The sequence below is a fragment of the Acipenser ruthenus genome, chromosome 29 (genome assembly GCF_902713425.1).
Source record: "Acipenser ruthenus chromosome 29, fAciRut3.2 maternal haplotype, whole genome shotgun sequence".
Classification (NCBI taxonomy): Eukaryota; Metazoa; Chordata; class Actinopteri; order Acipenseriformes; family Acipenseridae; genus Acipenser; species Acipenser ruthenus.
In genome coordinates, this window is record NC_081217.1 from 16,084,267 (window position 1) to 16,228,445 (window position 144,179).

General features: G+C 41.4%; 7 protein-coding genes across 13 annotated transcripts in view; 3 read left to right on the forward strand and 4 right to left on the reverse strand.

Annotated features, from left to right (window-relative positions):
- LOC117428934 (mitogen-activated protein kinase 14A) overlaps positions 1–11,525 on the reverse strand; it is a 26,379-nt gene extending 14,854 nt beyond the window's left edge. Inside the window, exons 1-2 of one of the 2 annotated variants that reach the window (XM_034047976.3) lie at positions 11,028–11,525; positions 599–728 (exon numbers count right to left, since the gene is read on the reverse strand). In XM_034047976.3, the coding sequence (XP_033903867.3) occupies positions 599–728; positions 11,028–11,146 (249 nt within the window). In that variant the 5' untranslated portion in view covers positions 11,147–11,525. The remainder of the gene's footprint in view (positions 1–598; positions 729–11,027) is intronic. The other variant, XM_034047984.3, reaches the window with a different exon arrangement.
- Positions 11,526–28,771: 17,246 nt separating this feature from the next.
- LOC117397269 (SRSF protein kinase 1-like) lies at positions 28,772–69,190 on the forward strand. Of its 3 annotated transcripts, XM_059003409.1 has the most exons (16): positions 28,772–28,884; positions 29,488–29,542; positions 44,499–44,617; positions 51,869–51,977; positions 52,447–52,534; positions 53,011–53,098; positions 55,643–55,749; positions 58,071–58,236; positions 59,293–59,318; positions 59,560–59,779; positions 60,106–60,543; positions 60,868–60,968; positions 61,099–61,206; positions 61,952–62,021; positions 66,848–66,940; positions 67,811–69,190. In XM_059003409.1, the coding sequence occupies exons 1-16, from the start codon at positions 28,872–28,874 to the stop codon at positions 67,993–67,995; spliced, it is 1,986 nt and encodes a 661-aa protein (XP_058859392.1). In that variant the 5' UTR covers positions 28,772–28,871; the 3' UTR covers positions 67,996–69,190. The 3 variants fall into 3 exon arrangements, with proteins under 3 accessions (XP_058859392.1, XP_058859393.1, XP_058859391.1); XM_059003408.1 differs by lacking the exons at positions 28,772–28,884; positions 29,488–29,542 and adding an exon at positions 39,413–39,559; XM_059003410.1 differs by lacking the exons at positions 28,772–28,884; positions 29,488–29,542; positions 66,848–66,940; positions 67,811–69,190 and adding exons at positions 39,411–39,559; positions 66,224–66,492.
- A 992-nt stretch (positions 69,191–70,182) lies between these two features.
- LOC117429928 (LHFPL tetraspan subfamily member 5 protein-like) lies at positions 70,183–84,438 on the reverse strand. The gene is made up of 4 exons (XM_034049893.3): positions 83,614–84,438; positions 74,366–74,602; positions 73,531–73,562; positions 70,183–73,207 (listed from the first exon to the last, which is right to left on the reverse strand). Exons 1-3 carry the CDS (start codon positions 84,023–84,025, stop codon positions 73,546–73,548), a joined length of 666 nt encoding a protein of 221 aa, XP_033905784.3. The 5' UTR covers positions 84,026–84,438; the 3' UTR covers positions 70,183–73,207; positions 73,531–73,545.
- Positions 84,439–89,036: 4,598 nt separating this feature from the next.
- Positions 89,037–90,078, reverse strand: LOC131702032 (LHFPL tetraspan subfamily member 5 protein-like). The gene has a single exon (XM_059003447.1). The coding sequence runs from the start codon at positions 89,550–89,552 to the stop codon at positions 89,037–89,039; it is 516 nt and encodes a 171-aa protein (XP_058859430.1). The 5' UTR covers positions 89,553–90,078.
- Positions 90,079–94,731: 4,653 nt separating this feature from the next.
- LOC117427264 (colipase-like) lies at positions 94,732–97,804 on the forward strand. Its single transcript, XM_034045698.3, has 3 exons — positions 94,732–94,860; positions 95,127–95,249; positions 97,468–97,804. Exons 1-3 carry the CDS (start codon positions 94,774–94,776, stop codon positions 97,618–97,620), a joined length of 363 nt encoding a protein of 120 aa, XP_033901589.2. The 5' UTR covers positions 94,732–94,773; the 3' UTR covers positions 97,621–97,804.
- A 338-nt stretch (positions 97,805–98,142) lies between these two features.
- LOC131702033 (armadillo repeat-containing protein 12-like) lies at positions 98,143–106,689 on the reverse strand. The gene is made up of 7 exons (XM_059003448.1): positions 106,625–106,689; positions 103,047–103,051; positions 101,224–101,375; positions 99,752–99,886; positions 99,338–99,517; positions 98,890–98,961; positions 98,143–98,470 (listed from the first exon to the last, which is right to left on the reverse strand). The coding sequence occupies exons 1-7, from the start codon at positions 106,687–106,689 to the stop codon at positions 98,249–98,251; spliced, it is 831 nt and encodes a 276-aa protein (XP_058859431.1). The 3' UTR covers positions 98,143–98,248.
- A 15,254-nt stretch (positions 106,690–121,943) lies between these two features.
- Positions 121,944–144,179, forward strand: part of LOC117432008 (kinesin-like protein KIF21B) — a 67,175-nt gene continuing 44,939 nt past the window's right edge. For all 4 annotated transcript variants that reach the window (XM_034053378.3, XM_059003782.1, XM_059003781.1 and 1 more), the window contains exon 1: positions 121,944–122,337. In XM_034053378.3, the coding sequence (XP_033909269.3) occupies positions 122,294–122,337 (44 nt within the window). In that variant the 5' untranslated portion in view covers positions 121,944–122,293. The remainder of the gene's footprint in view (positions 122,338–144,179) is intronic.

Sequence of the window (144,179 nt, forward strand, 5' to 3'; positions counted from 1 at the left end):
AATGTTGGCATCAGACTTGCACAAGAGTTAGTCACTTAAAAGGCAACACAAAATCACTAGTAGAAATATGGAAAGGTGTGCACCCTGTGCTTTGTGAAACACAACCCCAAAGGCTTTTGATTTCATGTATTTAAAAACAGCCACAGAACTCTGGCAGCCTTTTTGAAAGAGAATAGATAACAACTCCACATTAATCTTTTTTAGAATTTTAGAAAAATAGCAGCCAGAAAAAGAGGTTTTGCGGTTACATGGATGAAGTCACAGCTCAAGGCAAGCAGACCTTGCAACAGGGTTTACTCCAGGGAGCAAAGCATTGTGCAGGGGGAGAATCGGAAAGTGAGTCTGCAGGTAGCTGGCCAAGACTGGGCCACAGCCACACAAGAAAATATTCCTTCTGTAACTTAATGTAATCAAAGGCAATCTTTTAAACCATTAGTACAGTGGCAGCTTTTTAACCCAAGAGCAGACCAGTTTGCAGAGTGGAGGGCTGTGCTTGCAGTGCTTGAGAGGACATGATCTTGCACGGAGAGCTTCCATTAGCTTTGCAGCAGCACTACACTGAACATTGCCATGCAGCGGGGTGGCTGTCTGCACTTACATTCTCGTGTTTCATGTGTTTCAGCAGCCGCAGCTCTCTGTAAGTCCTCTTTGCATGAATGATGGATTGAAAAGGTCTGGAAAGCTTCTTCACAGCCACCTTGAGGTCTGATGTGACATCAGTGGAGGAGCTGTTGAAATAGAGAGATACATACAAATTATATATATATATATATATATATATATATATATATATATATATATATATAGTACTGTGCAAAGGTTTTAGGCAGGTGTGAAAAAATGCTGTAAAGTAAGAATGCTTTCAAAAATAGACATGTTAATAGATTTTATTTATCAATTAACAAAATGCAAAGTGAGTGAACAGAAGAAAAATCTAAATCAAATCAATATTTGGTGTGACCACCCTTTGCCTTCAAACCAGCATCAATTCTTATAGGTACACTTGCACAAAGTCAGGGATTTTGTAGGCATATCGTCAGGTGTATGATTAAACAATTATACCAAACAGGTGCTAATGATCATCAATTCAAGATGTAGGTTGAAACACAATCATTAACTGAAACAGAAACAGCTGTGTAGGAGGAATAAAACTGGGTGAGGAACGTCATACACCATGGCAAGACTGAGCACAGCAACAACACACAAGGTAGTTATACTGCATCAGCAAGGTCTCTCCCAGGCAGAAATTTCAAGGCAGACAGGGGTTTCCAGATGTGCTGTACAAGCTCTTCTGAAGAAGCACAAAGAAACGTTGAGGACCGTAGACGCAGTGGTCGGCCAAGGAAACTTACTGCAGCAGATGAAAGACACATCATGCTTACTTCCCTTCGCAATCAGAAGATGTCCAGCAGTGCCATCAGCTCAGAATTGGCAGAAAACAGTGGGACCCTGGTACACCCATCTACTGTCCGGAGAAGTCTGGTCAGAAGTGGCCTTCATGGAAGACTTGCGGCCAAAAAGCCATACCTCCGACGTGGAAACAATGCCAAGCGACTCAACTATGCACGAAAACACAGGAACTGGGGTGCAGAAAAATGGCAGCAGGTGCTCTGGACTGATGAGTCAAAATTTGAAATATTTGGCTGTAGCAGAAGGCAGTTTGTTCGCCGAAGGGCTGGAGAGCGGTACAAGAATGAGTGTCTGCAGGCAACAGTGAAGCATGGTGGAGGTTCCTTGCAAGTTTGCGGCTGCATTTCTGCAAATGGAGTTGGGGATTTGGTCAGAATTAATGGTCTCCTCAATGCTGAGAAGTACAGGCAGACACTTATCCATCATGCAATACCATCAGGGAGGCATCTGATTGGCCCCAAATTTATTCTGCAGCATGACAACGACCCCAAACATACAGCAAAAGTCATTAAGAACTATCTTCTGCATAAAGAAGAACAAGGAGTCCTGGAAGTGATGGTATGGCCCCCACAGAGCCCTGATCTCAACATCATCGAGTCTGTCTGGGATTACATGAAGAGAGAGAAGCAACTGAGGCTGCCTAAATCCACAGAAGAACTGTGGTTAGTTCTCCAAGATGTTTGGGCCAACCTACCTGCCGAGTTCCTTCAAAAACTGTGTGCAAGTGTACCTAGAAGAATTGATGCTGTTTTGAAGGCAAAGGGTGGTCACACCAAATATGGATTTGATTTAGATTTTTCTTCTGTTTACTCACTTCGCATTTTGTTAATTGATAAATATAAACTATTAACATGTCTATTTTTGAAAGCATTCTTACTTTACAGCATTTTTTCACACCTGCCTAAAACTTTTGCACAGTACTATATACTAATATATATATACTAATATATATATATATATATATATATATATATATATATATATATATATTTGTGTGTGTGTGTGTATATATATATATATATATATATATATATATATATATATATATATATATATATATATATATATATATATATGTTTAATCACAGCAAAATACATACATAAATAATTGAAGTTTCTTTGGTGACCAGATTACTTATAGTTCACTCTTTAAAATAAATAAATAAATAAATATATAAATAAATATAAAACTCAATAAACTCTGCACTCTTAGCTGACACACACCACAAGTAAATCAAAAAGGCACTGCTTTGGTTCGACTTTCACCCCTCAGTGCCTCAAACACCTCCTGCACAGTCCACATTATATACATATACATATAAATATACATATATATAGAATTTTTTTTTTAATTATGTCTCTCAGTCTTAAAATTCTAGGCAATGCAAAACTTTTTTGGGTCTGTGCTGGAGCGTGTTTGGGTGCTGCAGTGTTAGCAGTGGGGTGAGCATGTTTGGGTGCTGCAGTGTGCAGTGTTAGCAGTGGGGTGAGCGTGTTTGGGTGCTGCAGTGTTAGCAGTGGGATGAGCGTGTTTGGGTGCTGCAGTGTTAGCAGTGGGGTGAGCGTGTTTGGGTGCTGCAGTGTTAGCAGTGGGGTGAGCGTGTTTGGGTGCTGCAGTGTTAGCAGTGGGGTGAGCGTGTTTGGGTGCTGCAGTGTGCAGTGTTAGCAGTGGGGGTGAGCGTGTTTGGGTGCTGCAGTGTTAGCGGTGGGGTGAGCGTGTCTGGGTGCTGCAGTGTTAGCAGTGGGGTGAGCGTGTCTGGGTGCTGCAGTGTTAGCAGTGGGGTGAGCGTGTTTGGGTGCTGCAGTGTTAGCAGTGGGGTGAGCGTGTCTGGGTGCTGCAGTGTTAGCAGTGGGGTGAGTGTGTCTGGGTGCTGCAGTGTTAGCAGTGGGGTGAGCGTGTCTGGGTGCTGCAGTGTTAGCAGTGGGGTGAGCGTGTTTGGGTGCTGCAGTGTGCAGTGTTAGCAGTGGGGTGAGCGTGTCTGGGTGCTGCAGTGTTAGCAGTGGGGTGAGCGTGTCTGGGTGCTGCAGTGTTAGCAGTGGGGTGAGCGTGTCTGGGTGCTGCAGTGTTAGCAGTGGGGTGAGCGTGTTTGGGTGCTGCAGTGTTAGCAGTGGGGTGAGCGTGTTTGGGTGCTGCAGTGTGCAGTGTTAGCAGTGGGGTGAGCGTGTTTGGGTGCTGCAGTGTTAGCAGTGGGATGAGCGTGTTTGGGTGCTGCAGTGTTAGCAGTGGGGTGAGCATGTTTGGGTGCTGCAGTGTGCAGTGTTAGCAGTGGGGTGAGCGTGTTTGGGTGCTGCAGTGTTAGCGGTGGGGTGAGCGTGTCTAGGTGCTGCAGTGTTAGCAGTGGGGTGAGCGTGTCTGGGTGCTGCAGTGTTAGCAGTGGGGTGAGTGTGTTAGCATCCTTACAGCACAAAGAACCCCAGAGTGAGCCTGCTGCTCGGCACAGCAGGGCTGGCTCGGCGTGTGATGTATCCAGGCAATCCACCAACACTGCCAGCAATGCCAGACAAGCAAAATGACTTGCAATGCAAACATTCCCTCCAGCTAGGTTCAGAAGCAGCTCTCAGTTTCCTCTAGATATAAATCAGACAGAAACAAACAGAAGCCCCTGTAACTTGCGGTCAGTCAGCATGTGAAACAGCTTGCAAACCGACACCCAGAGCGCAGCAAAGCCATTAAGACTCAGAGCACTACCATTTCACGAGTATCACGCCAACACACCCACATGTCACTGTGCAAACCACATTTCAGCAGTCTTCATGATCACAGAACACATGACCTCAACCCACCACAGCAGGTTTGAACCTACTGAATGCACTTGCATTGCTGAAAAGCATTAAACTGAGTGCATTTACAGCTGATAAGTGTCTGCAAGACCCACTGTCCAACTGTAACTAGCGTTTTGGGTACTTTACTAGAGCAATCTAGGTAAAGTACCTTGCTCGAGGGTACAACAGCAGTGTCCCCCACTGGGGATTGAACCCACAACCCTCCGGTCCAGAGTCCAGAGCCCTAACCACTACTCCACACTGTTTTCATAGATCTCTTCCTCAATTTCAGCTTCTCCCAAATGATATTTATAATGCACATTTTTATTGCCTGCATGCAATACTTTACACTTTTCTCTATTAAATGTCATTTGCCATGTGTCTGCCTAGTTGTGAATGCTGTGTAGATCATTTTGAATGACCTTTGCTGCTGCAACAGTGCTTGCCACTCCTCCTATTTTTGTGTCGTCTGCTTACTCTACCAGAATCTAAATCATTAGATTAGATTAGATTAATGCGCATGCATTTCCTTGAATCCCTACTGCGTTCAATTTGACAATTAATCTTTTATGCGGGACTTTGACAAAAGCTTTCTGGAAATCTAAATAAACCATGTCATGTGCTTTACAATTATCCATTTTCAATGTTGCATCCTCAAAAAAGTCAAGTAGGTTAGTTAGACACGATCTCCCTTTCCTAAAACCATGCTGATACTCTCCCAGGATATTGTTACCATATAGGTAATTTTCCATTTTGGATCTTATTATAGTTTCCATAAGTTTACATATGATAGAAGTCAGGCTTATTGGTCTGTAGTTACCCGTTTCAGTTTTGTCTCCCTTTTTGTGGATCAGTATTACGTTTGCTATTTTCCAGTCTGTCGGTACAACCCGTGTCAAGAGACTGTTGCATGATCGTGGTTAGCGGTTTGTAAATAACTTCTTTCATTTCTTTGAGTACTATTGGGAGGATCTCATCCAGCCCAGGGGATTTGTTTATTTTAAGAGCTCCTAGTCCCTTTAACACCTTTGCCTCTCATGCTAAAGTTATTTAAAACTGGATAGGAACAGGTCGACATGTGGGGCATGTTGTCCATGTCTTCCTTTGTAAAAACCTGCGAAAAGTAATCATTTAATATATTTGCTATTTTTTTTCTTCGTCTATGATTTTGCCAATGACACGGCCTACAGCAGTACAGGGGTCATCATGAAGACCACAGTGTGAAAGCATAGCGCCCGCCGCCAGTATATGTATTAAAACAGTTTGTATATTTGGGATGGTTGATACCTTGAACGTACAATCATGATGAAAACATCAACTCTACCGATACACTGCACGAGATTCCTGTAACGTGTTATCACAAACGCAATTTAAGCAGCCTTTTGTGCATTTGGTTGCCCGTCTAGTTTGTTCACATTCCCTAAAGGCAGGATTCGCTTTGTTGCTGTTGCATCCCAGCACGTCTTCTCTTGTGGCATCAAGTCTGACCTTGTGAATCCGATGAGACACCCTCCAGTTACCGCTGGCACATGCTGCTTTTCACTATGCAGGAAGCAAAGTAAACTTAACTAACCAAATAGAGAGTTCATGCTTTGAATAGACAGTACTGCTAATGGTTGCTTAGTGAAAAATATTAGTGCTTGACTATTTAATACATACATACATACATACATACATACATACATACATACATACATACATACTATATCTATCTATCCATCTATCTATAAATGTAGTTTTCCTGTTTAATTCACTTTCATTTTGGGGAACAGAGCTCAGCTTGTGGAAGTACAATAGCACTGAGTCCAAAGACCGATCTGCAGCGTACTAATTCACAGAGTAAACATTTTCAGTTCATGTTCCAGTACAAGGAAAAGGCCATTTAAAAAAGCACATTGCACTAAGGCTGTAAAGCTTTAAAAGGATCTTGCATCATCTGAAGCAGTTTGATGCTTTGTAAACAAATCACTGTAACTGAACCCAATCAGTGTACAGTCTGAAAAATACAAAAAAAGTAACTATAAAGATAACTATGAATGTAAATCAAGCTGCGCTTCAGAAGTGACGCTTCAAATGCTACAAGGACCATTTAAACAGAGAGTTCAAATACTTCTATTAAAACGTAGATCGACAGCCTTACAGTGAAGGTGCAAGATGCATGATTTCAAAATGAAATGTACGCTACTGCAGTGTGAGCGCGTGTGAATCTGGGCAGCGACATGCGAGAGATGCTTTGCATCTGACCAGACACTCTGCAGAGCCGTGGCAGCATGCTTACTCAGCTGACAAATACAAGTGTTTGCTGTTCAAGTCAACAAACCTGCTTGTGTTGATCACTGAAAACCTGCAGTGTTACTGAACCAGCACCCACAACTGTCTTCTGGGAACTCCAATTTTATTTTTTTAATTGTTATCTTCAGCTGCCAGTCAAGTGAGCCAAGTCCCCGTGAGTTTGTTTGATATAAATACACACTGAACCACCTTGTTAAGGAACTTTGTGATTTGTTTGTTTATAGAGAATGGACTTCACTACTGGCAGAAACATCTCATCACTGTTTTAGATTTCCACTACAGACACACCTACAAGGGTGCATCAGATAGCTACAAAGTATTATTCTTTAAAAAAAAAATATAACTGTATATATATATATATATATACACACACACACACACGGCTTGAATTTCAGCGCGAGAATCGCACAATTTCCAAGTTGCTCCCGCATATCTGCAATTTTCAGTGCATAAAAATCCCACAGAGATATTATAAGACACCAAGCTACTGTATTTTTCACCCAATTCTGAATGCCTGAAACGCTAAAACAATCTCTAAGGATGTGGGTGTCAGTGACGAAAGCACTATGAGCTGCATCGAGTAGCTCTGTTAAAATAAATAAATAAAAATAAAAATAGTGTTAGTCTAGGTGTTGTTTTGCAAGCAGTGACTTTCGCTTTAACTCTTAAAACTCAGCCCCATTCATTTTGGGGAGCCAGGGCACCGAAGGTTATGCACATATTACTCAGGCACTGTAAAAGCCACCTATCTGGTTCATGGCTTGTTTAAAAGTACTCCCAGCTGGAACTACGATTGCCTGAAGTTAAGCCTCTCATCGTGTGACAGAGTTCACAGCTTAGGTTTCGTTTTGAGTCTATTGGTGCATTTTTCTTCTGCTGCATGCAAAAACTTCACGTCAGGCAATGGCAAAAGCAATGGAGAGTGCTCTGTGTCACAGTGATGAACAGCTGTTGGGTCTCCTGAAAGCAGCTTATTTTAAAATAACACCAGTGTGAATGATGCAGTAAAATATATATATATATATATATATATATATAGTTTTTTTGTTGCCATTCTCCCCTAAAATTTTGGAATCCCACCCCCCCACCACACTCTATTACCTATTGTATTTTAGCCACAGAGAAAAATAAGCGATATTTACAACTGTATGCAAGAATAAGGCTATATCCAACTGCAGACACTGCTATCTGTAAAGTTAGTGCTGGCCAGATGGAAACACACACAGATTGGAAAACAGACAAGGGGGGATAAAACAAGTTTTAAAAAAGACGACTACTCAAACTGCATACTTATTGTGTACAGTACACCACGCAGAAAATTGAGTCACGTTGTTAAGTGTGCAGTGGTAACTGAGGTGTAGAGAATGCCACACGGGCCCGGGTAAAGCACTTCAAAGTTTTGAGCTTCTGTAACTCCACTGAGATTTAAAGTGCCGCATCTGGAGGTTTTTTTTTTTTTTTTTTTTTTTTTTTTTTAATTCCTCCAGCAATGAGAAAGGTACCTCTCACCAGGCAATGGAAAGAGTGTGTCTGCTTTGCAAATTTCTCACAGCACTGTGACGGGAACAGAGCAGAAAGCAGAGTCCGAGGAACTGCAGGAGGACACTCCTTAATCTGGTGCATGCAAGTACAGAGCGCACTGTAGCCTCATCAGGGTGACACTGCTTAATCTGGGGCATGCAAGTACAGAGTGTAGCCTCCTCAGGGTGACACTGCTTAATCTGGGGCATGCAAGTGCAGAGCGTACTGTAGCCTCATCAGGGTGCCACTGTTTAATCTGGGGCATGCAAGTACAGAGTGTAGCCTCCTCAGGGTGACACTGCTTAATCTGGGGCTTGCAAGTACAGAGTGTAGCCTCCTCAGGGTAACACTGCTTAATCTTGGGCATGCAAGTACAGAGTGTAGCCTCATGCTGCTCAGAAGAGACTAAGTCACACATTCTAAATCTGTGCACTGAAGCATCTGCAAAATATTTCACCTGCTCTCCAAGCAACAGCCTTCAGACAACCATAAAAGTTAAATAAAAGTTAACATTAAACGCCCCTGATTAAATTTGGTGATTCAGTAGCAGGTGCATCCTGCAGTTCTGCTGTTAATCCTTTAACTCTAGAATCGTCCATTTCTGAATTCCTCCAGTGCCTGTCCCGATGCATTAGGAATCCCCCTTTCCTTCTCAGGTGCTGTATGGAGCGACTGGTGCTTTCCAAAACATTCCCTGGCCTAGACGCTATTCGTTTGCTGCTTTCCTCAGTGTTGGTTCCTACAGGACCCGCTGCATGCACTATCCCACACTGCTTCACGGTCTCAAACACAAAGGAATGTGCAGCCCTCTCATCCACAGGGGAACACAGGTCTGAAAGCAATAGATGAAAGTAAACCTGCAGCAAGCCCCGTCACCTAACTAAGAGACGGGTCAAACAGAGTGCCTTCAGCACTAGCCAGGATTACACTTAACTGCATGCCCTCTGATCCTTGAAGTGCCTGTCCAGAATACGAAATATAAAACATTTTGTTGCATGTGTGAAGAGTATAGTGTTTACAAATAAAATGAATGTCTGCTTTCTGCAGTCTCCCACACCTACCTGTGCAATTTACACAACCTTTTAGTTTGTTTACATTCCCCCACAAAAACATATGTAGTTTTAGCTGTAGGGGTAGGACAAGGACACAAGACCAGACCCGATGAAATCAGTGTGCTCGGGTTATATTTGCAGCAGAAGGAGGTTAAACACAACACCCAGCTCTGATCAGGAAGCAGAACAAAATGCTGTTTGTCATGCTGATGTTACTGATCAGAGCACAAAACACAAGAACATATTTATATGGGGCACCACACCCCCAAAAAATGTTGCAAATTCTAATTTAAGTGTTTAAGTATGATGACTTCATGGGCCGTGGACCTTTGAGAGCTCCAACTAATCCACCTTACTGAGTCATAACTGTCGATACTGCCATTACATCATATAGTCTTACATAAACAGATGCTCACTACAGTACAGAATAGCAATAAAGCAAGCTCATACTGTACTGATAAGCGAAATACCTTGCCAAACACACAAGGGGTCTCACAACCACTTGCAACTTTTATTTGGATCTTATTTGTATTTGTAGGGCAGCAGTGTGGAGTAGTGGTTAGGGCTCTGGTCTCTTGACCAGAGGGTTGTGGGTTCAATCCCCAGTGGGGGACACTGCTGTTGTACCCTTGAGCAAGGTACTTTACCTAAAATTGCTCCAGTAAAAACCCAACTGTATAAATGGGTAATTGTATGTAAAAATAATTTGATATCTGTATAATGTGAAATAATGTATAATGTGATATGTTGTAACAATTGTAAGTCGCCCTGGATAAGGGCGTCTGCTAAGAAATAATAATAATAATAATAATAATAATAATAATAATAATAATAATAATAATATTTATTTTTTAAAGACGCAGAATGTTTCAAAACTATAAATATGCAAAGTGTAGTCCTACCACGAAAGATAGAGGTGGTTGTGTACAAAGCTAATCAATTCTTTAAAAGTTTGGAAAACCAATCGCTCTGATGCACTGCTGTGTGACCTTCAAGCCAAACTACTTGACTAGGGCTGCAGAAGAAAGAAATGATTGGTGCATCATAAAAAAACAAAACAACGCGTATCACCGGATCCTACCAAACATATGTATCGTTAAATGAGAAGTTTATAATACTTGCTGCATGTCCCGCTGGGCTTGCTATTTGACCCCGACAGAAAAAAAAACACGGTAAAGCAACATGTTAACACAATGTTTCAGCTTTAAAAACAAACTCACACAGTTACAAGCTCCTGTTAAAAACAAAATTTGAATCTCTTGGGACTGTAGTCGGCAGTACAAAATATCTATCTTTTTTTTTTGTTATACATTTGAAACAGAGCGGCTCCAAAATATAAATGAGAACCTAGCCCCATAACTGGAGAAACTACACACAGGACGTGCCTGTTCTGTAAAAATCATATCTGCATTATGTAATAAAATACGTTAATACAAAAAATGAATCGGGATAGTTTCCATGTAGGTCTAGCCGCCTAAGCAAGTAGGTACAACAAAGAAAGCTAGCTAAACACTGCAAGTGACAACACTATAACTCTGGACAATGGACAACTCCATTAAAAAAGTAAGCACACCACGATTTACAAACCTGCTTTTAAAAAGCCTTACAGTTAATGTGCAGGTACCTCACTGCAAAGCATGTGTTTTTTTTTATTATTTACACAGCATCAAAGGGTACAAATGCATGCAACACTGAAATCCTTTTCTATTTTTTATAACAAAAGAGGGCTGCAGATCACAACGGCAAACCTATGTTGTTCAGTCCAGGCATTCATCTTTGACGCACCTTCTTTGCAGGAATGGCTGTAATATGTATATGTATGGAGTGAACAACTGGACTGAGTGTGTGTGTCAGTGAAGTGAGGCGGGCCTGCGTGTGTGTGTCAGCTTTGATTGAGCAAGAACACGGGCCTGTAAGCCTGCAATGCCAACGTAACGCAATGACTTGTGCAATAACCTAACCACTAAATGCAATCAAATATATATTTACCATACTGTTCCGTAAGCACCAGAACCAACCGGCGACAGACTCTGATACCGCTCCGGGACTTCCCAGATTGTTTTGTTGACCTCCTGTCGGTAGAAAGTGGGTCTCTCCTTGTGCGACATTCCTACAGAAACGAATCCCCTGCACGAGCAGGAACACACCAATTTGTCTGAACTTCTGCTTTTTTAAAACAATTTAAACGTAAAAATTACATGCAGGCGCCCTCAGTTGCAAAGATCCAGGTGCGTTTGAAAAGCTAACAGTAGGAGTAAGATAGACGGTGGTTGCAGCGATACAAGACCAGTTTTTTTTTTTGTTTGTTTTTTTTTTGATCTCCGGTTTGTTCTCTCGGTTGCCTTTTCTGCTGCAGTGCCTTATCGCTCACAGCCTTTCTAGAACTCGCAGTGCAACTCGCTCCTCTACACGCCTCTCTCGCGTTCAGCAGCGCTTCTCGCGGGAGCTCGTTTAACTGACCGATGGTTGATATGTGCAAAGCATCCCTGGGCGGAGCAAGGAGGAAAAGGAAAATTAAAATCCTGCAATGTGGGGAGTTCCCACGAGCGTAAACGCATGAGGAATTTTTGCAAACTCCCCAAATCTGCTGTCGCTGCCAGGTCTGTTCCGAGCACTGCAAGACTGCCCTTATTTATTTATTTATTTATTTTTAAATGAATTTCTTTATTATAATTTGCATTTGGTCTACAGTACAACGGCCAGCACACATCCAGAATCAAAATGTGAACATGATTGGCAACAGTTTCGTACTTTGAAGAATAAATGCACGCATTTAATTTTGAAATCAGATTACTTTTTGAGACTAACCACTGGCAATGTGAATGACCCACACACATTCTGGAAACGTGAAAAGTATACAATGTGCGGGTGTATCATCAGCTCTCAACACGTGACATTTTAATTATACTGAGGGTAAATACATTATTGATTGCTTTAAAAGGCATTTTATTAGGGCTAGTCAAGCATTTGAACATTCTGTAACACTGGACTCTGTCACGTATTGATTCTAATTTAACTGATCTAAGACAGCAAAAGACTACAGCTAAGTTGTACTTTCATAGTACTGTATAAAAACAGCAGGTACTTCAATTATTAACGAATCTTGATCATGAAATGTCAGTTGGTCCAGGTAGTCTGGTGCTGTATTTTTTTTAAAGTAGCAGCTAGCCTTATTGCTCAGCCATTAGCTAATTTATTTAATCTCTCTCTCTTACTAAATGCCATCAATGTGGAAAGTGGCACACAATGTCCCTGTTTTTAAGGGAGGCGATCATCCAGGTCTTAATTATAGACCTATATCTCTTTTACCAGTTATTGCTAAAATATTTGAGAGTTTAGTAAATGAGCATGAAAGAGTTTTTTACAACAGAACAATATCCTAGCAGATCATCAATCTGGATTTCGATCCAATCACAGCACACTCTGCTGTTCTTATTCACGATGTAGCACTAACTTTAGATGCTGACAGATGTGCTGGTGTTCAGTCCTTGGACCAATCCTCTTTACCCTTTATATTAATAACCTAAGATCTGGGGAACACAAACACAAATATCCATGCATACGCTAATGACACTATTTTGAACACAGTAGGGTATGCTAGATAGGCAGTGCAGAGGGATCTGCAGACTGCATTTGATATTGGACAGCAAAAACTATTTCAATATAGATTCTTACTGAATGTATCTAAAACACAAACAATGCTGTTCTGATAGGAGGAAGGTTAGAAATCTGTCCTGGGTTATTGTTACATTGCATGGAGAGATATTTAAGAAAGGTTCTTCTTAGAAATATTTAGGCATATGGATGATGACCAATTTACATTTAACAATAATATTAATAAATTGGCTTTACAGTTAGGTTTCCCTTTTAGGAATAAGAAGTCTTTTTTCTCAATCTAGCAGACTAACGTGACTGCTACTGTTCCTATCCTAGATCATGGTGACTATATCTACCAGTATGCTTCCAAGCAGTCCTTACACAAATTGGATGTAATGTATAATTTTTGCTTCAGATTTGTTCTAGATTGTCCCTCTTTGACACACCATGGTCACATAAAACTAGGCTGGCTCTCATTAAACTAATAATAAGCTTTTTCCTGGGTGCTGTTTTGTTTTCCAGGTTCTTAAAGGCTGGGTACCTCCTTATCTGAATGTTCTGGTGAAAGGGGTTAACACTGCAACAGTTTACTCTCTCAGGATTCTGTTAGTTTGGCAGTCCCGAAAGTTCACACACATTTGTGAGAACCATCTTTCACCTATCAGCTCCCAAAGTGGATCTCTTTCATAGTATGAAAATGGAATTTGACACTCTCTCCTATAAAGAGAGTATTTGGGAATTGCTTAGAACCTCTGCCATTGTTTTTCCTGTAGTCCACATTAACACAGATGTCTTATTTATGTTGTTCTTGTGTAGGGTGCTGCCTAAGTTTGAAGCACATATGTATTTATTGTGTTGCTTGTATTTGTTTTATTGTCTAACAGGACCCCCTTGTAAATAAGGCCTCAGTCTCAATGGATACATCTTATACATAAATTAAAACCTTTATTAATAAAATATCTTGCAGGTTTGTAATGTAACCACTAGATGGTGCAAGAGAAAAAACAACACACAACCCACCCCACACATAGCCAGACTTTACAAACAAGATTTATTAATACACTTTCCAAGAAGATAACTCCAGCTACAGAGACAGCCACTGAACACACCCCATTGCAGCTCCCAGAAGGGACCATGCTGACTTTCCAAGAAGATAACTCCAGCTACAGAGACAGCCACTAAACACACCCCATTGCAGCTCCCAGAAGGGACCACGCTGACTTTCCAAGAAGATAACTCCAGCTACAGAGACAGCCACTGAACACACCCCATTGCAGCTCCCAGAAGGGACCATGCTGACTTTCCAAGAAGATAACTCCAGCTACAGAGACAGCCACTAAACACACCCCATTGCAGCTCCCAGAAGGGACCACGCTGACTTGGGCTGCAAGAGAAGAAAAAATAAATAAAATAAAATAAAGTTAGTGGAATACAAAAGCAGGCGTACCCCAAAGGGAACCCACACCATGTAAAAGTTCATTTTACTGCAACTGTGTTCACATTATGCATATTACCGTGTCTTGGCATAAAGCAAAGGGATTCATCTCTCTTCAGCTCAATTGGGCCAGAAGACACAAGTGTCTTTATTGCACCACCATCCATTCAGCACTGTGACCTACAGGGAGGAATGGAGTCTAGTAAACTGGACAAAAGAAACACATGCAAATTCAAACCTCTTCAGATGGGAAGGGAACAGCACTCTCATTGCTGGAGACTGGGTGAAAGATGGTCAAGTACTCCACTGCAGAGTTCTCACAGCTAGAAATATATATATATATATATATATATATATATATATATATATATATATATATATATATAATTAGTCAGGAGCACATCAGTCAGAATTTCAATTCCTATAGTTTGTAGCAGCAATATCATATTCCAGCATCTTACCTGTCCACAACATATCCCACTTTGGAGAGCTATTCCAGTCAGCAGAATAGGTTGCCCAGCAGTTCTCCAAAAAACAATTCAGCCTGAGGATCCCTGCTGTACAGGAGATCTACCTCAAAATACAAAGGTCTTCTTAAGTACTTCAACAGGGTAATCCTGAGCTCCATAGGAGGTCATTGTAGGTTGAATCTGCAGAGGCGCAAGGGAGAAGTTATAGGTGGAAACACTACTACAGCATCTATATTTTAAATCTTCAAGTCATACCCAATGCAAGCCGCATGATGACCACAAGGTCCCAAGCCAGGCTGGACTACAGGTGCAGGATTATTCTGGTACAAAAACTGTACTACCTTTGTGTCATTGACCAGATAGTGACAAGCAACTCTCAACCTGGAAACAGGAGGTTGTGTTAGAGTTATGCACAATCATAGATACTCATTTGTGATGCAATCCTTTCTGGTAAGATATGAATAGCAATTCTCATAAGTCAGGAGGTTGTCAAACTGGAAGAGGGGGAAAAAAAAAAAGTGGGTCGATTGTAATCTCAGCATCATCCCCAGCTGCTTACTAACTTAGTACAAATTGCAATTTTCAGAATTTCAAATATGATTTTGGTTACAAGTAGTTCAGTTTCATAATTGAAAATACACTTTGGGGATTTCATATTTGTTCCAGTTAGTACAACACCACAAGTTTATCTACAGAATTTGCTAGACTAACTTAGTATTGTTTTTGGTACCCTCTAGGAGGGCAACAGCAGTTATTTTGATGTGTAAATACTAACCCTTCTAGTTATGCCACAGGAGTGGACACTAAAAAAACGCATTGATAGCATCAGACTGAAGGGGCCGGCAACTCGGATCCCTTAGAGTTAAATCGACTTGGGAGAGATTCCACTTTCACAGCAAGAGCTGCCATAGTTTCATTGGTCAAGCTATCTAAAACATGCATTTAGATCCACGTTAAGGAAAGAGATTAGCACCAATCTCAAAAGGCAGCTATTAAACAGAATGCTTGGTCTGCAGGAGTTACCAATCATCTTTGTACGGAAACTGCAGGACAGAGAGAAGTTAACCACCACAACCATGGTCTCAATATCCTTCAAGGTAAAGTCAAGCCTGCTTCTGATGCCTGAAGAACTGATCACCTACAGAGACAATACATCAGGTCAGTAATCTGTTGAACCCAAATTACACATTTTAAAAAGTTTCATCAATTTGTGACATCAATTGAATTAGCACCTAGACTACTTACCACCCGAGGCTGGCTTTCTATGGAGTTGTATGCAGCTCTGACCAGAATTTGAGATGGTGTAGTGTTTATTTCATAGCCTGAGCAACAGTCATAGCCTTCTTTTTATTTTCTGGCAGATGGAACATGATTTTCCAGATGCTATTGTCAACAGCAGTTGCCTAGCAGGAGAGAATCTCATTAGAATTGGGGAGTTTGAACACCAAGCACCCGCCAGGTCTAAAGGATTGGTCTTAACAGATGTTTAATAAATCTGAACTAAAACTGAAGTGTGAAAGTTTAACAATGTAGCACTGAAAACAGTTATGTGTTCACCTGACATCTAATGGAACAGAGTAAATCCTCAAATACAACTGCATACGAGAGCCTATGTGAAAGCATGTGATCTGTATCTGATACATTTACTAGACATCAGTGTATCAAACTTTAGGACAACAGCTGAAATTGTACCTATGCAGCAGTCTTCAAAAGGTAAAGATCATAATACATTTAGCATGAAAGGTTTACAACTACCTGAAATGGTTGAAATACAAGGCTTACACACTGGCAGTGACAACATTGCAAAAACTGTCAAGAAAGGGTTCATTTCTCCACAATCATTTTACAAAAGGAAATCATAGAATACATGTATACAAAGCCAATGCCTTAATGTCACACAATTTCAATATGGCAGTCATCTTGGGAGACAGGTTAAAGTTAAGGGGTCGTTAGATTTTGCTTCAACTAGATGAGACAGTAGACCTCAATAGGCAAGACAAAGGGGACGTGAATGAATCAGATGGTTTTACCTCAGGGTATGCAAGTCAGGATAATCTTGAACAATGTTTGGTTCAGTCAGTGGCACACCTCTTCTTGAGATTAGTCAGGAATGAAGCACTTCTGTAGTAACACCACACACACACACAAAAAGACACACCCACCCCCACCCAACACTCAAATCCCGACAGCCCTTACCTCCATGTAGTTTCTTTCACACAGAATTTCCCTCTCCGCCCATGGAGAATAAGGGCATGTCATGCTCTGAACATAGGAGGAAGCTGAAGTCATAGAAGTCAAAGTTAAATCACAACATGTCACCATTAGAAACATGTTTACAAGAAATAAAATTGACTGACTGTGTTCCAAGCAAAACAGCTCAGAAGCAAGGAACTTGGCATTTCCTAAAAAGTCAACGGTTAAGCTATATCCACACTGTGAGGACAGTCTTGGAGAGAGGGACACAAGCACCCCCTTATTGTTTATAGAAAGAGAAATTGTTGGCCTTTTAAAAGAAACTACATGTCACGAAGCAAGGTAGAGAGATGCAAGTTAACACCCCCACTGCTCTGTTCCATCTACTTGCAATTTTGTAATAATTGATAGAAATAAAACACCCATTCAGAACAGTCATTTTAAAGTAAATCGTTCCTATTTCTGGGCACTTGCAGTCAACAAAGGTAACAAAGGTTGTAGCACATATGTTTAGTGTGATCAGCAACATGCTTTTAAAGCCAATGCAAGAGCCTTTCCTACCCTGCATTTCGCAAAAATAAAGCCTGATTGATGCCATACAGTGCAGGAGTACTGTGTATTTAATTCAGGTCATTGAATTACAAATCAACAGGCTTTGTACATCAAAAGCTTTCCATTCAAGAAGAATGGCCACTACCAATCACATCGATGCGAAAATATTTTCCCACAAAAGACTTCTCCAACATCATCATCATAACATTCCCTTGACATTCTGTCCTCACCGAGCCTGCAGAAGACAACGATCATTTTCAATCAGTACGTTTATTATTATTATTATTATTAATAATAATAATAATAATAATAATAATAATAATAATAATAATAATAATAATAATAATATTTTTGAAATTATATTACAACCCATTTAGAAGATGGTGCTTTGAATTTAAGTTTGGCAGAAACTTAAATTCCCTCCTCTATCTCCCCTGACGACTTTGCCTCCTTCTTCTCTTCTAAAATCTCAGATATCCGCAAACTCTTTAACACCTCTCCCTCCCCCGCACCCCCTCCTGCTCCAACCCCTACACCCACTACATCCCCTACTAACTTGCCCTCCCTCTCCACCTTCTTGCCCCTCTCAGACTCTGACCTCTCCTCCCTGCTCCAGGGTCACAAACCCACCACGTGTGCCTTGGACCCCCTCCCCACTCACCTCTTTCAAGCTGCTGCTCCTGCTCTACTCCCCTTCATCTCCTCCCTCCTCAACACCTCTCTACTTTCTGGCATCTTCCCCTCTGCCTTCAAAAAAGCCTCTATCACTCCCCTCCTCAAAAAACCTACCCTCGACCCCACCTCCCTCCAGAGCTACCGTCCTGTCTCCCTCCTACCCTTCCTCTCCAAAACCCTCGAGCGGACTGTACACCGCCAGCTCTCTGCTTTCCTGTCCAACCACTCTCTGCTTGACCCTCTCCAATCTGGCTTCCGCTCTGCTCACTCCACTGAAACCGCCCTTCTGTCTGTCACCAACTCACTTAAGTGTGCCCGAGCTGCCTCTCTCTCCTCTGTCCTAATTCTCCTCGACCTCTCTGCTGCCTTTGACACTGTTGATCACTCTATTCTACTATCATCTCTTGCTGACCTGGGGATCTCTGGCACTGCTCTGGCCTGGTTCTCCTCCTACCTCTCCAACCGCACTTACCAGGTAACCTGGCGTGGAGCAACCTCCACACCTCACCCTCTCTTGACTGGAGTCCCCCAAGGGTCAGTCTTGGGTCCTCTCCTGTTCTCTCTCTACACCCGCTCCCTGGGCCCCCTCATCGCATCCTATGGTTTCTCATACCATTTCTATGCTGATGATGCTCAGATTTTCCTCTCCTTCCCCACCTCTGACTCCACCATCTCCTCCCGTATCTCTACCTGTCTGTCTGCTATTTCCTCCTGGATGCACTCGCATCACCTCAAACTCAACCTCTCTAAATCTGACCTCCTTTTCTTTCCCTCCTCCTCCCCCTCCTCTGATCTCTCTATCTCTGTTCCTCTGGAATCTACCACACTCTCTCCCTCTTCCTCAGCTAAGAACCTTGGAGTCACCCTGGACCCCTGCCTCTCTTATTCCCAGCACATCTCCACTCTGGCACGCACTTGCAGATTCTTCCTGAGCAACATCCGAAGAATCCGACCCTTCCTCACCAACTATGCTACCCAGCTCCTGGTCCAGGCCCTGGTACTCTCCCGCCTAGACTACTGCAACTCCCTCCTGGCTGGCCTCCCTGCGTCCGCCACCCGTCCGCTCCAGCTCATCCAGAACTCTGCTGCTCGCCTGGTGTTCTCTCTACCTCGCTTCGCCCACGCTACTCCACTACTCCGCTCGCTCCACTGGCTCCCGATCACCGCTCGCATCCAGTTCAAGACTCTTGTACTAGCCTACAGATGTCTTGATCAGACTGCACCCAGCTACCTCCAGACCCTCATCTCTCCCTACACCCCCACTCGACCTCTCCGCTCCGCCTGCACTAGAAGACTGGCTCTACCTCCGCTACGCTCCCCTGCCTCCCGAGCCCGCTCCTTCTCCACCCTTGCTCCGCAGTGGTGGAACGACCTTCCTACAGATGTCAGGACTGCCCAGTCCCTGACCACATTCCGGCGCCTCCTTAAGACTCACCTCTTCAAACAGCACCTGTAGAACTCCTCTGTTGTATCCTGGGACACTATCACCCTTCATTTAAATATGCTTTATTTTGCTCTTATCTGCCCCCTATTTTACTGCATTTAATCCTGTAACTCAGAATATTGTAATCTGCCAAGTGTTTAATCTGTAGTATTTTGTACTTAATCATATCCTGATGTAACTATCACTACTTAATCATATCCTGATGTAACTTTCACTATTATCTGCTGTATTATTGAATTGTGGTTTGTCACACTTGAGAATTATTGTATTTCTTGTTCTTATTGTATGACTTATATTGTAACACTTGAATGTATTTGTATTTGCTTGCGATTGTAAGTCGCCCTGGATAAGGGCGTCTGCTAAGAAATAAATAATAATAATAATAATAATAATAATAACAAACTGGACAGTCACCGACAAGGACTGTCTGAGAAAGGCTCAACTATGGAGGCATGTAGTAAACAAACACCAATGAATAATAAAAAGAAGGGAGCGCAAATGAAGAAACACATTTATATCATGCAGGAATCCAGGCAGATTTGTTTGTTTGAGAGTACGATAACGACAGCTTGAGTTCTGATGTTAACACCCACAAGTCAATTGTCGATTTTAACAATTTTCCCAGACTGATAGGTAGGCTAAGCAGACATAGTAGACCATTTATTCGAGATCACATGATTTAAGAAACAGTGCAAAGCATCTCTTTAGCGTGTCAAATTTACCATGACAGGGGCAGTCCCCGGGGAACAGAATGACCAAATAGGAAAGCACCTTAACTTGAAACACCATGCTCAGTATTGATTTAGAACAGAAATTTCAACTGTAATCAATGTATTCAAGATTTTAACTTCCCGTATTAATTACTGAGCTTAATTACATTAATTATTTTATGTATAATTAATTAAATTAGTGTATTGAACATTTTCAACTTGGCATATTGACTTCGAGTGTTGAGCTTTGTCTATTTCAATTCAAATTCAATTCAAATGTTAAACTTTGTCGTTGATGTTTGATGCTCCGGCTTTTGCAGTTAACATTTTTGTTACATTGCATCTGTCGTACTTTATTTGAGAAATTATCAAATTGTTTATTGTGTATCCAGCGATCATCTGGAATTAATTGGTTCAGTAGTCTGTTGTCGTGAATAGACAGCACATGGCTGAGGGTGTGTGTTCTGTACAGTTGTGCATTTGAGTAAAGTTTGTCACGGAGCTTTAAAGGTTCCCATGGCAACTGAGTCAACAAAACAAACTTCAGGCATTGTGACGCAAGCTATGGGCGAGAAGTAAATGGTAAAACGTGAAAGCAGTGTGAGTACAGTGGTATTTTTTATTTTTTATTTTATCAGATGTTCACGATAATAATGTCGTTTTCTGTAAATGCGGAATGCAATTAGCTGATATGTAAAAAGCATGAACAAATGAATGTTGTCTATTCCTAACGCATCGGTAACGTTTAGTATTGTGCAATTTTTGTAGCAGCAAGCAGGCTTGTTCCGCCGCCTTGATATTCTTTCTGGTGTGGAACAACCACAACTCTACTTCCCTTCAGGGAAGGACAGGGTTATAGCGACCTGTATACAGCTATGGCCAAAAGTCTGACATAATTGTTTTTTTAAAAACTGTGAACATAATTCAGATATTTTATTTGACATCAGGTAATCAAATAAATTACACAATGACATCGCAAAAGTCAAAAGCCATAATACAGTGTTTCATGTTAGATTTCATTTTTTTGTCAGTTTTTCGTTAAGTATATGAAAAACTACAAAGCGGTATGTAATTCAATATGTTAACATTATGAAGCAAAAAATAGCGAATTCAATAGGGTGATGCAAAGCCTTTGGCCAGAGCTGTACAGTGTATTTAAAATATGCCATTTGGAAAAAATGATAACTGAAAAAAGCCCATCAATCTCATCTAATATGAAAAGAGAAATGATAGCAAACTTGTCAGTCCCTTAATGAACAGTAATCTCAATTTGAGGGATCCTTGGGGTTAATCAACAACCTAACCAATGCTGGATTCCTCCTCTCCTTAGGACCTGAACACAACCCGTTCAGTTTCATGAAGAGAAACAGGACCAGAAGAAGGACAGGTGCTTAACAAAGAAGCATTCCCAATGGTGCTGCGTATTAAAGATGTAACAATACGATGCACTTCAGCGTTAATGCAAAGCCATGCTTAACAGAATTATCAAATCAGCTGTGGCTTTAGCTGCATAAAACATATCTTTACTCACTAATGTTTAATGGGAAGGACACTGTATTTCTGTATAAGAATGTCCGCACTGAGTTGTGGAATAGAATTATGAAACCCTTGATGTTTTTATTTTGAACCGTATGTTTGTTTGTTTTTAAATGTAATTTCAGTGTGCCCTATCTATGTTTTTAAATACAGAAAATATCCATTTGTTTCACAACTTGCTTCTTTAAATTGTTTTAACACTATTGGTATAAAAAGATACAAGTAAAGTGTTTGAGGCTGTGTGGTCCGGTGGTTAAAGAAAAGGGCTCGTAACCCGGTTCAAATCCCGGCTCACTCACTGTGTGACCCTGAGCAAGTCACATTACCTCCTGTGCTCCGTCTTTCATGTTGTTGCAAGTGACTCTGCAGCTGATGCATAATTCACACACCCTCGTCTCTGTATAAGTCACCTTGGATAAAGGCATCTGCTAAATAAACAAATAATAATATGAGGCATGTCAGAATTGAGACGTACTGCAGTGTGAATGGACAAGCTGGCACTTGACAGTGATCAAAAGCAAGTGAACATCGTTGGGCTTGTGAACAGTGACAGAAGAATTTGAAAAGAATAGCTGTATCTGTTATTTCAGCCTCCCAAAAGCGGGAAAAAAAACAAAATAAAACAAACAAAAAAAAAACCGCACGTCATTGAACGTCATTCAAAAAGCGCTCTGAGTGGTAAATCTCCAAAGCCAGAGGTGGATATCCTTAGTCCCGTTGCCATGGAGAATCTGTATTACATCTCCCACAGTGCTGCTGACTGCTTGGCGTTTCGGGGGTTTGGGTGGTCTGGTTCACCTAAGAAGAAGGGAAAGAAAGACTAATGCTAATAAAATTGACAAATAATCACCGAAGTGCCCAACATATAGAAGAGTAAAGATAAGGTATTTTAACTGTACATAACTGGCTGAAAATAGCATCTATCATGTTTTCCCTGTAATTTACAAGGCATGCATTTGACTGTGGTACTGGCACAATAGCTCCTCACTATCTGTTGCAGAACTGCTTGAACATATAGGAGAATCACATGATCACAAGCAAGTTCCAGAGGCAGCTGTTGAGAGATGGGGTTTGTTGGAACTCCTATATACTTCAGCAGCCTTTGCATATTACAAGACATGTGCCACCTAAGCCACACATTATATTGTGATGTTAGAATTGATTTTAAAATGAAATTGGGATTGAAAAACAAACCGAATATACCCCGACCCTGGCAGTGTCATCATTAACCACACATCATTCAAATGCTGTTTTGATCATTCCAAGGTCAGTTTACTTTGTGTCCATTTTTAAATATTTAATAATGTTCTTTAAAGATGGAGCACATAGTCATAATTTGAGTTTAGAAACTAGCAAAACTGCACAGTCCTAGTGCTAGTAGATTTTTTTTTAAAAGTCCTACCTAGGGAGATGTCCGGGAGAAGGATCTAAAATACGGGATTTACTCCCGGTGAATACAGGAGAGTTGACAGGCCTGGTCTCTGTATAGCCCCCACTTCTCTCTTCTGTTTTGTTAACGGCCACCAAGTTTCTGTCGAAACTTATTGTCGCCACCTACTGATCAGATTTGGCTATTAAAACTACTGCGAACACTTAACCTTTTAAAATCTCTGTATGTTAAATATTCTTGAATCTTCCAGTTTTTCTAATATATTTTGCAATACATCCAATAATACCTTTTCCTATTTTTCTTCCATCACCTATACCATTTAAAAAAAAAATATTGGAAATATTGCAATCCCTTTTCACACATCTTCTCTCACCTTCCTATATCTAACACATTCAACCATCAGATGCTCCAATGTTATCTTTACACTACATTCCACACATATCCCATTCTCATGCACTCCAGTTCTATACAGGTGTTCCTTTAATGCTGAATGCCCTATAAGAAGCCTTATTAATGCTGCTTCTCCTTCCTGTTCCACCCATAACACCCTTCCCTTATTTTAACCTTACTTTGAGCCTCATAAAACTTCCTGCCCTTTTTTCTTTATCCCATTTAGTCTGCCATTCATTAATAATCTGTTTCTCAATAATTCTATAATATTCATTTAAACCATACTACACACCCATATCCTCTTTCTTCACTGCTATTTTAGCTAACTTATCCACCCTCTCATTCCCATCTATTCCTATATGAGCCGGAATCCATACTGAAGCTACGTCTAAACCTAAACAGCAGCATTCTGAAAATAAATTTCCTTCACTAAATCTCTTCTGTCACCCTCCCCTCCATGTTTAATCGCCTGTAATCCCGATAAGGAATCTGAAAAGATGACTGCTCTATTCACCTTGACATTTACAATCCATTGCAATGCCAATATAATCCCTATCAATTCTGCTGTCATAACTGACACATCACCTGCAATACGAACATGCTTTCCCACCTCAAATTCTGGTATATAATAAGCTGCTGCAGCTCTGCCATTACCTGTATTTTGTGACCCATCTGTAAACAACTTACAATCATTTTCCCAATCATTATTTATCCATCTCAATGCCCGTTTACAAAATTCACCTCTGTCCTTCACCTTCTGTTTTCATTTCAACAAGAATCAATCAATCCGAGGAGTTCTAAGACCCTACAGACTCATATTAGAATGTGCTCTTTATAATCTTACCCTTCCTGTACAATATCTCAATGTTTCCTGATCCTCAATGTCTTTTTGAATTCTCACCCCAGTAGTTTTATCACACACATTCCTTTTACTCTTCATTACCTCATATTCCCAACAAGGCTCAGAAATACTTTGGACAGGATTTCCATCTCCTCCATTCATTGCCTAACCCAGTACTGAATTCTCAGCATTTTCCTTCTTAAATAAAGTGCCATTTCCCCAGTAACTACTTGCAGTGTTGCAATCGGAGATGAACACCGTGCTCCCCTGCATACTCTAAGAGCCCTAGCTTGTACCACAACCAATTTTCCCAAATCCTTATTAACTGCCTCCTCATGTATCATACATCCATAATCCAGTATGCGCCTAATCAATGCTCTATAAACTATTAGCAAAGTTTTCATGCTTGCTCCCCATACATTCCCTGATATACGCCTCAATAAATTCATCCTGCCTTTGCATCTAACTATTTTGTCTATCTGCTGTGTCCATTTCAATTTCCCATCCAACAAAACCCCCAGAAATTTAAACACTGGCACTATCTTTAACTGTTGTACATCAAACTCAATACTAATATCTCCCTTTTTCTTCTTACTAGAAATAATAACTCCCCACTTCTCTGCTTTTGTGAGTGGCAGGTTGTGGCAAAGTGGATGAGTGGAAACAGGTGCAGGAGTGATGCAGTGCGGTAATTAAACAGACAGAGCTTTGTAATCCAGTTTGGAACAGTGAATCTTTATTTTTATTCCAGGTCTGGTGACCTAAACAATAATCCCCCAGCAATACACAACAATGTGTACTGCACGGGGTAAACAATAACGGGATTGTAGTCCCAACTAATAAACACAGTATCCTCCCCACAATAATACATAGATGGTCACCAGTCCTGGGTGCGTGCAGTAGTGCTCATGGTGGGTGATACAGTTTATTTTGTGACTATTGGTGAAGTGCCGTTCTGGCTTAGTGCTGGTCCTTCTCCAGCAAATAACGTGCAGAAGCTTTGTGGTCTTGCTTTGTGGTCTTGCTGCACTGTCCTAGAGATAAGATTGATCTCTCCAGAACAGACATTTTGCAGAAATTTGATGCCTGTGGTCGCAGAAAGATTGCACGTTATGTGGAAAAAAAAACCAATCAGAGCACTGCATTTTCATGAAAGAGAGGACTTCTGTATAGAAGTGCTGTGCCACAAAACCACACAGGTCCTGCAAATTCTGAACCTCAGGTGCTCAAAATTGTATAGTCTTATTCAGAAAAAAATGTAACTCAACATTTGTATTTAAATAAGCAACATATAATGATCTCCTTGACCCAGCCACCCTTAAAAGTCTTGACTTTACTGAAGTTAAACTGCTCCCCAGGGCCTATATTATACACTCTGCTAATTACTCTCTTAAAACCCTATCAAATGGTATAAATAATATAAATAGTGAAAATAGTAAAAAGAGGAACAATATTAGCAGCAATATAGGATGAATAATAACACTAGGGGCAATAATAATATGCATAAAAACCAATCATCTACCAAGTTTCCTTCAACCCCAGATTCACACAGTATAACCTGGTTCACAGCCTAAAGTAATTATATACTGCTGCACCAAAGAAACGCAACACTCAGGTCTAATGGATTTAATCAAATATTTTAAACACATATATCAAATAAAATCACAGAGAACGTGAACAAAAATACAGATCAAAGATCATAACGTTTCAGTATGAAACGTGACACACTGTCAAAAATGAAAAATTTACAAAGTTAGTATCAGCTATGACCTCCCTGAGCATTAACACAATCCTGGCAGCGTTGATGCATTGACCTGGTCAGCCTCTAGATAGACTGCTGTGGGATGTTCCGCCACTCTTTCTGTGTAGCTGTAGTCAGCTGGTGAAGGTTGGCTGGTTTGCGGTTTTCTCCTGTGGATGGCACTGGTGATGTGGTCCCACAGATCTTCTATTGGACTCAGGTCAAGAGAAAACGCTGACCACGGCAAGACCTCAACATTGTTTTCTTGACGTTGTGCAATTGTAATCCTAGCACTGTGTGGTCTTGCATTGTCCTGCTGGAAAATCAACACTTGCGGACTGGCTTGCAGAAAAGGGCTTGTAACCAGGAGGTCCCCGGTTCAAATCCCACCTCAGCCACTGACTCATCATGTGACCCTGAGCAAGTCACTTAACCTCCTTGTGCTCCGTCTTTCGGGTGAGATGTAGTTGTAAGTGACTCTGCAGCTGATGCATAGTTCACACACCCTAGCCTCTGTAAGTTGCCTTGGATAAAGGTGTCTGCTAAATAAACAAATAATAATAATGGAAAAACTGTTGCCTCAAGGACTTTGTCAATGTATCGCTGAGCAGTAAGGTTGCCTTCAATCTGCACCAAAGGCATTCTTGTGTTAAAGGAGATTCCTCCCCACATCATCACACTTCTACTGCCCCACAGGTTGGCTTGAAAAACGCAACAGTCAACAGTCAGCATATCTCTCTGCCGCCACCTCAGATGTTCTCTGGCCCACAGAAGATGGTGATTTCATCTCTCAGCTGTCAACATGTTACCCCTGAACGGCCTCCGAGCATGCAAATCATTTTCATGCAGACAGTGAGCTACAGTCATTCTGCTGTTGCGCGGGTTATTTCTTCCTGGAATTTCTCATGTTGTAGCCACTGCAGTCTGAAAACGATTACGCAGATGGATCAGTCAGATATGATGGCCCTGGGGCGGTGTGGTGACCCTCTGCCTTCCAGGACGTGGTCTGTCCATCACAGAGCTGGTTTCCTGGTTTCTCTAGACTAGTCTGCTGATTGTTGAAGCAGAACATCTCATTCTCTGGGCAACTTCTTTCATAGACCAGCCCCTTTCAATCATGCCGATAGCAACCAGGCGATCTTCATTACTCAAGCGGGGCATGGTCGTATCTTTCTTTTGTTCTTGCATTAATTAAAGTCATGTCTTTTCGAATAGCTATTTATACAGATTCTTAATCAACTCATTTTGGCAATTTTAACTCAACTCAAATACCAAACACTGACCACCTGGCATTTTTATGAAACCACATGACTTGAGCTCAGTATTTTTTTATCCCAAAGAACAATACTACTCAAACAAACAACAAACCTACAGGTATTGAACAAAAAAATGGAAACACCTGGGTAAATGAGGAACACCAAGTATATTGAAAGCAAGGGCTTCCACACAGGTGTGGCTCATGCGTTAATTAAACAAATAACATCCCAGCATGCTTAGGGTCATGTATAAAAATGCTGGACAGGCGTGGTTGCCTATAATTATGGCTAGCATGCCTGCAAGAGGAGACCTCAGTGACTTTGAAAGAGGGGTGATTGTTGGGGCGCATTTGGCAAGAGCTTCAGTGACCAAGACAGCTCAACTTGTTGATGTTTCACGAGCAATGGTGTCTAAGGTGATGTCAGCATGGAACTCTGTGGGAAAGACATCATCAGCAAAGGGCAACAGTGGGTGGAAGCACATACTCCAGGATTGTGACATCCGTGCATTAATTCGAAGTGCAAGGCAAAACAGGCGAGCAACTGCAGATCAATTGACTGCAAATTTCAACCTGGGGCGTGAGCAGCCAGTTTAATCAAAAACGGTCCGCCGAGAGCTCCACAGAGCGGGATACCATAGTGGCCCAACGCCCTATTAAGTGACTTTACATTGGTGTTTCCATTTTTTTGTTCACTACCTGTATCTGCTCACTATTTAAAATGTAAATAACATTATGCATGTGCCCAATGAGCTATTGATGTAAAACACAGACTGTTGCGTTTTCATTGTGCATCAGTATATAACACCCTGCAGTCTCTAAATATCAGCTGACAGCTGACAACAACAGGGTTCTGTCCCAACAGTCCTGTTCCACTCTCCCTGCCCTGCACACACTGACCCGGTCCTGGTTAGGAGTGTGAGTTCCTCTGGTACCTCACGCCGTTACTTGTCTCAGTATGCGATTGCTATCACCTGCAGTTCATACATCCCTAAATGGTTACAGCCCCCAAGTCAAAGTGCCTTCTCGGCCGGCTACTGCAACTTAACTTTCATGGCTTTTTAACCCAGTGTTGAGATGTATCTCTGCCGTTCCCGATCCTTCTGCAGGAGGACCTGCAACGAAGCACACACAGGGACCCGTGCAGCCCACAGTTTATCCAATTGTTTTTCTTCAGACCATGCTGCTGCCCTTTTCAGTCCAGTCCAGTCTAATCCAGTCTAGTCTAGTCTAATAGTCCAGTCCAGTCCAGCCCAATCTAGTCCAGTCCAGCCCAATCTAGTCGTCTAGTCTAGTCTAGTCAATCTGTCGCTCTCTCTCTGTGCTTGCTGGTACCACCGCCTATCTGCAATCTGAAATACCCTTTTTGCATGGTAATATACTATAGCTAACGTGTTTGTATACCTGTCCTTACATAAAGTTAACTGCTACATAACAGGCTGCTTACAAATTATAAAATAGGCGGGCGATAAAACACATGCGGATAGAGGCGGGCTAAAATCGCGAGGGCGTGGTTTGTTGTAAATTTTGTTTGTGGACGTTTGATTACGAGCGCATGCGCAGGCACCCAGCGCTGAGCAGCAGCCTGAAGATACCGGTTAAACATGGATAGAAAAGGTGAGCAGGCACATTGTGATAAATAATTGCATTTAAATTAAAGTAATTATAGCCATTTATACAAGCTTGGGGTGTGCATTTCGCATGTGATGACATCGCTGAATTTGTGCTTTAAAAATACATATGAATTATTAGCTTTTATTGTTATTATTCTTACTAATAAGCTGCATTTATATTACTCGATTTCAAGAAACTTGCTATTTTCAGATTTCCCCTGACTTATTATTACTAGTTAAAAGGCAAGAGTGTCTTCATGATCTCCTTGGCTGTAGACAAAAGCCGTTTATCCCTGTGTGCCGGTTTAATGAAGTTACCACGTCAAGTGTTTGTTATTATCATTGTTAGTACCGTAATACTAATGATAAGATTACTGTAACACTACAATGATACATATTGATAAGACACCCCCAAGTAAATACAAATAAAATAATAAAAACTAAAAGTAGCGCACATTTGTATATAAAACAAAGACGACACTCATATTAATTCTTCTCGGTTGGGACACAAAGCTTCTTTTGAGCACGAAAGCCACCAGAAGCAGAGGCACGACGTTGTTTTATAAATTCATATTTTCCGACTCTTTTTGTTTTTATTCGGATCCAGTTTTAGCACTGCAGGCCAGAAAGAAGCGGACCAAAAATAAAAAAGGCAATAAGAAGTAAGTGGATTTTTGTTCTTTCTTTCTTTCCACCGGGTTTAGTGCCGCCTTGTGTGTAATTGAGTCCGGGGATGAATGTGGTGGTGCTAGGCCGCTCCCACATGGAAACTGCCATTCTCAATTCGTATTTCTGAGCGATACAGCGGTGCCACAGCACACTACGAAAACGTGTCTATTTATAGAAATAACAGTTGTTTAGGCTTTTTTATTTATATATAATGTGTGTATTTTACCTGTTACGCAGCACCGTTGACAGTTTAGGAAGGCGCGTGTCGCACTACATAACGTTATTATTATTTAGAAGTACAATTGTACCGGTTTTATTTGTGAAAATAAATACTGTATTTCTGGATCGACCAGGGTACTGTAACTTAAGCACAGTAACGAGAGCTGTAGCCTGCTGGGAATGCATCACCTGTTGTATGGTTTGTACAGTACAGATGATACTCCTACTTCTCGTGTCATGAGTGCTATTGATTAAACACATCAGCTACTACAGACACCATCTAGATGTGTTGTGGTGAAAACATACATAACCCACAAAGACAGTTGATAAGTATTTTTTTTATTAAAGTTCTGATACAGACATTTATTTCGTCAAATTCCCTGGTATGCATAATTCACCTCCCCTCACAACAGGGTGAATCGATTGGGTTTCAGACTGAATAATAACAATGCTGAAAATAGATTCGTGGCAATCTGTTGTTTTGCACGTATTGACAATATTAGGGCATTACATTGTGAATGCTGTGTCTGCCCCCTGTGCATTACAGTTCAAGGGTATGGTGTGCAGTCAGTACATTCTACACAAGCTCCACTTTCCATAGAAGTCTACTGCATGCCTAGAAATGTGGCCTGGGTAAGGGTTATGTGAAGGATGTTTACCCCCCAACTAAAAATGAATTGAAGGTGCAATGTCCCACGAGCATGTTTACTTAGTCAAGTCTAATTCAAAGTTTTTGTGTGGTGTGGTTTTGATTAATCTTCTGCGACTGATGCTGTGCTGCTATGTTGCAATTCGTAAAGGTAGCTCCCTCTCATCTTGCAAGTTCAGATATGATCCCAAATAGATGCGTCTGATACTGCAGCAGCAGGTGGTTAAGAACTGAACCTTTGACCAGGAAGCAGAACAGAATTAAAGAGAGAAGCAAAGTCACCTGTTTGTGCTTTCGTGCCTTTCTTCTGATGAGAAAAAAAAAAAAAAAACCCTCTTTAGTGTGTTAGGTGAAATCATTTTTTTTCTTTCCCTAACCATTAAATTTTAATGATGCAGTCAGATGTCATTAAACACAGACGTGCATGCCTGACGTCAGACCTGTTTTGTATGCAGTTATAGCATTGTTTTTCGTAGTGCCCTTGACAGGAAATACTGTAGAATGAAGATAAGAAATCAATCAGAATTGTTCATTCTTTATTTACTGTGCTGCAGTTTGTTCCTAAAACAGCTAATCCAGCCTCTGTCACTTTTCCCCCATAAACTAAAATTAGGCAAACCTGCCACAAGCTGCAGTCTCAGACAAACAGACTACCTATATTTAGCTATGTTCTTATCGTGTAAAGACGCAGCTTTTTACCTCCGGAGTGGGAAAGAAATTCAAACCAAACAAAAGCATGCATTCTTTCTAGCTGTGTTTCCACCAAGTAAAGCAAAAGTCATTTTACTGTAATTCTTTACTTTTGCTGCTTTGCTCTCCTTCCATCTTTGCATTAATCCTGGTCTACTTTAAGATCTACTCTTGGGAATCCAGGTCTCAGAATTAATTGAAACTTTTTAAATGTTTATGCCCTGGTGATTTTTTAAAATTTCTTTTAAAAGCCCATAATTCATTTTACTGTGTGGCTTGATAAGGCTGTTCCAGTTTGTATGCCATCTTTCTGTGGTCTCAGAACTTGTGATTAACGGCAGTGAGGCAGTTAACAAGAAAGAGAAAAAACACAAGTGATTTCTATGCTTTGAAATTTGTTCTATTGAAAGATATAAATTAGAGATTCATCTTTATAATACAAAACAAATTATTACATAACATGCATAAAATGAAAAATAACATGCAAAAACTACCGTATTCCTTTGAATTTGAGACGCACTTTTTGAACCATTTTTTGCTTCCAAAAATATCCTGCGTCTTTAATTAGAGTACAGTATAGTGATGCGTGTATTAAAATCACCAACAAAAGACGTGACTGCACAAGTGCACAAACAGTAACGTGACTACTGTTGAGAAAAGACGAACCAAGCTTCCTCAGGAATTCCAAGAGAAGTGTTTACAATTTCAGTATTTCTAACAAACAGTACCAGCTTAGACAGATCGGAAATGCTGATCAGACCCCCGTATTTTTTGACATGCCAAGCAATACCACAGTTCACAAATTGGGAGAAAAACAGGTGTGAGTAATCTCCATATGTGTATGTTATGTTGGTATTGTGCATACCATTCTGACTGTTGTGTTTGTAATGTGCTCAGTGCTGTTGTGGTTGCTGGGTTACATGTTGCCTGATGCCGTGGAGTGTTGTGTCGTGCTTGCTGTTGCAGGATGTGTGATGCTGTAAGTGAGTGGTGGTGTGTGCACGACAGAGACTTCATCTTAAGTATTATACAGTACGCAGCACAATAAACAAGCTCTGTGGTTAATCTACAACAACACTGTTTCTTGTCAGTTTTGTGCGATACAACAGTCTAATTGAGGTTGTATCTTTGTAAATGCATATTTATTTGATATTTTACTTTTTCCTCAAATTGAGGGTGGTAAATTTGGGCTGCGTCTGAAATTCAAGGTCGTCTTAAATTCGAAAGAATGCAGTTCATACTTTGACAAGTTTTTGGGCACCCTTGCATTATTATTTTGTGTGCCCACCCTTTGCTTTCTTTTACAGCTTGCAGTCTTTTTGTATTTTGAAACCAGTTCCTGCAATTGACTTTGGCTTCCTTTTTGCAACAGCAGCCTTCAAGTCAATCCACAACATCTCAATGGGTTTCAAGTCTGGGGACTGAGATGGCCAATCCATAACTGTAATCTTCCTTTTTTTCAGAAATTCCTTTTTGTAGACTTTGCAAAATGCTTAGGGTAATTATTCTGCTGAATACAAACTTCCATCCAATAAGCCTTCTTGCACTGGGTAACAAGTGCAAGTGCAAAAGTTCTTGATATTTTGCAGCATTCATTGATCCTTCTACAATACAAAGGTCGCCAATGCCTGAGGAAGAAAAACAAGCCCATTCCATCACATCTCCACCATGTTTAACACTGGGCATAAACTTTTCTTTAAATTCTCTCTCTTCCTCCAAACATGGTGTTGCTTTTTTGGTGAAAAAAAGTCATATTTTGGGTTCGTCTGACCAAGAAGTATTCAATGGAAAACTCCAATCGCTTTCTTTTGTGTATTGTTTTTAACAAAGGTTTGCATCTTGGTTTTCACCCATCTTGTTAAGGTATCTTTGAATTGTTCGCTCGTGAATTTCTTTACCATCTTGTGTCAAATCTTTTGCAGAATCCAAGGCTGCTTGAACGATTCTTCCAGATTTTGCAGAAATCTTTCTTGGTCTTCCACACCTGGAGCTAGTTGCAGTAGTTCCTGTTCTCCTGTGTTTGTCAATAATAGCCCACACAGTGCTTTTCAGTGATCCGAGTCTTTCAGCTATTCTGGTAGTTTGTCCTTTTTCGTTTAGTTGTATCACTGCCATTTTGAGACCGTTGCTGTACTCTTTAGTTTTAACCATTTCTGTTGCTTTTTTGAATCGCAAATTTCCAATTTATTTTTCAGCACTTGACATTATGTATGTATTTATTTATTCTATTAATTATCAAGTGTTTTCAATCATGATAATTGTCAATAATTAGCAATGAATGGGTTTCATACTAAATATGTTGATTGTCCAAATACTTTTGTCAAAGTATGAAATTAGTTTTTGCATGTTTTTCATTTTATGCGTTATGTAATTTTGATCTATTTTAATTTTATATATTTCAATAGAACAATTAGAAATCATTTTCTTTGGTGGTTCTTTTTTTTTTTTAACTGCCCAAATATTTGTCTGCATCTGTACTTACTCTGCCCCTGGCATTCCGGGGCTCCTCCTAGCGCTTTTTTTTTTTATTCTGTTTAATTGAAAGTACAAGTTTAATTGAAAGTACATTCCAATCTCCAATGAGTTTTTTTAAACTCCTCTCATAGTGGTAAAAGTAAATGCACACAGGCATGCACACATTGTAGAAGTGAGTACACGCAGCACTCCAGATAAGGTTTTGAGTCTGGGAGTAACTTTAAAACAGTATAAAATGTATTTTCAGGGGGTAAAATGCAACACTACCTTAGTCATGAGTATAAATACTGTACAGTCTTTAATGGTAATGGGGTAGGTATTAAAAAAGAGCCTTCCATTTTAACTGCAGTGTTACTTTGAACTAGTGTACAACCGCACGTGTGTTATACAAAGTTATTGGCTCAGCAATTTTTTTCGAGGTATCGCACTGACTCAGCAAATTAATTACGTCACTTATGTTTTAACATTAAATTCTTAATATCTGTGAACATGTTAAAACTTAAATATGAAGCCATACAGACAAATAATGCACTAATGAGTTATAAAACAGTTTGTTTAATATTGGTATTATAGGCACCTTTTTTTAGCGGTTGCCTCTGACGATGGTTCCAGTTGGATCTGAAGCTGGACTGGGGTATTTATGCTTCAACTTGTGTAGCTTTGGATTTTTTTACTGTGATTGGCTGCAAGACAACAGGGCTAGCCAGAGATTGGACAATGTTTGTTGGGTTGGTTTTTCTTGTGTACGGTTTCCTAGTAACTGAAGACATTGTATTCTGGGAGATGTAGTTGTTTGAGGGGAGGCAGGCAAGCTGTGCAGAAAAATTGCTATGCGTGTTTAAAATGAGTGCGTATTTCAGATTTAATGCATGAAAACGGCAGATGCGCAGCTTATCTGGACCGCTGAGTACCCGAGCCACAGTATTTAGATTAAATACTGTCTTCTGAATGTGCGTGCCACAGATAGCTCTGTAAGTGGGTTCAGTATTAGCTGCTCTATTGATATACACTGTAGCATTTTGCAGTTACAAATCTTACTGATTTTTGATGTGTGAGTTGGAAGAATGAATTGCGCGCTCAGGGTTAAACCTGCATTAGAGTGGTCTGTGCTGCGGAGCTCGGTGTCATCCTGGCTCTGAGCTGATCGGGTTAGACAGCACGGACGGACGTGGGAGTATTTTAAATAAGCGCGCGTGTCCTTGATTATTGACACATGCCATTTATAATAACTTGGAGACAAGCAATTTATTTCCAAGATACTGCTCAGAATGTCCGTTCTATAAGCCAATCATCTTCTCATGGTCTTATTAATAACCTGTATTGAGTTGCTACTTAATACAGTTGGTTCAATTGATCTTTCAAGCCTTCAAGTTTTATCTTTACTGTGACCTGCTCAAATGAAGGAGGGGTATAGTAAATGTATATATATGGCGACTGTTTATTGAAAAACATATGTCCATGAAGTTACTTTTTTTGCTCAGGAGATTAGAAGCAAAGACATTCTGTGAAGTCAGGACCAAGCTTGCTTACGGTAGCTGCATTGTGAGCAGGTTTTCTTTTTTTAAGGAAATTGAAACTACTACAGCATGAGCAACCCTTAACTAGATCTGCTGCATTGCTGCAAGTAAGCATGTCTAATAGCCTGAATTTACTTTGCTCTGCAAGTCTGTCTTATCTGATCTCAGTTTTCAGGGGGGGCAGTGTGGTTGAAGAAAGGGTTACAGATCTCTACTGGGCTTGCAAGAGGCGACAGTGAGTTTCGAATACTCTGAGCCAAACCAACACTATTCCTACTGAAATTTCTGTTTCTATCGCTCATGATTTTCATCTGCTTGGCTGAGTGCTGCTCCTGTGGGACTGTTTATATAAGCCTGCCATCGCAGAGGAAACAAAACGGAAGATGGCATGCTTTGCTTGGAGTCCCAGTGGTCAGAACCGGAGAACATCTGACTGAACGGAAAACGACAAGCTAGTGACAATCTAAAGCTTTTCCGCCTTAGGCGGCATGCAGGGCTCTGGCAAGCGCGCGCGCACACACACACACACACACACACACACACACACAGATGTGGACTATAACCAAACCAATGATTCCAACATAATTTTTTGCTGCCAAGTGCATGTTGAGCTGCAGACCTGTAGTTCTGCACCTGTGTGTGTGTGTTTTTGACAGTAGTGGAAGAATTCTGTTTTGTTTTTGTTTGTCCAGTATGTTATTTATTTATTTGTAAGTCCTCTGCCAGTCTGATGCTGTGCAGATTGTCAGCATGTGGCTCTTTGATTGGATGGTGTCCTTAAACTCAGCGGTGGTTAATCTTGCCAGTGGCTTAAGGTACAAGTAAGTATAAATGAGATGTTTTAATCAATTTTTCTTAAGGGTGAGAGAGCTGTATTTTGACTTGCATCAGTGTATTAACCAGTGCTGCATGCAGCCCTGTGCCTGTTGTCATTCTCCAATGTATTTTCATTTTAATTTATTAGCATCTTCCTTTTCCTTGCACTTTAAAAGACATTGTTTTGCTTGCTTATTTTTAGGTTTACATTAAAGTGCGGTATTGTTTTCCCTGAATCATGTTTTCTGTAATTCTCAAGTGCTGTTATTTGATGAGCTTTGTGTACATTTCAGCCTGTAATGGCCACAAGGCTGCATATTTCTGTTTTTTGCTTTTACCGAATGAATCTTCATGGCAAATGCTTATGAAGACTAAGAGTGTAACCACGTGGGGTTAGTTTACTAAAACTACAAATCTGACTAAATTTAAGAGCATGCTCTGTAGCTGCCACAGTGGTGGATTGATTGATTCAGGGTTTAAGAACATTTGCTGATATGTGGGTATTTCTGATTGCACAGTAGTTGCAGGTAGAGAACTAATTCATAAGATGATGTTGCCAGTGTCCCAACCCTAGATTGCATCACATTGTGGGTCAATGGTATCTTTTCCAGCTAACCACAGCTCAGCTGTGAACTTCATAATGTTTAAGTTCTCTGTACATTGCCGTGTCCTGTGGAGCCAGGTGTCCAGATCTAGTTCACAGCAAACGCCTATTCTGTGTTCTGAAAAAGTTTCTACTGATCTTTCTGCTGACTAATACTCAGGAGATCCTGGTTTTAGATTTGCTATATAGGACCTTCTCTCATGCTCAGGCATACACCCCTCCCCCTCCCCTCATGTCCATGTTTCCCAGTGTGGATTCTTGTGGGTTGGTTGGTCCCGACCCTGGTGCCTCCCCTTGGGGACCTAGGGGACGTGGATGGGGTGGGGCATTGGGAGCGCAAGTTGGCAACCGGGCAGGTGAAGCAGCCGGCAGAGGTGAGAGCCTTGGTGACCATAAAGCAATGTCTGGGCCATCAGGGGAAGCAAAGCAGACCAGGCAACCAACTCTGCCTGATGAGACAGCGACCCGGGAGCTAGGCCCAGCGACCAAAGGTCCGGACACAAATGTTGGGTGTCTGGGAGCCCTGATCGAGGGTTCTGACCCCATCAGCACCGGGTCGGGACATGGTGGTGGTTCCCTTGTTTCCTCCTTTGGCAGTGGCACTGCTGGCAGCGGCCAGGAGCCCTCCAGCAGTGGCAATGCTGGCAGCGGCCCTGGGGCACTCCGGCTGCGGCGATGCTGGAAGCAATGCTGGCCCCTCCGGACATGCAGCTGGAGACAGCCCCCCTTTCTTGCGCACTGGAGACGGCTTCCCTGCTCGCTTTCGGGAACAGCTACCCCTCCCTTTCTTCGGCATCCAAGCCAGCAGCTGTTCCTCCTCGAAGTGACCCACCCCCTGCAGGCGAGGCACCAACCTGAGGCCTCGAGAGCGATGAGGTAAGTGTTGAAGTTGCCATCCCACAGCACTGGAAAGGAGGGGGGATTTGCTTTTTCGGCGTTTGGAGAGCCTTCAGGCAGAGCCATTCCTCACATGACTCCACCTCATGGCGAGAGTAGGCCTCCTTGTAGACGTGCCCAAAGTCCCCACATTCCTCACACACATAGGAGCCCCTTCTGCCCCAACTGGCGCCGCTGCTTGTCTGCGTTTTCCTTGCTGTAGTCAATTTTTCCTTTTTCACTAATCCTTTTTTAATAAACCTGCAGTTCTGCCTCTGTCTCCAGGGGCGCTATCCCACGCTGACACCATGTGTGACAGGGTAGCGTCGCTGGAAAGGCTGTTTCCGTCAGGGAGAGGCACAAGCTGCAGGGTTAAGTACCGTTACGCACGTTTAATTACAAAAACACTAACAAACAAAACAAACAGGCGCAGTGGACAAAATAAATTGTTTAAACAAACCAACATGAAAAACTGCTGTACCTTCTCCTTCAATTATACACAGCATAGCACATCACAAACATCAGCACTAACCCTATCGCCGACATTAATTCACTCCACACACGTTACACAATCGCCCTGAGATTTAGGATTACTGTAAAATTCCAGGTTTCCACTTCCGCCTTGGCTTTTGTTTTGTTTTATGTTGTGTATCACAAGTGTTAATTGTTAAATAGACCAAGTGTATGGACTAGATTGTTAGCGGAGAATGAATGGTGGTGTTGTGAAGGTTACAGTTAAACTGAGTCCCTTTGTTTAAAAATAAATAAATAAATAAATAAATCTCCCCAGAGATTGGCATAACCCTGTATTGGTGAGCACTGAATCAAATTACTTGTGTAAGCACTGTAGCATATTTGCTTTGATGTATTTCTGTATAATGTACGTCACTGGAGAAGAGACCTCCGAAACAAAGATTCAGCAGCTGACATGTTTCCTAGGATACGCTTCAGCAAGGCAAAGGACCAGCTTCATTTAATTTATTCATTAATTTGCCATTAATGTGTCAATTTAAAGAGGCTGAGATGTAGCTAAGATTTCGTTTCATGTAGCAAGGGAAATTGCAACAATAGCAGGGGTTCTCGGGAATAAAAAACAGCAAGTTTGCATTTTAAGTAACTTGGGGAATTTTCTAAAAATAGCTGAGCAGTTTTCCTGCTGTAGGCTGTTCTCTGCATCCCTGAGATCTATTTTTAGGTGGGTACAGGTGTGATAATGGGAGCACCAGTACAAGACGTTGTTTCTTTGGATATGGCATACAGAACTACTGCTGTGTTACTGATACATTATATGCTGTTTTTATTGTAGTACTTCACTCGCATTCCAGGAAATTGGAACAATTCAAATCTGTTCACACAACCAGTGATGTTAAAGAAGAAAAACATTACAACACAGTGTTTTCTTTGAAATTAACTGCCTGGATTAAATAAGAAAATGATGCCGGTGCCACAGCTGTTATATGTGTAGCATTGAGGGCGCCATGAACTGTGATTGAATTAAGGCACCAGGGTAATTTTAATGTTTTCTAACTAACCTCATATGGTATATTAATGCAAAAAAGCTAAGCCTCACCATTCTCATTTTAACTGTTTTAGGGGACATAGTCTTGGAGCATCTTTTAAGGTAATGTATCAGTTTGTCTGAAGAAGGGCACAGTCTGTGACCTGGCAAGTTGCATGGTTGTTAAGTGGCAGGTTTTATTCTTATTGAATTTGAAACATCAAAAAGATTGTGTGTCCCTTTTCATATGGGACTGTGATTCCTGCTTGTGAGTACTGCAGCTTTAACTGGAATTCTGGTTTATTACAGTACTCTATAAATATGGTACATGGTTAAAACACAACAGTAAAAGGACCCTGTGAGTAGCAACCTGTTGCAGTGGATTGAACTCTAGTAGTGTGAATAGCTGTGAAACTGAATTCCCTTGCATCACCTGCATTGCAGTGCAGTGCTGTGCTGTGCTGAGCTGAGCTTCTGCAGCCAGTACTCCAGTAGGTGGGAAGCTCTTCTGTTGACGACACTGCTGTCGGTTGGGAAGCTGAACACTCTGCTTCCTGCAGAGCGCTCTGGGGCTTGGCATCCCAAACACATTGAGATGGCTTTGTCCAAAACCTGCGGACTGTCTTCAGGGCTACCATTTCAAATGGGGATCCGCGCTTCAAGCAGGTAATATAAAGAACAGCTGTGCTTTCATTAACGTGGTGCTTGTTCAGTTATTGCTGCTGCTGCGATTCAGTCCTAGCTGGCTTTGGATTTTAAACATTAAGTGGCATCAGAAAAGGCCATCAACATTGAAATATAATCAATAGGAGAGTCTGTTTTTAAAGGAGATTTTTTTTTTTTGATGGTAAAAAATAATTGCCTGTTTTTTTGTGATGGTCTTGCAATTAAAGCAAATGCAAGACGAGTACAGATTATGTTGATTGCTTGTTATCTAATATTGGAAGCTTCAATGAGAACAGTCACAATAATTAGGGCAATGTAAATGCAGTTTGCTGAATGGTAGCATGTTTGCTTGGGGGAAGAGAATCAACGGCTTGATTTTGTTATTTAAATTCAAAGCAACATGTTAAAAGCATCTGTGATTTTTAAAAAGACAAGGATCTGGCTGCAGTGAGACAGAATGAATTCAGATGGCTTCATGTGTACTTTGCTGATCTATGGGTGTGTTGTAATTGCTATCTCTGTTGCTAAATCCTGTTTTGCTGTCCATCTTTCTGTTCCTTTATGTTTTCATGTACATGTTCCTGTGGTTCCCCTGCTGTGTTTCAGACTTGGAGACAGAGGGGCTGCAGATTTCATAGATGTATTTATTTTTTTTATTCCAGTCAGGTATGCTTTGGGGCCGAGTGGATGCTTTGATGAGCCTTCTTGTCTGACATGGGCAGGGTCTGAAAGCATGTCGGAAGTGTAGCTGCATGTAATTGTATGAGGAACACTACTCTCATCATTTGAATTACTCATTCTGGAAAGGTTCGCAGCAAGTTAAGATAGAATAGCTGTGGTGCTGACCTGCTCTTACATGTCTCTTAAAGATAAATGACTCCAGTGTTTTTATTCTTTTGCTGTGTATAGTTTGAGGAGAGTTCTAGAAATTGCATGTCTGTATCCAAGGGGTTTAAACCAATTCTGTCTGCATACATTTTAATATACACGTTCAATACATTTAAATAATTTACTATCATATGTAACAAAAATAATCTTGTATAACAATTACATTTTCCACTTTTGTGTTTATCATTTTATGAGACTGCTATTGTCTGTTTTTTTATTAATGTGATTATCAGGAGAACAGGTCCAGGTGGGTCTACCTATTAGGTTCTGTATTGCGTTCATCCGAGTGCTTTACACCTGTTGTGTCACAAAGTCCAGCACAAGACAGGTGGCTTCAGTTCAGTGGTGCGGTGTGTCAGTTTGCAGTATTCAACAAGGCTGTGCACACCAAGTGAAGGAACGTTTTCAGCGTTGCACTGTTCACTTAGTCACGGTAATCCTTCTGAAACCTCGGCTTACTGCTTCGTTTATTTGTAAAAATGTTACTTGCTCGCCTCTCAAAATGGCCACTGGACTGTAATGTAATCCTCAACTGTGGTGCTGATGTAGTGTGCTTCTTGTGCTGTGTGTAGAGCTGTGAATGGTCTTCAGTAAGATGCACTGGCCTCTTGTTTTAAAGGATGTCCTTCCAAGTCCCCAGTTTTCAGGGGATGGGACCTGAAGAATTGAATTCAATCAGAACAGGTGCCACTGTGCCAGCACATAATCTTTTGATGCGTGTTAGTCAGCCGGAAACTGAGGTAACCCCCCCCCCCCCCCCCCCCCCAAACCTCTCTTATGTAAAACAGTCCCTGAGGAGTGCCTGCTTAACGAGCCGTTTTGAAGGATGGTGACTCCATCAGCACAGCTAACAACAGCTTGCCAAGGAGCTGGCTGGTTTTAAGAAGATTGCATCGCCTAGCACCAGCACCACTGATATTTTCTTAGAGGTCCCAGTACTGACCAGGTCTAACAGCTGGTTTCTGATATCGGGGTGTCAACTTTTCTGTTGGTTACATTCTGCAGGAATGGATTTATCCTCCGATTGTATTGCTTGAGTGGCTATATGGTTCACTATACCATACATGGAAGCACTAGGAAAGTAAGAAGTAGCAGTGCAGTCTTCCAAATGTCACCTGTTTACAGAAATTTAGTGCTAGTTAATGCTAAATGCAAAGCAAACAACTTGCTGTACTCTTCATTTTTATAAATCAATACTATTCTGAAGCAAATATAGTGTAATTGGATAGTTTTTGTTAGCTATTCTCATGTTAAATAGAAGCATTATTTTAAATGTTTCTTTTTTTTTGGTATGTTTTATTTTATAGTGGAATTTATACACCTCTCAAATGATGACTTGTTTTTCCAACTTCCTCAGTACTACTGCAGTGAGTAGTCAGGTCTCAAGTCATGAGTCACTCTCAGCATTTTCTTTGAAGAACTGATTTGAAAAAAAAAAAAAAGATATTGGTCTGCTGTTCAGTGCATTCCACCCTCGGAACTGTATTAAAGGCTCCTCTTCCAAATTGTTAGAAAGGCAAGCAATAATGACGTTCATGTCCGTACCGCACTGCACCACGATCGTGGAGTGGGGTAGGGGAATAGCAAAGTGACAGTCGACCACGTAAACGGGTAGAATTGCGTGACTGTATCTAATGTTGCCACCACTGCTAGTCACTAGGTACAATTAGCGTCTCCAGGGGCAAGTGTCTGTCGCCACAATACTTTATGGTCTGATAATATTTGTGCTGACTGACCCTAAGATCAATATCATTAAAAGTGTATATTTTAATTACAAAGCTTGGAGTGTCACACATACTAGAGAGAAAAAAAGCTTTTGGCAAGTTGATAATATTGGGTAAGATCAGGACACCACAGCCTGCTTCTACTTTTTGCTAAGATTTCTTTTCGCATGCAAAGTGGAGTAAGTGGCCCTGTTTTTTCTGTGCCCTATATAAAGGCAGTTATTTTTAACACACGACGGCAACACTTCAAAGAGGGATTTATATGTATGATTCATCCAAGTAGCCTCTCTGGGTATTCCTTATAACTTCTTCTCTGAACTGTTAACACACTTTTTTGCTTGTCCTATTTTAGACTGATCCCTGGATGTTTCAAAGACATACAGTAATAACTTCCAGATGCATACCAATATTAAGTATTTAAATGTGGCCTTTTGTGGTTCAGTTCTACCTAGTGATGGGGCGAACACGTGATTTTCATGATTTAAATATTATTTTGGATATTTTTCAGAAAGTAATAAAAGCCATTATATTGCTCTGATCACAGGCAGAGACAGCATAGCATCAGGGTGGTGTGGCCTTGGTACCTGTGTGTGTGTGTGTGCGCCTTTTATATACAGCAAGACCTTACAATATGTAACATGTTAAAATAGAAAAATATCCCATGAGTAAAGAATAAGTTGTGAAGGACTTACTTTTCCACAGTGAATTAAGTACAAAACAAAGGATGCCAGATAGCAGTTCAAGTTAAACGTTGACAATGCATTTTGTTTATTTTAATTCCTTGCTATTGCCATTTCTTCACAGTAAACAGTGATCATAGACACGTTTTTATAAAGTAATAACATGAGGTTTAATTGTGCCTTTTTGTAGCTGAACAAGCAAACTAAAACTGAAATTTAACTTTAAACACTTCAAATAAAACAGACGTGGAAATGGCAAAGTGAAGGGGAAAAAAATTCACTCCACAACATTTTTCAGGAAGTTGGGTACTGTTTAAGCGAGGCAATTCAGAATGACGTGCTTGCCTTTTTTCTGTCTCGTGAGATTCTGACTTTTAATTAGAGGCTCAAGAGCTGCTGTGTTGATCCTGTGTTCTTTATATTCATATATATATATATATATATATATATATATATATATATATATATATATATATATATATATATATATATATAATATACAAATTGTGATTTAATCTCATGATTTAAAAAAAAAAAGTGTCTTAGTTTTTAATCTAGGTTTTAATCACATATTTAATTCATACAATTACTGCATCCATCTCATAGTTTGTTTTATTTACTGGTGCTATTATGATGATTTTTATTGTTTGAAAGTTCTTACCTATAAAGCCTTACATGGTCTTGGACCTTCTTATCTTTAAAATCTGCTGACCCCATATTTCCCCCGGGTCATTCCCTGAGATTGGAAAATGCTAATCTTCTGATGGTCCCTAAAATTCGGAGCCAGAAGAATAGTATGTATAAAACAGCCGATGCTACATTCAGTATGATTGTTTTGTTAAATCGTATATCACTGCCTCACACTAGGCTGACCGAGACACGTGCAATAATACAACAATAAATTTTAAAGTAAATGTCCAGAAATAATATTGACATTAACGAGCGTTAAAAAAATTAATCCGTGTTAACCGCAGAAGTTAACTGTGATTGACAGCCCTAATATATATTATCCTCGCATGTCATGCAGAGCTCTTTTTTCCATTTGCCTTTTTTTTTTTTTTTTTTTTTTTAAACTGTCGCGCCAATTCCGGTGACGGTAAGTAAGTGCAATGTATTTTTTGTCATTTTGTAGCGAATACGAGCATCTGATTTTTGTACTCTTTAATACATGTCAAAAAATATTCGTTTTGATATTTGACTATTTTACCCTCTTCTAACTTTAATTGGATCTGCAAAATGGGATATTTCTTTTCAGTATTCCGGTTAGGGCTCAACAGGTTGTTGGTGTTTAGACTGCCACTGGCGTGGAGTGCAGGCTTTTAGAACTCTTCATCCTCCTGGCTTCTGAAAGACGTTCATAGGTTAGTTCTGGCTACCAGAAGTGCAAGGTGCTAAGTCAACATCTGTGGGACTGTTCCAAAACAGTTAAGTATATGAGTAGTGAATAGAAAACCAATGCAAGCACTGGGCATGTGTAAATGAGGCTTGCAGCATTACAACTACAAAAAATAATCTTAGCATCCGTCTTCTAAAAGCCGCTGGGTGTGCTCAGTTTACTGGACCTGGCGTATATGGTATGTGACAGAAACCGTCAATAATGTTTGATATTGGGTGATCCTACCAATGTCTGATCTGTTTTGTTCCCAGGCCAGAGCCTCAACACAGAGGCGCTGCTCACACATCGGAGTCAGAGGCCCCGGAGCAGGAGGAGGAGATCCTGGGATCAGACGACGAGGAGCAGGAAGACCCCAATGACTACTGCAAAGGTGACCGGCTCTTTGTGCTCCAACACGTGCAGCAAACGTGAGAGAGAGAGATGTACATGTGTGCGCTAGCTGCAGCAAACTAAACCACTGTTTACACTTCAACACTTGCTGATTGTGCTGAACTCGCAAAGAGGAAGCAATAAAAAAAGTACCCTCCCCCTTTCAGAAACTGTGTCCATTTTAGATTGCTTAAACAGACCTCCCAGTTTAACCCTTTCCTGCCTAAACAGAATGACCATATGCGGGCATGACTATGACCACTTTATGTGTTAGTGCTTGTAGTTTGGCAACCTTAAATCAGAAATTAAAACCCAATATATCCACAGAAAGGCCTTGCGTAGCTGTTTCCAGTGAGATCATGTCTTATGTTGTGGAATGTATTTCTTTTTTATGTATAAACCGCGCCCCCAGAAAAATTGAACAATTTATAATATTTTTAAAAACTGCTAATTTCAACCCCTTTCTAAGTTAGATTTGCAAAATTATGAGGATTTCAAATAGATTTTAAATATCTTCTGCCGTTGAGGAGCTACAAGATTTTGTCCGAGCCATGGTCTGTATGACAATGCCTGACAGGCCCTATTTTCAGCACTGTCGGCTAATTTATGGAAGTAGTCCAGACTAAGTAAAATATCACAAAGTACGTTGCCAAATCATATGTACACACTTTTAACCTTGAAATATATGAATAAATACAAATCAAAAATTGAGTTTTTTGCCTTTTATGAAGTGAAAAATCATAGTATATACAAACGTTCTAGAATACAATATAACCACGGATATCAAATACTTTTAAACAAACTAAATGGCGACAAAGCAGTAAACTCAACTATACTGGGGAACTGCAATAAATGTGGCCACCACTGCAAGCAAGCAAACAAATACAAAATAAATAAGTGATGTGGTGTATGTACTAGTGATCCGTGATATATCAGTACCTACGGTGTATCGTGATACCAAAATCCTACAATACCTAATATCGGGGTAAAATAGAAATATCCAGGTATCGCAGTTTTTCGATACCGTGTTGTGTTGGTTTTTTTTTTTTTTTTTTTGAGCTTTTAAAACAAAATTCTGTGTGCTTTAAAAACAATATGACCTAAGCTTACTTGTTTCTGCTTAGCGAAAGTGACCAACTACCCTGCGATCTCTGGGAAAATTGCGAATGCCGGAGAGAGAAGCTTGTTGTGGAAATATTTTAGATTTCAGCCAGATGACAACAGCAATCTGGTTGAAGGCGGACAGTCAAAATGTCAAGTGTTTTAAAGAAGTGAAAAACAAAGGAGAAAATGCCACCAATTTATGAAACATCTTTCAGATAGCCACCCCGATCTCTTTGCTGAAGTTAACTTTTAGTGTAGTTTCTTCCGTTCTTTTTAGTTAAGTAAATGAATCCCAGTGCATATTACTTATTAAAAAAGTCACACATAAAACAGGAATGCGCTACAAGCTGATCAAAAGGGAGTTCATTGATGCTTGTTTATTTCATCATTACAGTACATTTGCTAGAAGCTGCAAATATAATTTGCCGACGTCATAAATATAAGTTGCCCGCATGTCAAAAATGTTAGCGATGTTTTCATAGAATTTGGATTTTGTGTTAATCTGTATTTTATGTGCATGTAATGGGATAGCTGTGAAAATCATGTGTTTTGAATTACATGCATGAGCGGTGGAAAGACCAGAATGAATAGACTTCATTGCCAGCATATCTGTTTTGACACTTCACCTGCAGTGGAAAGCACAGGACCTATAAAGCTTCCGTCACACTGCAAATATCTGCTAATGTACTTGCAGTTTATTATAGTTGCCAGACTGGTTGTCTTTTGTCTAATTTACTTTCTTTGCAAGATTAACAACCAAACGAGAATGATGGGTCGACTGGCCTCCTCTCGCTAGTGAAAAGCCTCATGTTAATATTTAAGGTGCAATGGGGCGTTGTTTTGATGGAGACATTTGGCTTCAATAATAGCATGCAAGAGGGAGGCATCTACGTATAATATAATGCTTAATTAATGAATTTTTCACTATAGAATTGTGCATGTTGGCAGCTTTTCTATTAAAGCAGTTTTTTGCCAAAAATACTTTTTTTTTTTTTTAATCCGCTGAACTAATTTTATTAAATTATTTTGAAGTGGTGATTTCAAAATATCTAACACTATAAAATTGTAAAGTGAATGCATAGTGTTTAAAATTTAAGGAATAAAACATTTGTGAGTATTCCCTAATGCAACACATTACGCTGTCAAACATTTTCTTTTTAAACTAACAGTGGTACAAGAATCATCAGGCTAGTCTAGTTTAGCATTATACTCTGTTAATTGTTTTGTTTTATAAAATATTTGACCAGTATAGATTCATGGATGTGTTATGTTGTATGTGACTAAGAACATCATAAGAAATGTTACAAACAAGAGGAGGTCCATTTGGCCCGTCTTGCTCACTTGGTTTATTGATCCAAGCAAGAACCTCATCAAGCCATTTCTTGCAGTACCATGTGAATCAGCTTCCACAACAGTGCTTCATTTTTTCATTCCTTCCTCACATTTTTAGGGCACTTCTAAGATACCCCTGTATGTAAAAACATCTGGCAGAGTTATAAAAAGTCTGCTTCAAGGAAAGTATTTTTGTGTTATTTTGTTTTAAGAATTAAGAGATTCCTTGTAATTTGGGTGAAACGCCAGAGTTCTCTTTTTATATATGAAATAAAGAACACGGTGTCTTTGACACGAAGTGTTGTGCTTTCTTACCAGTTTTATTTGAATTTCATAGTCGGTAGCAATGACCTACACTGGAACTTGTTTTCAGCAGAAACATATTTAAACAGCAAGCATTCCAGCATGCTGTAGCATTATTAACTGTGTATTAGCCTCTTATGCACTTTGCACTTGCAATAAAAAGGAATTTGGCAGCCATTTAACATGTAATGGACATAATATCATGATACTGTGCATGGTATGGAATATCATGATACTGTGCATGGTATCGATACTCCCTAAATGAGGTGTCGCAGAACACCAGTACATACTGTCAAGTACAAGCCTCCTCTCGATCTTGTCCTCTTTCAATTCAATATACGCGCTGGTAGACCTGTGTCCTGTGTGTGTGTTTTTGAAGTGTATGGTCAAAATTGGGATGTAGCAGTACCATTTTTTTGTTAAATGACAAGGCTCAGAAAGACTGATTTGATTGCCCCATGTCTTATTATTGCCGTGAGACCTCCCGGAAGAGGCACCGACATTAGAGCAGTCTGGTGTGTAGGGGTTAGTAAGCAAAACAGACTGGATCAAAATGAATTCCGCAAGTAACGACGAAAAAGCAAATAAAATAACATACTGAATGAATTTGACAGTTTCCATGGACACCGTGAATCGCAACGGGCCAATCAGTTTCAAGCTTACAAGCATGAAGCGGTTTCAGATCAATCATCAATTCACACCTTCTCCCTAAGAAAACAAATGAGTGGTGGTGATGAGTAATGCCACAACTTACTGCTATTTGTCATTTTAGTGCTAAAGTGCGTTGCCTCTTCTTTTTGAATGCACAGTCTCTCCGTGCCATCAAAACTAGGGCTACCAGATTTTCATGGTAAAAAAAATGGAATCCTTTTCTGTTTTTCGATTTTGCTGTTTTTTTTTTTTTTTTTTTTTTTTTTTTGGAACAAGTCTGCTATTTTGATTATAAAAGAAGCGCTGTTTTGTTTTACTATTTTGGTACATACCAGTCTTTTCTGTGACTTGAGTTGAATCCCGATGTCAGCAGCTTAAATTCCTCCTTCAGCTATATCTTTAAGTCTCTTTACTGATTTAACTGTGCATGTTTTTATATTTCACAACATAATGTATATCGAACACAAAATGTGTTAATCCAGTAAAGCCTATCGGCTGCTAAAACCACAGAAGCACTTAAAATAAAATGCATTTTTAGTCTTGGAAGACTAAAAATAAATGTACGGACTGGTTGGTTCCATGAATATTTTTAGAAACTTAATTGGTCTTGTGTGGTTTTTTTTTTTTTGTATAAAATGCAAAAGAAATGGAATACACAAAAAAAACACAGCTTATGGTTTACCTTTTCTGTATTCAAATGTACTACAAATTAAGACTGCTTCATATCTTGCATCTTTTTTTAATTTAGAAATTAATTTAGGAATTGCTTCACATTTCTCTTCTGTCTCACTTCTGTTTCATTGATGTAAGTCTGTCGTTTCCCCACTTTTTTCTGTGTGTAATAAATTATTGCAAAACCAAACAGTTTGCTTAAATATGTGGACTTTACTTTAAAATCATAAATGAACAGTTACACACTTAGAATTTTGGGACCCTGTTCAGGCACATACGTAGGCCCAGGATAAGCAGGATTTCGACCCCTGCAAAACCCTGAAATTTGTTTTAGGTGGGCGGGGGGGCGGCGGCGTTGCCCCCTGCGCCCGCGCTGGAGGAGGACCTCCATACCCCCCTGCCTTCTACTTAGGATTTCTAGCCTTCTACTTTTTAAATGACAATGAAAAGACTGGATATAAACACCACTATGAAACAAAACCATGATCAATACATGGGTGAGCAGAGGATGGGGCTGGTGGGGAGAATCTTCTCAAGGAATTACTAATGCAGCAATCACTTTTTCTAAACGAATGACAATTTACTCTCCTTTTAAGATGCAATTGATTATTGTTGAGGCGGTCAGTATAGCATTGTTTATTTGCAGTAACTCAGTCCTAGTCAGAGACAACTTACTTGACTGGAAATGTAGAATACCCATCGCATAAATACAGTAGTCGATTGTAGATTAAAGGAGTCTAAAAAACACAGCTTTTAGTCCACCCCACTTACTGTGCACGCAGATGATGATGATATTCTTCAATTTATTGAATAGCTTGTTCTAGTCACTGACAACATGAATAAATGCTAATGATTTAATTTTACAATGTATTGAATTGGCTGTTACTGTTAGTGGCATTTTTATTTATTTTATTATGTATTGAATTGACTTCTCAACAATAGTAATACAGTCAGCACTCGGTTATCTGTTACTCAGATACACGTCAGTTGTGTTTTACCGTCCTTGTATTAAGAATAAAATCAATCCCCATTATATACATGCAACAAATTAATGCACTTACCCATCACATGCGATTTCTGACATTGTCACCTTTTTTTCTGATACAAAGACCATCTCTTCAGTGCTAGTGTACTTCTTTGTACGTCACAGTACCAAATCAGTATGTCTTAAAATTACACAGCACTTCCTCCAGTTTCCTGTGACGAATGCAGCAAAAACAAAGCAAATGGTAATGTAAAAAAGTTCATCATTAAAAGTTTTAGATATGGTGATCTTTAGTTGCTTTTGTGCATTTCATTTGCAAGTGAACTGTGACATTAGGACCTTATCAAGCACTATATTCTGCAATATTGAATACTGACTTTGGATACTGTTTTAAATCTTGATTTCATTTTGCCGTTGGGTCGTTAATGTGGAATTTTACATACTGCTACAATACGTGCCGGATTTAAAAGTATTGTATTGTAGCGCTGAGCTGCTGGGTTTCCAGGATATAATGAGACAGACAACAGTTGCAGTTCAAAGCAGTAGGAAACCACTGCACACGTGCAGTCACCTTGAAATGGTTTGCATTAGCCGTGTTATACATGCTGCTGTCAAACTTTGCCACCAACTCCCAAGGGGCCTGCTGTAAATGAGGCTGAAGTTCAGCTGTTTCTTTGCAGTCCTAGTCAAATGTGAAGTATGTATTTGACAGCAGTTTTATTCCCATTGTATTTCACCTGTCATCTTTAAGAAATGACACCTGAAAGAAAATTCTCTATGTTTAATTCACCATCAGACTGCCTCTCTTTCCTATATATTTTGTATCTTCTGTTACCAGGCGAGCACGAAACATACATTACCCACAATGCAGTGTGCGTCATAGCCACAGATATTGATGTGTGTTATTGTTATATGTTTAGCAACAGTGATGTAAACACTAAGGTTTGTGTATCATATATTAGTATTTTAACGATAAAATATCGTTAAGACTTTTTAAAACCATGCAAAATATATCAAAATGTAATACTCGCAAAAATTAGGCACAATAAAAAAAAATAAAGCTCAATTGGGCGTGAACCCGCCCAATCTGGCAACCCTGCCTCTCTCAACTCTCTCTCAACTCTCCTGCCGGCACGTCCCGCTTCTCTTTCAGACTGTTATCTCCACACACACCCCCTAGTCCCTCCCCGTTGCTCTCTCATTGGTCCAACACTCCCTATCCCTGACTGCTAGTGTCAGACCTGCTCCCACCCCTCAGTAACGCACTTGCACACAGGCACAGTTAAGTCACACAAGCACCAAAACCCACAGAGAACGCTAACAGATCTGAAGAATAACACAGTTTACAAACACACATTATTTACAGAGTACACCCATCCCCTTCCCCAGTCCATAATGGGGTCCATTCACACATTGTCTTGCAAATCAGCTGCCCCCTGCTACAGTATGTACTGTATTACAGACCATTTGTCTCTTGGCAAGTGATGTTTTCAGAATCATATCGTTCTGAATTAAATTACTTTTGTTGAAAATTGGTAATGTTCCAACAAAACCAACTACTGTACATCTAAATGGAAGCCTTCTTATTTTTTAAACAGTCCTTTCAGCATTGTTTTTTTAACATTGTATCTTTTTTGTTTCCCCTGAAAAAACGGACAAGGGTTGGAATGGGCCACAATGAAATAATCAGATATGCGTCATTACTCGTTTAACCGTCCCTGAAGTCAAAATTGTATAAGGTCGGATATGCGAGTGCTGACTGTATAGTAAATTATTTGATAATTAATTTATTGAATTGAGTGTTATTGTCACATGTTAATGTTTTTACAAGTTATGATAGAGGGAGTAAATGCTAAGAAATTGTTTAAATGTATTAAGTTTGTAGTTCATTAAGCTGAAATATTGAAATGGCTAGCAGTACAAATAAATGCACTTAAAGTGCTTGACATTTGCAATCCATGCAATTTGGTCACATTGCGTCCCAGGGTCCCATAGTACCATTGCTACGCGGTCCTCTGCTCTGTAAACTTTGGGCAGCCCTGCTTTAGAAATATACTAAACTGATGCATTTACTTCTTGATTTATTTGGTAGACTCTTTTCATCCACTTTACACCCCTGATATTGAACTCATTTGTTGGTGTCGCTGACATGTACTGTGTTTTATTAAGATTTGTTTTTTAACATGCGTACGGTTTCAATTGCAGGCGGATATCATCATGTTAAGATCGGAGATCTGTTTAACGGACGCTACCATGTTATCCGGAAGCTGGGATGGGGCCATTTTTCTACTGTGTGGTTAGCCTGGGACATTCAGTAAGTACAAACTTGGACAAAGTTTCTGACCCACCAGTACAATCAAATGCTGGTTGGTATTTATGCAATGCACAATATAATGTCTTCTATGTACTGTAACTATGATGAATTCAGACTTTTAATGCATTGCCTTACTATCTCTTCAGATTTACTCAGGCATTCTATTTATATTTCATATTTGTAACTTGCTTAAATCTTAAGCTCCGAAGTACATATCTGAAAGCCATTGACTTCAATCTCTAATTCCGTTCATCAATTTAAATGAGTGTGGAGGCCCCACTAAACCCACTATAATCACAACATCCATTGAAGTAAAATCCAGTGACGGGAGGACCGCTGCTGCCCTAATGGATAGCCACGCTAGAAGAGATTGCTGTCAGAAGGAAGGATAGGAGTTCCTTCATGTAAGGCAGTGTAGTCTGGGAAGGAGGAGAGCTCACAGGTTGCTTGGTGTTTGTGTCTGACGCAGGGGGAAGAGGTTTGTCGCTATGAAGGTTGTGAAGAGTGCAGAGCACTACACGGAGACCGCCCTGGATGAGATCAGGCTGCTCAGTTCGGTGAGTAATGGCATGAAGTGGACGTATTGGCTTGTATTGGATTGGAACTGTCATGCAGCTGTGTCTTCAGAGGTTTGTCAGAGGTACCAAATAACAAATGCAAACTTTGAAAATTAGTTTCTTTGGCAATTAACAGTTGTAGCAAAACCTCATTTCAATAAATCTTTATCACTGTATTTCTTTTGAAGCATCTGAAAAGTAGGTCATCCATAATTTCATTCACACACTGGTCCCTATGAAGCCACTGTGGTGAATGCATAACAAACATGTTATTTCTTTGTATAAAAGGGTTTTCAGACATAGTTGTATCACAGGTTTCTGATTTTTAAGATTTAGATAGGGATTTGTTTTGCCATGGTATTCCAAACTTTTAATAGCTGTTTAGTTATGTTTTTGACTTGTATTCCCTTTGAAAACAAGAAGTTACCTAACATTTCAAATATTTATATTGTATTTTTTTTTGTTTTGTTTTGCAGGTTCGAAACACAGACCCTAATGATCCCAACAGAGAGATGGTTGTTCAGCTTTTGGACGACTTTAAGATTTCTGGAGTCAATGGAACCCGTATCCTTGACAGGTTTTTATTGTGTGAGGTTGGCAGCAGGGTCGGGTCCATTCCTGCTTTTCAAAATCAATTCCAACACATCATTGATCAAAATTGCAATTAGTAGTATTCTGTTAATTTGCTTCTCACAGTGGCAACTAATTACTTAAATTGAAGTCACTGTTAGTCAATTCCGTTTAATTTCAAATGAAAGCAGTTGAACAATCACAACAATGGAGTCTCAAAAATAGCAATTCCAAAATAGCAATGTTTCCCAAAGTGGGGGTCGCGACCCAAATATGGGTCGTGGCAAGGCTTCTGATAGGTCGCCAAACAATCAAAAAAAATATGACATTCAGTGCACACTTCTTATGCTTATGTTCAAAATAAATGTAATTTGCATACAAGTCATTAGCAATAATTATGTAAACAATGTATTGTTTCATCACCAGTCTTCTGCTTTAAATATGAACCAAAAAAATAAAGTATAAGGTGACGTTTTATGTGCGGTTACTTGGGATTTTGAAAACCAGTTGTTAAAATGGATGCAAAACTAAAAAATGTCTAATTCTATTGCAGCTCAAAGAAACAAACCAACAAAAAAATGACCAGCTTTTATTCACTTCAGTTTTTCTTCCACTGGTGACGAGGATGATCTGCGTTCCCTCATGGCATTTGTTGTGAAGTACTGGCTCACGAAAGCTAAGCTGTCGGCATCTTGAGACACAGCATCCAGATTGCGTTGGGAAACGACACAAGTTTTTCCAGAAGAAAACTAATCAATTAGCTAAACAGCAAAAAAATCTGACACTTTTAACAAAGTACATTTACTCTTAGTACGTTAGCCATTGAGTGTGTTGGGGGGGGGGGGTTGGTAATAAGTATTTTGAGATTTGTGCCTCACCTGTCAAAAGTCACGAACCGTCACTGAAATGCAATAAACAATAACAAACACAGGATAAATAAAATGGTTTAATAAACAGTCAGGTAACACACACAAAGCTAACAGTCTCTGCATGTCTGACTCAGTAATTAAAAAAAAAAAAAAAGAAAGCAGGTTCTCCCAGAGCTCCAAAACTCACTCCCAGCCCCTCCCTACAATCACAGGCACGCATTTCTGTCCTGCCACCCATTAACTCAATGCACCCACATAGTCCATTAATTCCCAAGGGGCTCCTGCAAATTTCATGTTTGCAATCGGCTGCAGTCCTGTTGTCTGCGTGAAGGGGACCCTTTAATCAAAAACCTGGGCTGGCTTAAACATGGCTTTTTGATTGGTTAAGTATTTCAGTTAAAATTAATGAATCGTGAATAATTTGGGGTCGTGGGTTCATTATTCCTGTTTTCATTTGGGTCGCCAATCAAAAAGTTTGGGAAACACTGTTCTAAGGAATAGGAATTGATTTTAATGAGTACAATTTAGTTGGTTCTGTTAATTTTCAGAAATAAATGATGTTTTTTTTTCTGCTATAGATAATACAAATGTTATGTTAGTGTGGCAAAGTGGTTTGTAGTGCTCCGGTGTACAGGTGTTTCAGGATGCTCCAGACAAAGGACAAACACAAAGTTCACAGGTCAGGTTCTTTAATATCACTGACGAGGGTTTTTAAATAATCAAGCTGGCTCTACCCAGCAATGGGTATTGGCAGCGAAAACTGGACTCAAATAATAAAGCTGGCTCTACCCAGCAATGGGTATTGCCAGTGCCAAAAACAAGGGGTCGCAGTCCCGAAATAATAATTCCAACATAAAACACGTAATAGTCTCAAACAACACGTCTCCAGACTGAGTGCTCTGATGCAGGTGCGGTGTTCTGAGTGCTGGTGCTCTTGTGCGTTCAGGTCCGGGCTGGCTTCTCGCTGCAGCTCCTAGCTTCGTATCAGCCGTCTGGCAAAACAAACACAACCGTTTTATCAATGGAACCACACTTCATTCAAGGTTCCGTCCTTGTCTCTTCCCATTAACCACAACAAAGGAACCGATTACGGCGTCACGTCCCCCTAAAGTACCCTAAGCCCCGCCCCCTCCGATAGCTAGTTCAATCACGTCTCCTCCGATTCATGACTGAAACTTCGCTCACCGTACTAGGGCGATGACTCCAGGTACCGTAACGCCGCCCTCTTCTTGAATGGCTGGCTTCCGACTGTCCCCGGAATGAACTGCCCAACCATTCAGTACGAAGCCCGCAGTTCCCGTTGTACAGTGCCCTCACCGGTCGAGAGGGAGATTGTTGATTCGGATTCATTCGGTCTTCGTCACAGTTAGTTACAAAATCCCTATAACACTAGTATGTGTTAAGGTAAACACACTTTTTTTTTGTTTGTTTGTTTCTGTTCTCTGGCTTTGTATGACAACACCATCCCTGCTTTGAAATATTTGTGCCCGTCTGGGCTTATCCAATCTCTCGCAGGAGGGAAGAAGGCAGTATGTTTTCAATAATTATCATACCTGTGGGAATTTGCAGAGCTAAAATTTTTATAATGATCTTCTCAAAAGTGTGTCTGGCTGTCGGATTTGTGATCTGCAAATCCTGTTCTCGGCATCGTCCTTGACCTGATTCCTAGACGTCTGCATGGTGTTTGAGGTTCTGGGACATCATCTTCTCAAGTGGATCATCAAATCCAACTACCAGGGTCTCCCCATTGCCTGTGTAAAGAGCATCATTAAACAGGTGAGCCTGTTCATTCAGAGCGTATTTGAGATGACGTTATACCACCTTTTTAATATAGAAGTATCATGGTGAGTTGTACTTTTCTGCATATACAAGAACAGTTCCTTAAAAGTGTGGAGTAGTGGTTAGGGCTCTGGACTCTTGACCGGAGGGTCGTGGGTTCAATCCCAGGTGGGGGACACTGCTGCTGTACCCTTGAGCAAGGTACTTTACCTAGATTGTGCCAGTAAAAAAAAAAAAAACTGTATAAATGGGTAATTGTATGTAAAAAATAATGTGATATCTTGTCGCCCTGGATAAGGACGTAGGACAAGAAATAAATAATAATAATAATAATAAATAATAATAATGTGGATTTGTTTATGGTTAATAGACTTTAACATTGTTTTTTATTTTATTTAAATATATATACATATATATATATATCTATATATATATATATATATATATCTATATATATCTATATATATATATATATATAATTACGCACTGTATGTATGTATTTGTGTGTGTGTGTGTGTATATATATATATATATATATATATATATATATATATATATATATATATTATATATATATATATATATATATATATATAAAAATTAGGAGTGGGCAACAATATGAAAATTGTATATCGAGGTCATGCACATATTTGATATCGATTTAATATTGAAGTCTTGCAAAGCACAGAAATATGACAATTGCAATATCAGACAAACAGATATTTACATGTGAAATGCAATAACTTACGTTAACTTAGTGGTGCTTTGCTTTACAATATCCATGGAGAAAAACAAGGTCTTGTTATATTGTTTTAGTATCCCATCATCAGCCACTTCAAAACCGAAAGATTAAATTCTATCCTTCACTGCACACAGCCTTGCTAGCCAACCTGGAAGTAATTAATCTTGCAGCTTTGTGTATCAATGCTGACTCACAACACCCCTAAAAATAAAAGTATGGTGCTGAATTTTGCATTATTTTGAGATGTGTTTTGATGTTTTAAAAGTACATATAATACTGAAAGTTCACATTTTAAAAATACATTAATAGCAGAAATGCAATGAGCTGCTGATGCATGCGCATATCTCAAAATAATGCATAGTGCTTAATGCAGCATTCAAATACCGTTTGGTACCTAAACGCCAATCAATGGAATAAAATGGTTAAATAATACTTTAGCTTGTGTGTTGTGTCTTAACCAGGGATCATAGGAATCGGAGAATTTTTTGTTTTACACTTTTTGTTTTACACTTGGGGCCGGGCAAAAAAACATGCAAGGCTTTTTTGTGTGTTTGAGAACTAAATCAATACACTTATCACATATAGTCATCAACACAGGAAGTTTTGCTTTAAATTTACTTACTCAAGGTTGAACGAGGCGCACTGTCACATTCATGTTGAAACGTAGCTGCAGTTCACTTCAGTATTCGGTGTGTTGTTACCACTGAACAAGCTGTTTAAAGATATCGACAACGATAAACATCACCCCTGAAGATCGGGTTAATGAGTTTGGCAATAGCCATCCAGATGACTAAGACTAACTCAGAGATAAACTAATATGAATACTATGTGTTTTTTATTGTAACTACACATATGTATTTGTAATGTTTAAAGTAAAATGGTAAGTTTGTTTGTTGATTTGATTGATGTGGTGAGCTTGTTACTTCTTTAGAATTTGAAAGTGTACCAGGAAATGCTTCGACCCTATAAAATTTTGACTTCAGTGACGATTAAATGAGTGTGATGCATATCCGATTATTTCATCTGATTTGACGTGTGTGTGTGTAGGTGAGCACGTTGTAACCGACCCCCTGCCACCCAAACAACCCCCTGCCCTGCACACACACGCACACACATTTCGTACAAATAAAAAATATGAATTGCGTTTGAGGAACTGTACAGGAAGACGTTAATTCTTTCATTGAAATTTGTTAGCACACACGTTGGGGGGAATAACAGCAGTAAAAGACAAACTTGTCTTTTTTCAGGGAACACAAAAGATACAATGGCAAAAATACATAGCTGAAAGGACTTTTTAAAATAAGTAGGCTTCCATTTAGATGTAGTTGGTTTTGTTGGTACAGTACTATTTTTTCAACAGAAGTAGTATTTTAATTCAGAACGATCCGAATTCTGAAAATATCACTTGCCAAAAGACGACTGGACGTGTGGACTGTAATACAGTATATACCTATAAATCTGCGACCAATAAGTGATTTTTTTTTTTTTTTATACCGCAATGTAAAAATGATTATCGCTATCGTATCAAAATACCGATATTGGTGCCCAACCCTAATATATATTATTTTTATTTAAGGTTCTTCAAGGCCTGGATTACTTACATTCCAAGTGCAAGATCATCCACACAGATATAAAGCCAGAGAATATCCTCCTGTGTGTCAACGAGCCTTACGTCCGGCGTCTAGCTGCCGAGGCGACGGAGTGGCAGAAAGCAGGGGCTCCCCCTCCATCCGGGTCTGCAGGTAATGCCATGTTCTTTATATATTTCATTCAATTTAAATGTGTTTGCTTGTTTTATAAGTAATGTATGCCACCTCCTAAAGTCTGCCACAAGCAAGGAGGCAGCGATGAATTGCCTTCCATCTGCTGTACTGTCTTGTGCGACATACCTGGGTGATGCGGGGAAGAATCTGAGAGGAAGCCAGGTTGCACGGATTAGTGTAACAGTAGGGAAGAATTTTAAATGCGCCACAGACCTGTGAATCTTCATGGCAGCATTTAAAGAGACTGAGGGAAGCATGCTAATTACAAATAGAGACAACTGGAGTTAATTAAAAGTATTATTTGTTTATTTGTTTATTTAGCAGACGCCTTTATCCAAGGTGACTTACAGAGACTAGGGTGTGTGAACTATGCATCAGCTGCAAAGTCACTTACAATTACGTCTCACCCGAAAGACGGAGCACAAGGAGGTTAAGTGACTTGCTCAGGGTCACACAATGAGTCAGTGGCTGAGGTGGGATTTGAACCAGGGACCTCCTGGTTACAAGCCCCTTTCTTTAACCACTGGACCACACAGCCTCTTGAACACATGGGAAAATATGTAGGACTGTGGAACCCTGCCTGGGTACTGCAAGGACGTGTGAATTACATTGTTGGGAAGATTGTCATATCGGTTTCACTGCAGGTAAACCACAACAGCTGTATGTGTGGTAGCTGTACTTGCTGCACCTGGCACATGAATGTAGTCTTCTACACCTGCTAATCGGGATTCAAAATCTGCACGTGTGACCAGAAAAAGAAATGCTAAGTGGCTGCTGCTGCTTTCTGGAGCCCAGTCTATTACTGTGCTGTAGTTCAAACTCCCTCCAGTGCTCTGGCTGCAATCAGACCATGTAACGTACATGTACCAGTTTATCTGTAGAGGTTACATGTCAGACAATGCATGCCAGCAACGTTGAAAACTGAAAGATCATTTTAGTCTGCACGGAATCAGTGAAATACCAAAACTATAACGTGCAAACCCGGATTCCTCGTTTCCTGCAGAGAACATTCAGTTTTCGTTTCTTCTTTTGCAGTGAGCACTGCCCCGCAGCCGAAGCAAGTAAGTATTCCCTTCTTTTCCTCAGTAAGGGTTATTTCTGAATATGTTTCATATTCTTAACTGATGTAACGGTGACCAAGACTTACTTTTCTTAGTTGTTAGGTTTTTTTAATTTTCAGATCAGTTATCCTACTATCTCTAGGCAGTTCTCTACAAGGTTCTCAGTTTGACGTTCTGTAAAAAGCAGGAGAGTGGGTCTGTGCAGCGAGTTTTAACTGCTTGCACCCTGATGTTTTGCTAGATTGTGAAGATGTCCAAGAACAAGAAGAAGAAGCTGAAGAAGAAGCAGAAGCGTCAGGCGGAGCTTCTGGAGAAGAGGATCCTGGAGATCGAGGAGCTGGAGCGAGGGAAAGAGGAGGAAGAGGAGGAGGGGGCCCAGAATGAGGGCGAGGGAGAGCATCAGCCCTGCGTCCAGCTCAAGGAGGCAGCGCTGGAGGACATGGCTGACGAGTTCATCGCAGGTGGGAGTGGGAGGGACTGTACCGCATGCTTTCACGTGGGTATGATGAGCGCTCGTCGTCTCTAGTAATGCTTAAAGAAACCAAGTGGAGGGAAACGAAACGGATGTTTTAACAAAAATGATAATGTCAAACTTGAATTAAAATATTTTCTTCAGAGTTTTACCTAACACATGCGCGCACACACATGCTTGCATCATTAGCCAACAATGTGTAAGCAAGTTCCTCTCTGTAGTTTCTAAGACATAAACGAGAAACATGTGGCGGAAAAACAGTTTTAAATAAATAAACCTCCCCAAATGTTTCTTTTTTTATTCCTACTAATAAAGATGACAATGAACAAAATGAAATGAGGGAACACGCACACACACCGGATGACGACTGCGAGAAGTCTCCAGGGGATTTGAACTGTAATGGACATGTCACTATGGATGAGCTGTCTGAATGTAGCAACGAGGAGATCATGATGAAGAAGGAGGAGGAGGAGGAGGAGGAAGACCACCACAACGCTAATGACTGTATTCCCAGAGACCACTGCCAGGGGGGGAACGAGCTGCACCTGAAATGTAACGGCATGCTGCAGAACGCACAAGATCCCGCCCGGGATGGCAACGTTACAGATTTGTATGGACCTTTAAATAGTGGCAGGCTGGAGTCCGTCTGTGATTTGCAGACTGAAGGGCAAGTGGTCAATGACAATGAAGAGATGAACCATATGCAGAGCAACGTGGAAAAAGAGTCTGGAGAAGCAGATAATATAAAGAACGGTCAGTTAATACTCCTACTCCCCTTTTTTTTTTGTTTCAGGCTTTAGGCATTTTTTTAGTCATTGATAAATGTGCAGAACTTAAAAGTACATTATCTAGCCTCTTCAAAAGACTTCTCAACCTTTTCAATTAGTTGCTATTATTATTATTATTATTATTATTATTATTATTATTATTATTATTATTATTATTATTATTATTATTATTATTATTACTATTATTATTATTATCACTTGTTGAATGTTGAAATGCCTCCCACTTTCATTAATTACATTTTTCTTAAAGTTGGGTTGAACTTTTTTTTTCTTTTTTTTTCTCTCACAGCAAAACTTGATGCAGGCAGCTTGCTTGTGAATCCACTAGAGCCCCTGAACGCAGAGAAGATACAAGTAAAGATTGCCGACCTGGGGAACGCTTGCTGGGTTGTAAGTGCATTTCAGAAACTGATTACTGGAGATGCATTGATTGATGATGATGGTGATGATTGTTTGAGAGTCTGCGTTAGCGATGATGATGATGATGATGATGATGACGGTGATTCTTGTCACTTCGTAGCACAAACACTTCACAGAAGACATCCAGACGAGACAGTACCGATCGTTAGAGGTGTTAATCGGCGCGAGCTACGGCACTCCTGCTGATATCTGGAGTACGGCCTGCATGGTAAGAGATCAAAGCTTTTGGAATCCATGAAGCAGTATAGATCCAGGGTAATGTTGCTACATCATTTTCAGGGGGGCTGTGGGAGGTTAAAACCTTGTAGTGTGTGTTTTAGTCTGGCTTGCATGTTTTTATTGGCCTGTGCTAGAATTTTATCTATGTATAGGATCTTAAATAAAATACATTGTGTGCCTCTTTGGGGACTAGTCCATAATAATCAATGCTTCTGACCACAGGGGATTGAGTCTGTACGGAAGAGATAATATAAAAATAGCTGTGTGTCGATGTCTGTTCAACCCTGTGTTCGACACAGTGCTCCTCTGTGGCATTCAGAATTTTCTGATGAAAAAGAATTGGAAATTAAAAAGCTCAAAAGCACTAAGAGGAACAGATAAAGTGGTACAGAAGCTAATAAGTGTGTATGTCTGCTTTGAGTAGGTGGGGTGATTAGTAGTTGCAGTAAGTCATTTCACAGCCTGCCTGCAAGTGATACATTGTACACCACTGTACTTTAATATTGTACATGGAATGAATACAGGAGTACGACAAATATTCACTACACGGTACGTTTTTGTTGTGGAAATGAATAGGACTGTTTAAACCGTTAACAACTATTTAAACGTTTAATCTGTTAAGCGTAGAATTACAGCCATAATAAACAGTTTAGAATTGTTATTGAGTGTCTTATTACTCTACCACCATGATTTTAGATGTTTTGGGTGTTTTAAAAAATGCTATTCCTTTGTAGGCATTCGAGTTGGTGACAGGAGATTACTTGTTTGAGCCCCACTCTGGTGAAGATTACTCCCGAGACGAAGGTATTTTCTTTCCCTCGGTTCTGTTTGTGCTTGCCCCATGTTTGTTTGTTTTGTTTGTTTGTCTTTGTTTGTTTGTTTGACGGACATGACTCGGAATAAGCTGCTACCAGGCTTCGCTGTGGTCCTCCTTTCTTAAAGCAGGACTGTCGTGCAGTCAGGCTGCACTTCACACTGTCTGTTGCTGCATTCCTCCAGGGCTTTCCGTTTCTGCACAATCTGCTTTATCAGAAACTTCACCTTGGCAGTCCAGTTTCTTTACACTTCACCCAAAGGTAGTTTTAACTGTAGGGAGGGATACACATTTTCTCCCCCTTGAAACAATCATTAATACTTAGCTAGCTGTTGTAGGTTTTGATTTTTGGTCAGGAAGAATGTTACGGTTTTGTATTGTGAGGAGAGGATATTTTTAACATGATATTTTAAGACAACAATCTTGTGAAATTTGTATACCAGTGTTAGACCAGAAGTAGTACTATGCATAAGAATATGCTGCATACACAGAGATATCCTCAAATTCCCTGTTGCTTTGCTGAATTGGCTATTTTAAAACAGCTTCACAGTAATTGTCAAAGAATGTGTGTAGGCTTTTGTATTTCAGCTGTTCAAAAACAGGAAATAATGTTCTTTTGATTTTAGCGCTGGCCTACAGATCATTTACATTCACGCTATTTTTAAAATGTTGCATTACCTTAGGATGATGGCACATTGCAAAATTGTATTAGTCAAATCTTGGATTTAAAAAACGAAGATACTAGTAAGTGCATTGTCTGCAAAACAAAGTCCTCAAATATATTTTGCACTCCATCATTACTGATATGTGGGGACTTGCTGAGTCCGCTTGATGTGCTGCTCGCACTCGGCAGAAAACCTCCCGCTCTGATTCTGTTTGTAGATTGCTAAATGCACAGCCAGCAGACACAGGCGTCTGAACTGGTTGACGTTTCATTCTTGCAGAGAATGTAGGCATGTTTTTAAATAGAACATGCCTGGTCAAATGCAATAGACATACACAATTACTGGCAGTAATTTAATATTTTGATAAACGCTTTTCTGTTTAAGTGATACAATTTAAGTTAAGCTGACACAACAGGTCCACGTGATGTATTGCTGAGGTATGATTCAAGGAAAGGATCGAAGTCAGTTTGGGAGTGTGATTGTGTGACAGTTGTGTATTAGTCCTTTCATTTAACTGAACTGATAGTGTACTTGGTTGGTTATATTGCACACCGTTCAGTGAAAATATTGTTGGTTTAAACGGGTGGAAATATAACTCTCATTGCATAGCAGTTTAATCCATTCCTGGTTTTACTATGCGTTTTAATAGAACTTGTTACCTGTACACTGTCTAATCAAGCTAGTAGTAAAACCTGGAACGGGTGAAATTGCTACACAATAGAAGTGTTATTTCCGGCCCTGGCTTAAACATGCTGGATGAGTAATAACGATTTGCAAATCAGTGTTGCACAAAGCTTGTAAGTGTTATAAAAAAAAAAAAAAGCTACCACAGAATATCTTGAAATGCAATTTAAGTATCTATTGAAATATTAAGAGATGGGATTAGGTGACCCAAGTTCATTACCTCTGTGTTGGCTTTAAATATTTCATTGCAACACTGATGCTTGTATTTCTGCACTGCTCTTCATTACAATGTCTGATTCCTATCACCTGATGTTTTACATGCCTGCACTACCATTCCTGTGTGTATTTCCCCCATCTCACTACTTGTGTACTGTACGACCAAAAAGATTCACTTGTCCCCCTTGATAAAAAAAACAAGTTGTTTGTCAAAACTCTTCACTACCTCTGTAATCCTGTGTTTCCTACTAAATTCTTCACCCCTCCATTTTAAGTGCTGTATAACACATGCCTCCATTGCACTTTGATAATTTATTTATTTTAGATAGCGAAATCTTTAACTATCTCACTTATTTTTCTATTTGGATTTAAAGGAATGCTTGCTTTCATTATCTTTAGTACCAGTTTCACTCCTCCATTCAGCCACTGTGAAAGTTTTCTGAAACACACAAACCCTTACACTTGAGAGTATGTGTTTGGGATCGCTTCAATCTGCTGCCTCTCTGCTCCTACTATTTCTCTGACCAGCAGAGCGTGGCACGTGCTTGTAGAGGAATCGCCTGCCTCTAGCACAGAAACACTTGAGAACTCACCTGCCTTGGATTATTGAGATGTACCTGTGCTGGCCCTGTGGGCACAAAGTGAATAAACTAAACTCAATTAAACTTTTTTTTTAATGTATATTATTATCAGTAATACCCCCCCCCCCCAGCCCCCCCTGCAAAAAAAACAAAACAGCTTCCATATGTTGCAGAATCTATCAAATGCACAGATTCCAATACATTGTTATATTAACTCTACTGTCCAGGGACCAGTGCCACAAACAGGAAATAATTGTTAAGAGGGAAAAAAAAAATTTGCTTAAAAGTGTACTGCTAAATTAAAGCCTATACATAATTTATTTACACTTATGTGATATCTGAATTAATATTGGGGAAAAAAAACCTTTTAACCTTTTAAAATTGTGCAATACATATTCACAGGGAGGGGCTAAATAAATGTCAGTCGCCGTCTGGAGTGTTCTGTTTGTTATGGATATTTGCTTTTTACTGCCATCAGTAACTCCATCCGCAGTAATTTCGGAATGTTTTCATTTCAGATGGTGAAGGATTGAACTTGTGTTTTTGTGGTATGGCAATTTTGTTTGGCATAGTTATTTACATACCAGTTCTCTTCCGGTTCCTCAAAATACTTCCAAACGTGGCTTCGCTTCTTTTGTTATATATTGAGTAAAATGGCATCTCTAAACAAACGTCAGAAAAAAACACTTGTCATTAACTTTCTTACCACGTGGACTGGATACCATACCACGCCTACCACAGCATGAACACAGTGTACCAATGAAGCGCCAGATCGACTGAGAATAAAACCCGCCCCAGTGTCAATCTTTCTGTTGCACCAATTAGAAAAGCTACTTGGAGGCAATGCCAAACCCCTTCTTTTTTAGAATATCCGCCCTTGCTCTGGCACCACAGCAGTCGGATACGTGACGGACTGACTGTATATGATAATAAATTACTAAAATTAATACATTAAATGTTTTTTGGTGGAGTTTGTCACGTGACCGGTTATACGTCTAGTATATTATTCAACATTTAACCACTTTAGAGTTTATACATTTTTAAACGTTTTAAAATTCCCATCCCTGTTGGATTGTACAGCAACAATCTGAAAAGTGTGCACTTCACACAAGTCAGGGACTCAAAGCTATATGAACTTCTGCTTCACAGTGATGGGTGGGGGAGTTAAGAGGTACTAAAAGCCACTGGAAGTTAGAACGTTTGCAAGCTCATCCTTTAACCCATCCTCCACTTCCTCCTTTGCAAGGGTCAAGGTGTGGTGCTACGTCACTGTGTGGCCTCCAGAAGGATCAAGGTTAGGTCAATAAGCTAGCTGTGTTAAGGTAGCAGTCAGTGTTCAGGAATGGTGCAGTAGGAGTGAGAGGGAGCGTGGGCAGACTCCTCCCTCGTTCATCTCATGAAGCTGCAGATCTCACCATAGCCGTTTGGCTGCCAGGCCTTCCACTGCCCCACTTCAGCGAGGAGCTAAATTTCACCAGCAAAGGCTTCCTCTTCTCTTTTTAAAATAAATAAATAATAAATTAGAATTCTGGGTGGGCAGCCCAAGGACCATCCAAGGTATTTGGAGCTTTACCAGCCTGTCCATTTTCACTAGTTAGACCATTTTAATAAATGTTTGCTGGAAGTCTGTAATTCAGGTGTGTCTGCCAATGGCATTGTGTTGATCTTGATAAAGTAATCTAATGTCACATTTGTGTAGATCTTATTTAAAAGCCTGACTCTCTACACTTGACAGCTTTTCATTTTTCATGGACCCATGCATCGTAGCTCCCCATCTGGGCTGTCTGTTTCTCTTGTCCTTGCATGAACAGCAATATGCTACCCATGCATTTGGCATGTTGGACTATGCCTTTTGATGCTCACAAAATGAATAACTGATTTTTTAAGAATTGTATATTTTGTTTGGATATCGCTTTAGTCAAAGTACTTTTCTCCCTTTTTTTTTCTCTTTTTTTTGCCTTGCTTTTAAGTAGTCATCATCTTTCATTCTCCCATTTACTTACCTTGATACCCTGGCCATCTCTCTTTCTCCCTCTTCTCCTTTAGACCACCTTGCTCTCATTGTAGAGCTCCTAGGCAAAATCCCACGCCACTATGCTCTCTGTGGGAAATACTCACAGGAATACTTCAGTCGCAGAGGTACTACCCTCTTCCCTTTGTGCAGCTGTGGGGGCCGCAAACACAAGCAGTGCAAAGCAAGAGCCTTGTGTCCATAACTTCCTTCCTGAGTGCTTGCTATTGACTGATTTCAAATCTGGAATTGATTTTTTTTGGACTAGTTAACAGGCTCTTGGTCTTCTGTCAGCCCACTTTTTTTTTTTTTTTTTTTAATTCCATTTAAAATATGAGAAATAAATCATGATGATGGTCCTGTCTGAGGATTCAATTCCAGGATCTAAAGGCTCAAAGAAAAGTTACAAACCCACCCATAGCTTAAAGACTCCAATTATAAAATCAACCTGTAACTAATGAAACGTCTAGTACGGTAGACGGATGTTACTTGCATGTCCAGCAAGCTTCTGTAGTTTTACACAAGTACTGCCCTGTTTCAAGCTGCTTGTGTCTGTGCCCCATTGCTGGTTATTGTACATGGATTTGTTGTTGATAAAATGGTTGCATGTTTTTTTCCCCCTCTCCCACCCTTTTTTTGGAAACCTTTTAAACACGCAGATCACATTGCATTGATGATTGAACTGCTGGGGAAAATACCTCGCAAGCTCATAACGGGAGGAAAGTACTCCAAGGAGTTTTTCACCAAGAAAGGTAAAGGAATGTAACTGGCAGGAGTTTTTATTCTTCTTACCTTGACAGTGCAAGAAGGGCGTGCACGAGATAGACAAGGTACAGTACAGTTGTAAGCAAGGTTTCAAGTCTGTCATGCTGAGGTTAGAATGGTCTGCAGCTGTTAGGAAGCTCTGAATTCAGCGCAATTGCACTCACAGCTTTGTATTGTAGCCAAAACCACAGGGTTGCTTTTTTTTAACAAAGATCTACATTGCCTTCTAAAAAAAATAAAAAATAAATAACTGCAAGTTTTAAATACATATTTTGTATTAAATGCATAAGTTGCTTATACAGATGTACTATTCAGTCACCACACTATTATTATTTCTTTCTTAGCAGACACCCTTATCCAATTGTTACAAGATATCACAATTGTTACAAGATATCACATTATTTTTACATACAATTCCCCATTTATACAGTTGGGTTTTTACTGGAGCAATCTAGGTAAAGTACCTTGCTCAAGGGTACAGCAGTAGTGTCCTTTACCTGGGATTGAACCCACGACCCTCCGGTCCAGAGGTCCAGAGCCCTAACCACTACACTGCCCTGCCACTATCTGCATAGCAGCACAGAGTAATTGCAGTACAGCGCTCCTTCTTTACTTCTCCATCTCACTCGCATTACAGAAACGTGAGTTAGTGAAGGGGCCAAGTACAGGGAGATGTGGGTCTCTACTGTCAGCATGGCCTAACCTTGACTTAGATAGAGAATTATTGAATGAGAACTATCAAGCGCTGTATAGCATTAGTGGCAGATCTATTGCTTTTTTTATTTGTGTATAATTTGTATCTGAGGAGCGCTGGGAACTCCTCCTCGCCAGTCCTAATGCTTCGTCTTGCTGTCCAGGTGATTTGAGGCACATCACCAAGCTGAAGCCCTGGGGCCTGCTGGAGGTCCTGGTTGAGAAGTATGAGTGGCAGCGGGACGAAGCGCAGACCTTTGCGGACTTCCTGCTGCCGATGCTGGAGCTGATCCCGGAGAAGAGGGCCACGGCAGCAGAGTGCCTCCGACACCCCTGGATCAACTCCTAACGACCTGCAGCACCACTCCGGACACCAGCCATCGCTGATCACAGTGCGGCAGCTGTGTGTGTGGGGGTTGGGGTGGGGGGCTAGAGGTGACACAATATGATAATACTCCATTCTAGCTGATTTTGTTTTTTGTACGGTTTTTACCTGATTGTACTGGAGAGTGCGAATCCTGTTTTCTACTGAAGTCCTGTGAGATGTGTTTTAACTAACTTGTGATGGGTCATTTGAGGATTAGGGTGAGGGGTACTGCTTTGACTTCTTTTTTTTCTTTTAATAAAAGTGCTTGTTCTTTTTAAAGCATTTTTGCTAATGCAGCCAAACTAGGATTAGAGAGAGAGAAAAAAATGAACTACTGAATCTGCTCTGCTCCTCCTGTAACTGTGGGAGGAATGCGTGGCAGTTTTGTTTTTCTATTCGTTCTGAAAATCTGGGGACTGAACCCTTTTGTGGCTGCTGTTCAAGGTGCCTCTCGTTCTTTTGTATGGTGGAGGGGGAGGAAGGTCTGTTGTGGGATCTGCAGGATGGCAAGAAAAGGTGATTTCTTAGTTGGGTTTTGCTGTAATGCATATTGTGACATCTCTAGCAGAGATCACTGACCTGTTTGTTGACCATTACATTCTGCAGTAGTATTTATAATTGTCGCATTCACAGATTCATGCAAACACATTTCTTCCCTGCGTGCGAGTATACACTTTGATTAAGAACTTCTACATACCGCTATAGAAACCGATGTTAAGATGGTGCTGAGAGAGGGGGTGCGAAGGAAAAAATGAAGACTTTATACTCGTACCAAAGAGTTGGCCTTGTTCTGTATATTAGTTATGTACAGTAAAGAATTCCAGATATTGGTGTGTGTTATCTATGAAATGAGTGGAGTAGTACTTAGGATGTTTTAAATAACATGGAAGCTGTTCTCTGTGTAGTCTGCTTTTTAACATTGTTTTCATACTGACCATGCTTCTCTTGTAGCTTTAAAACAAGAAGGAAAGAGAAAAGACTGGAACGCTGTTGTCGTTCTTGCTTGAACTCTCAATAGCCCAACTGTAAGAGAGCACTTTCTTTTGTTTTTTTAAAGGAACCTTTTCAGCACTCTTGTCTTCAGCAGTTTTCTTTTCATGCTCTTGACCGTGACTGCTAAACTAAATAAAATGAATCGACTTTTCCTTAGTTCCCAATAAAGAGGATTTTGAAACAATTGGCTGTGGTATGGTCCAGGCTTTTATTTACCTCTTCACAGAACCATTTTCATCTCTGATAGTCCCCTCTTTATGAACCATGTTTGCATAAATGTTAAACTATCTTTTAAATATTTATTTTTGTTTAAATGTGTATAGGGTTAGTTTAAATCTTTATAAAGACCAAAATCTTGGTTTACACTGGGGCAGAAAAATGTAATTCCTGTCTCTTCATTAATATAATAATGTGGTGATGTAAGAGATTCATTAATTGTTAATGACCAGAGAATTCATTTTGATATGATGGGTATCTTGGTTTAGCGGTGTCATAGGGGAGCTTTGTGTGCTTGTTTTTCAGTTATAGAAATGCACGCTCTGCCATTGAAGGTTACCATCCTTTGTGTCAATGACCTCGCGAGTATTAGACATGCTTCAGTTCTCTAGACACAAACACAGCCTGCTTGGTGAAGACATTAAGAACGCACATTTCAATTGACCAGATGAAGAGCCCAATAGTCTGATATCCGGGAGTGCTTATTTCATGTGTCTGAGTTCCTGAGCCTCACCTTTCTGTCTTTTTTTAAAAGATCAAATGTTCAGTATGACCTGGGAGACGAGCAGTGGAAGCTCGTGCTGTCATCTTGCAGCGCAGTGTTAGTGTTGGTAAGGATGCTGGATTAACAGAGAAGGGCATGCAGTCCCTGATCTCTGGTGTAGTAATAGAACAGGGTCCTTCATGTAAGAGCACTGTTACTCATGTTTTCTGCTCTTGTTCTTTGTTTAACCCCTGTACATTTAAACTACATGATCTGAAATTGTCTAAACTAACTACCATACATGTCGGTCAGTTTTTCAGCGGTTTTTTCATGATCTGGCAATGGAGATGCTGGTGGTGATGATCCTTTTTACCTGGGTCACCCCAGATCAAATGAACCAAATTATTCACTTCAGTGATCATACATGTCATGTGTGATGCAGGAAAAGGGTTTGCGGGTAGATGCAAAAGAACAGTCAAACTTATTTTTAATTTATTTCAATAATATGGAAACATGCTTTTATTATGCTAAACATCCATGTGTTTCTAAATGGTATACAACATGCCACAGGTTAATGAAAAACATCTTCAGAAATAGAACAAGCAAAACTTTTGACATTAATACAGTTCAATATTGTGCTTTATTTACACACTATATATATATATATATATATATATATATACACACACACACTGCTGTGCAAAAGTCTTAGACATGATGCATTATGAGCATCAACAATTTATTCAAAGCCTCCATTAGTGTTTTCTACTATTATAACAACCTTGACTTGCATAAAGAAGGAAAAATATTGCGTGAAGTAGCTCGCATCACTCGATTTTCAAGGTGTGGTATCCGAAGCATAATCAACAAGCACAGAGAAACATCTGTAATTGACAAACCTAGGACTGGAAGACCCAAAAACCTGTCTAACAAGGATGAGCAATACTTGAAGATAATATTCTTAACGAATAGAAAGGAGAGAAGTGTTGAATTGACAACAGAACTGGCAGAAGGCACAGATGTCGTTGTCCGTCCATCGACAGTCCAAAGCATCTTTGATCACTGTTCCATAGTCCAATGTCTGTTCTTGTGCATATTTTAGCCTTTTAGTCTTGTTCCCCTTTCTTAACAGAGGTATTCTTACTGCAACACATCCTTTAAGACCAGATTTCAAGTCACCTTCATACTGTTGATTTGATGGACACCACCTGTGCCTTCTGCCAGTTCTGTTGTCAATTTAACACTTGTCTTCTTTCTATTCCTTAACTATATTAATTGTCTTCCAGTCCTGGGTTTGTCAATTACTGATTATGTTTTTCTGAACATGTTAATTCATGTGTAGGACTTCTGCAGTGTGTGTGTGTGTGTGTGTGTGTGTGTGTGTGTGTGTATATATATATATATATATAGAGAGAGAGAGAGAGATATGGATAGATACATAGTAGCGAAACAACCATTGTCACAAATTCAAAATGTGGTCCCGTTTTCAACACTCATACTGTAAATGTAAATACGGCCCAGAAAACCAAATTTGACTTCGATCTGGTAAAATTATATCTAAATCTTACTGGTAATGAAACAACACGGCTGTGAATGTATGGGCTGAGCTCGCTGCTGTGGAAGCTACTCTCTCCTTGCTTGCTGTCTCCTAGCAACAGTGCTGCAGGGGCGGAGCCTTTTTACAATTCTGATAAGACAGGAACTGTGGATCGGGGTTGCTGCTTGCTTAATAAAAAGCTACATTTCTTTTATCAACGTGACTTGGCTTTTCTTTATAGACCCGGTAGGTGGCGACTTTTTAAAGATTACAACAGTACTATTCTGAATTCAACATTTGCTATTGAGAGATACGTTGAACAACATATCTCATCCTATTTTTTTAAATCAAAGGAATAATATATATATATATATATACACACACACACACACACACTGAGCATCAAAAGAAACTTATCACTATTATAACACATTTATTTTTGAAAATAAATAAGGTATATAAATGATGGGCATTGACGAAATGTTTTGGGTTTCTTTTTAATCACTCGATCATTCACCCTTGACCATGATACGCTTGAGTGACTATGACTGAAGCAGATGCACTTAATCACCTAATTAGTGATCCAGTTGATTGGACTCTGGATATGGAGTGATTTCAGCTGTTGAATTGCAAGCTTGAATAAAAGCAATAAAGAAAATCACAGAAAAAAAAAAAAAAATCTTGCCATGTCTGTCAAGAGAGTAGCGCCTTCGTACAATTGGCGTGATCGTTTTGCATCTTGATGTCAGTTGTTAATTGGCACAATAAAGTCAGCGCACCTGCTCTAAAACAGTTATTTTTTCGATCACATCTAGTGAATTTTATCCAAATATTAGTGATACATTTCTTTTGTTCTCATAATGCGCAGCAGCATGTATGTTATATAGAGAGAGATAGATCACACACTATATATAACCTGCATAAACCATAAATCTCTTCTCGATTCATCAAGCTTGCAGTGGCCCTGGCAAATGTGTTCATCTTTATAATAAAGCAAGATCAATCTGTTGGTGTCTGCAAATCTGAAACCCGCAGCAGCAGGAGTGTAACATTATGAATGTCACATTCAAGCTGTTTTAACTCTGAACAAAACAACAATTGAAATGAGCTGGTTTTGTTATACTGGAATGCTTCCCAAGAAAACGGTGGAGAGCTGGTATTTTGACCTTGGCTCATGAGCCGCGTGTTGTATTTCAATGGTAAATTAAACGGGGCACTTCATAGCTGATCCAGCTCCTTTTACACTTCCCTGAAATACTGCTAATCACCGCTGCTTTAACACTGAGCCTGAACCCTACCTTGTCTCCTGAACGGGTCGGGCAATGGATTGAATAAACCTGCTGTGTTGCCTATACATATTCACTAAGAGAACACTTTAGGGTTTGGACATATATTTACCAGACAAGTTAAGAAATATTTACAATTCAGAAATACAAGCGTCAACCCGACTTGCAAGGAACTTGATAAAAACTGGAATGAGATGACTTGCACACAGCTTACCCTCTGACAACGATTACACTCACTTTTTAAGATGTAAACGATGTAATTCTCTTCAGTGTTTATCCACATTTTAGAACCAGTATGCATGTTTGTAATCTTCAAAAAGAGCAAGCGGTGTGCTGTAACCAAGTCAAAATAACATCATTTCAATCCTGCCACAGAACACCAGGTGGTGCTGTTGAGCTTGAAACACCCTTTGTACATAACAAATAAACACACACACATGTTTACATTCCTTCTGCAATTGATATTAAGGTCATTTTAACTGAGCAGGTGTCAGACCTACATTTTTTATTCTCAAACTTGTCTGACTCGTTCAAAATATTCAGTTTGGAACAGGACACACTCGCCTCCCGATTTACAATGAGGCAAGGAGCACTAGTTTGGCCCCTGGGCCAGTGAAGGGGATCTGTGGTGGAAGAGCAGCCTGCTGGAAGATATTCAGACCCAATTCACTGGTAATCCTGAAATCAAATGAGCACACGAAGGTGGAAATGCAGTTCGTCAGCCCTCTCTACACAGTGTGTTTTATTGCAGAGCTTTTTAACATTGTATTTACAGTGCATCACCCTATGCCAATGCCCTGCACTACAGTATTCACTGCAGCTTGTGTCTGACAGCCTTTCAGCTTCCACACACACCTGACTGTCGTAAGCCCTCGTGTGAGGAAGAGAGACGTTTTAAACTTTGTTTGAGTAAAGTCTTTGTAAATATATATATATATATATATATATATATATATATATATATATATATATATATATATATATATATATTCTGTACTTACCATAGCAACTGGGTTCTAGGCATGAGCCCCTTCTGCAAAAGAAAAATAAATCCCAAAATATTAGTGATACTTACAGTATGCTTAACTGACAGGTGTGTTGTTATTAAATAGAAAATGTGATTTTTAATTAAGAAACTACCATACCAGCTAGGACGGTACAAAGCCTAAAATACGTTAAAATATTAATAAAATAAAAACTTCCTTGACCTTGCAGAAAATGACACGTGCACCGCATACCGACGAATGCATGCCACTGACTGCACTTGTGTTTCAGTGTAGTGTAGTGATACACTTCTCCAGTAGTAATGATTAATATAAGGGCTCTCAGTCTGTGATTCCCAGATATATCCAAAGGTTTTTGAACGTTTCCTTTGAGATACAGAACGCAGAGGTTTTATAATTTAAGCTCTAGCTGGCTAGAGATCTGACGACTGCTTTCATGTTGTAGATTTCTTCTTTTTTTAAATGTATTTTTTATCCAAAAGGTCTTTTGAAGTCGGCACACTGGCTCATTAGACACATGAAAATATTTTTCAAAAGCAGTCACGTTGTTTTATGAATGCAAGTGTGAATGCAAGTTATCATGTTACACTGCAGCCCGTGTTCAATGCCCATTCTGTAACACTGGTTAGCTGACTTGTAGCTGCTTTGTTAAATATGACACGATCACAATACTGCAGTTGTATGATGCACTGCTGTTAAGGATTCTGACCCCTGCTGGTGAGATGAGGTTAAATGCTTTATAACCTCACCAGCAGCTGAGCCTGGCTGTTTTATACTGTGGTCAGGATGCTACCTTGCCTCTTTAGAGAAACCTGTACTGTGATGCCATTACCTTTATTCTCCACCTTGAAGTCCTCTGGCAGGAGGTTGTCCTGCCGGTTTCCCAGCACGAAGGCCAGGAAGGAGAGGATGAGCGCATCCAGGATGGCGATGATGGTCAAGATGTACGCCCAGCGCACGGTGCAGGCTCCCAGGGTGTACTTGTCAGTCTTGTCCCCGCACATCCGCTTCACCTCGTCCGAGTCCCAGCCGTCCGGGTAGATCAGGCACCCGATCACCAGCCCTGCCGCTTTTATAGAAAGCAACATGTTTGTAGTTAGAATCTATGTAAGGGTAACGAAGGGATTGAAACCAGTATTATTGAGTACACTGCTCTGCACAGCTGCAAGGGGTGGGGGGGGGGGTGGACTTGACCTGTGTTGGAACATTGCTGACACAAAGATAAACTAAGCTGCAAAAGCAAGGTTTAGCTTCACACACAAGACAGGGATCTGAGAGGGCATTCAAGAACATAAGAGTGTTCAGTGCCCTCCTAACTAATTACTGCTTCAGTTCTGCTAATAACTGGGGGCCTCATTAATGATAAGCTGTGACTATGATTATTGGAATCAATAAAGGAGACTTGTTCAATTGAGTTTAAATCCTTGTTGTGTGCACTCCTTCACACACAAATACATACATCAGTTAGTTTCCTTACAGTCAGCATTCACAATCCCCAGGTACAGCCGAGGGCATGTTATGGATAAATCTAACCCACAGTTTCAAACTTGGCAGAGACACAAATGGAGTTAAAAGGGTCAGTGCAGAAGGTAGAGAGCCCTTTTTCTAACACAGTAATGTATGCACCAAGTACTTTACTGTCTAAGTAGCCCAAAGACCTTACATGCATTGTTAATGGCCTTTTACTTCAGACAGAGCCTAATTGAAGTAAAGTAAGTCTGGCTTTAATAATGAAGTGGTTCATAGCTTATTGTCTAATGCATTGCAGCTGTCTACAGTCTGACTCCTAGACTATGTATTAGTGGGCAGTCAGGGTGCAGTCATGTCCCGTGGCAGGAATGACCCAACTTTTCTCTTCTTTTCTGCAGTGTGCTTGTTTAGTCATGATGTGATGTACGGTAAATGTTCATTAGCTCTTTGTAAGCCAGCTGACTAACAAGCACACTGTTTGACATTATAGCTGCAGCCAATCGCAATACTGCAATGCCATCTGCTACAGAGTGATCTGGAGACAAAGCTGGCTGTGGTAAAGCCTGAAAGACGTGCTGTAATATGTGCATTCAAATTCTTGTCACCACTCAGAACAGTGCAGCTTTCCAGTTTCTTCTGCTCCTGTCGCTTGTAGCTGGAGACATTTGAAGAGGTTTTCAGGTCAATAATGAATGGGGTTTATCTTCTCCAATTGCTTGCATTAGGCCCCTGTTGCCTGGCAACAGCTTTCAGGAGCAATCTTCAATGTAATTAGTGGGGCCTGAAAGAGCACTCCTTGATTGGTTGGGAGGATGTCTGTCTCCACTGTGCTGCACATTATTGTGCATGATTTACAGGTGAACACAGTGCAGGTACAATAAGTACTAAAAAGACAGCGAGAGAGACGTACACACTGCTCTGAGAACTGTGCAGGTGTCTCTGGTTTCCAGATCATGGTTTAATGCTTATTTGAGCAGGTGGCTGTTTTCTCATGGTCTAACGGAATTGTTTGAAAAGTATTTAAAATAAGTGTTGCCCTCGAATACTCTATAATGGAGCACTGCACTCAGACCCACATGAGTGCAGGCAAAGTGAACTGCTCAGGTTAGAGAGATCTCAGCGATTTCATGTCAGAATGGAATGGGACGTGACGATGGTGACGGTGGTGCTGTCTGGTTCTCTCTCTCTGCTAATCCTCCTTCTGCACTGGGTGCCAAGTGGGACCCAGTTCCACGTCCATTAATGATGGCAACCCTCCTGGAGGCACCACTGTAATCCAATTGTGTGCCATCTGTCAGTCGTTTGGCAGCAGCAGCCTCTCAGACAAGATCATTTGGTTATTAGTATTTGATTAGGCTGTGACTGCAAACATGATGTGGCACAAATTGAAAATCCCCCTTTACCATGTGTGACTCTCATTGTTTTCTCTTGCTGATCTCTGTATGCTTATTATTCCTCAGAGTTTAACAGTCTTTTAATTAACACACTGTTGTGAAATATTTTTTCTTCTACAGAGGCGTTGAAAGTGCTTCACTGACTTAGTATGCAAATGTGTCCATCCCAGTGCTAAGAAGAAAACTAATTTTTAAACGAGGGTCGTTAAAGATCTTTTACAGGCCCCTTTCTGGTTCTGTAACATAAGTATTTTTTTTTTCCTTGCTGTACGTTTAGCAATCTGGTAAAAAAGCTACATCACAATCTGGTTTAATCAAACACAAATCTGTTTTTGACATAAAATGCAGCATAGATCGATTGCCTTCTGTTTAATGCATTAGATCCGGATTTATAGCTTGGAATTGATTCCGGCAGCAATAAGCATAGCACTTACTGGACTCAATCATGGGCTTTTAATGTGAAAAGCTGAGTTTTCTTGAACAACGCCAACAGAATAATGACTGCAACACATTGCATGGAACTGGACTGTTGTTACTCTGCTTTGTGAGTAATTACAGTAAAATAACAAAAGAACTATGTCAAAACTTTAATTAAAAAACTTTCATTTTAAAGCACTGGTAAAATCTCGCTTCTCTCTCTTCATTTTAGAGATATGGAGTTGCTGTGTTATATTATATTATGCCATGAGAAAGAGCTACCAGTAATCCTGAGGAAAAATCATTTGCAACAGTAATAAGTGAACAAACAGTTGTGTTGGAAAGCTGCTGAGCATGTCTTTAAAGCAGGTGCCCTTGAACCTTTTCCCTGGTGCCCTGTCCTACACAATCTGCAGGCATTACTGAAAGCTCCTATGCTCTCATTAATAGCGTCTCCAGAGCGTCTCGGGCTCATTGCACACTCGGATGAAGAGAGACGATGAGCAGGGGAGCGGAGGGTAAAGAGGCTTTTATACCAGTGCGGACTGCTCCATTAGTCTGCTCTGAAGGAGATCTGACCTGAAACAGATCAGCCTCTGTCTGTTAGTGTTAACTATCTGAGCCTCCATCTGCAAATAAAACAACTTGGACGCATTGGGCCAAGACCGATTGACTGCCTGCTCAGTAACGCTCATTGGACTGCTACCGTATGGCACAACCATTTCAATATATATTTGAAATAGGCACTCACAATTCATATCAGAGTTTAAAGTTTTGCCTAGGCTGATGTGATTCCATAAAGTCTGCTTGCAGCACGGATGGAGAGAACGCCCAGCTAGTTAACAGTGCCTCCTGTCAAACTGAACATTCAGCTCTTCAAAGAATGCTGCTGCTACCTCCGGCAGCTGCCTCTAGGAGTTTTATGGAGCTTAGTTGCAGGAGAATAATTTGCAGCCCTTTAGGAAGTTGTGCTCTCTTGGAAGTGCAGACACAGGAAAACCAATATCCTATTAGGATTTCTGCCATTCCCAGCACTGGCTCGAGGATGGTCAGAGTTGATCATACTGAAACAGCTCAGGCTGGTTTGAGGGTTGGTTATGCTGGTGCTAGGAAAAGGCCAAGTCACTTTGACAGTAATTGAATGGGCCCCTGTCTCCAGTGACCTGCATGCTAATAACTTCCTGTACACTTTGACCCCTCTTTGTCACCTCTGTGCTGCCTGCTGGAGTGCAGGTGGGATTTGCAGCTGTATTCTGAGGAGTAAGAGCATCTCTATTGGGATTAGTATGCAGCCAAGCAACAAAACCTTTCATTTATTAGTGTGCTTCACTTTTATTACTCCAGACCATAAAACCTGCATCTTCTGTAACATTAAACACACAATTCATCACAGTACTATGAAAAAAGTGAAGAACGGGGGCACAGAGAAGAAGTCATTTAACTGCTCACTTTTCTTCTTTTTTAGTACTGCTAAAATGGTTCTGCATTAAATAATATGAACTGTTTTTAGGAATATAAAATGCAGGCAGGCAAACAACCAGTTGATCTGTGACGGGACTTTCAACAAGGCGGTGAGCTCTCTGCTTAAATATTTAATCAAATGTTGCGCAGCAGATGAGAGTAAACAAAGCCTGTGTTTCTGGGAAGCCTGGCCCCTTGGTGATATCAGATTGCTAAAAGTACCTGCACCCAATTGAGGGAGGCTTGGATTGAGAGGGATGTAATGGAGCTCAAATATTTATACAGACTGGCCTGCCAGCTGACATCTCTTTACAGGGCTGTTTTGATCGCAAAAAAAAACCAACACATGTTACAACAGCAATGTTAACCCAACAGTTACATTCAAATGAATCAAGCAGAAGATTAAAAACTAAAGTGGTGACAAAATCCTCCTGATGCACAACAGGGATGTGTCCTGTCAAAACTCATCACATATTTCAGTGACATTATAGCAGCTGCTATATTCAGTACCAGTCAAAAAGAAAAACAGTGAATTATAGATGAATTATTGAGGGGACTTGTTGGATTAAATGACTCACTGCAGAAGTATTTTATTTAATTTTTTTTTATATAAATTTAGTCGTTGCCAATTATTTTTTATTATTTTCTCCCAATTATTTTTTAGGCTTAGCTCACCGCTACCACCCCTGTGCTGACTCGGGATGGCGAAGACGAACACATGCTGTCCTCCGAAGCGTGTGCCATCAGCCGACTGCTTTTTTTTCACACTGCGGACTCACCATGCAGCCACCCAAGAGCTACATCGTCAGAGGACAGCGCAGCTCTGGGCAGCTTACAGGCAAGCCCGCAGGCGCCCAGCCAGACTACAGGGGTCGCGGTGAGCTGCGGACACCCTGGCTGACCTTACCCTCCCTCCCCCCGGGTAGTGCTCGGCCAATTGAGCGTCGCCCCCTGGAAGCTCCCGTCCTCAGTCGGCAAAGGAATAGCCTGATTCAAACTCGCGATGTCCAGACTCCACATGGAGAGCATTTACTGGATGCACCACTCGGGAGCCCCTTACTGCGGAAGTATTAAACGGTGAAATAAGAGTTCATACTGTAAAGAGAACGTGTATCCCTAACTATCTTTATTGATTAGTCACAAAGGCAGGAAGGTGATGTGATAAATCAATCCGTTCCAATCCTGCCAAGAGAAGAGAGAAATGATTGCTTTCCAAAGTCACCCTGACACAGCTGAGCCTGGCTACCACAGTAACGTTACCTCTCTGCCTGTTTGTCTGAGCCTGTTTGACTAACTCTTCTTATGAGGCTAAGCAGCTGTGGAATGAATAACAGGATATGCAAATATGGGAAAAACAAATATATATACTCTCCATTCTAAAACACATTAGCACAGTCTTTGCTATTTGTATTAAAGAAGCTGATAGGGAGGGCAGTAAAGCACAGTGTTTGGCAGCAGATCTTTCTTTGTAAGGCCAGGTAATGCCACTCCCCATTAGAGAGGTCAGCAGCTCTGATAAAGAGCAATGCCGCTCCCCATTAGAGAGGTCAGCAGCTCTGATAAAGAGCAATGCCGCTCCCCGTTAGAGAGGTCAGCAGCTCTGATAAAGAGCAACGCCGCTCCCCGTTAGAGAGGTCAGCAGCTCTGATAAAGAGCAACGCCGCTCCTCGTTAGAGAGGTCAGCAGCTCTGATAAAGAGCAACGCCGCTCCCCGTTAGAGAGGTCAGCAGCTCTGATAAAGAGCAATGCTGCTCCCCATTAGAGAGGTCAGCAGCTCTGATAAAGAGCAATGCTGCTCCCCATTAGAGAGGTCAGCAGCTCTGATAAAGAGCAATGCTGCTCCCCATTAGAGAGGTCAGCAGCTCTGATAAAGAGCAATGCCGCTCTCCATTAGAGAGGTCAGCAGCTCTGATAAAGAGCAATGCCGCTCCCCATTAGAGAGGTCAGCAGCTCTGATAAAGAGCAATGCTGCTCCCCATTAGAGAGGTCACCTAGTCTCTGTAAGAAGACTTGGGTGTGTGAACTATGCATCAGCTGCAGAGTCACTTACAACTACGTCTCACCTGAAAGATGGAGCACGAGGAGGTTAAGTGATTTGCTCAGGGTCACACAATCAGTCAGTGGCTGAGGTGGGATTTGAACCGGGGACCTCCTTGTTACAAGCCCTTTTCTTTAACCACTGGACCACACAGCCAAGTATTGCCATGTCGGTGCTGGTATTTAGTGTTTCTTAGCTAATTTCGCTATGATAACTGTGCTTAATAATGTCGGATGGCAAAACATTAAAAAGAAATCTATGTAACTTTCAGAACCACATTTAAAACAGTTGAGAATAAAGGATATTTAACTGTTAACATATGTCAATGTATTTCTCAAGAAACAAACCATAACCTTCCTGTGTTTTTGTGTAGTAGTGAGGACCAATCCACGTTGTGTATGCCACTTATTTAAATTTAATTAAACCAAAGAACTCGTACTCTAACTCTGTATTTTAAGTGCCGATGTCTTCTCTGCCATGTTCTTTTTTTATTTTTATTCGTTATGTCCTTTTGTAATTGTGTTACTGCAACAGAACAGGCAAGTGAGGCACGGTCATTTCCTGTACTAGTAGGCTCTTAGTACTGTATTTGGAATTTGTGATTTTACTAATGGCTTCAAGTAGAAGTGACATTTGATGTTTTCGATAAGAATTCAAGAAACGACGTTCATCGTTAATGAAGGCAGATTAACAAGGTAAGCTTACGTCTATTGTAATGGATGTAGGTCTATTTTGCAAAATCATCCTCCTTACAGTGAGAGGAAAGCTACCGGTTTTCATTAAGGAATGCAGAGCTACAAAATATCTGAGCTTGATTTAATCCAGCCCACAGCTTTAAAGACAGGTAGAGAGAACAGAAATACATGCAAATCTACCAACCCTATATTAATAAGTAACAGTTGCTACCAAATGCCTCTAGTAGTGCACTGCTTTCGTACTAGCCTTTAAAATTGTTTCCCGATGCATCTACACAACGAATCTAGTGATTGTGGTATAGAAGGCAGAACTGTCCTGATTCGCAGGTGTCTGCAGCATGTTTTCAAGTCTTGTCTGTGTTACAGTAGAGACCAGCACAATGTATAATGTTGATGTGCTTGATGATTTGAATACTTTACTTCCTATAGTTAACTATGTTATGTACAGTTATGGATAGGTTGAAGTTTTATTTCCGACATGACACAGCTGTCTCGTTCCAGTTCTATTTTTGAAAGTATGTTGGAAATCAAAATGTAAGCTTTTAGATATTGTTTTTATATATACAGTGCCGTGAAAAAGTATTTGCCCGTGTCTGATTTTCTGCATTTTTGCACATTTTTCACATTGTATTTGGTCAGATTTTTTTGTGGGTTGTAGTAGTATATAGAGGGAGTCTCAGAGAAACAATGACAGCAACATTTGGTGCTTCTTTCATTTGTTTGGTGTGCAAGGTAAACAAACATGCAATCTTCAAGTGTGAAAAAGTTATTTCCCCCCCCCCCCCCCCAGTTAACTCAACCCAATTAAAGGGATAATTAGGGTCAGCCGTTTGAGTATTTTGGTTAACAACCAGACCTGATTTGAGCCAGCCCTGCACAATATAAATCTGACTAACTTTGGCCCTTACCATCAGTGAAGTTGTCAGCACACAGCTTCTAGAAGCACATCATGCCACGAACAAAAGAAATTCCTGAAGACCTCCGGAAAAATGTTGTTGATGCCTATCAGTCTGAAAAGGGTTACAAAGCCATTTCTAAGGCTCTGGGGCTCCACCGAACCACAGTCAGAGCCATATTGTCCAAATGGAGAAAGTTTGGGACAGTAGTGAATCTTCCCAGGAGTGGCCGTCCTGCCAAAATCTCTCCAAGAGCAAGGCGTAAAATCGTCCAGGAAGTCACAAAGAACCCTAGAACAACATCCAGGGATATGCAGGCCTCTCTTGCCTCGGCTAAGGTCAGTGTTCATGACTCCACCATCAGAAAGACACTGGGCAAAAATGGGATTCATGGCGGAGTAGCAAGGAGGAAACCATTGCTCACTAAGAAGAACATGAATGCTCGTCTCAAGTTTGCCAAAAAGCACCTGGATGATCCTCAAGAGTTCTGGACAGATGAGTCAAAAGTGGAACTTTTTGCCGACATGGGCCCAGTTATGTCTGGCAAAAACCAAACACTGCATTCCACAATAAGAACCTCATACCAATGGTCAAGCATGGTGGTGGTAGTGTCATGGTCATGGTAGTGTCAAACTCCATTGAGATGTTGTGGCAGGACCTGAAATGAGCAGTTCATGCTCGAAAACCCACAAATGTCACTGAGTTGAAGCAGTTCTGCATGGAGGAGTGGGCCAAAATTCCTCCACGGCCCTGTGAGAGACTAATCAATAATTACAGAAAGTGTTTGGTTGCAGTTATTGCTGCTAAAGGTGGCGTAACTAGTTATTGAGTCTAAGGGGGCGATTACTTTTTCACACGGGGCATTGGGTGTTGCATAACTTTCTTTAATAAATAAATGAAATATGTATCAAATATTTGTGTTATTTGTTCACTCAGGGTCCCTTTCATCTAATATTAGGTTTTGGTTGAAGATCTGATAACATTCAGTGTCAAAAATATGCAAAAATGCAGAAAATCAGACAGGGGGCAAATACTTTTTCACGGCACTGAAGTTGTTGCAAGTATTTAAATGCTTGTCGTTTTTGAATAGGCTACATAATAATTGCTAATAGTATAGACTGCAATGGCATTTATACAACTGTTCAGTTTGTGAATAGACCTATTAAACTTGTCGAATAGAATGAAAGCAGTTTAGTGCCGAAGATTATAATGTATTTTATTTGTATTTTACTATTTTTAAAAGACATCTAAAGACGGCACAAAGTAGGTTATGTGTTTAGTATGTCATTGCATTTTATTTATGTAACATCTGATTTGCAATGATAATACGTTGTCTTGTTGCTTTGAATCTTACATTGAATGTATAGACTCGTGTTTCTCATTTATTCACTTCGTGCCGCTGTGTCTTATTCCTTATGAAACTCACTTGGTCTGTGCACATTTTGATGGTGAAATCCACCAAAAATCACGATGTTGTATATATTTAAATATTGCCCGAAGGTGCCTTCCCCCTCCCTTTCATTTTCAGAGCCCCCCCCCCTCCCCCCACCCCAGGTTTGAAATTCTTTCCCGCGTTTCTGTCTACCAATACGATTCACGACTGCTGAGAAGCGATGAACTGCAGTATATGAATCCAGAAACTCGGATTGATAGTTGAATGGGACGTTAACATATTTGTAATGCAACCAGATAAAGACATCCATACTCACCCGAGGCCAGCTGCATCCAGGCGCAGATTTTGTAAACTGTGGCGGAGTTACAGAAGAAGAAGAGCCCGAAGCACACAATACAGCCCACGATCAGGAGCATGGCGATCCCCACGAAGAACATAGCGGTCCTGAACGCGCTAGAGGGAATCGTGGCAAAGTCCAGCGGGCTTCCTTTGCACGTCAGCTCCGAGGTCAGGGCATTGCCGATACAGTAGTGAAACAGACCAAAGTATCCCGCCTGAGCCGTGTTCACGCTGTCCCCTATCCAGTATGGCTGTATGAAGCAGACCACTGTTATGATGCCAAAGCATACGGTGAAAATCGCCCAAAGGACGCCTATCGCCCGGGCGTTTCTCACGTAGTTCGTGTGGTAGATTTTGGCCGCTTCGCGGGCCGGTAGCATCTTGTTCATCGTTAAAAATAATAACAATACTACACTAGCAGTAAGCAGCACAATTACAGTTCGCCGTTTTCTCCACTATGAAATGTTATTAGTTTCCCCTTTCCATTTCAAAACGCCGCTGTACGTGTCCTCTTCTGAACCATGTGTACGTCTCCACTGATTCGATGTTTTTGATACAATAATTCTTCCCTTGTATGCTTTTCTTCGCCTCAGTTTAACACATCGTTTATCTCCACAAGCTCACTAAATAGTCAAATCTCATGCAGCTTTGTCTTCGTCTTGATTCGACTGTAAAACTCACGTTATGAACTCTAAACGAGCTGTTATCACACCATTTAGTGTCTGTTAATCGCTCTCTATAATAATAATTGACCATTTGTTGCTAGCGCGCTTCCTCGCTCTCGGTTTGTGTCTGAGCGCTGCTAAAGATTCAGGACCCCGGACAGCTCCGCGTGCTTAATGACGTTTTCCTGACGCATTTGCTTTTCATTTTCCTAAATATAAAAATGCATGACCCTGTAGAAGCTGGTGGTGAAATGGTCATGAAAGCACTGCTGTCTGACTGTCTGGATCCCCTTACACAGTCAGTATAAAATATCTAATCACCTTGGCGATTCAGTAGTCTCTGTAAGTCGCTTTGGATAAAAGCGTCTTCTATTATTATTATTATTATTATTATTATTATTATTATTATTATTATTATTATTATTATTAATAATAATAATAATAATAATAATAATAATAATAATAATAACTCTGAGTTAGCTGTCATTTGATTTGGAATTCTGCAACGTTGTCAATATAAATGGGGATAAGTTTGAAAGCGTTTATGTTTTGAAAACTGTTTATGTTATGAAGAGACAAATGCATCTGTTTTCTGATTCTGATCTTGGAATATAAGCCTGGTGGAAGAGCTTTAGACCCACACAATAATGCCAAAGCCAGGCTGGGTCATCCAATATCCTGGATCTATTGGTCGTGTTAGAAGGAAAAGCACACCACTTGTATGAGTAAATGCCAAGGTGTATTGAACGGAGGTTTCTAGGGTTTGTGTGGTTTGTGCATCATTCAAGGGAAAAGATTATACCAAAACCATTATAGTGGAGAAGGGAAAAAAACTCTAGCATTCAATAGTACACCTGCTTTACACCCATGGAAGAATGTATTGTTATAACCCTATAATACATCTCCTAGGCTTTAAACAACAAACTTGAAAATTGTAAAAACATGTGGTATAAGGCAGGGGCTTTCAACCAGGGGTAGCCTACCCGTGGGGGTACTGCTAAGGGTCATAGGGGGTACGCAGGACGACTCAGAAATGCACAAATTAAAATGAAAGTAAAAGAAAATAATGATCTTGAATTGATTTTTAACAGTATTATATATTCTCTAAAGCAATGGTTTTCACCCTTTTCATCTCAAGTACCACCAGGTGTACCATTAACTGAGCAATCTTAAACGGCTGTTGTAAAACTGAGGCCTGCCCCATTACAAGCAGGTTTGCTGTGTCTGTACTCATAAGAACATAAAAACTTACGGAAGTTTACAAACGAGATGAGGCCATTTGGCCCATCTTGCTCATTTGGTTGTTAGTAGCTTATTGATCCCAGAATCTCATCAAGCAGCTTTTTGAAGGATCCCAGGGTGTCAGCTTCAATAACATTACTGGGGAGTTGGTTCCAGACCCTCACAATTCTCTGTGTAAAAAAGTGCCTCCTATTTTCGGTTCTGAATGCCCCTTTAGCTAATCTCCATTTGTGACCCCTGGTCCTTGTTTCTTTTTTCAGGTCAAAAAAGTCCCCTGGGTCGACATTGTCTATACCTTTTAGGATTTTGAATGCTTGAATCAGATCACCGCGTAGTCTTCTTTGTTCAAGACTGAATAGATTTAATTATTTTAGCCTGTCTGCATACGACATGCCTTTTAAACCCAGGATAATTCTGGTTGCTCTTCTTTGCACTCTTTCTAGAGCAGCAATATCCTTTTTGTAACGAGGTGACCAGAACTGAACACAATATTCTAGGTACTCACTTGTTTGTTGCCTCATTCTGCTGAATGGTTAATCTATGCAGCTGATGACTGCAATGAACTCAGCATGTTTATCATTTTAAATATTTTGCAAGTGTTGTATATCGAATTGGTGACCGAAACTTCAATTGTGTACAGTTGTAATATAGGGAAGAGCATGCTGCAGCTCGCATGTTCAGTGTTCAGTGTCAGACAGGCAGCTTGTATGATTTATATACCGTTTATTTTTCAGTAAAAATCCGTTTAAATTGCAGTGAGTTTGTTCTGCTATATCTACACCAGCAAGCACGTTGTCATACGTTTTCATTAACACAATCTGAGAGCCAAATTTAGTAAATGGCGTTTTTTTTTTTTTTTTGTTTACTGGAAACAAGTGAGCTGCAGCACACAGTACACATCCTAATTACAGTCCCAAGTATTTCTGTGCGTTCTGCTTTCACATTTTTTAAATGGTCAGTTTCAGAAATAAACTTTGTTTTCCATGCAACAGCTGACCCTGCTTTAGTACAAAACTGACGCTACGTATTGTTTTACATTATGGTAACGGTGCTCTTAGATTACTGTGCCTGCTTCTTTGGCTGACGAGATATTATCAGCTCATCATCTAACTATGGAATCTTGTGCAATTAAATCTCTTAAATTACTGACGGTAAACAATGCAACATAATCTATTATATCTGCGATGCAAGACGCAAAGTAACCTTTTCACTTCCCTGTTTGTTTAGTTCTTGCGCTTTTTGTTGCATTACAGCCCTTTATTAATTATTTTCTTTATTTTAAGTTTCCAAGGCATTTTGTTAACGGCACGTGTGCAACACAGAAACCTTAAGTGTATTTTTATTTGCTGCCGTTCTTGTTCTACGTTTCTTAAATGCAGCTGTTCATTTTAACCTACTCTTTTACACAACAATACTCACACATGTTTGGTCACCATTACAACTTTTTGCAAGAAACCGGGGTTCCCGTATTCTGCTGGTGTTAATACAGTACCTCTCTACTCTTACAAGCAATTTTATTCGATCAAATTGTTACCGATACCGTCCTTCTCGCTCTTCAATTTATTAAAACATGCGATAATGATATGCGTGTTTTGTTTTGTGCAGACCAACGTAATATCGCATTTGTAAATATTGGCACATGCTTTTAAAGGGAGATGCAGCATTTTTGTGCCTCACCCCTGAAAAACAGTCGTCAAAATGTTTTTTTGCTTTTGCATTTGTAACCATGTTAGTCGCAGTCTGGAGCCCTGGATCATAATTTCTAATTTCTCTGATTCAGTGGTACAAACAGAGTGATACATTACGATGGTGCGACTGAGGCAGCATCGATTTGAGGAATCATATCGTCATAAAGAACTGTCGGTGCGTACCAGTAGCAAGCCTCGGATTTAATCTTTGTTTAGCAGCTCAAAGTGAACCGCAGATATAAAAAAACAAAAAACAAAAACACAGAATCTATCACGTCCACATTTTCCACCTGTACGCATGTGCGATTTTGATTGAGTGGCTTTCCACTCTGATGTATAGGTGAGCGCTCTGTGCTGCTCGTGATCTTTGCTGTTTTCAACTTGTTGTATCAGCAAAGCATAATGTTTCAGCATTTTTTTTTTTGGAAGTGTAAATTCTCCGGTAAACATAAATAGTAATACAATACTCATATTTTGAAGGGTTTTTGATGTATTTATTACCGCGGCTGCATTTTGTAACAGGGATAGCGGCTGGTTGAATATGTTTTGGATACATTTCTTACTTGCAAAAGAAAAAACTAAGGAACAAAACACAAGAGTCTACGGAAAGTGCAAAGCGACAGAACAGAGCCCCTTTGGATCATTTTTATGCTTACTTTAATAAAAAACAAAAACGTTTATCATTGTTAGTTATTATAGTTTTTTCTTGAGGTTATGTTTTTGATGTTTTAAATGGCACACGTAATTATGCTGAGATGGGAAGTAAATGGTAACGTGATAAACATTTACAGTGCAGACTATTTTGTATTATTTATAATGACTTTGCCCAACAGAAAGCGAATACGAGTGTTTCCAAAGAGATTCTGGCGTATTCTCTTAAACCAATCACTGTTGTGGAAAAATTATAGATTAAATAAACGAGGAAAAAAGAAATATGTTAATCAGATTATTCTGCCTTTTATTGCAATTGTGGTACCATTCAGTGAGCGAAAATTGTAGTGTACTAAATAAACTTTATTATGCATTCTATCTATCTATCTATCTATCTATCTATCTATCTATCTATCTATCTATCTATCTATCTATCTATCTATCGTACTGTCTTTGACATTAATAAAAACACAATTCACAATAAAATAAAATAAAATAAACTGATCTCCATGGAATCCCGGGTTCGTTAAAGATTTTTTCTGGGACCTTTGTTCTATTTAAGTTGTATGAAGCTTTGATCCCGCATACTGCACAGCTAGGGATTCTGTTGTATACGATGGATTCAACATGGTACCGAACAGTGAAAAACAGAACGGTATCGTTGGAACCTGTCAACTTGGGGTTCCAACTATCTCCAATAGTGGGCAAGGTATCGCGACAAGCTCCGCCTTTCATGCGTTTCACCTCTAAAATCCTAACCAACTGTCAGCTATGTCCTTATCCAATGCTTGAATATTTCCAGTTTTGTAATTTTGCCTTGTATATTTTTTTAAATAAAATGTGCTGGAGCACAAAAGCTTAGAGTTTAGGAATGTGTGTGCATGTAGCATAACTTCACAACTTACTGACATAAACCCTAAAACGTTGGCGGAGAAGTACACAACATAGCCTACTATAGATGTTGTCATCAAGCTCATCAATCCATCACCTGCTGTTTTCCACAGATACAACAAAGTATGTTTTAAACGTTTAGCCTTAGTGATTAAACTTCAAACGACACATATATAAAACAGACGACTTCACTAAATTCATATTTTTATTTACATAAATGCCATTTTTTCTACATTCTTGTTTTGACTTGGATACATATAGGCCTACTCAAATGATTCGTTTACATTGCCAGCTTTGTTTACATGTGACTTGTAAAACGAGATCACGGATATTTGCAGGGCAACTAGATAAAGACATCCATACTCACCCGAGGCCAGCTGCATCCAGGCGCAGATTTTGTAAACTGTGGCGGAGTTACAGAAGAAGAAGAGCCCGAAGCACACAATACAGCCCACGATCAGGAGCATGGCGATCCCCACGAAGAACATAGCGGTCCTGAACGCGCTAGAGGGAATCGTGGCAAAGTCCAGCGGGCTTCCTTTGCACGTCAGCTCCGAGGTCAGGGCATTGCCGATACAGTAGTGAAACAGACCAAAGTATCCCGCCTGAGGCGTGTTCACGCTGTCTCCTATCCAGTAGGGCTGTATGAAGCAAACTACCAAGATGATGGCAAAGCATACGGTGAAAATCGCCCAAAGGGCGCCTATCGCCCGGGCGTTTCTCACATAGTTTGTGTGGTAGATCTTAGCAGCTTCACGGGCCGGTAGCATCTTTTCCATCTTGGCAGAAAACGTGGCTGAGTCGTGAGTTTACAAAATAAATAAATACATAAAATGCAATATCATTAACAATAATACAGCAGCACAATTACAGTTCATCGATATTTGTATTGCCTCTGTTAAAAGTGATCAGTTCCCACGCTCCACTTCAAAGCCCAGCGTTACTTGTCCACTTTTGAACCACACGTCTCTGGTACGGTTTTTTATACCACAATATCTTCCTCTTTTCTTCCCCGCAGTTCAAAACATCTCGTATCTTCACAAGCTCACTAAGGAGTTCAGATGTTAAGTAGCCTTGTCTAATTCTTGGAACGCTCAAAGAGTCATCAGATACACCATATATCTGGTAATGCCTCTATATGACGGATTCGATGCCTTTAATAATAACTGGCCATTTGTTAATGGTGTGCTTCCTTGCTCTCTCTCTCTCTCTCTCTCTCTCTCTCTCTCTCTCTCTCTCTCTCTCTCTCTCTCTCTCTCTCTCTCTCTCTCTCTCTCTCTCTCTCTCTCTGTCTCTCTCTCTCTCTCTCTCTGTCCTCGGTCGGATAATGATTCAGGACCTTGGACAGCTTCTTATAGTTAATGACGTCTTCCCGACGCGTCGGAAGAAGTTGCTTGTCAACAGGAGATCTTGTCTCCAGTTACCGCAGGATCCATGTCTTTGAAACGCCACTCAGCATGAGTATTTAATGCATGTTCTTGCTGTGCTGATGTTTACTGTGGGCTGTGCATTCAAAATACTTGCTTTAGTTCTGTGTTATAACCAAACAACTACATTATATAACAATTACATATACATAATATACACGCGCCTACACCGCACGCAATATGCTGTTAATTCACAACACTGTTAATTCACAACACTGTTAATTCACAACACTGTTAATTCACAACACTGTTACACGAATAGCTTCTGAGGATGCCTCTTTAACACCGCTTCCAGTCCTACTTAAAACTTGAATCTTAAAAAAAAGTTCAACAAGAAACAAACGTGTATTAGTATATAAGTAACATTTACATTTCAGACCAATGCACCATTTATTATTATTATTATTATTATTATTATTATTATTATTATTATTATTATTATTATTATTATTATTATTATTAGTAGTAGTAGTAGTAGTAGCAGTAGCAGTCGCAGTAGTAGTAGTAGTAGTAGTAGTAGTAGTAGACTGTTTTGAATTTCTGTATAATAAAGTCGTCTTGCTGTCAGGAGGCTAAAACGACTCGTTGGTTGTCAGCAGGAACAGTCAAAAAGCGGCCGTATTTAGATGTGCCACTGTCTGGACTAATTGAAACGTCAGGCTTTTCATTAGGAAGCAGTGCCAGCAGGTGTTTTCATTAGGAAGCAGTGCGAGCAGGTGTTTTCATTAGGAAGCAGTGTGAGCAGGTGTTTTCATTAGGAAGCAGTGCGAGCAGGTGTTTTCATTAGGAAGCAGTGCATTAGGAAGCAGTGGGAGCAGGTGTTTTCATTAGGAGGCAGTGCGAGCAGGTGTTTTCATTAGGAAGCAGTGCGAGCAGGTGTTTTCATTAGGAAGCAGTGCAAGCAGGTGTTTTCATTAGGAAGCAGTGCCAGCAGGTGTTTTCATTAGGAAGCAGTGCGAGCAGGTGTTTTCATTAGGAAGCAGTGCGAGCAGGTGTTTTCATTAGGAAGCAGTGCCAGCAGGTGTTTTCATTAGGAAGCAGTGCTAGCAGGTGTTTTCATTAGGAAGCAGTGCATCAGGTGTTTTCATTAGGAAGCAGTGCTAGCAGGTGTTTTCATTAGGAAGCAGTGCATCAGGTGTTTTCATTAGGAAGCAGTGCTAGCAGGTGTTTTCATTAGGAAGCAGTGCTAGCAGGTGTTTTCATTAGGAAGCAGTGCCAGCAGGTGTTTTCATTAGGAGGCAGAGCGAGCAGGTGTTTTCATTAGGAAGCAGTGCTAGCAGGTGTTTTCATTAGGAAGCAGTGCGAGCAGGTGTTTTCATTAGGAAGCAGTGCATCAGGTGTTTTCATTAGGAAGCAGTGCGAGCAGGTGTTTTCATTAGGAAGCAGTGCATCAGGTGTTTTCATTAGGAAGCAGTGCATTGGAAAGCAGTGCATCAGGTGTTTTCATTAGGAAGCAGTGCATCAGGTGTTTTCATTAGGAAGCAGTGCATTAGAAAGCAGTGCGAGCAGGTGTTTTCATTAGGAAGCAGTGCGAGCAGGTGTTTTCATTAGGAAGCAGTGCGAGCAGGTGTTTTCATTAGGATGCAGTGCGAGCAGGTGTTTTCATTAGGAAGCAGTGCGAGCAGGTGTTTTCATTAGGAAGCAGTGCGAGCAGGTGTTTTCATTAGGAAGCAGTGCGAGCAGGTGTTTGCATTAGGAAGCAGTGCATCAGGTGTTTTCATTAGGAAGCAGTGCATTAGAAAGCAGTGCTAGCAGGTGTTTTCATTAGGAAGCAGTGCGAGCAGGTGTTTTCATTAGGAAGCAGTGCGAGCAGGTGTTTTCATTAGGAAGCAGTGCCATCAGGTGTTTTCATTAGGAAGCAGTGCTAGCAGGTGTTTTCATTAGGAAGCAGTGCATCAGGTGTTTTCATTAGGAAGCAGTGCTAGCAGGTGTTTTCATTAGGAAGCAGTGCATCAGGTGTTTTCATTAGGAAGCAGTGCTAGCAGGTGTTTTCATTAGGAAGCAGTGCTAGCAGGTGTTTTCATTAGGAAGCAGTGCCAGCAGGTGTTTTCATTAGGAGGCAGAGCGAGCAGGTGTTTTCATTAGGAAGCAGTGCTAGCAGGTGTTTTCATTAGGAAGCAGTGCGAGCAGGTGTTTTCATTAGGAAGCAGTGCATCAGGTGTTTTCATTAGGAAGCAGTGCGAGCAGGTGTTTTCATTAGGAAGCAGTGCATCAGGTGTTTTCATTAGGAAGCAGTGCTAGCAGGTGTTTTCATTAGGAAGCAGTGCTAGCAGGTGTTTTCATTAGGAAGCAGTGCTAGCAGGTGTTTTCATTAGGAAGCAGTGCATCAGGTGTTTTCATTAGGAAGCAGTGCATTGGAAAGCAGTGCATCAGGTGTTTTCATTAGGAAGCAGTGCATCAGGTGTTTTCATTAGGAAGCAGTGCATTAGAAAGCAGTGCGAGCAGGTGTTTTCATTAGGAAGCAGTGCCAGCAGGTGTTTTCATTAGGAAGCAGTGCGAGCAGGTGTTTTCATTAGGAAGCAGTGCGAGCAGGTGTTTTCATTAGGAAGCAGTGCGAGCAGTTGTTTTCATTAGGAAGCAGTGCGAGCAGGTGTTTTCATTAGGAAGCAGTGCGAGCAGGTGTTTGCATTAGGAAGCAGTGCATCAGGTGTTTTCATTAGGAAGCAGTGCATTAGAAAGCAGTGCTAGCAGGTGTTTTCATTAGGAAGCAGTGCGAGCAGGTGTTTTCATTAGGAAGCAGTGCGAGCAGGTGTTTTCATTAGGAAGCAGTGCGAGCAGGTGTTTTCATTAGGAAGCAGTGCATCAGGTGTTTTCATTAGGAAGCAGTGCATCAGGTGTTTTCATTAGGAAGCAGTGCAAGCAGGTGCACATTGGAGATTTCCCTTGAGGAACTCGGCACCGCAACAACTGAAAAGAAGCTCTGAATTATTTAGCATGCCTCAAGAAAACAATATCAACAATATCATTCAAAACAAGGGTAACTAAGTGTTTGAGTGAGGGCAAAGTGCTATTACTAATTGAATGTACAGTGCTATTACTAATTGAAGGTGCAGTGCTATTACTAATTGAATGTGCTGTGCTATTATTAATTGAATGTACAGTGCTATTACTAATTGAATGTGCTGTGCTATTATTAATTGAATGTACAGTGCTATTACTAATTGAATGTACAGTGCTATTACTAATTGAATGTACAGTGCTATTACTAATTGAATGTGCAGTGCTATTATTAATTGAACGTACAGTGCTTTTACTAATTGAATGTGCTGTGCTATTATTAATTGAATGTGCTGTGCTATTATTAATTGAATGTACAGTGCTATTACTAATTGAATGTACAGTGCTATTACTAATTGAATGTGCAGTGCTATTATTAATTGAATGTACAGTGCTATTACTAATTGAATGTGCTGTGCTATTATTAATTGAATGTGCTGTGCTATTACTAATTGAATGTGCAGTGCTATTACTAATTGAATGTGCTGTGCTATTATTAATTGAATGTGCTGTGCTATTATTAATTGAATGTACAGTGCTATTACTAATTGAATGTGCAGTGCTATTATTAATTGAATGTACAGTGCTATTACTAATTGAATGTGCTGTGCTATTATTAATTGAATGTGCTGTGCTATTACTAATTGAATGTACAGTGCTATTACTAATTGAATGTGCAGTGCTATTATTAATTGAATGTGCAGTGCTATTACTAATTGAATGTGCAGTGCTATTACTAATTGAATGTGCTGTGCTATTATTAATTGAATGTGCTGTGCTATTATTAATTGAATGTACAGTGCTATTACTAATTGAATGTACAGTGCTATTACTAATTGAATGTGCAGTGCTATTATTAATTGAATGTACAGTGCTATTACTAATTGAATGTGCTGTGCTATTACTAATTGAATGTGCAGTGCTATTATTAATTGAATGTACAGTGCCAGTATTTGAGTTTGTATTTATGAAAGAGGAGCTTTTCTAAATGTCTCTTAGATGTTATGTCGGTGTACAACAGAAGCACTCTTAACATACGCAGTGAAAAGGGATGAACTGCAACGACTGCTCAACTCAACCCTAACCCCAAACATGTCTGTTTCCAGTCTCTATATTCAAATAAATTAAAAATAACAATAATAATAAAAATAAAAAACGCTAGAATAAAAATATGCAATTCTATCAGATTGCAGTTGTGTTCCCATTTGGAAATGCTTTTAGTAAATATAGAAGCCTGGGTTTGTCAATTTTTTAAAAGTAATCTAACATCTGCTACCTTGTCCAGTATCCACTTAGCAACTGCATGGCAATAAACTGGGATACAGTATAGGCTAGAATGTTAATTTCAACAAACAGAAGATCCTGGAAAGATCCTGTTTGCTCTCTGTGAGATTTCACCATGTGGTATTAATAATAGTTAATAATACGTGCCAGGTTTTAAACTTCTGTTCCCTATGAGATAAGAGCCGCTATCACGTGAAGTTACATTATATAAGACAGAGTTTGAAGAACTGGATACATCACATCAGCTTTTCCCCAGCACAGCACCCCAGAGGATACCCGAACCACCTTCGCCATGAGAACGCTCCTCGTCTTTATCGCCTGCTCACTGGCTGCTGTGATGGCAGCTCCTCCTCAAAACAAAGGAATATTCATTAACCTGGTAAGACAGGATCCTTTTATACCCGCCTTTCTTTCTTACATCAAAGTCGCTTGCTCTACATACATACACACCGAATGTATTAGAATGTAGATGACGGGTGTGCTTTGGACCTAATCAGCGTTATATATTGTGAACAACTTGTTCCCAGTGTGGTACATTGTGTATTTGTGTTTGTTTATCAAAATCCTTGTGAATAAACTTCAGAATAAGATTACTCTTTACCTCCAATCTGTAAAGCTTTGTTTTTATTACTTATGCGTTTGCAGGAGAATGGCGAGTTGTGTTTCAACAGCCTCCAGTGTAAAAGCTCCTGTTGTCACAGGACCTCAGGGGTCAGCTTGGCTCGATGTGTCCATTTAGCTGCCGACAAGCAAGAATGCTCTGTAAAGGTAAGCAACCCTAGTTCACCGGTCCACTAACGGAGCCTAAAGGAATGCATGCTCTTAGCGGACAGCCCCAAGACCACCGCTCGCCAAGACCCAGCCAACATATGGCAAGCCAAATTATCATTCAGAGACATTTCACATTGCATGTTAACATATCTTGAAATATTTAGAGATATCTGTAAATAAACCATTTAAGATATCTTCATTTCATTTTGAGATATTTAAAAATGAAAGAGATCTCTAATTAATTTACAGATATCTTTAAATAATTTTTTGCTAGCATTTTACGCCAAACTGTCATTTAGAGATATATCAAAATAACTTCCTGTTAATTTAGAGATATCTCTAAATTAGTTTAAAATATATCTATTTATAAACGGACTTCCTGGCCATTTTTAGACATCTCTAAATGAACAGGAAGTTATTTTGAGCTCAAATGATTTCGAGATATCTCTAAATGAATGAGAAGTAATTTCGAGATATCTTAAACTGAATTTAAAATATCTGAAAATTATTTGAAGATATCTGAAAGTGCATTTTAGATATTTCAAGCTCATCATTTTTATTTTGTATTTTAGATATTTTAAAATATTTTAAGATATATTAAAATAGTTTGAAATATTTGGAAATGATTCAGAGATGATAATTGGACTTGCTGTACCAGCACACCGAGGGCCGGAGTTAGGATGGAGCGTTGCACCAGTACGATGTGCTGGAGGTCTAATTGTATTCTGATTGGGCACCATTAAGCTTAGCTGAACGAGCATTGATACCCAAGACTGTTGTAGAAGATTTGGTATAATAACACCCAAAACATGTTCTTACCTGTCAATAGCATTACGGCGTTTTTATACAACACTGCAGAGCAGTTTCGTGAATATTCAAAGCATAGGTCAGTAGCTGACAGATTGCAGCACACCGGCTGTGCGAATGGAACAGCTGGTTAAATAATACATGACGAGGTCAAAACTACATCAAATAAAAGAAAAACAGCATCTTGCTAAGAGTGGAGATAAGGGCTGGCTTCAATCCAAGGTTGCGATGCTTCTCTCGCTTATAAAACCGATTCAAGCTTCAGCGGAAGGTTTTGCAGATGGGTTCAGAGCCCTCTGTTAGCACTAATTACATAAACTAACATTAGGCAGTCCGAGAGTAGCGCTCATCTGGGCCTGTGAAACCAGCCACAGGTCTTTCCTTGAGCTTCTAGTTTAATTTGATGTCTTTTAAATCACGGATCATCTTCTCCGTTTCAAAGATTCCTTCCATCAGGGAACTACTTTAGGATTGGACATACTATTTCTAGCTTCAAGGAAGTAACAAACACACACTTTCCAATTTTTAAAATACCAAATACAATACAATGCTGGCACATCTACTGAGTGAGTTATTAGAGATTTCTATGGGGTAAATATTCACTATATTCTCAAGACTGGTAAGAAATACAACAACATATGAAACGTAATCATTTTCGAATTCCTTCTCATCTGAGTGGCTTGGACTCCATTCAGATAATCAATAGCCAATCTTGTACTGAAGCTGTCAAGAGATCCAGATCCAGTGATTTGGATCATCCTGATAAATCAGTTTGCAAGTCAAACCCAAAGTGTTTACCAGGGTCTTCTAGCACAGATTCTTCAGCACATCCCGGCAAATTAAGACTAGAGTGCCCTCTAGTGGTTTGTTTGATATATATATATATATATATATATATATATATATATATATATATATATATATATATATATATCTGGAATGTCCAGTGTTTAGGGGTCTATTCACAAAGCTTTAACCCAGGTGGGTTTTGATACAATGTTTGCCGATGAGACTTCTGACTCAACCACTATTTAAAAAAGTTTTAGTAGCATTAATAATATATCCGTATTTTTTTTCAATAACTATATATTACTGTAATTCTCACGATGATAAGCAAACAGTGATGTATCTTTTGATAAAGACTGACATGCATGCGATTTGTGGGAGTTACAGTCATGCTGTATTTTGATAAAGACTGACATGCATGCGATTTGTGGGAGTTACAGTCATGCTGTATTTTGATAAAGACTGACATGCATGCGATTTGTGGGAGTTACAGTCATGCTGTATTTTGATAAAGACTGACATGCATGCGATTTGTGGGAGTTACAGTCATGCTGTATTTTGATAAAGACTGACATGCATGCGATTTGTGGGAGTTACAGTCATGCTGTATTGTGTTTTTCAGACTCTATATGGGACCTACTACCGCTGTCCGTGTGAAAGTGGTCTCAAGTGTAAGTCTGGCATCAGCATCGGTGGTTCCATCACAAACACCAACTTCGGAGTCTGTTACGATCCCAGTGAAGAGGTGTCCCGTGACACGGCAGAATCTTCTTAAACAGACACACCCTGTCCCACTCAACTGCTCCAGCACTCTCCTGCTAACACTGACAAACGGTTCTGCGGTTGCAGATGCTGTTTCTCTTAAACACCGCACAGCTTGGATGACATCCTCACAGCATTCCTGGATAGCAATGGAGTGGAGTGACCCCCCCCCCCCCCTTTACTCTATCAAATAAATCAGTGCTTTGCAACAGACCTTCTGCATGCTTCTTGTTTCGCACATTCAGTAATTACAGATTCATATTTAATCATTCATATTGTACTTACCTGACAGTGCTACACGATAAAGTACTTTATATCGATTTATTATCTATTTGGAACAACAGAGTTCTCAGTACATTCAGTGTGCGAAAACCAGGAAAGAGGGGAAATACTGGCACTCCTATAGGACAGAACTTTAATGCAAATGAAAAAAAAAACCCCACATTATTCCAGGCTAATTTAGTTCTGTGTTTGATACAAGCTGATCAGTCACTTGTATCTAAAACAACAACAGCAGCAATGCGGTAGAGGTAAAGATTCTTCTTGGTTTATTGGAGTCTATGTTTGCAATAGTAATGTACCACACAGTCATCACTGTGTTACACGAGCTTGCTGACGATGCTGATGGTGGCGCTCTTGACTCACGTGTCATTGTGGTTCATGAGTGGCAGCAGCTTGTTGAGAAGCGGGGAGTCGGAGCTGAAGAGAAGCACATACAGGGACTCCTCGTTGTACTCCCACTGCACACACGAGGAGTTCTCGCTCTTGAGGCTCTCGTTCAGGTTGCCCACGAAGGCCAGGAGCTGGTATATGATGTATTTATTCACAAAGGGGTTGAAGAGGTGGAGGAACGCAGGCTCGACCTACACCACAGAGGTGGAAGAGTAAAGCGAAACACACACACGCATGCACACACGCACACACACTGTCAGTAACAGGCGTAGGGCACCGATTTGACAAGATGGGGGTTATTCAATTGATCTAAACGACTGGTGGGTCTAAATACCGCCACTGTTTGAATATTAAAATAGGACCAAACCTTGGATTTTGCTACAAGGCTAAAATACACTTAAGAGACTTGTGACATGTCAGTAATTCATGCAGCCCAGCTGAGTGCCTGAAATCAGTCCTTTAATCATGCTGAACTATGTTACATGCATGAAGTACAAGCAGGAGAGATTACACATACAGTAAGGGTTCATTAAAAGAGGGTCAGCACCCACAGTCATCTGGTAGATTATCTGCAAAACAATTTACAAAAGAATAAAGACACAAAACTCACCTTGGAGTTCAGCAAAACATAGGCGAGGCCTCGGTTTGTAGACAGACTGAATAGGATTCTTGTGATAATCATCTAAAAACAAGTCATTTTATCAAAAGGTGTCTTCACTTATAAATGTTTCCCATAGCAACAGCAGAGCAAAGAGTAATACAGCACAGTGAAAGCCTGGGAAAGCATAGGGAAGCATTGCAATAAATAATGAGGTATGGTAAAACATATTAATAAACAAGGCAACCACTATGATAAATGCATAGTATGACCATTGGAAACGCATGGGAACTCTGCAGAAAATACCATGCAAAGATACTATTATTATTAAAAATAGTGTTATTAGAAGAAACAGAAACCTTACATAAATTGAAACAAGTGCTGTGTGGTTAATGCATCGATTTCACTGAGGAGACTGCCTTGTAGCCCCCGTCTCCTCATCTCTGTTACTGGCACGTACCGAGACCCTGCCACTGTAGCGCGCTGTCTGCAGGATGCGCAGGTACTCCGGAATGCCCTTCAGGATCTCGGGATGGTTCCCGCTGCAGAGCGCCAGTGTGCTGATCAGCCCGAGGCCAGCTATCTGCTGCTCCAGGCACGCACTCTGGGCTGAGAAATAAATAATCCGGGGGATGCACTTCTAGAAAAACACACAGAAAGAAAGCAAGGAAAAGCTGTCTTTACATAGCGGTGGCCTTGTTTCCAGAGCTTGGCTGCACCAGCTATGTAACTTTAGTTTTTACTAACGTTGCTTTTACACATCACCTTAGGAGAGGCTGTTCGTTTTTAAGCTGGTGGTTTACCATGGGGGTGGTCACAATATTGGGCTTGTCAATTTGAACAAGCCATTGCTTTCTCTATTGCTGTGCAGTACCTGCATCTCCTTTTGGTTGCTGAAGTTCCCTGCCAAGCTGTTGAGGACTTGGAAGCAGTTTGTTGTAACCACCATGTCTTCATCCTCCAGCATTGCAGCAATGATGCCAATCTGAACAGGCAAAAATGTCACTTCCTGAATGGAGAATAGAGGAACAGTCAACTGCAGCATTGTCATTCTTATTCTTAACCCTGCGTTGCATGTAGTGAGTTCCAAACATTCAAAAATGTAAACTTGACAAAAACACATAACCTATTAATAGTGCACAACAGTGCCAGCATGAAAATGAAAGAATTCCTTTACACAGGGACACGAACTGATCAGAAACACATCAGCCTGGCCCATGGGGTCAACCTGGCTTTCATGGTGCTCAGCACCGGAGTGAGGCTGAGACCATGGGAATGAGGCTGGGACCATGGGAGTGAGGCTGGGCCCATGGGAGTGAGGGTGAGACCATGGGAGTAAGACTGGGACCATGGGAGTGAGGCTGGGATCATGGGAGTGAGGGTGAGACCATGGGAGTGAGTCTGGGACCATGGGAGTGAGGCTGGGACCATGGGAGTGAGGGTGAGACCATGGGAGTGAGGCTGGGACCATGGGAGTGAGGCTGGGATCATGGGAGTGAGGGAGTGAGGCTGGGACCATGGGAGTGAGGCTGGGACCATGCGAGTGAGGCTGGGCCCATGTCAGTGAGGGTGAGATCATGGGAGTGAGGCTGGGACCATGGCAGTGATGCTGGGATCATGGGAGTGAGGGTGAGACCATGGGAGTGAGTCTGGGACCATGGGAGTGAGGCTGGGACCATGGGAGTGAGGCTGGGACCATGGGAGTGAGGGTGAGACCATGGGAGTGAGGCTGGGACCATGGGAGTGAGGGTGAGACCATGGGAGTGAGTCTGGGACCATGGGAGTGAGAGAGTAAGGCTGGGACCATGGGAGTGAGGCTGGGACCATGGGAGTGAGGGTGAGATCATGGGAGTGAGGGTGAGACCATGGGAGTGAGTCTGGGACCATGGGAGTGAGGCTGGGACCATGGGAGTGAGGGAGTGAGGCTGGGACCATGGGAGAGGGTGAGACCATGGGAGTGAGGGTGAGACCATGGGAGTGAGTATGGGACCATGGGAGTGAGGCTGGGACCATGGGAGTGAGGGTGAGACCATGGGAGTGAGGCTGGGACCATGGGAGTGAGCCTGGGACCATGGGAATGAGGGTGAGACCATGGGAGTGAGGGTGAGACCATGGGAGTGAGGGTGAGACCATGGGAGTGAGGCTGGGACCATGGGAGTGAAGCTCACCAGCAGCACAGGAAGTGATACCATACCAGGAAGCAGAGATTTAAATCCTAACTCTATAGTATTGCATTAAAAATCCCTCATCAAACGAACCAGTGTAAACGCTGGTTTATTTTTAAAGCTCTGTGACCAGGTTCCGTTGTTGCTAATGTTTTAACAGGAGGCAAGCCTGCAGCCTCACCGTGTGTTCACACAGCTCCAGATACTGACGGATCTCACACAGGAGGGCAGCCCTGCCGTGTGTGCTGTTCTTCTCCACCAGCTGCTCAAACAGCCTGCTTAAGTGTTCCGGGTTTTGAGTTTTCTTCAACTTCTTCACTTTACCAGCGCACTCTAATACATGTGAAAAAACAAACACAATACATTCCCTTATTCTATTATATCTGAGATAGTTAGATATGTTTGAAATATATGCACAATATATTAAGAGGACAAAAAAATATGTTCAGTATATAGATTGTCGTAATTTATTTAACTTTATTGTCAAACCAGCACAGACAATTATGTTTTCCACACAGAAAGAAGCCACACCCTACCGTCGATTTCCGATCAATTCTCTTCAGGATTCTTTAACGTCACTGTTTTTTTTTAGACGATTCAATGTATTTTTTCAGCAGGAAGGAATGACTGCTTCTCCAAGCACTTTGAAGAACTTAGCGGAAAAGAGGGGTTTGATCATAGCAACGACAATGAGGGCAGTGTATTGACGTTTTAACAACGTGTGTTCTGATGAGTCTGTCAGCATCCTCACTCGGTGTGTGTGGCGCTGAGCGTTCCTAACTGCGCGCTCAGTGAGCGGAGTTTCAAATGAAAACAGACCGTGCAAAAGAATGGAATGCGCTCTGAACGCCAGTTACACTTGCGGGCACTGACTGCGAGCCGCGAGATGGCAACGTGCGTGAAAATCTTCACGTCACCTTCCTAACTAATGGCTGTAAGCTGCCCATTCTGCTGATCATTGGAATGCTTTCAGCTTGCTCTGTAGTGGTGCTGGTTTTGTGTTTTGTTTGATATTAATAGCAGTGAGATAGTTGAGTGAATGCAATGCCACCTCATCGGTGTTCGTGGTGTTGCGAGCGAACACCAGTTCTCAACCCCGCCCCGTACCTGTACGCTGACTGCATATGCATATGGCTTACATTGAAGCCTAGCGTTTTCTCAAAAATATAAATAACCTCAAGTACACCTTTGTAAAATAGTTTTGCAAAGGTAGCATACTTATTATTATTATTATTATTATTATTATTATTATTATTATTATTATTATTATACCGCTGGCCTGCACTCGATCATATTGCGGGTCAGTAGGGTTCTGTTGCACAAGTAGGCTGCGCATTTGCATCGGGAGCGGTCTTCAAAGGTGCCAATGTGTCCTTGTAAACGCCATCCATCAGATTGCCTGTTTAACAGAACGGCTGTACTCACAAAGCAGATCAATACGCCGCATCTGTCTCATCGAGCGCTGCGTTTGGTAATTGAATACAATTCTCAGCAGTGTGACAGTGCCATCTGTTACTGCTGGTCCATGGTGCAGCCACATGGCTGTTTCTTACTGAGTGTTACTGCCAGGGTCAATAATGTATGAATTTAGATGGGACACATATCTACATATACTACATATCTGTGCCAGTTCTGTATATTTAAAATGTATTCTAAACATAGCAGTGAGCATATCAATCAGTCTTTATTTCTTATATACACCTTTCGTGATGAAGCGCCTCAAATCGCTTTCCAGATCAAAACAACAAATGAACAGCATACAGAACAATTCTGAGAAATAGTAAAAAGAAAACATGATGATAAAATCCCCCTTTAAATGACATACATCAAAATGATATAAAAAATTGGATGATACATTTTTTTCATTAACATACATATGCCAAATGATTTTAAAAAATGGTTTTAATCTTATAATCTTATAAAATGTGGCAGACATACTAAAATACTCAAATATGCATTTCATAATAGCAGAGCCAAAAACTAAAATCAAAGTGCAACACTCACGCCACCTGAAATATAAGCATCATATACAACATTTGTGTTATTGTGTCAGATGTTTGTTCATATGGTTTGAGAAGAGACTGACAATGAAAAGAAAACTCTAACACAACAGTGTGTGAGTGTGTGTGTGTGTGTGTGTGTGTGTGTTTGTGTGTGTGTGTGTGTGTGTGTGTGTGTGTGTGTGAGTGTGGCATTGTTCAAGCTTTATATTTAGAATCTGTTTATATGTAGAATCTGTTCTTTATATTTAGAATCGGGTCTTTATATTTAGAATCGGTTCTTTATATTTAGAATCGGTTCTTTATATTTAGAATCAGGTCTTTATATTTAGAATCGTGTCTTTATATTTAGAATCGGGTCTTTATATTTAGAATCGGTTCTTTATATTTAGAATCTTTTTATATGTAGAATCTGTTCTTTATATTTAGAATCGGTTCTTTATATTTAGAATCTGTTTTAGTAAGTTTTTAATTCTGAACAAAATAATAATATTAAATCAGGTGTCCCAAAAAAATAAGAAATGTCACAATTTCAGATTCACATTATGTTGCTTAATATTACCAAGAAAAAAACTGTTTTCTGGCAAATGAGCAAAATGTGGTGGAAAAACTGTATAACCCACAAATGTTTCAGTTTTTAGGACATTGTATTCAGCAGGTGATCAGAAGCAAGGAGAGGTTATCTGAAGACATGTTAAATGGGGGGTTATCGTGTTCTTTTCCCAGGACACACTCATTTGATGATTTATAAATGATACTGAAGCTGTTTTACAGTATGATTCGATGGCTCGGCCCCAAGGGATCCCCTCCATCAGTAATGACATGTTGTGACAGTAATAAGGGTCATATTTCAGCACTTGGGTCCCGAGATCACAGGCACCAATTACTGTGAGGGAGATGTAATCCCCAGTGATACGAGGGTCAATTACAAACTTTCAAAATACTGTATAACATTAACATATTTAATCAAACACAAGGTCTCTCTCTCTCTCTCTCTCTCTCTCTCTCTCTCTCTCTCTCTCTCTCTCTCTCTCTCTCTCTCTCTCTCAAATTCAATTCAAATTCAAAAATGCTTTATTGGCATGACGAGAGCGCTCAGGTATTGCCAAAGCTTTTATAATACAAAACAGAAATAATAAAACAGAAATACAATTACAGAACATAACAAACACAAAAAAAACATTGTTCCCTTCCCTTTGAACAATATAATGACCTCCCTCCCTCCCTCCTCATCACCAGTAATCCATGGTCGTGTATGCAGGGTGTCACACACTGTCCCTCTGGTTGTGGCAGGCAGACACATACTGTGCTGCTAGATTTGCAGTTCGCTCATCCTCTCCTAGAAGGATGGGGATTTTACTCGAATTGGAGAGGAGGTTAAACTCTGCCATTTGTTTTTTGAATTGGGGGATATATCTCTCCCGTATCTCTGTGTATTTTGGGCAGGACAACAGGAAGTGCATTTCTGTCTCTACCTCTCCCAGATCACAGTGACAGCACAGCCTTTTTTCTTTGGCAATCCAGGTTTTTTTGTGCCGGCCAGTTTCGATGGCCAGGCTGTGGTCACTGAGTCTGTACTTGGTCAGGATCTGTCTTTGTTTTGTGTGTTTGACCCTGACCAGATATTCTGCAAGGGTAAATTCTTTTTTTAGGGCCAGATAGCATTGTAATTTATTGTGTGATTCAATTTCGTTATTCCAATGTACTTTATAATTGTTTTCCAGATTTAGATTAATTTGTTTCATTTTTTGTGCTGGGAGTTTTTTGTTGGTGGTGTTCTGAAGCTCGCTGGTATTAATTTGACTTATTTGGCTGAGCTTCAGTACCATTCTACTGAGAGGATTCTCTTGTGGGGGCTGTGAGCAGCTCCGCAGTGCAGTGTGGTGGTAGGACTGCGGATCAGCCTGCTGTAGATGGACCCAGTAGTTGAGTGCTCGTTTCTGTATGGAGTAGAGTAAGGGGAATTGGCCCAATTCAGCCCTGCAACCGCTATTGGCTGCACTCCTGTGAACCTGCAGGAGGTGTTTACAGAATTCCAGATGGAAATTCTCTATGGGGCTTTGATCCCATTTTTTATAATCAGGGTTCATAAGGGGACCCCATACTTCACTACCATACAGAAGGATTGGCTTTATTATGCTGTCGAAAATTTTTAGCCAAATTTTTATTGGTGGTTTAATTTTGTATAGCCGATTCTTTATTGCATAAAAAGCCCTGCGCGCTTTATCTCTTAATGCATTTATAGCCGGTTGAAGTTCCCAGACGCACTGGTCCCAGGCGCTGCTCCTGCTGACTGGCAGCTCTGTGTTGGGGGCGTGGCCTGGGGGACTGGGCCCAATTTTTTAATTTTATTGAGTTTAAAAAAGCCAATTTTATTCTATTGCAGGAGACCCACTCTGACAGCAGCAATGAAGCGCACTGGCTGTCAGAGTGGAAGGGGAAGGCGATTTTAAGTCACGGCTCTAATGTTAGTGCGGGGCTGGCAGTTTTATTCTCTCCGGGGCTGGGAGTAAACGTGGTGTCTGTAGAGGAAGTTGTACAAGGGAGGCTTTTAAAAATTGAATTAAAATTAAATGGTGTTTTTATTGATCTTTTTAATATCTATGCTCCTAATTTGTATAATGACAGGATTTTATTTTTTTAAAAACTCAACCAGGTTTTAGAGAAGTGTGATCCAGAGCATTTTATTTTGGTGGAAGGGGATTTTAACTGTACGCTGGATTTTAATTATGACAGAAATCATGATGAACCCAATCCCCAATCTGCGAGAGAGCTGGCTGGCGTGCTGACAAAATTTGATTTAGTTGACATAAATTTACATAATCGATCTAAACAATATACTTGGATTAAATTAAATTAAATAATGGTCAACTGTCTGGAGCACGGTTAGATAGATTTTACACCCAAAAGCACCACCTTAATAGAATTATTGGCAGCAGTATTCATCCCACGTCTATCTGATCATCACCTCATCATAGCTGTTTTGTGTTTACCCACTGCACAGCACTCCAAATCCTATTGGCACTTTAATATTAAATTATTACAAGACACACAGTTTAAGGAAACATTCAAACTATTTTGGAATAACTGGAGAAAAGAAAAGAGATGTTTTTCTAATTTGAGACAGTGGTGGGATGTGGGGAAAATCCAAATTAAAATATTCTGTCAGCAATTCACCCAGAACGTCACTAGTGAGTTGAATGCAGTGGCCAGCCAGTAGAGAATGAGATTTTAGAGATTGAGAGAGAACTGGGCGGTCAGAGCACGGAAGGGGCTTATCGCAGTTTGAAAGAGAGGAAACAGCGCCTGGGCAGCCTGCTGGAGGAGAAGGTCAAGGGGTCCCTGGTAAGAGCAAGATTTGTGGAATTAAGAGACATGGACTCCCCCACGACCTTCTTCTTCAGCTTGGAAAAGAAAGAAGCTGAAAGAAAACAAATGCTTACTCTGAAGCTGCCCGGGGGGTGAGAGGTCTCCAGCCCTGCGGAGCTTCGTCAGGCCGCGGTGACATTTTATTCAGAACTGTACCAGGCTGAGGGCTGCGACCAGCAGGAGACGGAGCAGCTGTTGGAAGGTCTCCCTCACCTGGGTGAGGAGGAAAGCCGTGGCCTGGACACCGTCATCACACTGGAGGAGCTCACAACCGCCATCACACAGCTCTCCAATGGAACAGCACCTGGGCTGGATGGGCTGCCTGCTGAATTCTATAAACATTTCTGGAGTTGCATTGGAATTGATCTATACCAGGTGCTGAATGAATGTGTGGTGGAGGGAGAGCTGCCTCTGAGCTGCCGCAGGGCAGTACTGACTTTACTGCCCAAAAAAGGAGACCTCTGTGAGCTGAAGAACTGGCGTCCTGTGTCGTTGCTGTGCTGCGATTATAAGGTCTTTTCCAAAGCTCTGGCCAGCCATTTTAGGGAGTGTATGTGTACTGTGGTGCACAGTGACCAGACATACTGTGTACCAAAACGCTCAATTTTTGATAATTTGTTTTTAATCAGAGATCTTTTTAATGTATCTAAGCTTTTTAACTTAGATTTTGGGCTGGTGTCGCTTGACCAGGAGAAGGCTTTTGACAGGGTAGACCATGGCTTTTTATTTCGCACCCTAGAGGCATTTGGTTTTGGTCCTGTTTTTATTTCTTATATTAAAATTTTATATTCTAATATTTTTAGCCTTGTCAAGATTAATAATTGTCTAAGCCAGCCCTTCCCAGTGGTACAGGGGTGCTCTCTGTCGGGGATGCTCTACGTCATCTCCATTGAACCGCTGCTACACCAGCTGAGGGAGCGTCTCGCTGGCCTGGCCATACCTGCCCTCCCCTCCGCCCAGCCCGTCCGTCTCTCAGCGTACGCTGATGACCTGAATGTGTTTGTAACCAGCGATAAAGACGTGGCGGTGCTGGAGTCATGCACGAGGAGCTATGAAAGAGCCTCCTCAGCACGGGTGAATTGGGCCAAAAGTGGAGCGTTCCTCGCAGGGAGCTGACTGAGAAAGCCTCCTCCAAGAGGGTTGGGGGGCTTGGCTTAGACTGACAGCTGTTTTTAATAACCTCCAGTAAAGTTATTAGAACTGAGCTGGAAAGCTTTTACAGTAACATGTTAAATGCCTGGGGGTTAATTAAGATTTTAAGGATAGATGAAAGCCTCTGTACATGTTTTATTTTTGAGGAGCCTTTGTTTCTTAATAGAATTTTTAACATTGATGCTTTTAATTCAAAACAGCTTTTTTTAGTGTTTTTACAGGCCAGAGTCACCACCCTGGGTCACCTGGTAGATTGGACTGAGTGGCGATGGAAGACTGGGGCCGAGTTGACTGCAGTGTTGGGTCTGTGCTCGGTGCGCTTCATAGGGAGGGTGCTGAGAGAGATCCGAGCCTCCCTGAGCCCAGCAGTGTTGGAGTTTTTGGCGCAGTGCTTCTCAGAGAGGCAGGCCCCGGAGCGTGAGCCTGATTTCCCCTCAGCGCTGCTCTCCCCTGCATTGCCGGAGGAGGAGGAGGGGGGGGGGGAGCGACCCGGGATGCTGTTATCCCTGGATGAAGAGACCAATTTACAGTTTCACTCTGCAGAGAAGAGGCAGCTGTATGGCACTGTGGTTAAGACCCGGCATTATCACAGACTTAAAGACCTGACTGATACCAAGTGGAGGGCTCACCTGGCGATGGAGGAGTCTGTGCGGCCGTCCTGGAGGGTGCTGTACAAGCTGCCTCTGCCCAAGCGCTCTGGGGACCTGCAGTGGCGAGTGTTGCATGGCATTGTCGCCACGAACCGCTGGCTGAGCCGAGTTGACCCAGGTGTGGGGGAGCAGTGCCCCTTCTGTCTTGCCGTGGAAACTGTGTTTCACCTTTTTACAGACTGCCCAGGACTCCGGCCTTTTTTTATTTTTCTAGAAGGCCTGCTGATGAACCTCGGGTGCGTTTTACTAAAGAGTTAGTAATTTTAAGTATTAAGTATTCTTTTAAATATCGTCATCGGTGTGCCCTGATTAATTTTCTCCTGGGTCAAGCGAAGCTGGCGATTTTAAAATCCTGTAAGAACAGATTATCTAGCACTGGTATAGATGATGCCCTGTGTGTTTTTAGAGTTCTGGTTGTAACCAGGGTAAAAGCTGATTTTTCTTATTACAGCATGATGAATGATATGGATAATTTTATGATGAGGTGGTGTATTGAGGATGGGGTGTGTGCAGTGGGTGAAGATGGCATGCTAATGTTTAATTTTTAAAATTGTTGGTGTGTTTTTAGGTTTTTTTGCTGTTTTTAGAATCTTTCAGTTATTTATCTGTGTTTCATTCTTGTTCTATTATGATCAGTGCTGGAATTTACTAGTTTTCTTTATGTTATTTTAATGTTTTGTTGTTTTTCTTTTGTGTTGTTCAATAAAGGGATTTAAAATCAAATCTCTCTCTCTCTCTCTCTCTCTCTCTCTCTCTCTCTCTCTCTCTCTCTTCCCCCAATGAGTCATATATTTTGAATCTTTGAACTCACTGCCATCGCTAATTGTTAATTCAGTCAAATATGCTGCTTCTTTGATGGATTTGTTATTTACCTAAAATACCTGACTTGAGCTCCGAATCTCTAATTGAGTTGTCACGATCTTGTTTCACCACAAGGGGGCAGGAAAGCTCTCCTCACTGCCTCCTCCCCGGAGTTCAGAAGACACTGTAAACGTCATGAGGACAAAGCTGCTAGAAGAAAAGCAGCATCTGAAACAGCATTCAAAACATAAAATAGGATCGAAATATCTATGTGTCAATACCTGATAATCACATAGAATATGGTAATATCAGAGCCATTTTTGCATTTAAATTATTATTATTATTATTATTATTATTATTATTATTATTATTATTATTATTATTATTATTATGTATTTATTTATTTATTTCTTAGCAGACACCCTTATCCAGGGCAACTTACAATGCTTACAAGATATCACATTATACATGATTTCACTTTTTTTTTTTTTTTTTTACATACAATTACTTTGGATCCTATTCACAAACCTTTAAGCACTACACATGGATCAGTATTAGGAGTAGCACAGAGATCAGTATTAGGAGGAGCACAGGGATCAGTATTAGGAGTAGCACAGGGATCAGTATTAGGAGTAGCACAGGGATCAGTAGGAGTAGCACAGGGGTTAGTATTAGGAGTAGCACAGGGATCAGTAGCACAGGGATCAGTATTAGGAGTAGCACAGGGATCAGTAGCACAGGGATCAGTAGGAGTAGCACAGGGATCAGTAGCACAGGGATTAGTATTAGGAGTAGCACAGGGATCAGTAGCACAGGGATCAGTATTAGGAGTAGCACAAGGATCAGTATTAGGAGTAGCACAGGGATCAGTAGCACAGGGATCAGTATTAGGAGGAGCACAGGGATCAGTAGCACAGTGATCAGTATTAGGAGGAGCACAGGGATCAGTAGCACAGGGATCAGTATTAGGAGGAGCACAGGGATCAGTATTAGGAGTAGCACAGGGATCAGTAGCACAGGGATCAGTATTAGGAGTAGCACAGGGATCAGTAGCACAGGGATCAGTATTAGGAGTAGCACAGGGATCAGTATTAGGAGTAGCACAGGGATCAGTAGCACAGGGATCAGTATTAGGAGTAGCACAGGGATCAGTAGCACAGGGATCAGTAGCACAGGGATCAGTATTAGGAGTAGCACAGGGATCAGTAGCACAGGGATCAGTATTAGGAGTAGCACAGGGATCAGTAGCACAGAGATCAGTATTAGGAGTAGCACAGGGATCAGTAGCACAGAGATCAGTATTAGGAGTAGCACAGGGATCAGTATTAGGAGTAGCACAGGGATCAGTAGCACAGGGATCAGTAGCACAGGGATCAGTATTAGGAGTAGCACATGGATCAGTAGCACAGGGATCAGTAGCACAGGGATCAGTATTAGGAGTAGCACAGGGATCAGTAGGAGTAGCACAGGGATCAGTAGCACAGGGATCAGTATTAGGAGTAGCACATGGATCAGTATTAGGAGTAGCACAGGGATCAGTAGCACAGAGATCAGTATTAGGAGTAGCACAGGGATCAGTAGCACAGAGATCAGTATTAGGAGTAGCACAGGGATCAGTATTAGGAGTAGCACAGGGATCAGTAGCACAGGGATCAGTATTAGGAGTAGCACAGGGATCAGTAGCACAGGGATCAGTATTAGGAGTAGCACAGGGATCAGTAGCACAGGGATCAGTATTAGGAATAGCACAGGGATCAGTAGCACAGAGATCAGTATTAGGAGTAGCACAGGGATCAGTAGCACAGGGATCAGTATTAGGAGTAGCACAGGGATCAGTAGCACAGGGATCAGTATTAGGGGTAGCACAGGGATCAGTAGCACAGGGATCAGTATTAGGAGTAGCACAGGGATCAGTAGCACAGGGATCAGTATTAGGAGTAGCACAGGGATCAGTATTAGGGGTAGCACAGGGATCAGTAGCACAGGGATCAGTATTAGGAGTAGCACAGGGATCAGTAGCACAGGGATCAGTATTAGGAGTAGCACAGGGATCAGTAGCACAGGGATCAGTATTAGGAGTAGCACAGGGATCAGTATTAGGAGTAGCACAGGGATCAGTAGCACAGAGATCAGTATTAGGAGTAGCACAGGGATCAGTAGCACAGGGATCAGTATTAGGAGGAGCACAGGGATCAGTATTAGGAGTAGCACAGGGATCAGTAGCACAGGGATCAGTATTATGAGTAGCACAGGGATCAGTAGCACAGGGATCAGTATTAGGAGTAGCACAGGGATCAGTAGCACAGGGATCAGTATTAGGAGTAGCACAGGGATCAGTAGCACAGGGATCAGTATTAGGAGTAGCACAGGGATCAGTATTAGGAGTAGCACAGGGATCAGTAGCACAGGGATCAGTATTAGGAGTAGCACAGGGATCAGTAGCACAGGGATCAGTATTAGGAGGAGCACAGGGATCAGTATTAGGAGTAGCACAGGGATCAGTAGCACAGGGATCAGTATTAGGAGTAGCACAGGGATCAGTAGCACAGGGATCAGTATTAGGAGTAGCACAGGGATCAGTAGCACATAGATCAGTATTAGGAGTAGCACAGGGATCAGTAGCACAGGGATCAGTATTAGGAGTAGCACAGGGATCAGTAGCACAGGGATCAGTATTAGGAGTAGCACAGGGATCAGTAGCACAGGGATCAGTATGAGGAGTAGCACAGGGATCAGTAGCACAGAGATCAGTATTAGGAGTAGCACAGGGATCAGTATTAGGAGTAGTACAGGGATCAGTAGCACAGGTATCAGTATTAGGAGTAGCACAGGGATCAGTATTAGGAGTAGCACAGGGATCAGTAGCACAGGGATCAGTATTAGGAGTAGCACAGGGATCAGTAGCACAGAGATCAGTATTAGGAGTAGCACAGGGATCAGTAGCACAGGGATCAGTATTAGGAGTAGCACAGGGATCAGTATTAGGAGTAGCACAGGGATCAGTAGCACAGGGATCAGTATTAGCAGTAGCACAGGGATCAGTAGCACAGAGATCAGTATTAGGAGTAGCACAGGGATCAGTATTAGGAGTAGCACAGGGATCAGTAGCACAGGGATCAGTATTAGGAGTAGCACAGGGATCAGTAGCACAGGGATCAGTATTAGGAGTAGCACAGGGATCAGTAGCACAGGGATCAGTATTAGGAGTAGCACAGGGATCAGTATTAGGGGTAGCACAGGGATCAGTAGCACAGAGATCAGTATTAGGAGTAGCACATGGATCAGTATTAGGAGTAGCACAGGGATCAGTAGCACAGGGATCAGTATTAGGAGTAGCACAGGGATCAGTAGCACAGAGATCAGTATTAGGAGTAGCACAGGGATCAGTAGCACAGGGATCAGTATTAGGAGTAGCACAGGGATCAGTAGCACAGGGATCAGTATTAGGAGTAGCACAGGGATCAGTATTAGGAGTAGCACAGGGATCAGTAGCACAGGGATCAGTATTAGCAGTAGCACAGGGATCAGTAGCACAGAGATCAGTATTAGGAGTAGCACAGGGATCAGTATTAGGAGTAGCACAGGGATCAGTAGCACAGGGATCAGTATTAGGAGTAGCACAGGGATCAGTAGCACAGGGATCAGTATTAGGAGTAGCACAGGGATCAGTAGCACAGGGATCAGTATTAGGAGTAGCACAGGGATCAGTAGCACAGAGATAAGTATTAGGAGTAGCACAGGGATCAGTAGCACAGGGATCAGTATCTTACCTGTCAACCTTTGAAAATACAAAATCGGGAGTGGGGGGGGGGGGGGGGGTTCAATTCATGATACCTTTTTTACTGTTTATAAAGTAAAATACGGGAGAAAATCTGTCCTAGGAGAAGGGTCTAAAATTCACTGAAGTCCCAACAAAGGCAGGATTGTGCCGAGGCTGGTGAGCTGCGGTCCAGCAGCGCAGAGCAGGGTTCTCAGCCCTCACTTGCCTACACCTTCTTCAGGGAGCTGCTGGAGGGCATTGTACACTGAGGATTTATCACCTTTGAGGCGCTGCGTTTTTATTTTCTCCACAAAGTTACATACATTGTGTAACCTGCCACACTGAGCCGCATACTCAAACTGTTAGAGACTGCCGTACTGGAGGCAGCTAATCTAATCAGTGTTAGATGCAAATACAGATGCCTCTTAGATTATCAAAATGAGGCTTTGTGTTGCATAGGCTAACTATGCATGTGACTCTCCCTCTCTCTCTCTCTCTCTCTCTCTCTCTCTCTCTCTCTCTCTCTCTCTCTCTCTCTTTTTCTCTCTCTCCAGTGTATTTTTGTCTTTAAAAGTATTTGCAAGTGTCAGAGAGGGCCTGATTTTAATGATTTATCCATTTGTGAGATATAAATCACTTGAACATACCCTACAGGCTTTGGTTTTGTGTGGCGTACATGTGATGTTGTTTGGCATTGGTCTAAAAAATACAAACAAAATACATTTAAAAAAAAAAAAAAAAAAAAACACCCAACTAAAGTCATCTGGTTGCTCATCCGTTTCCTAGCAGCTGATCTCAAAACGTTGTTGAGTTGGGTCTTGGAGGGTCCCAACGATTCAGCATTAACAACATCGCTAGGTTACTGTGGCAAAGTGCCCCGCCCCTGTGTGCATTTATGTGTTATATGTTGTATGTTGCGTGCGTGTGTTAAATGTTGGTGTATAGATTGGTACACGGGATATAAACGGGTCTGTGTTTCACGTGTGTTTAAAGTGTATAATTATATTTAGGCACGGGATTGCACATCACGCACGTGCATTTAAATGTAATATGTGAGCACGGGGTTGCACAGAATTAATTCACGTGCTGGGATTCAAGTGAATAATTAATTAGTAATTGAATCCCAGCACAACAGTATATATAGATGCACGTTTTAGTCACTTGTGGTTAGGTGTTCAGTGAGTGGAGAACGGGATTGGAGACGGAGGTAATAAGAAGAAGAAGAAGAAGAATAGTTAAGTGTTTTCACTCACCGTGTTTGTTTGTCTCCGTGCACCGTTTGTCTGTGTAGTCCGTTTTGTTTGTCTATTTATTTTGGCGTGTAGTGCCGTGTCCTGTTTTGTGTACTGTTTAAAACCTTTTATTTGTTATTAAACGCTGAGTGCAGCCATTGCACTCAGCTCATCACAACCACCGTCTCTGTCTGTGTTTGGATTCCTTTCTGGTCTGACGCAACCCACTCTGGCCGTCTTTGTGACACGTGGTGTCATCGTGGGATAGCCGCGCCTCCAAGCGTCAGACCAGGAGGGGTCTGGATTAAAAAAAAAAAAAAAAAAGGGATTACAAATATTGTTTTGGGGGAAAAAAAAAAAAAAAGAGTCAATGACAGAAGACGCCATCAAACTGCGGGGCTGGTTCCAGGAGAATGCTGGGCTGGAAGCCCAGTCTCTGCCCATGGTCGTCCGGGCCCTGTGGATGATGGACTGTGAGAGATGGGAGGCATATCAGGAGGAACACACCCCAAACACCTTGGAGGAAGGTGTGGAGTTTGTCCTCAGCTACCTGGAGGCAACCATAAATGGAACAGCAGCCCAGGTAGCAGGACCACCAGCAGAGGAGTACCTGCTGTCCCCATCTCCACCAGCAGAGGGTGAGTACCTGCTGTCCCCATCTCCACCAGCAGAGGGTGAATGTCTGCTGGTTTTGCCTCCACAGCCCAAGTGGGAGGAGCCTGAGCGTCCACAGCCCGAGCGGGAGGAGCCTGAGCGTCCACAGCCCGAGCGGGAGGAGCCTGAGCGTCCACAGCCCGAGTGGGAGGAGCCTGAGCGTCCACAGCCCGAGTGGGGGGAGCCCGAACGTCCACAGCCCAAGAGGGGGGAGTCGGTGCGTCCACAGCCCAAAAGGGAGGAGTCGGTGCGTCCACAGCCCAAAAGGGAGGAGTCGGTGCGTCCACAGCCCAAAAGGGAGGAGTCGGTGCGTCCACAGCCCAAAGGGAGGCAAGTCGGGGCTTCCACAGCCCTGGGACCCAAGCCACCAGCAGAGGGGAAATGCCTGCTGGTTCAGCCCCAAGAGCCGGAAGGGGAGGGGTTACAGGCTCAACCCCCTGAGAATTTTTTGGGGGGAGAAGGGCAGGATGCTGGTGTCCCCCAGCAGCCTCTCGCTATGCTGCTGAAGGCAGCACGGCGCGCACATGCCCAGCCGCCACAGCAGAGGGAGCCAGCACCGCCAGGAGCAGAGGAGCAGGAGCTGCCTCTGCCTCCGCCACCACCACCGCAAGGAGCAGAGGAGCAGGAGCTGCCTCTGCCTCCACCACCTCCAGGAGCAGAGGAGCAGGAGCTGCCTCTCCTCCGCCACCACCACCGCCAGGAGCAGAGGAGCTGGAGCTGCCTCTGCTTCCACCACCGCCAGGAGCAGAGGAGCTGGAGCTGCCTCTGCCTCCACCACCGCCAGGAGCAGAGGAGCTGGAGCTGCCTCTGCCTCCACCACCGCCAGGAGCAGAGGAGCTGGAGCTACCTCTGCCTCCACCACCGCCAGGAGCAGAGGAGCTGGAGCTGCCTCTGCCTCCACCACCGCCAGGAGCAGAGGAGCTGGAGCTGCCTCTGCCTCCACCACCGCCAGGAGCAGAGGAGCTGGAGCTACCTCTGCCTCCACCACCGCCAGGAGCAGAGGAGCTGGAGCTGCCTCTGCCTCCGCCACCGCCCGGAGCAGAGGAGCAGGAGCTGCCTCTGCTGCCCGTACCTCCGCAGGGAGTACGGTGGCCGGAGCCCCAGAAAGGGGAGCTGCCGGCCACGAAGAAGGGGGACGAGGTCTGGAGACCACTTTCCCCAGCAGCAGTTTCGCTGCAGGAGTTCTTGTGGCCGGAGCCCCACAGGAGGGAGCTGCCGGCTACGAAGAAGGGGGAGGTCGGGGGACCACCTGCCCCTGCAGCTTTTTCGCTGCAGGACGGGACCAACAGGCTGTCAGCCGTGCCACTACCGGCAGGGGTGCTGACAGCATGGCCAGCCATGGGCCCACTGAAGCCTCCCTTCCCAGCCCGAGACTTTGTCCTGGACTGCTGGGTTTTTAAGGGGGGAGGTGGCCGTTGAGGCCATGTGTGCTGCGCACAAGGGGGAGTATATGTGGCAAAGTGCCCCGCCCCTGTGTGCATTTATGTGTTATATGTTGTATGTTGCGTGCGTGTGTTAAATGTTGGTGTATAGATTGGTACACGGGATATAAACGGGTCTGTGTTTCACGTGTGTTTAAAGTGTATAATTATATTTAGGCACGGGATTGCACATCACGCACGTGCATTTAAATGTAATATGTGAGCACGGGGTTGCACAGAATTAATTCACGTGCTGGGATTCAAGTGAATAATTAATTAGTAATTGAATCCCAGCACAACAGTGTATATATAGATGCACGTTTTAGTCACTTGTGGTTAGGTGTTCAGTGAGTGGAGAACGGGATTGGAGACGGAGGTAATAATAAGAAGAAGAAGAAGAATAGTTAAGTGTTTTCACTCACCGTGTTTGTTTGTCTCCGTGCACCGTTTGTCTGTGTAGTCCGTTTTGTTTGTCTATTTATTTTGGCGTGTAGTGCCGTGTCCTGTTTTGTGTACTGTTTAAAACCTTTTATTTGTTATTAAACATTGCACTCAGCTCATCACAACCACCGTCTCTGTCTGTGTTTGGATTCCTTTCTGGTCTGACGCAACCCACTCTGGCCGTCTTTGTGACAGTTACCCATCCCATAACCTCTCACCACTCTCTGTGTGAAGAAGTGTCTCCTACCCTCTGTCCTAAATCTGTGTTGGAATAGAGGTTGAAATTCATTCAAGATGCCCCACAGTTATGTAATACAGTTTGGTATTTGCCCCATTTGTTGTTAAACTAACCACCACAGTGTAACACTACAATACTGGAAAGCAACAACTTGGGTTGAGTTTAGAGTAACAGATTTTTCACATCCTGGTGCATTTAATCAATATATCTATATACACACTGTGGCAATGTGCCCAACCCCTGTGTTCATTTGTGTGTTATGTGTTGTATGTCGCGTGTGTAAATGTTGGTGTATAGTCATTGGTACACGGGATATAAACGGGTCTGTGTTTCACGTGTATTTAAAAATGTAGATTTGTATTTAGGCACGAGGATGGCACAAATCACTTCACGTGCATTTAAAGTATGTAATATGTGAGCACGGGGTTGCATGTAATTAATTCACGTGCTGGGATTCAAGTGAATAATTAATTAGTAATTGAATCCCAGCACAACAGTATATATAGATGCACGTTTGACTCGGGGTTGGGTGTTCGTGAGTGGAGAACAGGTGTAGAGAGAAAGGAGAAAGAATTAAAAGCTAAAGAATAACAATTGCTACAGCGTGCTGGAAGTGCCAGCACGGTACTTGTTTAAACGTTCGTCCACTTGTTTTGTGTGTTAGTACGTTTTGTTTATATATTTATTTTGGCCTCAAGTGCCGTGTCCTGTTTTTGTGTTCTCTTGTTTTGTTTATTAAATGCTGAGCACAACCAAGTGCTCAGCTTCACCAACCTCGCTGTCTCTGTCTGTCTGTTTCTTCCAGGTCTGACGTGTCACCACTCAGCCAGCCTTGTGACAACACACACAAACATACACATATCAGTAAGTTCTTTTGTGTTAATCAATAGGTTTTTAACCCTGCACAGTGCAACAGTGCAACCAGTTAGGAAACAGCCCAGTCTGGTATTCTCATACGATCAAACCACAATCCAATTCCATTCTTGAGGCTGAGATCTTGTGATATAATGCGTCTGTGGCAGCCGCTGGAGTGAGACTGGGAGTGCAGTTGATAATGTGCCCCTGAAGACAATCAATCAGGACAGGACTTTCAGCACGCTCTCCCAGCCTCTCAGTGGGAAGAAGGCTGATCTGCCCTTAAAAACTACTTTATGAAGCTGCTGACAACCCTGCTTATCCCCCCTTCGCCACTGGGCCTGCGCTGGTTTCCATAGAAACAAGGGCACAGCTTGAAAAAAAAAAAGCTCTACAAGACTGCATGTACAATGAAGAGTACAGGCACGGAGAGGAGAGCAATCAATCAAATGTCATGTTACAAAATTAGGAGTAAGAAACAGCACCCCAGAAATCTTTCACAGGGTACAGAACTAGGGGTAAGAAAGAGCACCCCAGAAATCTTTCACAGGGTACACAACTAGGGGTAAGAAAGAGCACCCCAGAAATCTTTCACAGGGTACACAACTAGGGGTAAGAAACAGCACCCCAGAAATCTTTCACAGGGTACAAACCTTTGTAACTTTAAAGCAGGTCACCTATAAGGTTTTTAAAAAGACTGAACATTCACATGGAGTGTCCTGAGTTATAGTTTATACACATCATGTAAAAATAATAGACACTTACTTACAGTGAATTCGAATGCAGCCTCCTCGCAATGATGGCAGTCATTGGAATACATGTGGATTTTAGATCACTACCCACCCAAGGAGGGAAGGTAATTCTGATGAGCCCCAAACCCTCCCCTATAAGCTGGTCTGAAGGCTCCCTGCACCCCACCATCCCCCGACTCATTCCTGCAGCTCTTTGATGGCAGGATCTGAGGCTCTGCTTACCCAATCCATGCCTTCATTCAGACTTACAAGCAAACAAGACAATCCTCCTCCTTTATCCATACCTTAAAAAACAAAATGACCTGTAACAACAGAGAACACGCACACGGCTTGGGCATTTAGGACTTCAAGCCCCCGTCTGCATTTGTATTTCAGAGTACATGCTCATCTAGATTTGGTTTTGTTGATTTTATTGGAGAATGTTGCAGAAGCAGCAGAAACAACGTGCTTGTTCTCCGGGAGAGCCTGAGGTTATAAAGGCAGGGTTGAGAAAAGTCTAAACCAGAGAGGGGCTCAATATTGAGTGTTATCACTGACCCGACCCTGGGGCTGATCTCTACAGTCTGACCCAGTTGCTGCTTGAGCTAGCTAATTTAACTGCCTGCAGTCTCCTCTGCTCTTCTGGAGCTGACAGTCTTGAACAAACCCCTCAGCATGTGACAAGTCAAGCAGTCTCAGACCCTTCCTACTGCTGAGGAACCCTTTGTCTGCAGAGTGAATAAATTAGGCCCCTCTGGGTCTCTGCAGAAGTGGAAAAGGGGTTTCTTATCAAGCTGGAGCTAAAAGCACAGCAAAGTGTAATAAAGCACAGTGTAAGGATGGTAAAGCATAGGGACACATTGTAAAGCACAGAGAGGTATGGTAAAGCATAGGGAAGCATTGTAAAGCACAGGGAGGTCTGGTAAAGCATAGGGAAGCATTGTAAAGCACAGAGAGGTATGGTAAAGCATAGGCAAGCATTGTAAAGCACAGAGAGGTATGGTAAAGCATAAGGACACATTGTAAAGCACAGAGAAGTCTGGTAAAGCATACAGAATCACTGTAAAGCACAGAGAGGTTTGGTAAAGCATAGGGATGCATTGTAAAGCATACCAGACCTCTCATTGACTCTCACTATATTTGTATTTACTATTTCTAACTCCAGTCAGACAAAACTCCACACAGGACGAAAGTCGACAACAAACTAAATATTTTGGCACTTTTTAGTTCTTAAAAACGTGTTTTACAAAGTGGGGACGTCCCCACAACGTTGTTTTTTCACGAGTTACTATCTTTGTGGGGACATTTTCTCAAATTCTGTCCACACACACACACACACACACACACACACACACACACACACACACACACACACACACACACAAACACACACACACACATTTGTGGGTTGTTTTAATCGAATGGTGTGATTGAATAGTTTCGAACCACTTTGCGTGCATTTTGTCACAGTAGGTGTTATGTAACACTGCAGTTTCCGAGGACGAAAGCAGCTTATGTGTAGTTTGAAACTACAAAGAGGATTTTGCTGATCTGTGTTACATCAATACATTAATCTGTTCAAGAATCTTGATGGTAAACTGGAAAAATAAACTTCACTCTGATTCCCCAGATTTGTACAATGAGGACAGGGAGCACTTAGGGCATCTAAATGTTCTTGTTGCCAGAGCAGGGGATCTGTATGAATCGTTCCAGCTCCTTACCTTTTTATGATGCTTGCAATCATTCGAACAAAGTCTTTCAAGCCCCTTTTCAATACGTTGTCATCTGTGCCCAGTCCACATGGGCTGAGACAGGAAAAGGGAAGCATTTTGTCTTGTTTAATAAACATGCAATATGACGCAACGTGAAAAACCAGTCAGACATGCTGAGGTCTGCAAACAGGCTGCCGAAACCTGGCCTGGTTCAGCTTCATGTAAACGAAGAAGGTGACTTTCATTTCCTCTTGGGAGTCGAGGGTGAGATGCTGATGGATGCAGGCAGGGATGGGCTGCTCTTTATTTTCAATAGTAATTGTTAAACAGCAAGACTCTGAGTCACACACCACAGGATGAAAATACAGACTTCAGAACAAACAGATTTCAGCATGACCCTATCGGACAAGGTCAGCTAGAGCCCTGGAAATCACAACCTTCTGGTACCAAAGCAAGGGCTGGGCGAGCTAAAGGAAGTCTCACTGCCTGCAGGAGTGTTACTGTACAGTGTAAGGGCTGGATGAGCTAAAGGAAGAGCCTCACTGCCTGCAGGAGTGTTACTGTACAGTGTAAGGGCTGGGCAAGCTAAAGGAAGAGCCTCACTGCCTGCAGGAGTGTTACTGTACAGTGTAAGGGCTGGATGAGCTAAAGGAAGAGCCTCACTGCCTGCAGGAGTGTTACTGTACAGTGTAAGCCTGGGTGATCCACACCCCTCCCCTTACAGCAGGCTAATATCATACACACAAAAACTATGCTGTGATGCAAACCACAAGTTGTATAAACCCAATGGCCTGCCACAAAATGCTAATCAGTCCCATATGGCATAGCAGTTTGAGCCAGTAAAGGTTTTACTACGAAATGACTCAGACACACATGGGTTTGGGACCCCTATCGTTTGTCTAATCAGTCTCAGGTACTGCATCACTGATTGAGCTCCACTTGAAACCTGGGGAGGCTCAAAAGGGTATGACTTGGGAGTATTATTTCCATCCCAGCAATCCCTTGCCTTCCTTTATGGTGAGAGCGGAATCCAGGGGGTGTGGCTTTACCCAGAACATTCTAAATGATGTAAGAGGCTGACCCAGAACATTTTAAATGATGTGAGAGGCTGACCCAGAACATTCTAAATGATGTAAGAGGCTGACCCAGAACATTCTAAATGATGTAAGAGGCTGACAGTACATTGGCTACATGTCTTCATGAGTGGCATGCATGACCCACCATTGCAAGGAGTATTGGTTTTGTCATAGAAGGAATTAGGAAAAAATACTGAATGTAAGTGGATCAGAAAAAAACCCCGAAACTGTTACTCTGTGGACACACATTTACATCACCTGAACAACACAAGCAAACAATTCATTCAGTGAGCACACTTTTATAACTTAGCTTGTGGGATGGCTAGTTATACCCTCTGTCACTGTTTAATATGAAGATACAGTAATAGATATGTATACTACATGTGTACTACCATGTAGCTGACATTGATGAAGGCACACGCCAGAACTGTGTGTACTTGACTTGGGTGTCTACGTTTTACGTTGTTATTTATGTTGAAAAAAGGTCCCATTACAAGGTTAATTACTGGTGCCACAACACGTGACTAAAAAACCCCGATCCCTATAGTGAGTGTGGCCGGATCTTCCCTTGGTCCGGCCGTGTCCTCTCATACCTTTTCATCGTCATCTCGATTCACATTGTACTGCCATATAACGTGTATCAGATCGGGTACACCCATCTACGAGTTCACTCCATGGAGAACACCTTTAACCAGGGCTCCCAGCCTGTTTCTGCTATAATTGGTCTATTATCAGACTTGGGGTGGTTCAGCCTTTCTGTATGGGCAGGTCGCTATCAATCAATCGCGGCTGCCCCTCCCCCTTCGTTCAGTACTACAATGCCTGTCAGTGTGAGTGAGAGCGCAGCCGGAATAATGAATGCACTTCTCGTTTTAACGATAGATGCTGCTGATACATAGTAAACGGATGTAGCGGAAAAAAAGAAAGACGGTTTCAAATTGCTAGCTACCAAGCCGCCAACAGCAACCACAGCATGACATTTTACAGAGTCTCGGAGAGTGTCTTATTTATTTATTATGCTATCTATGTAACGTTATTCGGCGCTGCCAAGGCGGTATCTGTTTTAAATGTGATTGATCGAAGTTTTTAATGAAGCATTAGGACTTACCTTTACTCGTGATAATCATTTTAAATAAGAAAGGGCTTGCACTGAGAAGGAATGGCGACTAATCAAAATGACTGCTGTGTCAAGGTATCTTTGAGGTAAGTCGTATGCGTTAATATAATAATAACTGTGTGCGTCTGCCTTAGAAGGAAAAGCTTTTTTAAATCTAGAAAAAGGGAGAATCGTTTATTGTTGCAGTTTACGTTATATCACATCTAACAGGCATACTGTAAATAAGCAGGATGTTGGACGATGTATGCAACCACAAGATTTGTGAAGTGCTCGCTTACATTGTATTGATGTATGTCACCAAATCATTTATAGTTGGCAAGTCTTTATTGTAGTACAGCGTTTATCATACCGTTACACGGCGTCGATCGGGGTCATGTACAGTACAGGCGTGATTCTGTAGATGCTCCCAGGGTCTGACTGCTCCCTTTGCAGCAATTGCTAGGTGATGATCCAGCATTGTGATATTCTGTAGCTTAATATTCTACATGATTCTCAATGTAGTAATCAAGTGCAGTAGTTATGTGTAGGGCACATCTTTTTCTGCAGAACAGGTGCACAGTAGATGAAAAGAAGTCATGCTACAGTCTGGACAATGATTCTCCTCTGCATTGACTGAGCAACACCCCAAAATGGTACGAAACTATACTGGGATAATTGTTATGCAGTAAATATATTGCTTTGTCGCTAGTTCCACGAAGAGGGTGTGTTAACTCATTTTACTGAACTGTGCACCGTTTTTTTAAAGTCTAAAAACGGTGTGGCAAGAGACAGACGTTGCAGTATTTATTTCACACAAAGGGCTCCGTGCTGTCAACAACCACAGTAATCCTCTTTTGTTCCTGTGTCAAAGGCATGTGATTAAATACATATATAAATAAACACATGAATACACAGGAACAAAGGTATTGCTTTTTGACCTTCCCAAGAAACGCAGGGTCTGGTTTGAGTGTAGATGCTGTATATCACTTACAATAACCAAGGTCAGGCATGGATATGTCAGATTGTTATTACATTTTGTGAGGTTGACATATTGACTTGCATTATCATTAACCATTACATCTGGTGTGGAGAGTTTTGCATTTTGAGTGGCAATTTTCAAAATACAATTCAACAGTGGTAATGATTGTGTGTGTCAGCGTGTGTGTGTGTGTGTGTGTGTGTGTGTGTGTGCAGTTAAAACAGGTCATTTTCTTTTGTTTTAGGATTAGGATGGAGAATTGTCAAGCCTGTTTGTTTCCGTGGGAAACTGGGCTGTTGTGGTCTTGTCTGTCATTAGACCATGCTTTTGTAATTGCTTCATTTCCTGAAGCTAGACCCTACCCTCCACTCTATGATCTCAGATGAACTGTTTAATTACATGTCATCTCAGTAATTTTAATTTACGATGGCGCAGCAGAACATTTGTTTTATGTGTGTTAGTTATTGTGCGCAATGGGGACCCTTCTTAAGGAAATGCTTGAGAGGTAAATGTCTGGCCAGTGATTAAACGATCCCCCTTCCCCCCCTTACCCTTTAGAACTTTGACTAATGTAGAAGTGAAGATTCTAGAACATTGTCCACTGAAGGGTCACTATTGGACGGACTGCGTTGAGTTTCCAGCAAATACGCACAGATCTTCAGTAGGTCTGAACAAGGGCAAGTTAACCTGGTGCCAGTGTAATAAGATATATACACCCTGCAATAACAGTACATTCTTGTTAACATATCTAATGTGCCCTGGATTGCAGTGGAAGAGCAGCTCCTGGTGCTTAACAATAAAAGAGAAGCTACGACATGGGAAGATCTCGAATGCTCTGCCAGACCCAGTTTACCTGACAGAGATGTACATTCCAGCAGAGCAGCAGTAAAGCAGGCTCCACAGAAACGAGTTATTGGATTTTAATATGAATAACTGCGCGCACTGCCCTTGTAAGATAGTGGGACTGTGTGTTTCTGTCTGAACAACAATAGACATTTTCTGAATCTCTTGTCTAGTTTCTAAACAGCAAACCCAACAGAAAAGCAAAAGGTTCTGTAATCCGATGTTTTGTGTTTGGAACCCTTAATTATGGTTCTGTGGATTAAAAATCTCAATGGGTTAATCCCGTGCAGATTCACAGTCAAGACCTCTTTCAGAGCCCTGTCTATTGCAGTGCAATCCAGGAGGGAAGTAGTGGCAAGTTATGAAAGAGATGACACACACAGATGGCAAGCCAAGCACGGAAATGCAAAAGCAAGCAATGAAGAAATGGGTACAGATTATGTTATGAATCCTTAAGACATCCTTAATAGCAATGCTGCAGTCCGTGATTATTTTGCTGCATCGCCCTCCAGAAAGCCGTGGATTTCGTTTTGGAGCTCCTGTCCCTATCTTTCTTATTGTTCTTATTATATAGGAAGCCGTGTCGAAGGCGCTGCACTGAGAATCTGCAGGAAGTGGAACAGCAGGCAGGATGTTGAAGCAGCGCTGCAGTCTGAAACACAGCCTCTTGGACCTCCACTTTCATTTGGCTTTGTAAACACCACATAGGAAGACATGCTTTGCTTTAGCAGGCCAATTAGTTTGTTTCATGCTACTAATGGTGCCGGCATCCCTTAAGCGTAGTCACATGGGTGGCATGTATTTATATAGGTCACAAAGTGAACCCAGTCAAAGCTGGGGAAACAATTAAATAGCAAAACAGAGGCTTGGTGGGGGGGTTGTTTAAATGGTCATGAAAATCTGACTATCCAATCACACTTCACATACAGTAACAGAACGCTGCAACACTACACCGGCACCCATCAACTAATACATGTCAGAAATAACTACTAACAGTGATGCAGTGTCTGATCACCACTTAATAATGTTCCTGACAATATTCAAACGACATCTTGCAAACAAATAATTATACAAATTCCACTGTAATGCTATTAAAACAGCATGTTATTAATTTTAATTTTATTAAAACTAACATTTACTGAAAATGACTGCGCAGCAAGCTTTCAGGTTAACTAATGAAAGCACGTCCATTATTGATCGCTTTATTTATATTGTATAAGCAGGGCCAGCGCAAGGATTTTTGCTGCCCTCCCTTCTCACTCTTTTTTAAATTTTATATATATATATACACACACACAACGTATAAACAAATTAATGTACACCAGATTATGTTGTTTTTTTATAATCAATTTTTTTATAATCATCACTCTATATACAATTATCACTCTGGTTATAAACAGCATTGACATCTACTGTCAGCTCTACAATGACAATATTTATGATCAATGGATTCTACCACCATGCATGATCTTAGAGATATGAATAACAATTGATACAGGATACGCAGGTTACTTCAAACACATTGTATTTTCATTTTACCTTATTTGTACAGTATCGTATTGTGTTCCTTAACTACAATAAAATTGGTATCTAACGTGTAGGTTAGTGTTCATATAATCATGCACAGCAAATCGTCCGGTACTTTTTTCTATAGGCAGGTTCTTGACTTAAGAATGAACTTTAAAGAATTAAAGAATCTTTACCGATGTGTTATGAAAATGCTTCAATGGCACACAACCGCTCTAATTTCAGTGCCTGGGCACCGATGAAGCGATCTCTTTTCCTTGTTGTGTCAAGGCAATAATAAGCCATGCGGAAATCAAATCTTTTTTTCTGCGCCTTCAAGCCAATTTAGCGAATTCTAGTGATTAAGGGCTGATTTGGCGAGATTTATTGTCAAATGCTACTAGCTACAAACCTAGCAATTTCCAGGACAGTCATTGGACAATTTCAGAGATATAAAATCGGTAAAACATTTTGATTATCCTGTATTAGCAACGTCCTTTTATAAGAATCATTGTCAGGGTCATTTAATAAAATCCAATAATGCGCCGACCCATTTGAATATGCAAGGTACTTCAATGCGTCCTTTGCTTAGCAACGGGCTCGGACGACGAGCCTGTTCCCAGGAGAGACCAGATTTCACACCAGCATGATGACCCCGCCCCACCCCCAGCGTTCCCGTACTTCCAGATTTAGGTCTACACCACTGCTCATGAGATGCTTCTGTAACATCAGCAATAAGTTTTGCAGAACAAGAAACAGTGATCTAAGACGATTAACATTTTACGACTAAAGAAATGTGAAGTATAAAATGTAATTATGTACCGTTTTTGCCGCCCCCTTTAATTTGCTGCCCTAGGCGGCCGCCTGTTCTGCCTATATGGTTACGCTGGCCCTGTGTATAAGCATCTTATTAACGCCTGATTAAAAGTGTAGCACTGTGTCTAAATATGCATGTTCTAACTCCAATGTGTTTAAATGTACATGACAAGTTTCTAAATGAAGTACATGCCATGACAGTAAACAGAGGGAAAATAAACTTAAGTGCATATCCAGCGTTACATCGTTGACAGGCCTGCCGCAGGTACATTTCTTACTGTTGCCAAACAGGTTTTTTTAAGCCCAAATAAAAGATCTTTGACAGGCTCGGTTTTTCGGCCAATTTTCTGTGCCTTACTGGTGGCCACATTGCTAATTTTTCCCAAAAATACGTAGTTTATCATATGAAAAATAAAGAAAATATAGACATATGCACTTAAGTTTTTCATGTATTTCTGTAATAAAACCAAACTGTTTCTCATTTTAAACATACAGCAGCCCCTCTCAACTTCCCAAGACTTTCTATAATAAACTGGAGGCAAAAATATGCTGTGACAGCAGGTCAAACGTAATAGGGTTATCAATCATATAATTTAATACAATACCTAAGCTAAAGTATATTGCTAATGTATTTAAGTTAAATAAATACAAAAACCACTTTCACATTCCTGTTCCAATCACATGCTGCACAATTCCCAGCTAGATCTAGCAAAATTAAAGCAATTTCCAATACTATTTATCCTAAACCTATATGTAAAACTGTAATATTCCAGAATAGGCTGTGAAGGCTTTACTTTGCTCCACTGAATTAACTATAAAGCAGAGGATGTCAAACTTAAAATTATACACTTTTTATGTGTGTATTTCAGGCAGAAACAGTACAAAAGAAGACATCGCTTTGTTTTTTCTTTTTTTTTTTTTTGATCCCTGCCACTGTAGTTTCTTCACAATAAACAAAGTGGCAAACAACACATTTTCATAAAGTAATAACATTACTGGGGTTTACTTGAGCTTTTATTATTATTATTATTATTATTATTATTATTATTATTATTATTATTATTATTATTATTATTATTATTATTATTTTAGCTGTGCATGCAAATGAAAACTCAAATTTCATATTGCACTACTAAAGCCTTCTCTCGTGGCTCAACCAATGAGGCACTAACACTAAACTAAATGGGCGGAGATTTGTGATGCGTGCCAAAATGAAATCTCTTCAGAATAAAAGCTCGGCCAATCAGCTGACTTGTTCCTGTATTAGGGTGTCAAAAAAAATGCTTGTTAGGGGACACAAATACCTAGTAGAATATTAGGATGCAGACAGAATTAAAAAAAAAAACAAATACCTATTATTTATTTCTTAGCAGACACCCTTATCCAGGGTGACTTACAATTGTTACAAGACATCACATTATACATTATTTCACATTATTTTTTACATACAAGTACCCATTTATACAGTTGCAATTTTACTGGCGCAATCTAGGTAAAGTACCTTGCTCAAGTGTACAGCAGTAGTGTCCCCCACCTGGGATTGAACCCATGACCCTCCAGTCAGGAGTCCAGAGCCCTAACCACTACTCCACACTGCTGCTTATAATTTAGATATTTTATTTAACATTGTGCAGTCTAAGAAACTACAAAATGGTGTGTCAAAAGTCTACTGGAAACTACAATAGTAGTACAGTATTTCATGTTAGATTTCGGTCACATTTTTCAATTTTTGGAAAACTACAAAGCGATATGTAATTTCAATAGGTCAACGTAACATTATTAATTATGTATATGGAGGCAGTGTGGTCCAGTGGTTAAAGTCCAGGGTTTGTAACCAGAAGGTCACTGGTTCAAATCCCACCTCTGCCACTGACTCACTCACTGTGTGACCCTGAGCTTCCTTGTGCTCCGTCCTGAGGATGAGAGGTTAAATCAATGTCCTATTGTAAGTGACTCTGCATATAATGCACAGTTCACAGCCTATCTCTGTAAAGTGTTTTGTGATGGTGGTCCACTACGAAAGGTGCTAAATAAAGATATAGGGTGTGATGTAAAACTTTTGGCCATAGCTGTAATGCCCTTCATATAATCTACTAAATAAAAAACACTGGTTTGTTTTTCAGCGTTATTTTTTTGTCATCTATATGCAGGTGTATGAAATGAGCGATCAGAGCTTAGCACAGAAACATACAATATGTTGCTGACAGCTGTAGCCTACTACAAAAGTGTTAGAAAATATATCCTTTTACAGCCAGTTATTTAATAAAAATAGTAGTGAACTACAGAAATAATAAAAAAAGTCAGGAAGGATGCTTATCAGGGGCGATATATAAAATACTGACTTGCCTGTCCTTGTATGAAATATGGGAGGGATCAAACACTTCAAGGTGCTTGGATACCTCTGTAGAGAACAGTTTCATTCTTGATTTTTTCTGGCAAGCATGTGTTGTCAGCACTTGGCTGTGATTGGTTAATCCACCAACGGTACCCAGAAAAAATTGCTGTGGATTCGATTTGAGCGATACCGCTCAGCATCAGCGCGGGATTAGCGGTATCGTCCCGCACTGATCTGTCCAGCACCATATGAAAGCAATGGCAGCGATACAGGTGATAAAATGCCTCGCGTGCTGCGCTGCGTCTGTTTGACCTGGGCTTAAGTAAGGTTTGAGATTAGTGGAGGAGGGGACATAGGCTTGTAAGTAAGGCTTGAGCAGTACAGACGTCGCACTGTAGAGTTTTGCATCTATCCAGTGAACCACTTGTTCAAATTTGATTAAACATTCTCGAGTGTGTGGTCCTGTTAAAGGTTACTGCTGTACGTACAGCTGACTGTCTCGGATGTCAGACTGTTCTGGAGAGTTCTTTGGATCAGAGAAGAAAACCACAAAGTGCTGCTGAGCAGCTCCGGAAAACGTAGTGCAAATCATGAGAAGACAAAGAGACAGGCTGTCCTCTGCAGTGCTGTTAAAGTCAATAAACTATAGTCTAAAGAAGAAACGCAACTCTTTCCTTTTGTTGAACATTTAAAGTAGTAAAAGTGTATATTTCAAATCCTTTAGGTTTTAGAATTGATTTCTAGAGAGCAGTCAATGGCTTGTGTTCCGGTTGTGACCAATTAATTGGCATTGGACGTGCTGCAGATGACAATAAAGAAGTGATTGTGCTTTCATAGGGGCGGAGAGGGGAGGAAGTACACCCTCTGTTTCGATGTCAGAGGCCACTTAGAAAATAAACATGAATTCTGAAAGGCCCAACAAGGCGAGTTCTCTTTATTTCTGTATTATTAACAGCATCGTGGATGAAAGAGACAGTGTGGAAGGATAAGGAGTCTGCAGCTGCATCTGGGGAATAGGACCTCTGTCTTCAAATAGCCTGCACACAAACCACTGCTGCTTTAAAACACTCACAACAAACGAGAACTTATGTAATGAACTTTCCCTTAATAAAGCACACTAATAAACAATGTCAGGGTGGTTTAAATCTGGCTTTCTTCAGCATTTTTTTACAATGTCAGTCAGCATTTTATAGAGCGCCTTTCAGACAGCCGTCACAGAGAGCTGTATAGCAAGGCTTGGATTTGCCTATCTTGTTATAAAAAAAGAGTCTTTATTCTGCGCTGCACATTTGTCACTTTGCAATATTATGTAACTGACCTTTTGTTTACGAGGACTGGAGAGCTGGTTTGCTTTTATCATTTACTCCCATGTCATTTTTTTGCTCTTCAGCGTTAATGAGAAAACATCTCCAGGACTAACGCTAATGCATTGTGTAATGTTGCCTGGTTCTGCACATGCAACTACAACTCCTGCTGTATCTGCTAAATGGTTGGAGGTGGAGGGGTTAAACCCAATTACTCAGTCCCGCACATGTTTCTAGGTGGGTGATTATAAGAGGCTGGGATCGAAGTAGGGTTTACTCCTGGGTGGGTGATTATAAGAGGCTGGGATCGAAGCAGGGTTTACTCCTGGGTGGGTGATTATAAGAGGCTGGGATTGAAGCAGGGTTTACTCCTGGGTGGGTGATTATAAGAGGCTGGGATCGAAGCAGGGTTTACTCCTGGGTGGGTGATTATAAGAGGCTGGGATCGAAGCAGGGTTTACTCCTGGGTGGGTGATTATAAGAGGCTGGGATCGAAGCAGGGTTTACTCCTGGGTGGGTGATTATAAGAGGCTGGGATCGAAGCAGGGTTTACTCCTGGGTGGGTGATTATAAGAGGCTGGGATCGAAGCAGGGTTTACTCCTGGGTGGATCATTATAAGAGGCTGGGATCAAAGCAGGGTTTACTCCTGGGTGGGTGATTATAAGAGGCTGGGATCGAAGCAGGGTTTACTCCTGGGTGGGTGATTATAAGAGGCTGGGTCGAAGCAGGGTTTACTCCTGGGTGGGTGATTATAAGAGGCTGGGATCGAAGCAGGGTTTACTCCTGGGTGGGTGATTATAAGAGGCTGGGATCGAAGCAGGGTTTACTCCTGGGTGGGTGATTATAAGAGGCTGGGATCGAAGCAGGGTTTACTCCTGGGTGGGTGATTATAAGAGGCTGGGATCGAAGCAGGGTTTACTCCTGGGTGGGTGATTATAAGAGGCTGGGATCAAAGCAGGGTTTACTCCTGGGTGGGTGATTATAAGAGGCTGGGATCGAAGCAGGGTTTACTCCTGGGTGGATGATTATAAGAGGCTGGGATCGAAGCAGGGTTTATCTTCGTCTAACGCGGCAGCCTAATAATTTTTTTTGCAAGAGGAGATTCTTTTTTAACATGCACTTCTTTTATAACAGAGGCCTATTCACTTTTTTTCTGGGCGCTGAAGTGAGATAAGAGAGTCTGAATAAACAGCCCCGGCTATTGAAACCGGACAATGTAATAGCCTTGCTTTTCATTCCCAGCCCATGAATCCATTGCACTGGAGTGGGTGTTAATGTGACAGGGATAGCGTCCTGCTTGATAGCATTTCAATCAGCAAAACAACTAGAAAAGTGTTTGCCTAACAAGGCAAATCACACCATCACACGCTAGCAGACGATTATGCACGTAGACCTTATTAATAATAACCAACTGTTACGAAACTATATACCAATTTTCAGATCAATCTATTTTATAGCACGTAAATGACATTGTAGTTCTCTATTAATGTGACATATAGTGTAGAAAGGTTAAGGGGTGTATTTTAATGATCTGTTCATGACAGATCTGAATAATGCAGCTCTGATATCAGTACATGTGTACTCAGCATTACTGTGACCAGGCTGGGGTTTCACAGCCTCAGCTTGTCGCTGGACAGAAACCCTGAGGGACCGCCCGGCTGGCAGCTGGGTTTCAGGATGAGAAGAGAGAGCGAGCTGTTCATTTACTGCTTCCAGCTTGAAGAGATGCTTTCTGATGCTTCAGGACTCGCACGGCAGGTGCACATCTCAGCAGCTCTTCACGTTGCTTATACAAAGACTGAGGAAGTTGTATTTTTCCGGATGGCATTCGGGAGGTGTTAGAAGTGAACTGTGTGCAGGGTTATGTTGCAGGGTAAAGAGATCGTCCCTCCAGATTACATGCTGGAAATGGCTTTCTGTGCTACACTGAGCCTGCAGCAAGACCACACCGGGTCCTGATTTCAGAAGATTCAGATAAAACGAGGAAAAGCAATAGATCATGTATGAATATCTACCAGTGCTTACATCAAACAAGCAGCTGCAGAAACTTTCTCCATGTGCACATTTCATGCAATCAAATCAGGTTAACTTGCCTGGTTAAGTCATTGCTTGTAATTCACATTTAAAGTAATTCATTATATACAGCTAATGTTTTATTTTTAATTTTTTTTATATAATTCACCCCGCGCATGTCTTTGTTTTTAAATGATGTACTAGTTAATTTGCATATGCAAATTCTGTGGTTTGCATGTTTCTTTTTCCTTGTCCTGTTTCTGTTCAGAAGCTCACTGAGGGTTCTTGATTATGTGCAGTTGCCCATCTTTCTGGCAAAGCATTTTGCTTTCTGGGTCTCACCTGCAGTACCAGTCAGTGAATCGGGATTCTGGGTAACCCTGGCAGACGCTAGGTTAGTGAATCCACCACTTCATGACTTGAATTGTGTTTTAACACCTTCTGTTTTACATCTGGAAACCGGCACCATTGCTTGAGCTTTATAGGAGTCTTAATTAGACTGAGAGGGAACGTATCCCCTCCTTTTCCTGGGGCCCTCCTCCCAGGAGACAATTTTATTATCATAACATGAATAAGGAACAAATCCTTTAACCCAATCTGGAGTTCAGTTTCTGAGAAATGGTTGCACTAATTGGCAACGTTAATTTAATCATACTTAATATCTGTCTTTTTGTGATTCATAAAGAAACCTAGTAACTATGATACAGTGCCTGTAGCACACCTGTACACATGAATCTGAATAACGTGAAGCATTTACAGAATTTATGAATTGAACTGGTTTTCTTTATGCCCCTGGGCTTTGCAATGAAAGAGCACAAGAACGCTTTTGATAATTGATTGAAGAATATGAAGACGTGGGGAGGAATGCATGTGTACGCCTTGCCTCAAGCGATCTCTGTTGTCACGCACATCAGCGCTGAGGGCTTAAAGTTAATTGCCTTTGTTCCCACTTGCTTAATCCAGCGCTGGGCAAGAGTGTCATCTGGTCAGAATGATGGGTTAAAACATGATACAGAATTACAGACCATGATTAATGAAAATCAGGGGAATGTTTAGGAAAAGAATTGCAATTGAATCAAATGACTAGAACCATCTCATTACTGGTCTTGAGTAAAGAAAAAAGGCTAAGTGGCAGAACTATGGAGAGCTCATAATAAAGAGGAGGGACACGGGTTGATTTCAGGCAGCTTAAAATTGTGATTTTATTTTATTTTTTTTGGTTTTTAATAACGGCATCGGGAAGCTTGCTAAGAGATTGTAGTGACTGTTTAAATGTGTGTTGCCTGTCACCCTGCATCTGGATTACACTGTGTCTGGTGTTTCTGCTGCAGTCTGAACCCAGTGCCCCCTCCTCTTTATTCTGAGCTGTCCATAGTCCTGCCAGTCAAGTTCCCCTCTTGAGCTCTGCACACACAGGCCTGACTGACAGTTCTCCACTGAAACACAACAAAGGCAGCTCTCCGCTCTCCACAACAAAGCATGAGCCCTAATCTCCATAGCACCGTTACACCCACCGCACCAGGGCTCAGTTTTGCATTTCCAGTGCCTCTCCTCCCTGCTTTGGAGACTCGTCGATGCCAGTTGGTGTCCTGAAGGGCTGTCATTTAGAAATGATTTCCTCACATTGGTCTGGGCAGCATTTAGATTATATCGGGGCATGAAGAGAAGGTGGGAGCTGTTTTATTCATGTGTCCCCACTACCTGTTCCCCTATTACTGCAGGACAAATGCTTTCTCTCTCTCTCTCTTTCCCTCTCGCTCTCCCTCTCTCTCTCCCTCTCTCCCTCCCTCTCTCCCTCTCTCTCCCTCTCTCCTTCCCCCTCTCTCTCCCTCCCTCTCTCTCTCTCTCTCTGCTTCAGACACTAAGCCTGTGTGTTACAGCGGGAACGCCACGGCACAGAGCCCTGAACATCACTCCAGGAACCCGGAGCACACACACTGCGTTTCCATTGTCACTGTCCAGCATTACTGGGCTCAGATCTGTGCTCAATACAATTACCTTGTGAGCTTCACTTGTTTTAAAATAGATTTTGTTTTTATTATTATCATATTGTTAATCAAGGTTATAATAGAGACAGTGATTATATATTGATTTGAAGAGTTGAAACTGCTTATTTGATTCACTTTTGTATACAATTCATCTGATATGGAAATGATCTATTTACACCTGAGACTTTTGGGGTCAGTTACAGCGTACTCAATTTCGTCCACTTCAGGTGTCTAACTGGTGGATTAGGCAGGTTTAGTCCACATGATTGGACTAAAGTTAGTACACCTGCTAATCCTGATTGCAGCGTACCAGAAGTTAATCATCACTGGTGGGTCATCTGCTAAATCGGACTAAACAAAATCCTGCTTGCAACGTACCAAATCAGATTCATGATCATCAAGTGGATTAACTTAGTACTGTGAAGGAGAGGACTAACCTCGTCCTAAGCATTTACTGCTCAACATTTTTTGCAGAGACGGCTGCATTTTCCCTCCAAAATGACAAGTACGTCTGAAAACTTTGTTCTGTTTGTTGTGTCCGTCACGTTCAGACAGTCCGATCTATGCAGCCGTGCCAGCAGCTTAAAGGCAAGTACAGTCAGAACCACCAGTTTGAAATGTGCACGAAAAAGACATTTTTACTTAAATATGTTTGATGTAATAAAAATGCATTTGGTTTTGTACAGGGATCCCTTTATATATTATATATTTATCTGACCCAGAATTCCACATATCGGATTAGGAAAGAAGGGTTTATGCAGCTATCATTTTAGGATTGAGATAAAAATTAAAAAACTATATGAACATAATTTAGATATTTTATTTAACATCATGTAGTCAAAGACATTACAAAATGATACTGCAGAAGTATACCGGCAGTCTATAACAGTAGCACAGTGTTTCATGTTAGATTTCGAAATGTCACATTTTTCAATTTGTCAGTTTTTTGTTAAGTATATGGAAAACTACAAAGCTGTCTGTAATTTAATATATTAACATAACATTATTTAACAGGTTTAATTCGACTTTATGAAGCAAAATGTATTCGTTCTACAGGGGGGTGCAAAGCTTTTGGCCACAGCTGTAGGTTAGTCTCCATCATCGGTCTAACTGTTCCACTTGTTCCGATCAGTTAATCCAATTCCCGGGATCATCTGCTTGGTGCGCTGCAATCAGGATTAAATTAGTACAGATTCGCAGGGTTTTCTAGTCCGCATTTCACTCCACTTGATGTGACTGAAACACTGGTGCGCTGCAGTTAACCCTTGGGGTCTTGAAAGCTAGTGTTTGTAATGTGTATGGAACAATTCATTTAGTAAACCGCATAAACTCTTCTCGTTATCTCATTTAAAAGAGTGATAACAGAAATTATTGTTTGGGATTAGCCTGCTGTTAACAAGTAGGCTGTTGCTGGTACTGATAGGAAGCAGCTTGCAGAGGGAGGGGGAGAGTACAGGCATCGCATCAGCACGCCATTCTCACTCTCCTGTAGAAGCTAACTTTAATGTTTCCACACACAGTTTTCATCAGTGGTCTCTCAACGACTGGCACTTAAATAACATCCAGGGACAGAAGGTTCCTGGTTCTGGCTTCCTGTGTTTGCTGTCGAGCTCTGAAAAATTCCTTGCAGTCGCTGCAACTCCATTTAACAATGCATTGAACCCCAAAGCCCTTTGCAATACACTCAGTGCAGTTAACAAAACAGAGTCCTGGTAAAAGTGACATCGGTGTCATTGCTGAAGTGTTTGTTTGTGGATGGCAGTTCCAGATGGGTTACCTCGAGCTGGTCCAGGTAATCAACATGCATCAGCCAGTAGCACCTAAATACAGTATAAATGGGTTATCCAGTAGCAGCTGTGCAGTATGATTAAGCACAGTAGTCCTCTCAGTACACGGCAGTATCTTTGCTATGCTGACCATGCAGCATTATAACTGGTTCAGCAGTATGAAGAGGGAAAGCCCTGCATTATCTACATCACTTTGAAGAGGCAGTGACTTCCTGATTTATTACGTACCGGTCAGTTTGCCACAATCTGATACGGTGCTTGATTGATGCACTGTGTAATCTGGTGGAGAGTGGATTGAAGGAAGCAGCTCTGCTCCATTCCTTAAGCCTGCTGCAGAGCTGGAGTCTGGCAGATTGAGTAACAGGCTAATCCTTTTACAACCAGCCTGACCTCCATGACTCACTGCCTAATGGTTTTCAATTGTCAGATTCCTCTGATTGCTGTTGAATTCACTGGAGATGATAAGGTTAATCAGGAGCTAATGCAGACTTGCAATCCTGTCTATTTATATTGTGAGAGCAGGGCTGCAGGATCAATGAGAAAGAAGGTCTCTGGCCAGCATAAGAAAGGCAAAATGTGTTCCTTGCTGATTGATCCGGTGTATGAAACAATCCAGGCTGGGTAAACGGTCGGGATATTGCGATACATGCCCTTGAAGAGCATCTCCTTTTGTCTAGTACATTTTAACCTTCAGATATGCTAGGTAGACTCTCAAAGCTCTTTACTTCAGATCGTCGATATTGTCACAATAATGTGATAGGCAGCTTAGGGCACGTGCTGTAACATACTTTGCCTTAGTGCTATTAATCCTACTTGTAATGAATGTCTTGCACGAGGGGGAGGGAAGGGGTGGCAGTGCCAGTGACAGTGCCAGTGCTTTTGAGTTAGATTTTTCCAGTGAACAAAATGAACAAAACAGTGCAGCCTGTGTCGGCCTCCAACGCGATTGCCTTAAGTCTATGTTTAAAAGGTTTCGCCACTTCAAACTAATAAACAGGTGAACCGTTTTTTGATTTATTCGGCTGTGAAGTCATGGAGTCCCGACAATAGAGCAATAACTAGGAGATCAGAAACATTACGCCTGGAGGAAACAAAACAAAAACCTCGTGCTGCATGCAGCGTGCTGCTGTGTTTGCTGGAATGGGTTCCTATGAAATCCCTTTTTTCTGAAAAGGAGGAAGTCCTATCTAGTCTGAACTCGGTGAAGCAGCAAAGACAGATTTATCAGAAGGCCCATAAACCTCGCAGTTCCTGTGTTTATAGAATCTGTGAGGCAAAGGAAAAGATAAGGAAATGGTCAAAGGGTCGCTCTGTTTACATCTCACTCGAAAGAAACGGAAAAAAGAAAGCTTTATGTTGGATCCCTTCGAGCCTCGTACCAGTTCACTGTGTTTTTTTTTAACCCATTTGTAGCATGAAGCAGTATTTTACAAATCTCCTGGAAAGTCTAGGTGAAGTTTTGGCTACAAAATGAGCATTTACATTGCTTCTTTGTGTAGCTAGTTCAGTCTTTTGAAATTAGTTTACATATTCTGTTAAGCCAAAAAAACAAGTTTCACTTTTGTTATCAATTAGTACTGCATGCAGTGATGGGTTTCATGAAACTACTGTAGGATGAAATGTTTTAGGAAGATAAATCCAGTTGAGGGTTGGTATTAATTACATGTTATTTCTGATCTATAAAACTGAGAAAGCTCAGCATCTAAATATATATATATATATATATATTGTAATATAGCGGGTTGTGAGAGTCGGCAGGGAGGGGGTTAAAACCTCCCTGCAAAGAAAAACTTGTGGGAATGCACCTTTTTGTTTAATTGATTTGCTTATTGTTTTGTTAATTGTTTAATTGTTTGATTATTAATGATTATCCACACCTGGGCTTTATTAGGGGTTTAAAAGGAGAGCAGGCAGTCTGTTCGGGGCTGCTGAGTGGAAGGAGGCAGTAGGTGCGCTGTCTCCGGGTAGCCAAATGAAGAGAGAGTAAGTGCTGTTTGTAGCAGTGTGTTTGTGAAGACGGGTAAACAGCTTAGCTGTCCCGCGTTAGTCAGGGTGTTTCCTGAAAGTCGAGTTAGTGCTCCAGAAGAGCTAGGTGTTATTTTGATTTTTGTATTTGTTGTGTTTTTGTTTATTAAAAAATTGCGCAAACGCGCTTAGAAAAATCCATTTCTGTGTGTCGGGTCGATTCTTAAAGGGGCAACGAACCCGAGTGAGGGTGATCCTTTTTACATTTGGTGGCAGCGATTGTGGGCGCCCCTGGAGACCCAAATGGATTTTAAAGAATTAATTGAGATGTTCAATAAAAACACCGCTGCTCAGATGGAGCAGATTAAGAAGATGGAGAGGCAGAGACAGGAGCTGGGCGGGGCCCCGTTGAGAATACAAGAGCGGGAGCCAACGGAACTGGAGCGGCTGCTACAAAAGTGGGAGCTACCGTCCCGAGAGCCAGAGGGGGAGGAGCTGCCGCTGCCGGAGCCCAGAGGGGAGGAGCTGCCGCTGCCAGAGCCAGAGGGGGAGGAGCTGCCGCTGCCGGAGCCCAGAGGGGAGGAGCTGCCGCTGCCAGAGCCCAGAGGGGAGGAGCTGCCGCTGCCAGAGCCCAGAGGGGAGGAGCTGCCGCTGCCAGAGCCCAGAGGGGAGGAGCTGCCGCTGCCAGAGCCCAGAGGGGAGGAGCTGCCGCTGCCAGAGCCCAGAGGGGAGGAGCTGCCGCTTCCAGAGCCCAGAGGGGAGGAGCTGCCGCTGCCAGAGCCCAGAGGGGAGGAGCTGCCGCTTCCGGAGCCTAGGGAGGAGGTGACGAGCGTACCTCCACCACAGCCCCGACCACCACCCCTACGGTCCAGTCCGGTGTCGCTGCGTCCAGTCCCTCACCCCTTGCTCCTGGACACCCTGTCGGTTAGCCTGGACCTCCCTTCACTTGACCTGGAGCCCAGGAGTCGGCAGGATCGGGCACAGTTCTCCACCTGGTCCCCTGCTCCGCTCCTCCCGGACATTAAGACGTCGCTGTGCTGCTCCCAGACGTCGCGTACGCTCCCCCTGGTCGCTGCGTCGCTCCCCCTTGCTGACCGGACGTCGCTGCACTGGGTCCCAGCTGCAGACCTCTGCCCGCTACTGCAGCCTCCAGTGCCCCGGTCGTCGTGCCGGTCGCCCCTGACAAACCGGTGGGGTCCCTCGTCGCCGGTGCGCGGTCCCTACCTGGCTGACCCAGGACGTGGACCGATCCACCCTCGAGTTCGCCCGTGGAGGAGGGCGAAAATTGACATTTATGGACTCGAGGGTGGGTGGTTATGTTTTAGGGGAGGAGGTGGCCGTCTCATGGCCGGTGTCTTGGAAAGACAAGGGGGGGGAAATGTAATATAGAGGGTTGTGAGAGTCGGCAGGGAGGGGGTTAAAACCTCCCTGCAAAGAAAAACTTGTGGGAATGCACCTTTTTGTTTAATTGATTTGCTTATTGTTTTGTTAATTGTTTAATTGTTTGATTATTAATGATTATCCACACCTGGGCTTTATTAGGGGTTTAAAAGGAGAGCAGGCAGTCTGTTCGGGGCTGCTGAGTGGAAGGAGGCAGTAGGTGCGCTGTCTCCGGGTAGCCAAATGAAGAGAGAGTAAGTGCTGTTTGTAGCAGTGTGTTTGTGAAGACGGGTAAACAGCTTAGCTGTCCCGCGTTAGTCAGGGTGTTTCCTGAAAGTCGAGTTAGTGCTCCAGAAGAGCTAGGTGTTATTTTGATTTTTGTATTTGTTGTGTTTTTGTTTATTAAAAAATTGCGCAAACGCGCTTAGAAAAATCCATTTCTGTGTGTCGGGTCGATTCTTAAAGGGGCAACGAACCCGAGTGGGTGGAGATCGTTTACAATATATATATATATATATATATATATATATATATATATATATATATATATATATATATATATATAAACAATATATTTTATAATGATTTTATGAATGCTAGTTCACAAAACGTGTGGTATCCCGCTTGCAGCTTGTTCAGAATACCGCCTCTAAAATTGTGGCTAAAACCAGGAAAAGTGAACATATTACCCCTGTTTTGGCCTCTTTACACTGGCTCCCTACACAGTATAGAATTGATTTTAAGATTTTGCTGTTAACTTACAAGGCCCTGAATGGATTAGCACCTAGTTTGCAGGAGTTACTGACCCCGTATCTTCCAAACCGCATTCTGCGATCACAGGATGGGGGCTGCTGGTTATTCCTAGGGTCAATAAAAGCAACACCTACTTTTATAAAATGGCTTTCTTATCTTAGTGCGTTGTAATGTAACTTTAAAGTTGCTGCTTTTGTATTATTATGTGTATCCTGTTATTTAAATATGTTATTTTAATGGTCTGAATATGGCAGTAAAATGACCCTCTTGATGTCAAAAGCTTCGCTGCAGTGATGGTTCTGTTAATCCAGTGTGGCTAAGATTTACTTAAATAACCCAGGTTTATACAAAGCTGAAGTATTTTACATACAGCAGGTGGCACAGTATGCAAATTCGCACATTGCGATAGTTCTGCTGTGAAAGAGGCTGCTGGGGAAGGGGAAGAAAGGGTCTGTAAGTCTTGTTTATCAGGACCTGTATGTAAAATACGTAGGAAACAATTGTTGTGATTAAATCGAGTCACTTGAATAAGTATAGATTCGTGCAATACAAGTAATCTGTGGGAGGTCTACTGCTATTGGGTCCTGTCAATACCTTTTGTTAGCTCTCCACTGCTTAACCAATCTGGCTTTAGAGAGCCAATAAAGTGTACAATGAAAAGAGACGTGTTTAATTAGCTGGATGTTAACAGCTTGGACTCCAGCAGCTGGGCAGTTTACTGGTACATTCAATTATGTTTATATGGGAGGCAGGCAGTGATAAAGGAGGCAGTGACTCCTGGGATCAGAGTCCAGCACAGTGTGAGACCCCTGAGCAAGACGTCTCGACTCCGGGGATCAGTCCAGCACTGTGTGAGACCCCTGAGCATGATGTCTCGACTCCTGGGATCAGAGTCCAGCACTGTGTGAGACCCCTGAGCAAGACGTCTCGACTCCTGGGATGAGTCCAGCACTGTGTGAGACCCCTGAGCAAGACGTCTCTACTCCTGGGATCAGTCCAGCACTGTGTGAGACCCCTGAGCAAGACGTCTCGACTCCTGGGATCAGTCCAGCACTGTGTGAGACCCCTGAGCAAGACGTCTCGACCCCTGGGATCAGTCCAGCACTGTGTGAGACCCCTGAGCAAGACGTCTCGACTCCTGGGATCAGTCCAGCACTGTGTGAGACCTCTGAGCAAGACGTCTCGACTCCTGGGATCAGAGTCCAGCACCGTATGAGACCCCTGAGCAAGACGTCTCAGCTGTAAAATGGGTCTCAGCTGTGCCATTTGAAATAAAAATAAAGAACTATCTGACTTCACTTCTCAGCCGATTTGGTCATGAAGAATTGCTTGTGGCTGTTCAAGCAGAATGAGGTCAGCACTGGTACAGGAGGAAGTGCAGAGGGGTTGGGGGAGTCACTCTCCTCTGAGTGACTGATCTTTGAAGTTAGAAGATTGGAACTGTTTCGAAAGGTCAGTTCCTTTCAAGGGCTGCACATAGCTATTTCTGTGCTTGTGTTTGAGAGAATAACAAATGGCCTTTTTTTATTTCGGATCTTTGCATTTCTGTATGAAGTGTGAGATGCCTCTCTTTTTGCTCAGATTCCAGTTTCTACGGGGGTGTGAAGAATGCTCTTTGTGTGGAAAAACTTCCCCAGACAGATAAATAATTGGAATTAGAGGAGGAAATCCTATTTCCTCCGCTAGCTTTTCCACACTCGAGGATTGATGTTGTTTTTCCCAGCTTCTGTGCTGGGCGGTGCCACTGGGTAGTAGCCCAGTAAAGATTGAAAAGACTGGGTCGAGGATGCAGACGGGTGCACTGCAGGGAACTCCTGGCCTGTGCTGGGCAGAGCCAGCTGAGCTGTATAAATCCATCAGGAGGTGGGCAGGACAGGGTGGCTGGTGTTTTTATTGTTTTACACTGATGTAACTTAAAACGTGAATATCGATGTTTCTTAAGAAACTGCACAGACGCCATTTCTTAATCAGTGTTAAGTTTATTTCATACATGGAGGGAAACCAGTCCAAGTATAGATCCGATTACCAGTTGTTACATCTTTTACATGACATTAAATACCCTTCTGCATAGGTGTCTCTCTCCTCCTCTTCCTATAACACTCAACCAATGGCAAAGGGACAATGCATTATTCCAGTCACTATGTACCATGTGCACTCCAATCAGGAAAAAACAAGTTTCTCTTGATTAGTTTATACAAATCTACAAATCTCTTATCAGCCCCTTTGAAGTGTCTGGCTCCTTCCAGATCCCCCTGAAGACTAGCTTTATGACCCCCTCATAAACCAGCTGTATATTCTAAGCAAAAACCTGTTTAATTAGTTTTATACCCCACAGTGGACTCCCCGAAGGGCAAACGTCTTTCATGTCAGGGCTGGAGGTCAAAGGACTTGTTTGTACAACCTTGTGCTGCTGGCCAGTCATTTGCTTTGACACAAAAGAATCATTTTCAGTTGTCATAACTTCAGGGTAACTTCTCTACCATATTGCCTTCAATTTACTTCTAATGTGCGGTTGTTTAAATATAGTTAAATATACGTTAACTTGGTGTTTTTCTCAGCTCTCTGCTACCATCCATTGCTCAATGAAGCTGCTATTATTTCTTGCTTGCTCGGAGTCAATGCAGTGCAAGTATCTATATACCCTGAGTATATAGCCAGCCTTCATCTATTATAGCAGTGCTTGCAGTTTTTTCTATCCAATATTAACTCACTTTTCAGAAAAATAACATGAATACAGCCGTCATTCCTCATGGTAGCAAACTGCTATTCAATACTTGTTCCATGTTTTCCAACATACACTGAGGGGAGGAAAGCTTGTAGGGTGGAAATCTAGTGTGTAAAAAACTAAAGGTAAAGCAGATTAGTGTTAATCTAGATCTGTGAACACCGGACATGTGTTTTTGGAGCAGTGGACAATCTATCAATCACTTAGTCACTCAATCCATCAAGAGTAATTGCTTCCAGATATCTTCAAGGGCAGCTAGAGTGGCAGAGCCTCCCAACTCTCCAGAATGTGCAACTGTAATTCATACTCAACCAGAGCAGGATTTCAGACTCTCATTGCATAGCAGTGTGAGCCATTCCAGGTTTAAGAGTTAACCTGTACCACAGATGTGTCGTGAGTCCAGTTGAGCTCATGCAAACTCATACTAATAGCTGGGATCTGTTAGCATTAGCTGGGGTTTAGGGTGTATGTGAATGGGTAACTCTTTCTAAACATAACATTGCAGCTTTTCTTGTTTCGTGCAATAGTGACTGTTACAGGAAGTGGTTAAATGGTCACGCTGGCTGTTCTCTAGTGATGAGGGTTTAAAAAGAGTGAACTTCCTTGTGTTTGTTTAACAGCTGAATGCAGGAGCGATAAAGAGAGACTCAAGATGTTTCAGTTTAGAGTGCCTGCATACAGATTTCAAACATTTTGAGAAACTATGGCACTTCAAACAAGCCAAAATCTAAGGGATTCGAGCACTGTTTACAGTTGCTGTCATAATAATATATAAATTTGTGAATTAGTCTGTGCTTTTTCTTGTCTGTTTCTGTATATGAACATGTTGGGCATAGTTGTCTGGTGGTCTTTTATGGGTGCTATATTGCGTTCATGTCATTCTTTGGAATATGTATCTTGCTTTTGGTAACAGCATTCTGAAATGAAAGTCACACAGGCAGCATATGCTTCAAATATATTTCTCCTTTGTAGTGAAGAAGATGACAGTGTAGCAGAGGAGCACGGCGGAGTGTTGTAGTGCTTGCAGAGTGAGATGTAACTTCAGGGACCTATTCGAAAGGAGAAATGGCCTGTAAACAGATAAACACCACTGGAACACTGAGTCACTGACGCTTGCATTGAATATGCCTCCAGCAACAAGAAGCACTATGGCAGTAAAACAGTCGGACTTGAGTCACCTAGACTAACATTACGACCTTTTAAAAAGCATGAATGTGAAAGGCAAGAATAAATAAATCCGCATCTGAGTGCGTTTCCTTACTAGTTGATCTTCAGTGCAGTGGTTCTGTAGTGGGACCGGGCCTGTGCAAGGGAAGCTGTAATGGTATGAGAATGTAGAATGTTATCACAGTGCACCATGGAATGGAATAGATAGTGGGGACCTCGTGCTACCCAATCAGTGCCACTGTGCTTTACTTGTTCTGAATCCCTTGTTCCCTTTGTGAATAACACTATAATAATGACCACCATGTGATTGTAATTAGAAATCCTTTCCACTGTACTGCTGGAGGATTAGTTTGCATGTCGCCGTTGAGCAAACGGGGATACAAGACT

Coding starts and splice junctions, on each gene's coding strand:
- LOC131702032 (XM_059003447.1), bottom strand. CDS start 89,552: ATGGAAAAGATGCTACCGGCCCGTGAAGCTGCTAAGATCTACCACACA.
- LOC131702033 (XM_059003448.1), bottom strand. CDS start 106,689: ATGGCGGTTGTGAGCTCCTCCAGTGTGATGACGGTGTCCAGGCCACGG. Junction 99,518..99,751: donor GCAACCAAAAGGAGATGCAG/GTACTGCACAGC, acceptor GTGTTTTTCTAG/AAGTGCATCCCCCGGATTAT. Junction 98,471..98,889: donor ATGTTTTGCTGAACTCCAAG/GTGAGTTTTGTG, acceptor TCTGTGGTGTAG/GTCGAGCCTGCGTTCCTCCA.
- LOC117397269 (XM_059003408.1), top strand. CDS start 39,489: ATGGCTTTGTCCAAAACCTGCGGACTGTCTTCAGGGCTACCATTTCAA. Junction 55,750..58,070: donor TAAAGAGCATCATTAAACAG/GTGAGCCTGTTC, acceptor TTTTTATTTAAG/GTTCTTCAAGGCCTGGATTA. Junction 59,319..59,559: donor CTGCCCCGCAGCCGAAGCAA/GTAAGTATTCCC, acceptor ATGTTTTGCTAG/ATTGTGAAGATGTCCAAGAA.
- LOC117427264 (XM_034045698.3), top strand. CDS start 94,774: ATGAGAACGCTCCTCGTCTTTATCGCCTGCTCACTGGCTGCTGTGATG. Junction 94,861..95,126: donor AAGGAATATTCATTAACCTG/GTAAGACAGGAT, acceptor ATGCGTTTGCAG/GAGAATGGCGAGTTGTGTTT. Junction 95,250..97,467: donor AGCAAGAATGCTCTGTAAAG/GTAAGCAACCCT, acceptor TGTGTTTTTCAG/ACTCTATATGGGACCTACTA.
- LOC117429928 (XM_034049893.3), bottom strand. CDS start 84,025: ATGAACAAGATGCTACCGGCCCGCGAAGCGGCCAAAATCTACCACACG. Junction 74,603..83,613: donor CTGGATGCAGCTGGCCTCGG/GTGAGTATGGAT, acceptor TTTCTATAAAAG/CGGCAGGGCTGGTGATCGGG.